Below are 141,845 nucleotides of genomic sequence, written 5' to 3' on the forward strand. Positions count from 1 at the left end.
AATTTGGCTGGGTTTGTTGATTTGGGTGTTAGGGTTTTAGTTTTTCAAAAAAATTTTGTAGTGTTTGTTTACTATTTTTCTTTTCGCCTTGTGTTTGTTGTTTGTAAGGGTTTTGATTTGGCGAATTTTTTTAAACAGAGAATAAGCCGGGAATGTTTACTCTGGCCCTACACCACGGAGGGGGAGTTGTGAAGGATACCTATGTGGGTGGTTTTATGACCCACTTTGATAATTGCCTCGTTGGCCAATTCCAGCTACTAGATCTTTCTTCAATGTTGCTGAAATTAGGCTATCCAAGAGATTACATCTGTGAGTTTTATTATTGTGATCCTCGATATAACGATGAGTGCACAGGAACTACAGTAGGCCGTCGTGTGGTACCCCTTGTCGATGAATGTCGCATGGGTGAATCCCTTTCATTGGCTCTATCCAAAGAAAGGCTACTGCATGTGTATGTTGTGGAGATTACAGCAACCCTAGCTAAAGCCAAGCTGGCAGTGGATCAAAAAAAAATTAGAGAGGCTTTTATGAAACCTAAAAGCAATGTGGTCATTGAAGAAATAGAAGATCCTGAAGCTAGTGTAGTTAAGAGAAAGCCGAGAAAGAAGCAGAGGTTAAATCAAGAACAATTGCTTATTGGATGGTATGAGATGGACATTGAGTTTGAAGAGTATCTTCAAACTAGTTTGGCTAAAGCTCGAGCAAGTTGGAAGAAGCAAGATGCTGATATGCGTAGTAGCAAAGTTGTTGGAAAGAATTTGATGGGTGATTTTGATGTTGAGGATGACAGACATGTAGGTGACAATCTTGGGATTCATATTCATGTAGAAGCAATGCCAAGTCACGTAGATGCATGCAAAAGCAGCGGCGCAGAGGTCCCTACTTTGCCTTTGTTCTTCATATGAGAACTTTATCTGTGAATTTAATTAACTAAATATGTATTATTGAATACAGGTTTCAAGTGATAAGGACAAAAAAACACAAAGTTCAGTCATTGAAGGTCCACATATGGAGGTAGAAAACCAAACAACTATCGAGGTACTTCTTTGATATTGATGATATTTTTAGATACCTGAAATGTGATTAGGTTATTATAATTTGGTGGGGACCTGACATGTATTATTTTTTGTATATTTTGATGGGGACCTGACCTGACATGCATTATATATTGGTGGGACCTGACATTTATTTTGTGTTTTTATTATTTCAGTTTGAACCAATTGTTGCTGAAGAGAGGGAAAACTATTGTAATAATTCTCAAGTGGGTGTTGTAGCAACTGACACAGTGAACCAGGTAATTTAGTTGACTCTTTTAATGGCTTAAGCTTATATAGGGAAAACTATTGCTGAAGCGAGGGAAAACAATTATTATTAGGTTTTATAGTGTTGCTATAACTGACTAAACTCTACTACTGACTTAATCATAATCCTCTGTGTGACTTTGCTTAGGGTGGAGTTGAAGGATCTAGTGTTGAGCCTCCCCAACAGTTAGCAGATTTTGGAGGTGCTGAAGGAGTAAGTGTTCATGGTCATGGTGAGTTTTTTGGAGGTGCTGAAGGAGTAAGTGTTCAGGCAAGTATTCATGGTCAAGGTGAGTTTGAGAAAGGAAACCCAGATTCAATTGTAGGTGGGGCCAATGGCTCAGAAGATGTTGATGTGCATGTCGAGGTAATATACTTGCTATTACTTACTTTATTTTTTACATTTACTATGGTTTTGGTTATTTATATCTGCCACTATGTGATAGGAACAATATGATCGCAGAAGATTAGATAAAGGAAAGGAAAAAGTAGTTGATGAGGGGTCGTATCAGCCAACTTTGGAAGATATTTATGAGGATGATGAGAATGCTGATTTTGAGTTTGATTTTGAAGGCTTTCATTTTGGAGCATTGTTTGAGGAAACATTTATCCCGCAGCACGAAGGTGAAAGTGTGAATGTAGACAATGCACATGTTGAACACCCTGAACCAAATGAGGGCCATATTGTAGATGATGCTCAGAACGTGGATGATGTTGATCCTTTTAAGGATAATGACTGCCCCTTACATAATGAGGGTCCAGTTGATGATGATGATGAAGACATTGACCACTTCATCTCATTGGCGAGTATGTGTCGCGACGAACAATTGTTTGCATCGTATTATACAGAATTGAATGCACAGCGACAAGCAGCTGCAGCCGCTAATGCCATGGTGGAAAATGAAGGTCCAAGTAGCAGTGGGACCAAACGACCGAAACGACATCGATACTCGCCAGTTGTTCAGAACAATGAAGGTCAGGGGCATGAGGGTTCAGAGCATGACCCGATGCATGATCAACCCGATGCAGGACTACGGAACATCTCAGAACCTGAGGAGGGCAGAAGCAGACGCAAGCAGGGTATAGTGTATACCCCATTCAACTTAACTGATCAGTTACCGGTTTGGAATGTGGGAGACGTGTTCGCCACTAAGGAGTATTTCATGACAGCTGTACGGCAGTACGCAGTTATGTCAAAGAGACCCTTGTACCTTGCAAGGAATGACAAGACAAAGATGCGCGTTAAATGCCATGGTATAGGCTGCGAGTGGTTCATTTACGTCCGCAAGACCGCTGCCTATAATGGCATTGACTTTGTCTTACTGAGTCTGCGAAGAAACCATGCACATACATGCTCATATGTTGTTGAGAATAGGTGGATCACTGCAAAGTGGTTGGCAGTGCGTTTCACTGAGAAGATCAAAGCAGATCCACATATCTCTCTACAAGCTATACGACAATGTGTGGATGAACAGTTCGGTTCGACATTGAGTAGGATGAAGGCTTACAGGGCTCGGGATCTAGCTCTTGAAGGTATTTTTGGAAGGACATGTGATCAATACAAGAAGTTGTTCTACTACAAGGAAGAGTTGCTTAGGACACATCCAGAGTCAAGTGTACACATACAATACGAGCCCGTGAGGGACCAAGTAGGCAGAGGACCTAGATTCCAAAGGTTCTACTGTTGTTTGGGTCCCTTGAAAAAAGGATGGAAGCGATTTTGTCGACCTATTATATTCCTTGATGGAGCTTTTTTGCGAGGAAAGTACAAGGGGCAACTTATCACAGCTATGGGAATGGATCCTAATAATGGATGGTGGCCTATAGCTTGGGGAGTAGCTGAGACAGAGAGTTATGCTCAATGGAAATGGTTTCTAGACCATCTAGACAATGACCTAGAACTCTCTGCCAATGCACCTCGGTTTGCATTTATGTCTGATCAGCAGAAGGTATTGTAACTCTCACTTACTTTTTTCTGAATATTTTGTGTTTATAATACCTTATAATGTTAATTGCTGATTTCATTCTTGTCTCCCAAGGGACTTGGTATGGTGCTGCAGGAGAAATTTCCACAATCGGAGCATCGATTTTGTATACAACACATTTACAATAATTTCAAAAAGCGCTTTGTAGGGGAGTCAATGAAACAGAAGATTTGGGAGATATCTACATGCACGACTATCGAGGAATTCGAACAGCGTATGGAAGCAATGAGTGTATGGAGCCCACAAGCTCATCAATATCTACTGAATGTGGCCCCGAAAGAGAAATGGGTTTTGGCATTCTACTCGTCGCACGTACGATGTGACACACAGGTGATGGGCAATACTAAAAATGTAGATTTTTTAATGCATTATTCTACTCCATTAATGTATTTGTCAATTTCAATCACAGGTTAATAACATGTGCGAGACTTTCAACTCAAAGACGGTAGAAGCCCGAGAGAAGGCAATCATCACCATGCTAGAGGAGGTTTGTACAAAACAGATGGAAAGAATCTAAATTAGGGGTCAATGGATCAAGAACTACCAATACCCTGTCACTCCGCTGATTAAAGAGATTCTAGATAAAGCTTCGGTGAAGGCAAGTGCTTGGAGATCGGTATGGAATGGGGAGCATTCGTATCAGGTATCAGGTCCTCCTGGCCAGTATGTTGTCAACTTGCGTGACAGGACGTGCACTTGTAGGTTGTGGCAGATTCAAGGTATCCCGTGCGTACATGCTTGTGCTTGTATTGTGAAGAATGGCCATTCTTTGACTGACTATGTCTGTCGATATTACTCACTGGATACTATGGTGAGCTTGTATAAGTATGTGTTGTATCCTATTAGTGGAATGCACAATTGGCCCAGGAGCTCTGAAGTTGGTTTCGAGCTTGAACCACCGAGGACCAAGTGCCAGCGTGGACGACCACGCAAGAAAAGAAGAGAAGGAAATCAAGTTCAGGTTCATGCCGATGGAGCGGAATCACTCACACGTACGACTGTGATGACGTGTTCGAGGTGTGGGCTAGACGGCCACAACAGGCGTACTTGCAACAATGACCCACGCATTCCCCCTCCTCAGGCAAGCCAACCATCTGAAGAGCCCAGATCAGAAAGGAATGCTCAGGGCAACATGCCTTCAACATCATCGAATCGTCCAAAGCGGTCACGAAAGGTACTTCTATATTGAATGTTTTTATGATTTTTTATTGGCATACTTAATGATATTTTCTTTCTTCATACAGAAGAAAGCTCCAGTTCCAACTACGGTACCACAACCTCGTAGGAGAAGCTCAGCTCAACGATGCGGTCGCCGTAAAAGCAAGGACTGATGCATGTGGAGACGACTATGTTCACTATTTTGCCTACCTATTGTAATGTTATGTAGACTTTGTGCGGTTTAATCCGTCAAGACTTGATGATCAGTGTTTCTAAACTTAGAAATGTCCTCTAAGGATAATATTTTGTAGGATTATGAACTATGCTTTTGTCTGTGAACTAAGTCGTTGGTGATTTTGTCTGTATGGTATGTTGGGCAAATGAAATTGTCGGTAGGAAACCTTGCAATGTGATTTTTATACATATTGAATACCACCGATGATATTTATATTTTGAGTCTCTATTCAATCAACCAAAAGCTTGTACTGTATTAATGGCAATTCCCACCTACCCACCAAGCAATACATACCTACCGTACATTGCTTTGGCTATAAAATGTTGAACATATGCATTTGTATAGCCTTAATTCAAAACTAATTTCTATCTAAAAGTGAATTTTGGTGCCCTCGTATTGCTGTCGAAGTAAATATGGAACCTTCGTTTTGTCGTCTGTTTTACCCAATTGATAGCTCAAATTCACTGGTAAATGCTTTTGTTTTAGTTTCTACATATGCACGACAATTAAATCAATGCTTTTTAGCATGCTTCATACTAATTTCATTTGAAAAATATGCAGAAGTTGCCCAATCGCTTTGTATCCGAACAGGAAATTCCACTTCCTCGCTCTTGTAGGATCGAAAATGAATTTGGATGTGTTACCTCGGTGGTGTTTGAGACGGATGGCGATGTGCATCATTTCGCACATGGATGGGTCTATTGTGTGCGAAACAACGCTCTTCGTAAGGGGGATCTATTGATGTTCTACTACGAGGGTAATGGCTTATTCACTATGAGATGTTATTCGGCGGGCACACGATTCCCTCCATTCGATCTTGCTGAAGCTTTGGACTACTACCCACCGCCGGAAGAGATGGAAGAAGAACCGGAAGAAATGGAAGAAGAACCTAATCCACTGGAAGAGATGGAAGAAGAACATAATTCGCCGGAAGAGATGGAAGAACCTAATCCACAGTCGGACTCCATTTCCACAAAATTTGGGCACTTATCTTTGTGATTTTAATTTATTGGGTATGCAAAATGATGTTCTCTTTTGTTAGGTTTCAGCGTTCATTCTGTGTGTTGTTGAGATTAAAGGTGGGTAATTGATTACAAATTAAACTTATCCATAACATTCACACAATAGTCAACAATACAATATACTAAAATTTGTTTGATTACATTACAACACAATATACTAATTACTTTGATAAAGTAATCAGAAAGGCAAAAAGTGCAAAAAGAAAACCACCAAAAGCAATTAAAATAATCAATCTGTCGTTGCTTCTACCTCTACCTTCTTCATTGAAATTTGCATTGCTTTGAACTTCTCCTTCGGTTGGGCAGTCTCTCAAACACTCCACCGGACCTTCGGTTGGGCAGTCTCTCAAACACTCCACCGGAAAACACCACCGGAAGAAATTACACCCACCAATTTTTCCTTTCTTCTCGCACACAAAGTACAGCATCCCGTACGATGCTCGCCTCGAATCGGCAACTATTTTCAAACAAGCTCTTTCCCGACACCAACACTTCTCATACTGGAATCTTAGCCACCTACACCCATTTCCTTGTTCCGAACCATTAGTAGAAAACGTCGACATTTGTATGGTGGCGGTCGTACAACTTCAAAATATACAAACCCAATATGCAAATAAAAGAACAAAAGAGGGAGGAAGAGATGAAGAAGACCACAAAAAAATTCAAATGTGATAGACAGAGAAAGTAAGAACAAAAGTCTAGTTCCCAATCTTGGGAAGAAGAAAAGTAAAAAGAAGATGATGTCTGCGCAGGCTCAGGCTGGCAGCTGTAGAGAGAGAAAGATATTGTGTGGACGAATTAGCCCTTCACCCATTCGGGGGTTATAATGTCCAGAAATAGTGACGAAAAGTGTAAAAAACCTTCAAACGTGCATAATTACAAGTCCGGGTACCGCTGGTGATATTAATATTGTTTAGGTACCGCAAAAGTGAAAGCATACAAGTCTAGGGCCCAATTAGGCAGTTCACTCTTATTATAAAACTAATATATAAATGTAGGACCCACATTCTACTAACTTTTTCAACCCACTTTTCATTACAATTCTTAAAACCCATGCCCGGTCAAAGTGACCCGAATTATCCGGGACGGAGGGAGTATATGTATATGCTACTGTATATATAGGGTTAGGGTTTAGGGTTTAGCTGAGAGGGATATGGAGTTTCCTTATCAAAGAAGATCGTTCGGAGCTGCAGTTTAGCCCCTACGGCGGGGTGTTCAATGCTTTCTCCGAGGCGGAAACTCCATTTCTGCATCGGAGGGGCACCATTTTCATGATTGAATATAATGTGGAGTGGGCTAATCTTAACCAATCAGAGGCCCATCTTGATTGGTTAAGGAGATTGTATGATTATATGGAGAGTTATGTGAAAAAGTCTCCTAGGGCTGCCTACATCAACTGCAGAGATCTTGATATTGGGAGGAATAATATCGAGGGTGAAACGAGCTACGAACAAGCTAGTGTTTGGGGGATTCGATATTTTAACAATAATTTTGAGAGATTGGTTCGTGTGAAGACCAAAGTTGATCCGAACAACTTCTTTAGAAACGAACAAAGTATTCCACCTATGCCAGTCTTAAATAAAAACCGAAAGACATCTCAGTCATGCATATATATCGACTGATATCCGTAATTAATGCATAAGAATTCTGCATGTATGATGAATAAAGGGATTGGGATTTTATGTGTGTATTATGGCATAGTGAGTTTTAGTTTGGTTTGTAGTTATGTTCATTGTGTTTTATGTACGATATTATGGTTTGTAATGAATAAAATGCAGCATGTATTTTGTGTGTTAATATGAGTTATTTTCAAGTCGACTACGAAGGCCTCTCCTACGCCTCCGCGTCGGCCCCCTTCGTCATCGTCGACATGAGAAACTTCCGATCAATGACAATCGACGAGAAGGCGAAAACCGCGCGTGTGGAGGTCGGCGCAACCCTCGGCCAGCTCTACTACACCATCTCCCGGACAAGCAAAACCCTCGCTTTCCCCGCCGGCGTCTGCCCAACCGTTGGAGTCGGCGGCTACTTCAGCGGCGGAGGCTACAGCATGATATCACGGAAATACTCCATCGCCCGTGACCACATCGTCGGCGCAGCCCTCATCAACGCAGATGGCCAAATCCTAAACAAAAAAAAGCATGGGAGAGGATCTGTTCTGGGCTATCAGAGGCGGCGGAGGGACTAGCTTCGGATTATTCTAGAATTCACTGTTACACTAGTCTCCATCACAGAAACCGTCACAGTCTTCAACGTGACACGAAAGTTGGAGGAAAACGCGACGGAGCTAGTCGATAAATGGCAACACATCGCCGATAAAGTCGACGAGAATCTCCTCCTCAGTCTATTCCTAAACCCTACCAACTCTCCGGCCACCGCAAACCTAACAGTCGCCGCCTCATTCACGTCGATGTACCTCGGTGGGGCCTGAGACCTCCCTATAATGGAAGAGCAGTTTCCCGAGCTCGGATTGACCCAGGGACAGATCTAATGTATGTTTAGATGGGGCAAATGCCCCACCTCAATCTCCAATATATACACACACATATACATTAAAATAATCTAATACCGACATATTCACATAATTTGCCCCCCTTCGTTTAATAAAATAAAGATTTACTTGCCCCTGATCACCTACGAAAAACACCGCTTGCACTAGAAAATAGGGGAGACCTAAGACCCAAATAAAAATATAAGTACTATAAATATAAGCCCCAGAATTTTTAAAAAAAAACAAGTAAAATATTTGTGTTCCTTTTGAATACAGCCGCAATGACAGAGGCCCTCTCCCAACACCCAAATTTTTTCTCTTATTATTATATTTTTATATTTATATGTTAATATTTTTGCCCCTCCTACTATAATTTCCTGGCTCCATCCCTGGATTGACCGAAGATGATTGCAAGGAGATGAGTTGGGTGGAATCTCTTCTCTTCTTTGCTAACGTTTATGACCAAACCCTAGACGTGTTGCTGGACAGGACGCCTGCGGGCGGGTTCGGACTCGGGTACTTCAAAGTGAAATCGGACTACATGAGCACTCCGATTCCAGTGAGCGGTCTCAGAGAGATATGGAGCTTTCTTAGAGGACGGGAGTGTTGGAAACAGAGAGTAGAGTACAGCAAGAAGAAAGAAATAAACGTAGCCTTTGTCATCACCTAGCCTGACTTGAATCTTGCGAGATTCATCGAGCTCTTTGAACATCTCCTTGTTGGAACACATGTGATTCGAGCAACCACTATCCACGAACCACACATCATTCGGCACATCCACGGCGTCTGCAACCGCCATGAATAACTTGCTATCATTCGCCTCTTCTTGGACGCAATTTGCATGTTTTTCCTTCGACCAACAATCTGCTTTCACGTGCCCATATTTACCGCAATTATGACACTGAATTTGGCTCTTGTCGCCTTGCTGTCCACCAAAATATTGCTTTGCATCAGATCGACCGCCACGATCTCGACCTTGGCCACGCCCGCGACCTCGGAAACCTCCTCGGCCTCGTCCTCTTGCCGTAGAGAACTCCTTCCGATTGGAGAATTCACCTTTCACTTGAAAAGCTTTTTCATCAGACTTTTCAAACGATCGGTTAATCCTTGACTCATGAGCTTGAAGAGATCCCATTAGTTCTTCAAATGAAAAAACCGATAGGTCCTTTGATTCTTCAATTGCAGCAACAACATGATCAAACTTTGGAGTCAAGCTTCTGAGCACCTTCTCAACGATGGTCTGGTCCGTGATCTTATCTCCACAAGATCGCATTTGACTGACTGTTGCCATTGCCCTCGACAAAAAATCAGCCACAGATTCTCCATTCTTCATGATCAGCGTTTCAAAGTCACGTCGAAGTGATTGCAATCTCACGACGATGACTTTTGAATCTCCCTTGAATTCTTTCTGCAAAGTTGACCAAGCTTGCTTCGAAGTGGTCGCCGTTGCAATTCTGGAGAAGACGCTGTCGTGCACCGCTTGCTGGATGATTGCCAACGCCTTCGAGTCTTTCTTCTTGTTCTCCCGCAATCTGTTCGCCTCGTCGGGATCTGCATATCCCTGCTCCACGAAGTCCCATAGATCTTGAGACCTCAGTAGAGTCTGCATCCGAATACTCAGTATTCATAGCCTTCTCCTTTGAAGACTGGAATGAGTGGTTGTGTAGCACTCATTGAACTTCCGTTGCTGGCCATCGTAATTGAACCCAGCTCTAGATGCCACAAATGTTGGAAACAGAGAGTAGAGTACAGCAAGAAGAAAGAAATAAACGTAGCCTTTGTGTATTAGAAGAATGACTCAAAAGACTTATTTATTCCATTGAAATGAGGTGCTATTTATAGGCACTCTACACAAGAAAAATGCAACTGCTAAACTGAATATAGCTAAGAAATAGGACCACTACGAAAACAGAAAATAGCTAAACATTAGGAATTTTGAAAACTAACAAAGACTAAGTCTAGATAAGTCTTGAGCTGTGAATTAATGAGTCAACGATCTTCATTCAACAGGGAGTTCTAGCTTGCAGTTCGGTCCGTACGGGGGAGTTCTGAACACCTACGTTTCCTCATCGGAGAGGGAATATATTCATGATCCACTACGCCGTGGGGTGGTTTAACCTCAATGACTCGGAAGCCGGTATTCGTTGGATTAGGGGGCTCTACGGCTAAATGGCGCGCCACGTCACCCAGAATCCGTGGGCTGCTTACTACAACTACAGGGATCTTGACATCGGAAGAAAAAATGAAGCTGGGAATACAAGTTATGATCAAGCTAGTGTTTGGGGGCTTAAATATTTTAAGAATAATTTTAGGAGATTGGTTCGTATGAAGACGAAAGTTAGCCCATCGAACTTTTTCAGAAATGAGCAAAGTATTCCGGTGATGGGAACGTAGTTCGTGGATATAGTTATATTAATGTCGAAAAAATTTGTTGAGAATTTGATTAATTTATAGTACTATCAGGGAAATAAAGCAATGTACTTGCTTTGAATAAAGGAATATAAAAAAAATATATATTTTAATGAAACACGTTATTTTGAATATCGTTAATAGTCACTATTTTGTTAATGGATGGGATAACTGAGAACAACTATTAAACCGATTTAACAAATGTTTTTAATGGCTATTAACCCAAAGAAGAAAACATAATTAAGGCAAGTGCCTCATCATCAAACTCGATTTCTAATGCACGGTGGTCACGTGGAACTTGTTCAGTCGTTCATATGTTGGAATCATTTTTCAAACTGGGCCTGGACATTGATTCTATATTAGCCCATTTTATTTCCTTGGGCTTGCCCACCTCATGCGATGGAAAAAACAAATTGGGCTTAATTATGCAGATTAATTTTTTAAAAAGCTGCTTCTTCAATCTCTCTAAAAATCTCCTTTTGTAACGAATGCAAAATGAACAGAAACACTTTTTTAGTGTGTTTGATGTCATATGGTGCGAATTAACGAGGATTTAATTGGTAAATAGACAAAATTTGATATTATTCTGTAAATAAAATTACTACTGTATTCTACTTGGGGTGACTGTGCAGTATGAATTTCTGACTCACTTGTATGTATCTAAATAATGATTAAAATGGTGTTTCCAAGGAATTTTTAATGAAATACAAGGGGATTAATAAATGGTGTTACCATGGTCCATGGATTAATATACCCCAAATCCGGCGCGTAATATTTAATACTCCCTCCGTCCCATTAAATAATATCCAACATTTGCTTTTCGATACAAGATTTTATGTAGTATTATTTTGTGAGTTAATGAGGAAAGAGTAAAGTAAGAGAGAAGAAAAAGTAGAGAGAGTATTATTTCCATTTTTAGAAACGTTTCATTTTTAATGGGACAGACCAATAAGAAAAACGTTTCATTTCTACTGGGATAGAGGGAGTAACTTAATATATGAATTTATTCAAATTCATCGTCAAATTCCAACACGACTTTGATGCAAAACACTTTTTCTCTATCATCACAAAGACCGATTTTAGTTAGAGTGGACTACAAAAATAGTCCCTAGAATATAGATTTATCTTGCCTATTGTCCCTGGACTTTAAAAATATCGTCAGATATCCCTGGACTAAGAGTTTATTTCGAAATCGGTCCTTTTGGCTATTTTTGAACCGAAAATGCCCTTTTGAGCATTTGGACAATTTCGTCTTTTCACATTTTAACTGTTTCAATATGATATTATTTCAATGATATACTAAATCTGATGTCATTTCAAAATTATTTTTTTCTTCCCTTTGTCATCCTTCACTTTGTTTTTTTTTTTATTTTATTTCAATATTAGTTTTAATTTTATAAAATTAAGTTTAAATAGATTTCTAAATACTGATAAATTATTTTTAATTAAAATTATTAATTTATGTATTTATTATGAAAGAGTTTTGTGTGAGTTGGTTGCATAATTTTGTTTCTATGTATATAGCTATTGGATGAAAAAGAATACATAAATTAATAATTTTAATTTTAAAAAGCTTATCTCTCATAGCTTATCCACTTTTTCTCATATTCCCTATACTTTACCCACTTTTCCACTCTATCTTTCTTATTTTACCTATTTTTTCTCATTCTCTCTTACTTAACTTTTTTTATTAAAACGTATTCATTTTATTACAAAATTTAAATGAGATGAGTTAGTGGAATGTGAGATCCATTATCAAGAGTAGTGGAATGTAAAGGTGTTAATTAATTAGAGACGAATGGAAAAGGAAATAAGTAATGCTCCCTTCATTCAAAGGAAAACGACTCATTCTTTGAACGGCACATGATTTTGTACAAATTAATTTTGTGTATTGAGTGGAGATAATAAAATAAGAGAAAGAATAAAATAAAAATAAGAGTGAACTACAAAATTGGCCTCTACGTATGACAAGTTGAACGCTAGAGGTATCCATGTTTAAAAAAATGCATTGTAAGCCTCTACGTATGGGTATAATATCATTTCCGACCTCTTTTCACTATTTTGAGACCTTTATACCCATTTCCCCTCACTTTTAATATAAATGAAATACCAAGGATGTTTTAGTCTTTCTCATTTTTATTACTATGTATTTTTTATTTTATATTAAAATATTATTTTCATTAATCCATAAATATTGTAAATTTAATTAGATTGATAAATTAAAATACTTATCAATAGTAATCATAAGAATGATTTATGTTTTTATTTTAGTTAAACTAAATAGAAGATGGATTGTCGAAATATTAGGATTTATGTTTAATATTTTAATTAAACATCTTCTATTTAATTTTAATATTAACATAATTGAGAAATTAGGATTTATTTTAGTTTAACTAAAATATTTTACTTCTTTTCGATAATTATTATAAGAATGATTTATATTTTTAGTCTAGTTTAAAATAATAATTATTATTTTTAATTTATCAATCTAATTAAATTTACAATATTTATGGATTAAATGAAATTAATATTTTAATATAAAATAAACATAGTACATAATAAAAATGAGAAAGACTAAAACATCCTTGGTATTTCATCTAAGTTAAAAGTGAGAGGAAAAGGGTATAAAAGACTCAAAATAGTGAAAAAAGGGTCTGAAATGATATTTTACCGATACGCAGAGGCTTATAATGCGTTTTTTTTAAACATGGGTACCTCTAGCGTTCGACTTGTTATACGTAGAGGCCATTTTTGTAGTTCACTCTAAAAATAAATATATTTCTAATTTAGTAATGAATCATCCTGTTAGGATAAAAATAAATATGGATTATATTAATATGTACGGATAGAGTATTACTCATCCTGTACCTTATAATTTGTCACCATTTGACTGGTCACAGATTTTAAGTAATGTAATAGAAAGTGAGTTGAAAAAGTTAATGACATGTTATCCTACTTAATAAGGTGTGAGTGAGATTGTATTAGTGGTAAATGTGAAAGGAGAAAAACTCACCGAAACATAAAAATAGAAATAAGTGACAAATTTTCAAAAAGAAACGAAAGAAGTAATTAATAAAAGACGATGGGGGTACTGTTTGTCCTCCATGAATTCTGAAAAGATAAAGCATGTGATTTAATTCTTGCCAAATACAGCTGGATCATTTCGCTTTCCATGAATTGGCCCAATTCTTGCCTAATGGAGTACCACTGTTCAGTGTCCATATTTTCAATCGGTCAGGCCCTACTCAGGCCTCACAAAAAAGGAAGTTTTCGAAACCGGCGACATTATTACACCCAAAATTGGATACATAGTTAAATATGCAATATTTAGGAATCGACGGGAGTTTTTATGCAGTGTTGTTTTGTGAGTTAATGAAGTAAGAGAGATGAAAAAGTAGAGATAGAGATGTTTCTATTTTAAGAAACATTTCCTGTTTAATAATATAAACTAAAAAGGAAAACGTTTCATTTTTAATCCGACGGATGGAGTATTAAATAATATTTATATAATTTTATTAAAATTTAAAATAAAACGAAAGGAAAATGAAATGGAATGCAATGTCCATTCTTTAGCTAAATGGATGAAATAACTATTCTCACATGGAATGGAATGGTGATTGATAAGAAAAAAATTTATCAAGTAAATGAATGAAATGGAGGTAAGATGTCATTCCATTCCACCATATCAAGTAGCGCCTTAAAGTGGGAATGAGAGAATAGGAGTAACCAATATCTCATTTGATTGAATGATATTAATATGGGATAAGTAAGGTTGGCTTGGATATTCTTCATGTGGGTCGCAACAATATTTAATTATGTGGCTGCCGTAGGAGATGAAAATTTAACTTTCGATCGATATTTTGTCCAAATTTAACAACTAATAAATCGATTTTTTTTTTAAATTAAAATGAATTGAATAAAACTTTTCCATAAATGAAGTAACGAACCTGACAAATCAAAATTCAAATATTGATACGAACCGAAAACTTGAATTGTACTTTTTAGATTTAGATTTTTATATTTTAGAATTTTGAAATATATTTTAGTCTGTACTTTTAGTTTTTATTTTTCTTTTTTTCTGATTCATAGCTTTAACTTTGATTTATTTTGTTTAATAGTCCCAATTTATTATATACTCTATACTGAGAAAACAACTCTAAGTATAGCCTTAATTTTGAAAATTTATTTTTGTGCTGTCATGCATCAATCAAATGAAGCTAAGCAAACTCACATTGTTGTTATAGCTGACTATAATTAAACAAATTTCCCAAAAGTTAGGATTATAATTGAAACTTTTTTGGAAGCTCAAGCTATAAAATAAACTAAAGTTTGTGCTATAACTGAATCTGTTTTTTCAAAATGTTTTTTCTCAAAGTCCTTGCTATAATTAAATCTTTCTTAATGTCAGGTCCAGGGTACGTAGTACTACGTATAAAATAAAAACTCCAAAATTGAAGTTATAAACAAAAAAAACATCAATTATAAACTATAATTATACTTATAACCTTTTATTGTACGGTTAATTTAGTTGAGATAATGCCATTACATTTGACACCTAATACTAATCTACATATATATTCTACTAACCGAGAAAATATTAGAAGGTGTATCATTTTCGTTTTCCATGTTTTTAATCTTTCATTATAGCAATACAGAAAAAGAAAATTGAAGCTAAGTGTCAAATGTGTCGGTCGTTCTTGTGTATTACTGACTTCAACCTGATAACAAACACATGGAAAATGTACAAGTTGATAAATGGTCCCAAAATGGGTATACAGCTGTAATGTCAAGTCCAGGGTAATATAAAACAAACTCTCCAAAATTAAAGTTATAAACTAAAAACCCTTCAACTTATAAACTATAATAAACCTTTTATTGTATAGTATGATGCCATTACATTTGAAGTGCTAAATGTGTTGGTGGCGCCGCCTCATTATAGTGTATTAATGACTTTAAACGTGTAGTCCCTCCATCCACATCTAAAAAGCTATTTTGACTTTTACACGTGTTTTAATAAATAGTTTGACTTTACGAAGTATAATATAAAGGGATATCATCCACTAAAATTTGTCTCATTTTTTCATTTTCGTTTGTCCTCCAAATTTTATCTCATTTCACTTTTATCATTTTTGGTAGTGGACTTTATCTTCCACTAACTCATTCCGACCCACATTTATTATAAAACTAATATATAGAAGTAGGACCCACAATCCACTAACTTTTTCAACCCACTTTTCATTACATTTCTTAAAACCCGTGTCGAGTTAAAGCGGGACAAATTTTTGTGAACGGAGGTAGTAATTTTTTATATTGGATTGTGAGTGTAAAAAGTTGGTGGGATGTGAGATCCGCATACTAAAAGTGCAATAAAGTAAATGGTTGTATAAATCGTGGGCAAACTAAAAATCATCGACGGAGGGAGTAAAAAATATGAAAGACAATTTGATAAATGGTCCCAGAAAGGTATACTGCATTTATAGTAGGATCATATACTTATTGAAATGATAGAGAAGATACATTTGATTTTCATCAGCAATAAAATAAAATATCTCTTTTTAAAGAAATTTCTTTCTCTCTAATAAGATGGGAATCATTTTCTGTTAACACATTTTTCATTATATCTCTCTTACTTTGTATATTTTGTATTGAAACACTTGTCATTTTCAAATATTTTTTATTTTTAGGGGACGGTAAAGTAGTTCAAATTTTATTTAGAACCACCAATTTAATATTCAATACACTCTAAAATATAATTTTTAAATTAATTAATAAATCATTTTATACAAACGAAGAAAATTAGATACTCCCTCCATCCACTTTTACCATTTTCATCCGCCCCCAGTAATTGTCCACTTTCACTTTTTTTATCATAAATGATAAAGAGACACCACATTTTACTAACTCATTTCATTCACATTTTATTAGTATAAAATTAATATATAAAAGTGGAACCCATACTCCATAACTTTCCAACCAACTTTCCTTTATATTTCTTAAAACCTATGTCAGAACCAAAGTAGACAATTATTAAGGGTCGGAGGGAGCATGAAATTTATAATGGAGTGGTACTAGTAGCTAGGTATACATATCACCACAAAAATATCCCTCTCTCTTTTTTATAGTCCTCGTATGATGCAACACATGTTTTTAGCCCAATTATATGTCTTTAATATCTCGTAGCTGTATAGAATACTACTCCACCCGTTTCATAAATATTGATATTTTGGAGTAACAGAAAGAAAAAGCGATTGAAGTATTATTAGTGGAATAAAGTTGGTTACCACATTATAAAGAAAAAAATTATCTAAAAATAGAAATGAATTATTTTTATGGAACAACCAAAATGAAAAATAATGTCCATGTTTAATGGATATTTATTACTACGGGGGTGAGAAATATCACTTAGGTTTATTATAAGCATGTAATTAATTTTTTTTATTATTTATACGTGTTTAACTTTTATAGTATGTATTTGTCTTGTAACATGTCACTAAAGTTTTCAACTCACTTTTTATTACATTTCTTAAAGTCTATGTCGGGTCAAATGGTGACAATCATAATGAATGGAGGGAGTATATTATTTCGTATTTTAAACATGTGTCATTTTAATTAAGATTGTGGAATAATTAGTAGATATTTTATAGCGTTTTATACAAATCACTTAGTAACATAGTTGAAGATTAACATAAGTTTATTACTCCCTTCGTCCCATAATAGATGTCACACTTTCTTTTTTAATTTGTCCCACAAAAGATATGACATTTCATTTTCTAGAAAAAATTTTCTCTCACATTAATATAAATATAATATTTTCTCTCTCTACCTAATACACAAAATAACTTATTCTAAAATCTTGTGTCAATCCCCAAGTGTGCCATCTATTATAAGACGGAGGAGTATTTACTAGTAGGATTTATAAATAGAAGATGAACAAACACTCAAAGCACAAGTTAAGAAATGGAGCGTACTAGTGTTAAATTCCTCCTCTTAGTATTGACAAACCTCTTTTTCTTCGGAGCTTCTTCATCCAACAATCATGGCTACCACGATTTTCTCGAATGCATAATCCATGAATTCCAACTCTTAAATTCAGCAACTGATTTAATCTACACCCCTCAAAACACCACATACGCTTCCCTCTTACTAACGAAAAATCTCAGCCCCGCCGCCACCGCGCCGGAGAGGCCGGAGCTAATCATCACGCCGCGCCAAGAATCCGAAATCCAAGCAGCCATCCACTGCTCCAAGATGCTCAACCTTCCCATCAGAGTCAAAAGCGGCGGCCATGACTACGAAGGCCTCTCCTACACTTCCCAAACCCCCTTCGTCGTCATCGACATGCGCAACTTCCGGTCAGTCACCATCTCCGGCGACGGAAAAACCGCGTGGGTCCAAACCGGCGCCACCCTCGGCCAGTTCTACCACGCGCTTGCCCTCCGAAGCCGGACTCTCGGCTTTCCGGCTGGGGTCTGCCCCACCGTCGGCATCGGCGGCCACTTCAGCGGCGGCGGGTTCGGCATGATGTCCCGGAAATTTGCCCTCGCCGCGGACCACATCGTCGACGCAAGAATAGTCAACGCGGACGGCGAGATCGTTGACCGGTCAAACATGGGAGAGGATCTGTTCTGGGCTATCAGAGGTGGCGGAGGTACCAGCTTCGGGATTGTTCTGGAATTTAAGGTGACGTTGGTAACCGTCCCAGAGATAGTGACGGTTTTCAACGTCACTAGACGCTTGGAGGAAAATGCGACGGAGCTAGTCCATCGCTGGCAGTTTGTCGCCAACAAAATCGACGACGAACTGCTAATCAGGGTTTTCATGAAACCCGACGTCTCCCCGACGACCGGAAATAAAACGGTCGCCGCTTCCTTCAGCTCCTTGTTTCTCGGCCGGGCTCAGGATCTTCTGCAGATAATGCAGAGGGAATTTCCTGAGCTTGGATTGACCGAACAAGACTGCCTTGAGATGAGTTGGATTGAGTCGGTGCTCTTTTACTCATGGTTCCGGGATCAGCCCCTTGATGTTTTACTAGACAGAGCTCCACGTATCCCCACGTATTTCAAAGGGAAGTCGGATTACGTCAGCACTCCGTTCCCGTTAGAAGGGCTGAGAGGGATATGGAGATTCCTTATCGAAGAAGATGGTTCGGAGCTGCAGTTTAGCCCCTATGGCGGGGCGTTCAATGCTTTCTCCGAGACGGAAACTCCGTTTCCGCATCGGAGGGGCACCATTTTCATGATTGAATATGATGTGGAGTGGGCTAATCTTCACCAATCAGAGGCCCATCTTGATTGGTTAAGGAGATTGTATGATTACATGGAGAGTTATGTGACAAAGTCTCCTAGGGCTGCCTACGTCAACTACAGAGATCTTGATATTGGGAGGAATAATATCGAGGGTGAGACGAGCTACGAACAAGCTAGTGTTTGGGGGCTTCGATATTTCAACAATAATTTTGAGAGATTGGTTCGTGTGAAGACCAAAGTTGATCCGAACAACTTCTTTAGAAACGAACAAAGTATTCCACCTATATCAGTCTTAAATAAAAACCGAAAGACATCTCAGTCAAACATATATATCGACTGATATCCGTAATTAATGAATAAGAATGCTGCATGTATTATGAATAAAGAGATTTGGGATTTTATGTTTATATTATGGCATAGTGAGTTTTAGTTTGGTTTGTAATTATGTTCATTGTATTTTATGTACGATATGACGGTTGGTAATGAATATAATGTGTCCCACTTTTTTATTTATTTTCGTCCGTCCCACAAAATTTGTCTCATTTCATTTTTTACTATTTTTGTAGTGGACTCCATATTCCATTAATTTATTTCTACTCATATTTTATTATAAAACCTAGCTCGATTGAAACCACTTATTATGAACCCAAACATATTTTTATTCTTTCTTCTTGAGCCAATTTTTATGCAAAACCCAATCACCGAAGAGAATAAAAACGGCAGATTACTCTATGATGTGCAATGCTGAAAAATATGAACAAATCATCCCAGATTATTTCTTTTGTTCAAAAATCCAAATAAACTCTAAACAAACCGTGAATCTTCACAAATCAGTTTACACATTTTTAGGCACGACATGGTGGTGGAGGGTTCACGATATATGCAATAGTGGAATTTTCATAGGTCTTTTCACCTAAACCCAAAACCTAATCGGAGACGTTTTCATAGGTCTTTTCACCTTTCCTTCAAAATTCAAAGAGAAACCGAAAGGTGGAGAGTTCATGTTGCGACGATGGGAAATCGGATTGTAGGAACTCATCGGCGTGTAACTCAGGTAGAGATGGAGACTATATCCTACTTTGGGGGAGGCGAGCACGAGCAGCAGTAGCGTTGGCTTAACCTTGAGCAGGCAGAGGCGCGGTGGAGCTTGGCCACGACGGCATCGTCGCTGGACCATGGTGATTGAGATCAGGATGGAATAGTGAGGAAGTGGGTGACCAACGGCCGCGACGGAGCCCCACCAGGCCGTGCGAAGACGGAGGGAAGAGAGGTGGAGAAGTTGGGCAGCGGTGCTGTTTTTTTTGGGGGCTGCCGAACTGAGGAAAACGGGGAGCCCGGTGAATTCTGCGGCGTCGAGAAGTCCGAGAGAGAGATGGGATCAGAGCAAGAACGACGAGCCCTGGATTAACAGCAGCCGTGGGAGAGAGTGAGGGAGGTGTGACAGATTGGCTGAATGGTGGTGACAGCAGGCTGAAACAGTGAACGGAGGCGGACTGGCCGTGACGGCGATGGACTCACGGCTGGAACGCGGTGACAGGGAGCGACCCCAGCAGCAGCTACTCGGTGATGACGGCAGGCCGAGAGAGAGAGACATGGTTTAGGGCATCCACAATGGGGCGGACTATACGACGCCCTAAGCCCCGCCTTATGCACCGCCACATCAGCATTTTATCTTCCGCCTCTTCCACCTGCAATGGGGCGGGCGCCCTAAGCATTTTATTTATTATTTGCCTAAGCCCCGCCTTATGCACCGCCACATCAGCATTTTATCTTCCGCCTCTTCCACCTGCAATGGGGCGGGCGCCCTAAGCATTTTATTTATTATTTGAATATTTAAACACTACAAAAATTCATTAATCCTATTTTTTATGTTTGCAAATATATCAATTAGCATGAATAAAAATATAAAAACACCACAAATTAAAGGCATATCCTATTGTCAATATTCATTTTTTATTTTTTATATTTTATGCTTGCAAATATGGAAATCGTCTGAATTCATTATTGAATTTAGAGAGAAATTGAGATGGGGAAGAAAGTAAAGTGAAAGGTGTGAAATGAAGTAAAAAGAATTGGTGATACATATGGAAGAAAATACAAAAAAAAAAAAAAAAAAAAAAAAAAAATGCGTCCATAGTCCGCCCTATAGTCCGTCCCCCCTGCAATAGAGGGGACTATAGGCCGGACGATCCAAAAATGTGTGCATAGTCCGCGGACGATGCATAGTCCGCGAACTAAGGAATGGGCTTAGGGTGGGTTGTTGCAATGGCGGACTAAGGGGCGGACGATGCCCCATTGTGGACGCTCTTAGAGTTGTTTCTCTGATTTGGATATTGAAATTTTGTGTTGGGATTGCTTCGATGGAAATTGTCGACAAATTGGGGAATAGGAGGGATGCAGAGACGCAGAGAACTATTCTTTATACTCCCTCCGTCCACAAACAATAGAATATTGTTGTTCGGCACAGGTTTTAATGTAGAATTGGTAAAGTAAGAGAGATGAGGAGAAAAAGTAGGTAAAGTAAAAGAGATAAGAGAGAAAAAATGAGTAAATATGAGAGAGGGAAGAAAAAGTGGGAAAAGTATGAGAGATAAACTTTCCATTTTTAGAAAGTGATCTATTTTTTGTGGACATTCCAAAATGACAAAAATGATCTATTTTTTGTAGACGGAGGGAGTACTGTTGTGTAGGCTGGGGTTTGTTTATTAAGTTGGGTCAGTGATTAATAGTAATTAGAAGGGAGTATAGTATTTGTTTTCTTTTGTTTAATGGTTTGGACCATTTAATTCCCTTATATGTGTTGGGTTAGGGAGTATTAAATGGTCGATGGTGTTAACAAGGAGAAGGGATTTGGGTTTGATCATTTCTTTCGGCCAGAATGTTAATTTGAAGTTTGAGGCGGAATTTAGTTGAAGATTAATTTCTAGTATGGGTCGATGGAGATAGGAAAATCGGGCAGCCTCAAAAATAAATGAAAGAGAAGAAGAACATGGACTCAAGAAAGGGATCTCTAAGCGGACAAAATTGGAGTCGAAGTCAGGATTCCAAATTCAGAAATTTAATGACCGAGGTGGGCTTTCGAACTAAATACTTTCAAGAGCTTTAGTTTTAATATATCGATTCGAGCATCATTTCATGTGACGAAATGCCTGTTATTGCAATTATTATTAATTCAACTTTCATGAGATGTGATTTATGTGCTTAAAGTGAAAGTGATGTTATGTGATATATGTGTTGATTTATTAAGTGATATTGTGATTTGCTCGACTTGTTAATGTGATGTGAGATGATGCTCGACCTTGACAGAAAAATGATTTGTGTTTCAAATATGTCTTATTAAAAAATAGAGTTTGCAAAGGGTATATCATGCCATAATTTTGTTTTGAGAAATGCTTATCTGTTTGTTTAGTAAGAGAGTTGTCCCTACTATACCTATTGAAATCGAATTCGGGTCTGACTAGGGAGTGAGTCCCTTCTCAGGCTAGTGAACACTATTGGGGATTGTGAGCCGTGTTTTAGATCGGCCGGTCCGGTGATCGAGTTCATGGCCATATTCTCGTTTCACATATTGTTGAGGTTGTTGATGTTGAGGTTGTTGAGATGATGACGTTGATGATTGCTTAGAGGGGAGTGAGTCCCTACTCTATGAGTTTAATCGAATTCGGGTCCTAGCAAGGGTGCGTCCCTACTTGGACTAGTGTACATGATGAGGACTGTGAGTCATCAAATGGGTTGGCCGATTTTCGTGCTCGTGGAAAGTGGCCACATTACACGGCACCTTAAAGAACAGATATGACAGTTTCTTAAATAACTCAAGGAGAAATGGTTGTGTTTTTGAAACGATGTGGAAAAGGACTGAGATGAGACGAAAGTTTGTGCTTATGAAATGATTTTAGTGTTTTCTCGGCATTTTAAAGTAAAACTCGAGATTCACTCAATGGTGGCATGACATAACTGTTTTTTTATAAAATTGTTTTGGCATATGTTCACTGAGTACATCAAGTACTCAGCCCAGCATGTGTTTTTACTATGTGCAGGTTGAGTTGTGACGAACGCGGTGGGTGTTGAGCATAAAAGTGAAGAAGATGGCAAATAAAATATTCCGAATATATTATGTCTTCATACATAATAGCATTCTTCTCACGAATGCTTCCTCTGAAGGTTGTTTCTTTTGAGTTCTTTTTGAGTTGTTGATTATTGAGATAATACTCTGATTTTATTCGAATTATTCTCGTTTATTTCGAGCAATGATCGAGTTTCGTTGTTTTCCCCTTTCTTTCCTGCTTCTTTAACCCTCCCCTAGTCGTGATCAATTGTGTTTTCTATCCCTAGAAAATGCGGACATGACATATACATAGAATATTAACATTAAAAAAAAAACTAATAATTCATTTATTTTATATTCCCTCCGTCCCATAGAAATTGACCATATTTCCTTTTTCGTCTGTCCCATACAACTAGTCACATATCCATTTATGGTAACCTTTTTCTCCTTTTTTACTTTTTCATTTATGGGCCCACCATCCACTACACAATTTCAATTACTTTTTCTCCTTCTCTCTTATGTTACCAAATTATGCATTAAGATCCGTGTCAACCCTAAAGGGCCAATTTATATGAGACGGATAGAGTATTTTTTTATGTAACTATTTATTATGATACATATGATTATCATCCTTTAAATTTTATCTATACTTTACTAGTTACTAATATATTATTACTAATGTTATATTAGTTCAATTTTTTCTATATATTTATTTGTTATAGTTTATTATTTATTAAATATGTATTTTTATACTAGTATTTATTTAATTTATGTAGCCTAACCATTGATATTAAAGTATATTTTCATTTAAACTAATTATAATTTGTATTTGTTATAATATTATTCCACCACTGCATTTTTTTAATTAATATAAGGTTTATTTATTTTTATATGGATTGAATGTGTTTGTGATATATTATTGATCATATTTTATCATTTATTAAATTAGGCACCATATTTTGCATTATATATTATATATATTTGTAACAATAAAACGGTTCGACCAGTGATTAAATCAGTCCGGCCGGTTAAACCATGAACCGGTAGCTTCACCGGTTCGCTTACCGGTCCGATTTTTAAAACATTGCCTAAAACCTAAGTCAAATGCATAAAATTAGGTTACTAATGGAGAGAAAATAGTATTTACTCAGCTTGCTAGAAGCCTGCAAAGTGCAAACAATGTCTCTTTTTCGTGTCATGGAATATTGGAATCACACACACACAAAATATGCAACGAATAATTGCCTTGATTTTTGAGCCTCATTGAGCTCTTGTGAATTTAATACTCCCTCCTCAAATCTGTATCAATCCCCACGAAAACTACCCCCTCTCGGTTCTCTCCCTCCACACATATCTATCTCTCTTTTTTATGTCGCACGATGCAGTTAAGAATTTGCACATGTTTAGCCCAATTATATGTCTTTTTCTGGTAGCTGTATGGAATACTATTCCAACCGTCTCATAAATATTGATATTTTGGAGAAATAGAAAGAAAAATAGATTGAAGTATTATTAGAAGAGAATAAGTTGGTTACCTCCTTACACAGAAAAAAATTACTCAAAAGAAGTGAATTATTTTGAAGGAACAAACCAAAATGAAAAATAATATTCAATGTGTAATGGATATTTATTATTATTGACAGTTGAGACCACATGATATTGTCGAAATTAATGAGGTGAATCAACTGCTGAAATTAGGCATTAATAAACACAAGATGTGATAACTAATGAACAATAGTTTAAATTGCAGCTTCTTTTTAGTAAATACTCTATCCGTTCCGCAGTAGTGGAGACATTTTTTTTTCGGCACGTGATTTAAGAAAAAATGTTTTAATTGAGTTAACTAAATGGAGAATAAAATAGGGAATGAAAAAGGTAGGAAAATGAAGAAAGAATAAAGTAACAGAGAGTAAAAATAAGTGAACAAAAATGTTGACTTTTACTAAAAGGAAAATGACTCAAATACTGGAACGTACAAAAATGGCAAAATGACTCCGCTTTTCGTATTTCATAAATGTCAAAATGGCAAAATAGAATACTTCAAATTGTCATGGTAAAGTAAAACACTTACGGTGACATCTTTTAAGGTGGTGTTCGGTTTCCAAGATAAAATAGTACTAAGATATAGGACTACAAAAACAATCGCAATTTAGTGACGGATAATTCTGTCACTAACCATCGAAAATTAGTTACTAAACAGCTTTTGTGACAGATTAAGTACTGACAAATCCGTCAACAGTAAGCTTGCCAGCAAAAATTGTTAGTGTCGGAATCTGTCCCTAAAGTCACAATGACGGAAATCAAAGACAGCCGCCATGGTAAATTTGGATTATTGACAGACTGTTTTGTCGCGAATTAGTGACTAACATTTTTCAGTTGCTTATCCGTTACTAATCCCGGAAATTCCGCTGTCGTCACTAATTCGTCACAAACTAGTGTTTTTATTGTAGTGTAATCTAGGATTGAGTTGTGACATTATTTTAGTTATAGGAGGTTAGTTACGACTAATTATCCCATGATTATTCATTTAGGATTGAGTTGTGAGATTGTATCTCTTGAACCGAACACACTACAAATTTAATCTCGGATACAATCTTGCAAACCGCACACCCCCCTAAATATATATCAGTACAATATGTGGCACGCATTAAATGGGCACCCACATCAGTATGCAAGTTTTTGTCTAAATTAAATAAAAAGTGAATTCTTCGTTCCATTCAAATATTTTCATCGGTAATCCTATTTTTCTGGTGGTAAACAGTGTAATTGATGCGTCAAATTATTAAAACCCGTATTAATTAACATGCGGTAAGAAGGTTGTGGAGGCTGAATTACAAATTTTAGTGCCTTGTGGTTACCAACTCTAAACTCCGGCATTGAAAATATATTGGATAATTCTTTGATGCAAAGCTAACATATCCACCTTCTGGTTACCAACATAAATTGTATGCATTTTTCAAAATAATATTTTGGTACTGATTTCCAAAAAAACATGGATTTTTATATTTTGGTATTTTAAACAATACGGTACGTATATAGTCTGAATTTGAAGTTATTTTAGTAGCTTTAACTCTGATTTGAACAAACACTCAAAGCACAAGTTAAGAAATGGATCGAACTAGTGTTAAATTCCTCCTCTTAATATTGACAAACCTCTTCCTCATCGGAGCTTCTTCATCCAACAATCATGGCTACCACGATTTTCTCGAATGCATAATCCATGAATTCCAACTCTCAAATTCAGCAACTGATATAATCTACACTCCTCAAAATGCTACATACGCTTCTCTTTTACTAGCACCAAGTCTCCGGCCAGCTGCCTCCTCGCCGGTGAAACCCGACCTCATCGTCACGCCGTTCCACGCGTCGGAAATCGAGGCCGCAGTCCGCTGCTCCCGCATTCTCGGCCTCCAGATCAGAGTCAAGAGCGGCGGCCATGACTACGAAGGCCTTTCCTACACCTCCGCATCCGAGCCTTTCGTCATCGTTGACATGAGAAACTTCCGAGCAGTAACCATCGACGAGAAGACGAAAACCGCGCGCGTTGAGGTCGGCGCAACGCTTGGCGAACTCTACCACACAATCTTCCTCAAAAGCAGGACTCTCGCTTACCCCGCCGGCACTTGCCCCACCGTCGGCGTCGGCGGCCACTTCACCGGCGGCGGCTACGGCATGATAGCCCGCAAGCACGGCCTCTCCCTCGACCACATCGTCGACGCTAAGGTCATCAACGCCGACGGTGAAATCCTGGACAGGAAAAGCATGGGTGAGGATCTGTTCTGGGCAATCAGAGGCGGCGGAGGGACCAGCTTCGGGATTGTTCTAGAATTCACGGTCACGCTAGTCTCCGTCCCAGAAACCGTCACGGTCTTCAACGTGACACGAACGCTGGAGGAAAACGCGACAGAGCTAGTCCACAAATGGCAACACATCGCCCACAAAATCGACGAGAATCTTCTCATCAGACTTTTCCTGTCTCTGGGCCAAAGCCCAGAGACAGGAAACCGTACGGTCATGGCATCGTTTGTCGCACTCTACCTAGGTGGGACCCGCGATCTTCTGGCAATAATGGAAGAGCAGTTTCCGGAACTCGGAATAAGTCAATCAGACTGCATCGAGATGAGCTGGATAGAATCCGTTCTCTTATTTTCAGATCTTAAGAATCCGACGGTGGACATTTTGCTGGACCGGACGCCGCGGTGGGGCTCCGTCTACTTCAAAGGAAAATCCGACTACGTGAGCTCTCCGATCCCGGTGAGCGGTCTGAGAGAGATGTGGAGGTTGCTTCTAGAAGAAGAAGGGTATTACGTGCAGTTTAGTCCATACGGGGGAGTTCTCAACACCATCTCCGAAGAGGAAACGGCGTTTCCTCATCGGAGGGGGAATATATTCATGATCCACTACACTATTGTTTGGAGCAATGGATCAGAATCACAAGTGTGTCTTGATGCGATCAGACGGCTCTACGGCTTCATGGCGCGCTACGTCACCCGGAATCCAAGGAGGGCTTACTTCAACTACAAAGATCTCGATATCGGAAGAAACAATGAAGCTGGGTATACGAGCTACGATCAAGCTAGTGTTTGGGGGCTTAAATATTTTAAGAATAATTTTAAAAGATTGGTTCGTGTGAAGACTAAATTCGACCCCTCAAATTTCTTCAGAAACGAGCAGAGTATTCCGCCGTTGGTATCGTACTTAGAAGATGGACTTCATAATCCATATTAAGTATATGGAATTAGTAGGTCGAATGAATGTTGGATGATTGATGAATAAACTATGTTTGCTCTCTTTTTTTCTAATGTATGCATTGGCACCGTCTTATTAGTAATTATGAGTTGGGAAATACTATCATTTGAGTTTTATATTATAATATACTATAAAATAATGTACAATTTGATTTTATGAATAGTATATATATTCGGTAAAGAATGAGACCATTTATGTTAATAATGGAGAGAAAATAGAATTTATTAGGTCGAGTAAAGAATGAAACCATTTATGTTACTAATAGAAACCAATTACGACTCATATATTTAGTTATGCATACATACAGTCACATTTAAAAAATTGCGGTACTTGATTTTGACAGTGATTTTCCTATCTTCTTACTTTTACTTTGATCTTCTATTGAAATCTACTTTTTCTTTAATTTCAAAAAATTAAATAATACTCCCACTATAGAAAAATTGATGTACTTTATGAATAAAAAATTGTGATATATATTCATTTTTTTCTAAATCGATTGTCGATGAATGAGAATTGGACTATATGTCCAATGCAGAATTGAACTATTTTATTTTGGAATAAAATTGAGTTTTTCATTTATCATTCCTATCAATATAGAAAAAGGAAATTGAAATTGAAAGCAGGAAATTAAATATATGTCGGGTCGTCACCACCTAATTTCCAATGGTGAGGACCCACTTATATATTTGATTTGTTCCAATTAGTATGATTTAATATTAAAATAGAAGCACCTTCAATTTTCTTTGGTTCTATGACTCTATCTCATATTTATTCCCTACACTTACTACATACTCCCTCCGTCTCATAAGTTTAATGACATTTTGATGGTTCCGCGGAGTATAAAATAATTTTAACTGCAAATTTGATATATGGTGAATTGATGCATGTTTGTGGTATTTTATATAAATAATTTTCTTTACTCATTTCTCTCTCTTAGCATGTATTTTAATAGAAAAATAATCTTTATAGACATTCTTATACTTTTATGATAATCTTGATAATATTTATTTTTATTCAAATGTTTGATAACATCGAACTAAAATTTTGTATGGATACTACAATTTTAGTTGTTTAAAATTAGAAAATTAACTTATTAAAAATAAAAATTACTCCGTATCAAAGCATTAAATTTATATATTTCTCAAATATTATAGAATATAAAAAAATTGTAATCATCAGTTTATATATAAAGTAAACACAATACACCAGTCAACTGCATAAATAAGGTTACTAACTAGGTTTAATGAAATGAAAAGAGAGAAATAGGAGAAGAGAGAGATGAAAATAAACAAAAAGGGTTAAATTTGAAAATGAAAAATGTCTCAAATGAATAGTACTAGAATCTTTGTCGAGAGTGCACTTTTGCAAGTTATGTAATACTCATATGTTAATTATGGAGACAAAATAGAATTACTTGGCTTGCTCGAAGCCTGCCAAAAATGGCTCTTTTATGTGTCATGGAATATTAAAATCATACCAAAAAAGGTGCACTTAATTGCACTTTAATACCCCATGGCCCATGCATCCTCAAATCTCTATCAATCCGATTCCACACGAAAAATATCCCCTGCCGGCTCTCTCCCTCCACACATATCTACTTCGTCCGTTCGTGAATAGAAATTTGGTTTTTTCATTTTAATATGTCCGCAAATAAGAATCCCGCTTCACTTTTACCATAAATAGTAATAGGGTCTCATCTTTCACTAACTCATTCCACTCACATTTCATTTAAAACTAATATATACACGTGAGACTCCTATTCCACTAACTTTTTCCCATCCACTTTTCTTAACATTTCTTAAAATCAGGGCTGCTAAGAAATGAGACTCCTAATAACGGACGGAGGGAGTATTTTATAATTTAGCCCGATGACATGTCTTTTTCAGATAACTGTATGGCCCCACTCGTCTCATAAATACTGATATTTTTGAGAAATAGAAAAAAAAAAGATTTAAGTATTTTTAGTGGACAGTAAAGTTGATCGATCATCTTACTAAAAATTGAGATTCAATTTGTAACATGCAGTATACTCCTATTTATGGTAAAGGCCGAAGGGTGTGTTGACAGTTGACACACATATTGTCGAAATTAATGAGGTGGATCAACTGTTGAAAGTTGGCATAAATAAACACAAGATGGGATAACTAATGAACAATAGTTTAAATTGGACTTTTTAAGTAAAAATTTCATATATGAACTTTGAATATTAGGCCTATTATAATTAACTGAAGAGAAATGATCAACTGGGCTTCAGTGTATCGGGCTTTGAATCAATGTGTACAATTGGGGCAATTCTCCAGCGATAAATTTGAATTAAATAATGGAAAATATTGTTTTGATACTGCGTATATACTCGACAAAAAGGGTTTTAGGATTATATTTTTTTTTCTAATTTTTTTTTATAAAAGAATAGTTATTTTCTTGGAAAAGTAAATGAAATGATAAAACACAATAATCGTCAACGCCATTCAAAATTAATGTACTACTATATCACTGTTGTTGGTTAATATCGATAGTATCACTTAATTATTTTCGTAAAAATTAAAATCAGTTTAGGTTATTAATTTAGGATATTCACACTTTGCAATTTGGAGTAAATACCATCCCTCTCTTCTTAATTTTTTTGGCATAATTTTCATTCGAATACTTCAAATTGTCATAGTAAAGTAAAACACTTATGACGACATTTTAAATTATCACAATAGGTGGCACACATTAAAAGGGCACTCACATTAGCATGCAAGGTTTTGTCTACCTTTAAATAAATAAAAATAGGTATTATTATATATCATGGTGTTTTTACTGCTTTTTATTTCAATAATTATCACAATACAGAATGTCTTTTATTAGACTAAAAAGACTTTACATTTATTGGTTTTTTCCCTTATAATAAACTAGTATCAACACCCGTGCATAAGCTTTTTATTTCAATAATTATCACAATACAAAATGTCTTTTATTAGACTAAAAAGACTTTACATTTATGGTTTTTTCGCTTATAATAAATTAGTATCAACACCCGTGCTATGCACGGGTCATATAATTTTCACAATTGAATATAAATTTGAAATAATTAACAAAATAAGAATAATATTATATGTACACTTCATGAAAAAAAAAAGAATGTGTCTCTCTCATTCCACTCTAAGTGAAGTATTTCTTTTTCGGCATGTGATTTTATATATTTTTATTTTATGAGTTGAGTGAATAGGAATAAAATAAGATAGTGGATAAAGTGAAAATAATGATGTTTCCATTTGAAGAAATGTTAGTATATTAATTAGAGTATGACATCGAAAAAGAGAATATGTCACTTATAATAGGATAAAGAGAATACATACTAACACTTTAGTTTAATAATGTCTAAGGGTCTCGGGTTCGAGTTGTAGATAATGAGAGTACATACTAACTCACACATGTATTTGAGTTGGCCCAAGCAGTAAAGAGATTAATAATGCTTGAGGCCAAAGGTCTCGGGTCGAGTCCTCTGTGGTGCAGCCCTTAAATTCATATTCATTTAACAAAAAAAAGAGTACTACATACTAACACTTCTAGTGGAAGCCATTTCTTCTAAAATTAGTAGAACTTTTTAGGATAGATGTAGAGATATTTGCACTTGGTTTAAGATTTTGGTAAATGCACAATTTGCATCGTGATATGCACTATCTGATTTATAGAGATATAACCGAGTTTTTTTCCTTTTTTCTTTCATTTTCCGCTAAAATGGCACATAATGGCATTTCTGTTAATATCTCAACAACTCTCCCTTTATATATTGATGCGAAGAAGATATTAAACACCAGCATTGAAAACGGACATTTCTTTGATGCTAAGCTAACATATCCATCTTCTGGAATTTCAACTCTTATTTGTGCCTTGTGGATACCATCCGAACTCCTGACCCGGTAATAACTGAATTTATATATTTCTCAAATATTAATAGAATATAAAAAAAAATTAATCATCAGTTTATATATATATATATATATATTAAACACAAAACATAAGTAAAATGCATAAATAAGGTTAGTAATCAAGATAAATGAAATGAAAAGAAAGAAATAGGAGAAGAGAAGAGAGATCCACTACAAAAACAACTCGCACTTTAGTGACGAAATTTTTCCGTCACTAAAGAGTGAAATTTAGGCAGCTAACAGATTTAGTAACAGATTGGGTACTGACAGATCCGTCAATAATAAGCTTGTCAATAAAAGAAAATTAGTGACGGATTTTCGTCACTAAAGTAACAATGACGGAAATGAAAGGCGGCCATGGTAAATTCGGATTATTGACGGACTATTCTGTCACTAATTAGTGACTGACATTTTTCAGTTGCTTATCCGTCGAAATTTCCGTCCATCACTAATTAACGTTTTTTTTTGTAGTGAGAGATGAAAATAAACAAAAAGGGTTAAATTTGAAAATGAAAAATGTCTCAAATGAATACTAAAATCTAGGGGTATCGAAACGCGTACCAGCGGGTACCTGCACCAGATTTCAGCCGAACTTGTTGTCCTGATACCCGTCCCGCACTGTGTCGGATGTTACCCAATACTCGAGTCGGGTATCCCGCACCCAACACGGCGGGTACCCGACCTGATCCGATTTTTATTAAAAAAAAAATATTTTTTGTTTATTATTTACATTATCCTCAACTTGTTGATCGTCATCCGTAATAGTGTTAGTATTTTGATGCAACCTAAAAACACAAAAAAGAATCCATAAATCATTAGACATTGAACATCCACAATTTAATAATATATGTATATGCTACTGCATATATAATGAGTGTGTGTAGCATATGCTACTGTATACATATGCTACTATAATATTGGTATTTGTATGTTCTTAAATTTTAATAGAGGGAAAAAAGATAAAAAAAAATTATGTGTTGAAATCTGAGTGTGACCGGGATAGTTTAAAAATTATATTAATATTGAAAATTATTAAATATTAAACTAAAATCGGGTAATTTTCGGGACCCGATACCCGCAAAACCAAAAATATCATTGCCCGATCCCCACCCGTTACCCGTTTCCATCGGGGTACCCGATACCCGACATGTATCGGGTCAGTACCCGCTACCCGACATGTATCGGGTCGGGTGTGCGGGTACCCAATACCCGCTACTCGTTTCGACACCCCTAGTAAAATCTTTGTCGAGAGTGCACTTTTGCAAGTTGTATAATACTCATATGTTAATTATGGAGATAAAATAGAATTTACTTGGCTTGCTCGAAGCCTGCCAAAAATGGCTCTTTTACGTGTCATGGAATATTGAAATCACACCAAAAAAGGTGCAATTAATCCCATCCTCAAATCTCTATCAATCCCCACACGAAAACTATCCCTTCTCGGCTCTCCTTCCACACATATCTCTCTCTCTCTCTCTTTTTTTCGTTGCACGATGCAATTCATAATTTAGCCCCATGACATGTCTTTTTCTCCCAACTGTATGGCTTCACTCGTCTCATAAATACTGATATTTTTGAGAAATTAAAAAAAAAATAATTAAAATATTTTTAGTAGAGAATAAAGTTGATCATCATATATATTACTAAAAATTGAGACGCAATTTGTAACATGTAGTATACTCCTATATGGTAAAGACCGATGGGTGTGTTGACAGTTGACATGCATATTGTCGAAATTAATGAGATGAATCAACTGTTGAAAGTAGGCATAAATAAACACAAGATGTGATAACTAATGAATAATAGTTTAAATTGGACTTTTTTGGTAAAAGTTTCATATATGAACTTTGAAAATTAGGCCTATTAATTGAAGTGAAATGAACTGGGCTTCAGTATGTCGGGCTTTGAATCAATGTATACAATTGGGGCAATACTCCAGCGATAAATTTGAATTAATATATAATGGAAAATATTGTTTTGATACTGCGTATATACTCGACAAAAAAGGGTTTTAGGATTATATTTTTATTTTCTAAATTTTTTTTATAAAAGAATAATTATTTTCTTGGAAAAGTAAATGAAATGATAAAACACAATAATGGACAACGCCATTCAAAATTAATGTACTACTATATCACTGTTGTTGGGAGAATGTCGATAGTATATATCACTTAATTATTTTCGTAATTAAAATCAGTTTAGGTTATTAATTTTGGATATTCACACTTTGCAATTTGGAGTAATCACCATCCCTCTCTCCTTAAATATTTTGGCATAATTTTCATTCGAATACTTCAAATTGTCATAGTAAAGTAAAACACTTATGGCGACATTTTAAATTATCACAATAGGTGGCACACATTAAAAGGGCACCCACATCAGCATGCTAGGTTTTGTCTAAATTAAATAACAAATGAACTCTTCATTTCACTCAAATATTTTCATCGGTAATCCTATTTTTCGGACTGATGTGTCAAATTCATAAAATCCTGTATTAATTAAAATTCGGTAAAAAGTTTATGGAGGCTAAAGTATAAATTTTAGTGCAATAATGTAAGTCTTAAAAGTTGTGGCATATGTTTAGGATTAGTGTTAGAATTTTCCCATTAAATATGTGGATGGATATACACTTAATAATTTTCTTGTGAGACTTGGTCATTTGATAGGTATAGCAAAGGTGAAATGAGTAAATATGTAGCGAACTGTGAAAAAGGTGAAATGTGTAACTAAATCTGTAACGGAAGAAAATTGTAACATCTGATGCAATTGGATATGTATATGTATATCTAATAGCACTACAATAGGTATTATTATTATTATCATGGTGTTTATACTGCTTTTTATTTCAATAATTATCACAATATAGAAAGTCGCTTTACATTTGTTGTCTTTTCCCTTATAATAAATGCGAGGAAGATACTAAACGCCGGCATTGAAAACGGATAATTCTTTGATGCTAAGCTATCATATCATAATCATCTTCTGGAATTTCAACTCTTATTTGTGCCTTGTGATTACCATCCGAAACTCCTGACCTAATAATAACTGATACTAGTTTAATAAAGATTAATACATTTCAGTCACAAACGACTTGACACTAATTCATTTTAATATCTCGAGAAGAAGTTGCCGCATTAATTAATTTATTTTTTATCACGTTAATTCCTACTGTTTGACTTTTGGTAGGCGGTTCAAATTTGATTGGATATAGTAATACATTAAATTTAGATGGTGCTGATGACATGCACTTATGATTGGTCAAAGATTAGCACATTATAATTTTAACTAATTATTCCGTTGAAATTTATTGGAATGCGATGATTAATTTAGCATATCTATTTGTTTATGTAAGACCTAATGTGATAGAGGAGAAAAAAAAAATACTAAACATACACTTATCCTTGCCAATTGTGTTAATTGGACTTTTGATTAACGTTTTACTTCGCATTCAAGCTGAATCAGTGAACAAATCAAAAGATAATGTCAAATGATGTATCTTTCTTTCTCTTTTACTAGAAACTTCAACTTTGAAGAACCAATGCAAAAGAATGACATTCACACTAAATTAATGTGGCGTTTGATTAATCTACAAAGTGAACAATACTTCAAAATCTAACGTATTGAATTCACACTTTGGCATACTATTTTTTTCCTATAAATGCATTAAGATGGATACTCCCAAAATCACAAATTCACACCATAATCTCTCAATGATGAAGATTCCAAACACATTAACTCTTTTTCTCTTCATCTCTTTATGCTCACTCGCAGCTTCAGCTGACCAAGATTTTGTTGAATGTCTAACCCAACAATTCAACAACTACTCTTCGATTTCAAGCAACGTTTACACCCCTACCAACTCATCCTACTCTTCAATCCTTAGATTCTCCATTCAAAGTCTAAGGTTCGCCTTAGATTCCACTCCAAAGCCCCTTGTAATAATCCAACCGGAATACGAATCTCAAATCCCTCCGGTCATCTACTGCGCCAAGGCTACCGGCTTGCAGATCAGAACCCGAAGCGGGGGCCATGACTACGAGGGACTATCGTACGTCGCCCAAGTCCCGTTCGTCATCCTTGATTTGATCAATCTCAGTGAAATCACAGTTGACGAAGTTGAGAAAACCGCGTGGGTTGGGTCCGGTTCAACCACCGGTTCTCTTTACTACGCGGTCGCGCAGAAAAGCCCGGTTTTAGGGTTTCCTGCAGGCGTTTGCACGACGATAGGCATCGGTGGGCACTTCAGTGGAGGAGGCTACGGGACGTTGATGAGAAAATACGGCCTGTCCTCGGACCAGGTCATCGATGCGAGAATAATCGACGTTAACGGAAGAATCCTCGACAGAGAATCAATGGGCGAGGATCTGTTTTGGGCCATCAGAGGTGGCGGAGGCGCCAGTTTCGGCGTGATCACTGCCTGGAAGGTACAACTGGTGGACGTTCCAGAAAAGGTCACCTTTTTCAACATCGGCCGAACGCTCGAGCAAAACGCAACTCAAATAGTCCACAGATGGCAATCCATCGCGCCCCAATTCGACAAAGATTTGTTCATTAGAATCATCCTTGTCCCGGAGAATGTGAGCTCCGGTGCACAAGGAACGAACAAGACAATTCGAGCTACATTCAACTCACTCTTCCTCGGAGAAATCGAAAAATTGCTTCCGTTGATGCAAGAGAGCTTCCCTGAATTAGGGTTAGTGAGAGAAGACTGCACCGAGATGAGCTGGATCCAATCCATCTTAACCTTCGCCGGTTTCCCAATCGATGCACCGGAGATTCTACTCAACAGAACTCAACCTGCAGTGAGATACTACAAGGCGAAATCCGACTACGTGGAGAAGCCTATTCCCATATCCGGGCTCGAAGGTGTATGGAGGCGGATGTACGAGGTGGAGGCCGACCAGTCGGTTCTCATCTTCAGCCCTTACGGTGGGAGGATGGACGAGATTCCGGCCTCTGCCACGCCGTTTCCTCACAGGGTTGGAAACTTGTACAAAATCCAGCATTTGGTGTATTGGGACGAAAGTGAGAATCAAGATTCGGGAAGCTACTTAGATTGGATGAGGAGATTGTATAGTTACTTTGCTCCTTATGTTTCGAGTTCTCCGAGAGCTGCGTACCTCAACTACAGAGATCTCGACATCGGAGTTAATAACCCTAATGGGAGGACGAGCTATGCGCAAGCGAGCGTTTGGGGTAGGAAGTATTTCAAGGATAATTTCGATCGTCTTGTTCGGGTGAAGACAGTGGTTGATCCGCAGAATTTCTTCAAGAATGAACAGAGCATTCCGTCGTTGTTCTATCTAGGATAAATGAATCAAGATCTGTTAGCATGCATACAGGTTTGATTGCATAGTAATATGTTATTGTTTGGTTATGAATAAGATGTATTGATAACCCTTTGATGCCAAACGTATTGTAGTAATGAAGATTTGTTTTAGGTTTTTGTAATATATATGAATAAGATTTATTGTGTTGATAGTATTGTGAAAAGATGAAATGCTGTGAATGATGATGAGACGATTTTGACAACTAGGAGTGTTGGGTCCCGGTGGCGCACACCCGAACTCCACATTAGTATGATATTGTCCGCTTTGGGCAAAGCCCTCACGGTTTTGCTCTTGGGGTACTCCCCAAAAGGCCTCATACTAATGGAGTAGGGGTAGTCCATTTATACACTTGCAAGTCTTGTTCATTCTCCGATGTGGGATATGGTTTGCTCCCTTTCAATCCTCCCCTCAAACCAAGACCACCAGACCACAGACCACATGTCTACCCCATGTTACAGGTCACCAGGTCACCACAGGTCTTGGTCGAGCTCGTCACATCGAAGAACTTGCAAGCGCAATCGAACCCCAAGCCACACAGGCCCAGCCCTGAACCAGGGCTCTGATACCACTGTTTGGTCCCGGTGGCGCACACCCGAACTCCACATTAGTATGATATTGTCCGCTTTGGGCAAAGCCCTCACGGTTTTGCTCTTGGGGTACTCCTCATAACCAGGGCTCTGATACCACTGTTTGGTCCCGGTGGCGCACACCCGAACTCCACATTAGTATGATATTGTCCGCTTTGGGCAAAGCCCTCACGGTTTTGCTCTTGGGGTACTCCCCAAAAGGCCTCATACTAATGGAGTAGGGGTAGCCCATTTATACACTTGCAAGTCTTGTTCATTCTCCGATGTGGGATATGGTTTGCTCCCTTTTAAGGAGAATATAGTACTCCATATAAGAATGAATATGGCAAAACAGCCCACTAAGATAATTAGTGAACTTTAATCTAAAAAACAATTTAACCTTAAAAACAGCCCAATAAGCAATCCTCAGTTCCTTCACAAACGTGAGTTGTACGAAATTATACGAAACCCAAAACCCTTAACCTTCGTCATCACGTCTGGTTATGCTACTCATTCCGTTCTGCAGTAGTGGATGCATTTCTTTTCGACACGAAATTTAAGAAAAATTGTGTTAAATGAATTAAGTAAAGAAAGAATAAAGTAGGAAATAAAAAAGGTAGAGAGATGAAGAGAGAATAAAGTAAGAGAGAGTAAAGTAAATGAGAAAAATGTGTTGACTTTTACTAAAATGAGAAATGACTGTACTACTATGGAATGTATCAAAATGACAAAATCACTCCACTACTATGGAACGGTTTACGGAGGGAGTATTATTCAAAGACAAATATATACTCCTTTCGTCCCATCCTAAGTGGAGCATTTACTTTTTGACACTAGATTTTATGTAGTGTTGTTTTATAAGTTCAGTGGAGAAAAGATAAAGTAAGAATGAAAGTATATATAGAAAGAGATGTTTATGGGACTGAAGGAGTATTAGTTTGGAATGACTATATAATCAATTTAAAATGAGGTCTATATGATTAAAAAAACTTATTAAAAATAAAAAAATGAACTAATATTGAGGATATACCAAAATAGAAAAATAAGATTAATCTTGAAAAGAAAACAAACCACTTATAGCTTATTAATTAGCTTATTACACTGTACACTTACTGACTTACACAAAAATAGCTATGCCTCGTGGCCAAAATTATAAAAGATCAAAGTCGATAGCCTAGTTAGCAAATATCTAGCAAGGTCAATGGTCAAGATTCTAGAATTGCAACACGGAAATATCTAACCCTCGTTTATCTAAAGTTTCCAATAGTCTGCGATAAATCTTTGATTAATATTTAACACGAGGAATTTGACTTATCAATTGTTAGAATTTAACTTAGAATTGAGCTATGCTAAATTCTTTTTCCAATTTCACATTTATTGAACCTGACCGAAATGATGTGATTCCTTGCAAAATGTCAACTCTTTTTAAAAATATCACGTAGGATAGTTGGCCGGACTACACATGGTAGGGGTTTATTATTAATTTTTGTAGGATTTATTAATATATTGGGCATATTCCAATTGTGGATATTTATAGAAAGAGGTTAATTGCGAGAAGATTTACTCAAAACATTTTGAAACCTAAACTATTTAGTTTTCTACTCAATTGTTGTAATCATGAAATCAGTTTCCACTACGTTTACTACTTTGATTCTTCTTACCATCACTTCGTTCTCACGAGCATCGTCATCATCTACTGAAAATTTTCTTGAATGTTTGTCCAAACAATTCATCAACTACTCATCCATTTCCAACGATGTCTACACTCCAACCAACTCTTCATACTTATCTATCTTGAAATTTTCTATCCAAAATCTGAGATTCGCAACAAATTCTACTCCGAAACCGCAAGTGATCATCACACCAGAGCACGAATCCCAAATCCCGCCGGTCATATACTGTGCTAAAAAGAATGATTTACAAATCAGAACTCGAAGCGGCGGCCATGACTTCGAGGGGCTATCTTACGTATCACCAGTCCCGTTCGTGATCATTGATTTGTTCAAACTCAGTGATACCAGAGTTGATGTCGCGACAAAAACTGCATGGGTTGGAGCCGGTGCAACCATCGGTTCTTTATATTACAGGATCGCCGAGAAAAGCCCGGTTCTAGGGTTTCCCAGTGGGAACTGTGCAACCGTTGGCCTTGGCGGGCAAATAAGCGGTGGTGGTATCGGCCTAATGCCGAGAAAATACGGGCTCGCCGCAGATAACGTCGTCGATGCAAGAATAGTCGACGTTAACGGCAGAATCCTGGACAAAAAATCAATGGGCGAAGATCTGTTCTGGGCCATCCGAGGTGGCGGGGGCGCCAGTTTTGGCGTGATCACTGCTTGGAAAGTGAAACTGGTGGATGTTCCAGAAACAGTCACTGTTTTCAATATTGACAGAACGCTAGAACAGAACGCGACTCAACTGGTTCACCGCTGGCAGTACATTGCTCCAGAGGTGAGCAGAGATTTGCTCATCGGCCTCGTCGTAACAAGGCAGGGTTCCACAGTTAGGGTTTCATTCTACTCATTGTTTCTTGGCGGAATCGAGAGATTGCTCGAGATCATGAAAGCGAGCTTCCCTGAGTTAGGGTTAGTGAGAGAAGACTGCACCGAAACGAGCTGGATAAAGGCGGTTTTGTCCATCGGAGCCGGTTATCCTATTGAAACTCCGACACCAGTTCTTCTCCATAGAACTAATATCTACAAAGGATACTTCAAAGCCAAGTCTGATTTTGTGCAAGCACCAATTCCTGAATCCGGATTCGAAGGCGTGTGGAGGCTGTTGCTCGAGCCAGAAGGGGCTCAAGCTCGCCTCGAGATGGTTCCATACGGAGGAAGAATGGCGGAGATTTCTGACTCTGCCATTCCGTTTCCTCATAGAGCTGGAAACTTGTATGAAATATTGCAGCTGGCGAACTGGAGAGAAGACGAGAATCGGGATTCGGGCAAGTACATAAGCTGGATCAGAAGGCTCGAGAGTTACCTGACTCCTTATGTTTCGAGGAATCCGAGGGAGGCGTATATAAATGCTAGAGATCTCGACCTTGGAGTCAACAACGTTCAAGGGAAGACGAGCTACGCGCAAGCCAGCGTTTGGGGGAAGAAATATTTCAAGAAAAATTTCGATCGTCTTGTTAGGGTTAAAGCACTGGTTGATCCGAAGAATTTCTTCAGGAACGAGCAAAGTATCCCACCGTTTCTCTTACGTTGAGAATTAAATGTGTTTGATTCCGCCATAGTATGCCATAACATAATGAATAAAGTAAAAATATGTCCTCTTTTGTACTATTTGATGTGTTGCTGCAATTTGGATTTGGTAGTGGAAAAATGATTTTAATAGATATTTTATGGCAATCTGTTATAACAATGCAGGATTTGTTCCTGGAAATAACTACCCCTAATTCCATAAAAATATGCACAATATGTGGGCTTGAATTTTAAAATATTAAGTGTTTGAGGTACCTACGAATCAACGAGAAGAAAAAATCACTGGATTTGGCGATGGACAACAATCGATTATGGAGAGTATTTTAAAAAATAACTAATTATAATATAAAGAAAGTGCAAGGGCCCATATATTATTACTTGAAGCCCATCGAATACGGCCTTGCTCTTAGGCCCATATATTCAGTTCACTTCTTTTACATTTTTCTGTTTCCTGTGTTTCGTTAATAAATTTTCAATTATAATTAGGGTTCATTATATATATAGTAACTACTAAACTTTCAGCATTTAGTTCAGATATGCTGATAACACTTTTACGTAAATCCATTTATCACATTCAATAACAGATGGTAAAAATACTTGTGAATATTTAGTTAGACATTTATAGCGCATGATGTGATGATGAAAATGCTTCTCATGATTGTGAGAAACATTTTTAGTAATTGGATCACGAAGATTTGCAATAAATGTTTTTTTCTTAAAGGATAAATTCAATCTCCGGGTTCGACATCTCATAAAAAAATTCACATTTTGTTAATGTAGTAAAATTAATTGCAAAAGTGGTAATTTTAAATATTTTGCATTTCACGTTCTAAACCCATAATCAATAAAATAATCATATTTTTTAATGTAGTTAAATTAATTAGGAATGTAGTACGTTTGCACAATAAATAATTCTATAAAAATTAGACGAAATAAAATATTAGAATAATGATCCCCTTAAAAAACATTACCTTTTAAAAATTAAAAGAAAGGGACAGTTTGAAATTTACAATTAATTTTTAGAAAAAGAACAATGGATAGGACAACTGAAATACCTTTCAAAATAATGGAATAAAAAAGAGTGGAAGAGTGTTAAAGTTACAAAAAGAACATTAAAAGTAGGCAATAATGCATCAGCGTGTATGCCATGCTCCAATAAATTATCCATCGGTTGACAAGTCAATTTGTGTTATCCTTAACTTAGTTTATTCATAAAATAAATATCATTCTAATTTTTATAATCTTCTCTCCATACGTCTACTTACTTACAATTCAAACAAATTTGTCCCACTCTTTTTATGTTCATTACCAATTGTCTTTATCGTAAGCCCAATTAGTTGGCACTCTTATTTTTTATTATTTCTTATAATGAACTTCACATTTCACTAACTCGTTCTACTGAAATTTTATTATTACTATAAAATTAATATGTATTCAGAAACTTTTTCACTCACTTTCCATTTTATTTCTTAAAACTCATGTCAAGTCAAACAATGCCAATTAGTGGAGGATGTTTCTCTCTAATACATTTTCCTTTTTCTAATTTGTTTATTTATTTTAACTAACAATGTTTTATAGTATTTGATTCCCGACAACACAATCTCAGCTAACCCCATTATAATGCTTTGATATCACATGGATTGCAATGCTACATATATTACTAATAGTCCCATTTTTCAATTATTCAATATGTCCTCGCCACTACGTGGATATATAGAAGACTAAATAAGTAAATGGAGTACATACTTTACATTGTTACTCATTATTTCCACAAGCACTAATCAAGACTACCAGTACAATAATGTAACACGAATTAAAACCTATAAATTGAACATGGACAACATTAGTAACTCCACCAACAAATAATCATGAAACCTCTGAGCATTCTAACTCTCAATTTCATTCTTCTTGCCCTCATTTCACACTCACAAGCTTCATCTTCTACTAATAATTTTATCAAATGTCTCTCCAAAAAATTCAACAACTACCCTTCCATTTCAAACAAAATCTACACCCCAATCAACTCTACATATTCCTCAACCCTACAAATAACCATCCAAAATCCAAGATTCGCCTCAAATTCCACCACAAAACCGATCGCAATCATCACTCCTCAACACGAATCACAAATCCCACCACTCATCCACTGCGCCAAACATAGCGGCCTTCAGATCAGAACTCGAAGCGGGGGCCACGACTTCGAGGGACTATCTTACGTGTCCCGAGCCCCGTTCGTGATCGTTGATTTGATCAAATTTAGTCAAGTAACGGTCGATGTCGACCACAAAACCGCTTGGGTCGGAGTAGGCGCAACCATCGGTTCTTTATACTACGCGATCTCAGAGAAAAGTCCGGTCCTGGGCTTCCCGGCCGGGCTCTGCCCTACCGTGGGGATCGGCGGGCACTTCAGCGGCGGAGGCTATGGGCCAATGATGAGAAAATACGGCATCGCTGCTGACCACGTGATAGATGCGAGAATAGTCGACGTCAACGGCAGAATCCTGGATAGAAAATCAATGGGCGAGGATCTGTTCTGGGCCATCAGAGGCGGCGGTGGGGCCAGCTTCGGCATAATCGTTGACTGGAAGGTGGAATTAGTTGACTTTCCAGAAACAGTCACTGTTTTCAGAGTGAGCAGAACGCTGGAACAGAACGCGACTGGACTCATTCACCGCTGGCAACACGTGGCTCCGAAGCTGGAAAAGGATCTTTTCATCGGGATCATGTTATCCCGAACGAACTCCACGCAATCCAAAAACGGGATGACGGTTGTTGCTTCATTTTACTCGTTGTTTCACGGCCCGATCGAGAGGTTGCTCGTAATCATGGAACAGAGCTTCCCAGAGTTAGGGTTAGTTAGAGAAGACTGCATAGAAACGAGCTGGATACAAGCGATGGTGTTTATATCAGGTGTTCCCATTGAAACTCCCAAGGAAGTTCTGCTCAACAGAACTGATCCCAACACGAGAAGGCCCTTCAAAGGAAAATCGAATTATGTGAAACAACCAATTCCTGAATCTGGCTTGGAAGGGCTGTGGAGGCATTTCTTCGAACAAGAAGCTGAGTCTGTGCTTTTCGCGATGAATCCTTACGGTGGAAGAATGGCGGAGATCTCTGAATCCGCCATTCCGTTTCCCCATAGAGCTGGCAATTTGTACAAGATGTTGCAGGTGGTTTTCTGGGGGGAAGACGAGAATCGAGATTCGGACAAGTATGTGAAGTGGAGTAGGAGAGTGGACAGGTATCTGACTCCTTACGTTTCGAGGAATCCGAGGGAAGCGTATCTCAACTACAGAGATCTCGATATTGGAGTCAACGAAGTTGAAGGGGTGACTAGCTATGAAAAGGCTAGTGTTTGGGGGAAGAGATATTTCAAGGACAATTTCGATCGTCTTGTAAGGATTAAGACTATGGTCGATCCTAAGAATTTTTTTAGGAACGAACAGAGCATTCCTCCTCTGAACTGAATGCAGGGAAGATGAGATTCACAAATAAAAACGTATGTTCTCTCGCAAATACGATGTCACATTATTTGGTGTCCCTAAAACACCATGTCAGATTTGATTTGGGCAAATTTTGATTTTCTGTACTAATTAGTAGGACTGTAGGAGTATTTCCTTTGTCCAAAAAAAAAATCTGATTTTTAATTTGTGGTCCACTAATGCTACTCACGTTTTCATTTATAGAAACTTTCTCAGCATTGGTGAATCAAAATTATTAAAAGAAAAGATCGTGTACAATGTCAAACACAGAACAAAAATAAATTTTTTTACAATGCCAAATTTGTCTTTTGTTAATCTGTTAAAGGCCCATTACTACCTTAATCATGTATACAACTGGCCCATTATCACTTCGTCATGTATATGCAAGTGGCCCAGTATTACTTCGTCATGCATAATGCAACTGGCCCATCATTACTTTGGTCATTCACTAATGTTGTGCTAGGTGAGATTAGCATAAGATTTGGTTCTAGAGATAGATAAGAAGTATGGCCGTGATTTTCATCTCGGCCAATCTCCGGCCCGCGCCAAAAATACATGAAAAATATTGTTCGATTTTGTGTAACAATCGCGAAAATATCATGTGATTAATTACGTTATTATGCATGAAACTGAGGCTAGCTCAAATCATATCACAGCCACAAGTGTTTTGGAAGAAGACCCAAACATGGATTGCGAGCCAAAGAGATCAAATAGCTTCCTGCATAGTAAGGGTGTAGCATAAATATAAGCTCCTTTAATTATGTAAAATGAGAGTCCAACAAATTAAATAGGGTCCTTTAAATAATAATTAATGTTACAATTATCATTAGAAGATTCATTTTCCAACGTGTATATCATATTTTATATGTGCCTTTAATTTAATTAATGATTTCTAATAAATCAACATTGCATCATATGCAAATAAATCTGATCCAAAACTATGCAATGTGGCCATTATAAGCCCATTTCATGAAATTCCAGGAAGAATTAATTTAAGACCCAAACCACCATATTGAGTCATTGACACAATAGCAAATTCATTATAAATAATTTGTACTTTTATATTGTCATTTATAAATTAAGATGTGTTGATTTCATTAGTGGCAAATGATTTCAGTAATTAATGACCTAGAATAGTTGATTGCTAATAACTTTAATTCTTGGGATTAATCTCTAAAAGGTAAATAGAAGTAAAATTTTTATAATATATGCCTACTACCATTATATATCGAAATTGGTGGTTGACACCAATAATTTTGCACTAAACTATGACCAAAAATGCACACAACAACTAATTGGCATCTGTCTAATAGAAGGCGGATGCAATGATAACGCAGAGGCAAAAACTCCACGTCTCTGCAAAATTCTATCGTGATTTAGAAAATTATTTAGTTAGTGGGTTTGTAGTTGCATATAAAATGATTTGGACAGAGGATAAAATTGATAAGTTGAAAAATTAGAATAAAATTGATACATGCAATTACAAAATATCAGGATACAATTAGGACTCACTATTTCCTATTCAAATGACCATTTTTTTCTGAATAACATGAGAGTTTAGGTGGAATTGAAAAAAAAAAGTTACTTCCTCCGATTCACCATAGCTGATTTTAGGTAGAATTAAGTGGAGAAAGTAAAGTGGAGAGAACTGAAAAAAAGAATAATTATATTACTCCATATTTTATCTCAAAAATAAAAATTACTTAGCTTAAATGAAATATTCAAAATAGAATATAAGTCACCTATAATGAAAAGACGGGTTTATTAGTTAAACATTTTAATTAATGAAAGAAGAGAATACTTTTTTAATAATGATTGAAGAGACAATTTTGACATTTTAATTATGATAGAAGAGACAATTTTCTTACTAAATAAAGAAAATCGACATGTGGATATTCGGAATTTTACTTACCAATTTTTCGGAATCCATTATAAGAAGTGTGCTATGCTAATTTATTTTACTACACAATTCTTGATAACATGAAATCTCAGACTATTTTTACTACTACATTCATTCTTGTTACGATCACCTCATTCTCACAAGCTTCATCATCTACTGAAAATTTTCTTGGATGTTTGTCCAAACAATTCACCGACTACTCTTCCATTTCCAACAAAGTTCACACCCAAATCAACTCTTCTTACTCATCAATCTTGAACTTCTCCATCCACAATCTGAGATTTGCATCAGATTCTACTCCAAAACCGCAAGTGATCATCACACCACAGCACGAATCCCAAATCCCGCCAGTTATATACTGTGCCAAAAAGACTGACATACGGATCAGAACTCGAAGCGGCGGCCATGACTTCGAGGGACTGTCATACGTATCACCAGTCCCCTTCGTGATCATTGATTTGTTCAAACTCAGTGATACCAGAGTTGATGTCGCAACAAAAACTGCGTGGGTTGGCGCCGGTGCAACCATCGGTTCTTTATATTACAGGATCGCCGAGAAAAGCCCAGTTCTAGGGTTTCCTAGTGGGAACTGTGCTACCGTTGGCCTCGGCGGGCAAATAAGCGGCGGTGGCGTCGGTCTAATGCTGAGAAAATACGGGCTCGCTGCAGATAACATCATCGATGCAAGAATAGTTGACGTGAACGGTAGAATCCTCAACAGGAAATCAATGGGAGAAGATCTGTTCTGGGCCATCACAGGCGGCGGAGGCGCCAGTTTTGGCGTGATCACTGCTTGGAAGGTGCAACTGGTGGATGTTCCAGAAACTGTCACTGTTTTCCAAGTCAGTAGAACATTAGAACAGAATGCGACACAACTAGTCCATCGCTGGCAATACATTGCTCCAGAAGTGAGCAGAGATTTGCTCATCGGCCTCGTCGTAACAAGGCAGGGTTCCACAGTTAGGGTTTCATTCTACTCATTGTTTCTTGGAGGAATCGAGAGATTGCTCTTGATCATGAAAACAAGCTTCCCTGAGCTAGGGTTAGTGAGAGAAGACTGCACTGAAACGAGCTGGATAAAGGCGGTATTGTCCATCGGAGCCGGTTATCCTATTGAAACTTGGACACAAGTTCCTCTCAACAGAACTAATATCTACAAAGGATACTTCAAAGCCAAGTCAGATTTTGTGCAAGCACCAATTCCTGAATCCGGATTCGAAGGCGTATGGAGGCTGTTGCTCGAGCCAGAAGGCGCTCAAGCTCGCCTCGAGATGGTTCCGTATGGAGGAAGAATGGCGGAGATTTCTGACTCTGACATTCCGTTTCCTCATAGAGCTGGCAACTTGTATGAGATCCTGCAGATGGCGAACTGGAGAGAAGACGAGAATCGAGATTCGGGCAAGTACATAAGCTGGATCAGAAGGCTCGAGAGTTACTTGACTCCTTATGTTTCAAGAAATCCGAGGGAGGCGTATATAAATGCTAGAGATCTCGACCTCGGAGTCAACAACGTTCAAGGGAAGACGAGCTATGCGCAAGCCAGTGTTTGGGGAAAGAAATATTTCAAGAACAATTTCAATCGTCTCGTTAGGGTTAAAACCGCGGTTGATCCGAATAATTTCTTCAGGAACGAGCAAAGTATTCCGCCATTTCACTAACATTGAGTTTGAAATGTTGTTGGATGAAGCCATAATATGACATGACACACATGTATGCAAATTTCATGTCGTCTTAAATAAAAAACTCTCATACGGTGCCGTTTGTATATGATTGCGCTTCTCCAATTTGGTAGTGGAAATATGCTTGTCAAAACAATTTCATGACAATCTGTCATTCTGTTGTGTAACAAAGGGATTTATTTATGTAAGTCTGGCAATCGGTAATACAAGTGATTTATTTCAATTTCTAAAATTAGCTAATAGTAGTACAATAAAATAAATTTACATAAGTATTTATTTATTTTACTTACTACATTAAATAATTTTGCTGAATATGATTAAAAGTTTAAAATTAATCCAGTTGCTCTTTTTCTTTAATTACTTAAACGGCTATAATTTAGCTTTAAATACTGAATTTAGCCCTGGCGCACTGCAATCACTTGTGCAACACACGCCAATTTGATTGGTTGAGGAGGGCGCTTGAATTGCACCGCAAGTGGCATACACTTACGTAGTCAAAGCATTGATGCATTATTGCATTTGATAATTAGTATTTCCTCCGAACCCCAAAATTCGTCACCATTTGACCCGGTATGAGTTTTAAGAAATATAATAGAAAGTGGGTTGAAAAAGTTAGTGGCATGTGGGTCCCAATTTTATATATTAGTTTTAAAATAAAATGTGAGCGAGAATGAGTTAGTGAAATGTGGGGTCCATTACCAAAAATGGTAAAAGTGAAAGGTGATAAATTTTTAAGGACGGACAAAAAAGGAAATATGTGATAAATTTTCAGGGACGCAGGAAGGACAAGATTGAAGATGGAATATGAAAAAATTGAGACTAATTCTTTATATTTACATTCTCATCTCATTAATATTTTATTATAAAATTAATATATTAAAGTTAGATTCATATTCCATCAACTCTTGTCTTCATTGTCTTCATTTAAAGAGTACTCCCTCCGTTCCATAGTAATACAGTCTTTTTGGCATTTTGGTACGTTTCATAGTAATAGAGTCATTTCTCTTTTTAATAAAATTCAACACATTTTTCCATATCTACTTTACTCTCTTTTACTTTTTTCTCTCTTCATCTCTCTACCTTTTTCATTTTCCACTTTATTCTCCCTACTTAACTCACCTAACACAATTTTTCTTAATCTCCGTGCCGAAAAGAAACGTCTTCATTACTATGGAACGGAGGGAGTAATATTTACTGGCTGGCATCCTCTATTTTTATTCTATTTCTTATCTTAAAATTAATTTTTATCTATGCATTAATCACAATCGTCTTATTATATTAGCACAACCCTTGATTAAAATTGTATTACATCGGTTTCACTAAATTGGTGAAATGAACTCATGCAAGTATAGACTAAGTAACCGATAATTTCCAGAAATTAACATGTTTCAAACTTCTTGATTTCATTGAAAACTCTAGCATGAAAGTTCCTCTTGTTAAATAGAACTTGAACGCTAGCTTCCTTCCACAAACAAATCATTTCTCAACTATGATCACTCCAATAAGCATTTTCAGTCTTACTTTGATTCTTCTCACCACAATTTCATGTTCACAACAATCATCTTATGCACATAGTAATTTTCTTGAATGTCTATCCAAAGAATTCAACAACTACTCTTCCATTTCCAACAACATCTACACCCCAATCAACTCTTCCTATTCCTACATCCTCCAATTCACCATCCAGAATCCGAGGTTCACCTCGGATCCTACTTCATCACCACTAGTAATAATCACTCCGCAACACAAATCACAGATCCCGCCTCTAGTTCGCTGCGCCAGAGACACCGGCCTGCAGATCAGAACTCGGAGCGGAGGCCATGACTTCGAGGGACTATCTTATAGAGCACTACAACAAGTCCCGTTCGTGCTCATTGATTTGATCAATCTCAGTGAAATAACAATTGATGTTGTCAGGAAAACGGCCTGGGCCGGAGTAGGCGCAACCATTGGTTTGTTATATTACACGATCGCGGAGACAAGTCCGGTTCTAGGGTTTCCTGCCGGCATATGCCCAACCAATGGCCTTGGAGGGTTCATAAGCGGAGGAGGCTATGGCAGAATGATGAGAAAACACGGCCTGGCTGCAGACAACGTCATCGATGCAAGAATAATCGACGCTAGTGGCAGAATTCTCAATAGAAAATCAATGGGCGAGGATCTGTTCTGGGCCATCAGAGGTGGTGGAGGCGCCAGCTTCGGTGTGATCACTGCCTGGAAGGTACAACTGGTCGATGTTCCAGAAACAGTCACTGTTTTTAGAACTGGCAGGACACTAGAACAGAACGCGACTCAACTCGTCCACTGCTGGCAATACATAGCTCCGAATTTGGACAAAGATTTGTTCATCGCAGTCATGTTAAGCAGAACGAATTCCAGCCCGAAAACGACGATTAATGCTACTTTTCACTCGTTGTTTCTTGGCGGGATCGAAAGGTTGCTCTCCATCATGAAAAAGAGTTTCCCTGAGTTAGGGTTAGTGAGAGAAGACTGCGCGGAAGTGAGCTGGATACAAGCAATGGTGTTTGAAGCTGGTTTTCCCATTGAAACTCCTCCACAAGTTTTACTAAACAGAACTGTGCCTAACACCAGAAGACCCTTTGAAGGAAAATCAAACTTTGTGCAGGAAGCCGTTCCTGAATACGGGCTTGAAGGGCTATGGAGACTGTTTTACGAAGATGAAGCTGAAGAGGCAATCATACTGATGAGTCCTTTCGGTGGAAGAATGGCAGAGATCTCCGACTCCGCCACTCCTTTTCCTCACAGAGCTGGTAACTTGTACATAATGTTGCAAGCGACGTTCTGGGAAGAAGGCGAAAATCGAGAATCGGAGAAGTATGTAGAGTGGAGTAGGAGGGTTGACAAATACTTGACTCCTTTCGTTTCGAGGAATCCGAGGGCAGCGTATGTCAACTACAGAGATCTCGACATTGGAGTGAATAACTTTCATGGAGAGACGAGTTATGAACAAGCTAGTGTTTGGGGGAAGAGATATTTCAAGAACAATTTCGATCGTCTCGTTTGGGTTAAGACTATGGTTGATCCGAAAAATTTCTTCAAGAACGAACAGAGCATTCCGCCGATCGGTGAAAATTTAAATACTAGTACTTACTATACTAATTAGTATAATTGCATTAACTACTGCCATAATTTCAGTATGTATGGTAAACTAGATTATAAAGAATAACATATCTAGTTATTATTAGCATTATCTTATATGAGTATATCGTTACAGAACAGGGGAACGGTGAAATTTGATCCCTAGACCTCCCCGACTTATGCAGAAGGTTTTCTCCACACTTGTGATGGAGGATAAAAATGATATAGTATCAAGCACTGCCATAAACCAACTAAGCTATCTCACTTATGAAAATAAAGATTTTTTTTTTTAAGTTTTTTGATTCTCTGTCTCCGTTGTGGATGTGACTTGGGAAAATCAATAGCTCCATTGTTCCAAAAAATGTTAAACAAATAAACCCATTAATTTCATGAAGTGGGTGAGTCAGAGTCAAAGAATAACAGGCGGATGCTAACTTGTTTTTTTTTACAAAAAATAAATGTGTAACAATACGACGACGTTTGTGTTAAGAAGAAGAAGAGATATTTGGGGTCCCCTTTAAATAGGGTTTTTACATTATTTATATGGTAACGAATAAATGTAAATAAATCACTCTACAGAATATTGCCACAGTCCCTGATTTAGGAAATTACTGATTTCTTGACTAATTGATTTCTTCCTTCTTTAACATTCCCCTCAAATTGAGTAGTGGGATCGCCGATATTCAATTTGCAAAGAACTCTGCAAAGAACTCCTTTGAAGCTTCTTGAACAAACTACTTTAGTCAATATATCAGCCAACTGATCTTCCGAGCGCACAAACGGCAGCTCAACAATGCCAGCTTCAATCTTCTCCTTGATGAAGTGTCTATCTACCTCCACATGCTTTGTTCTTGCCAAGTGATAAACTTATAGAAACCGACAAAAATAGAAATAAGTGACAAATTTTCAGGATGAAGGAATTACTCCCTCTATTCCAGCTAAGATGAAATATTTCTTGGTCGACACGACATTTTAGGAGTTATTGATTAATGTGTTTAATTGAAGAGAGAAAAGGTAGGTGTAAATATTAAAATAGAGATAGAAAGAAACATGAATATTTTAATAGGAGTGAGAAAAAGTGGTTGGATATATTAATTAAAGAGAGAAAGTTCTCATAAAAAAAATGTGTCATCTTAGTTGGGACAAACAAAAAAGAAAAAATGTCATCTTAAATAGGACGGAGGAAATAATTAATACTCCATTCGTCCCATTAAATATGCAACATTTGCTTTTCGGCACAGGATTTTATGTAGTGTTGTTTTGTGAGTTAATAAAGAGAGAGTAAAGTAAGAAAAAAGAAAAAGTAGAGAGAGTATTGTTTCTATTTTCAAAAATGTTTTATTTTTAATGGAACATACCAAAAAGAAAAACGTTTCATTTCTAATACAAGAGTAAAAGACAATGGGAATACTTTTGTCCTCCATGAATTTTAAAAAGATAAAGCATGTGATTTAATTCTTCGCTTTCATGAATTGGCCCAGTTCTTGCCAAATGGAGTACAACTCATTTGCCATGTTTTCAATTGGTATGGACTCTGGCCCTTGTCAGGCCTCACAAAAAAAGGAAGTTTTCGAAACAGGCGAACATTATTGCACCCAAAATTGAGAAGTGAAAAGCTAGACAACCACGTTATAGACAAGTATAAACTGATTTAATAGAAAAAAAACCTCTTTATTTATCATTTCTGGTTCAATAGCAACTTAAATTACTTTTCTATCCTTTAGGGTTGATTTGGTTTGCCTTATTGTGTTGCTCTTGAAAAGGTATGGCTTCCGAAAAATGTATGCTTTACTGGAGCAGTCTCATATATAATTATTGTTTGGTTTGTAAATTTGAATTTCATGATGCTGCCAATTTTGTGTTTGGTTTGGCAGCAATAACTTAGTGGGAAATTAAAATGACTTAATTACCCATTAAATTAGAGTGCAGCGTTAGTAGACCTGCCCAAGGTTTATCGAACCGGCGGTTAAAACCGAAACCGTAACCGTCGGTTACGGTTCCGAACCGTAACCATCGATTTTTGAACCGTGGTTCGGTTCAGGTTCAAAAAATTTCGAATCGAAACCGTGCCGGAACCGTCGGTTCCGGACGGTTCCAAACCGGAACCGCAAAAAACCGTAAAATCAAGCCGGAACCGCAAAAAAACCGACGGTTCGGAACCGTGAAAATCGTAAAAAAACCACCGGAAAACCGCCGGTTCGGAACCGAAACCGAAACCGGCGATTTTGGAATCGGAACCGTAACCGCGAACTGTAACCGCCGGTTCCTAAACCGTGGGCACTTCTAAGCGTGAGTGAAACCTTGTGAGAAATGAGGGTATAAAGGTAAATTATTTTACTAAATGGACCACTGTTCAAAACCAATTTAGGTATCGGAGGGGGTAGGTGCTGATATGAAAAGTGTGCATTTCAGCATTTATTGCTTGGGCCTTCATCAATTAGGCGAGCCAGCCAATTTTATTTTATGACAAACCAAATGTAGAGAAATGGCCCTCTAAAATCAGCTAAATGACTTTATATGACCAAACACACCCTTATTGTAAAATTGCCGCCCCTTCTTTCCCTCACCCTTAAATGGCGCCTAATTATTTTGTTTTTTCCCTCTCCCACTGCATTGTGATTCTGTTTTTGTCTCCCCACAAATTGCAACACCTACCCACAACCACCCATAATATCTCTCTCTCTCTCTCATTTCATTGTTTCGTATATCCCTCTTTCCTAGTTCCTTCTCCCCCACAAATAGTTACAAACCAATATTATTCCTAGTGAAAAAATAAATTTACATAATATCCTTTAATTTAATTTTATAATCAAAATATAATTTTATGACAAGCTAGTGTATCGGTAGTCTATAATTTTGGATAGTTTTTAACACTAGCATATTAGGAAAATAATTGAATTAGATTATGAATTAGTTATAATAATAGTATTAATTAACACTTATATAATGAAATTATTATAGAATTTCGTTATTAAAAAATTTATACAACTTGGTATATATATTTTAAACTAAATTTTCATGAGGTATAAATCATCAATGTAGGAACAATAAAATCCTTTAGCTTAACATATGAAAAATAAAAATAATTAGGCATTTTCTTTATTGCAATGTGAATTACTACATAATAAGATAATATAGTCATAATGATTAAGTATTTTTTATTTTATGTAATTTTTTAATTTTTGTGTTATTTATTTATTGTATTATTTCTTTTTTTTCTTTAATTTGTTTCTTTTTCATTAAATATCAAAAAATAGATATGTGAATATATTTTTTTTAATTATAATTTTTTAATGATGAGTATGTTTATAGTAAGGAAATACTATTAATTATTGCATCTTCCTTAAGTATATATACAAGTGGTCAATTTTATGTTAATAATTTTTAAAATTACTTAATAATTAAATAGTTGGATACAAATGATTATTTTCACAAAATTTTTTACTATCATAATCCAATTAATTATGATTTGTGATTTTTAAGTAAACAATGAAATCCTTTAATAAAAATCATATAGCTGGAAGATGTTACTAATAACTTAACTATATATAAATGTGGTTGATTTTATAAATTATAATTTTTAAAATGATTTAGTACCAATAAAATAATTGAATGTAAATAACTATTTTCAGTTTATTATTTTTAATTGATATATATCTAATTTAATTATATTATTCGATTTTAAATCAATATGTTGAGTAACAAAAAGTTACTAAATAATAGTTATAATCAATTAGTTGAATAATAATAATAATATTAATAACTTAAAGGTATATAGAGGACATTGACTTTATAATTTATAATTTTAAGAACAATTTAATAATAAAACAGTTGAACGCAAATGACTATTAACAATAATTTTTCAACTATCATATATCTAATCTAATTATCTTTCGTAATAATTCAAGATGTCGAGTACAAAAGCAAATAGTTTGAATTATTGTCGATTAGTGGATAATAATACTAATGCGTTAAGTATATATACGAATCTTGTTGATTTTATAATGTACAATTTTAAGAACTATAATATTTAATAATAAAATAATTGAATATGAATGAGTAATGACTATTTGTAATTTAATTATTTTAAGGTTATCATATCTATAATTTAATATGTTTAGCATTTTTTGGTTAATATGTCAAGTAAACAAGGATATTGAGTCAATCACCACCAATTAGTTGGCTGATATACTTAAAGTTAAGTATAAATATATGTGATCGATTTTATATTTTACGATTTCAATAATTATTTAATAATATCATAGTTGAGTGCAAATGATATTTGCTCTTAATTTTTTTTTACTATGATTCTCATATATTTTATTTAATTATGTTTCATGTTTTTAAGCTAATATTCAAATATTTAAATTAAATTTTTTATATTTTTTCAAATTGTTACGAAATTATTATTTTATTTTTAGTTAATAGGATTATATTTATTTTTATTGTGTTTAAGATAGATCAATTGAATTATAAACAAAAAATCATAATATTTCAATAATTTTACTGAATTTAAGATCAATCTAAGTTAAATTAAATCTAGAGTCCAACTTAGTTGTTCAATTAAATTTAAGCCATGTTGAATTTAAATTAAACTCAATTGTTTAATTGAATCAAATATTCGATTATATAGTTCAATTCAAATTAAATACTAATCCAATTATGACATTAGTCTTAATTGTGATATAATGTTACAAATATAAAGTCCAATTAGTGAATAATTCTCATCCGACTATTTGGTTAGTACGAGAAATACTATGACATAAGTCTTGATTGAAATCTAATGTTGCAAACCAGATAAATCAATTAGTGATTTGATTAAATGACATTATTATTTTTTTAATAAATTTTTAATTTAACTTAGTTCAATATCACAAAAAATAAATAGATCAAACAGTAAATTTTCTCATCCAGAAACACTAATGACTTAGTCTTGATCGTGATCTAATATTGCAAAAAATAAAATAAAAATCAACTTAGCTATTTATTCTTATTAACCTTTTAATTTATTATAGAAATATTAATGATTATTATTTAATTAAATACATTTTTAATATACTTAAGATATAATAAATTATTTATTCTCATCCAACCTTTTAATTTATTAAAGAAATTATAATGATGTTTGTATTTAATTAAATATTTTTTTAGAAAGTGCATAAAAATCTAATACTATTAGAATCTAAATAAATCAATTTGTAATTTATTCTCATCCATCCTCTTATATGCTAAAAAATTTCCTAATAACAAAATTACTATATACAAAACAAACACCAACCACATCTTAAGAAATTATCAACTTTGTAGACTTAATCAAATTATGCAAATTATACAAACCAAATATACACTCGTACAAATTGCATACATTTAGTTGTTTATCAATACAATCCAAAACATATTAGTAATTTTTTATGCTATCAATACATATATTAATAATTTCTTACCATCTTGCTCATTTAATCAATGAGTTATTCACGAAATTTGAATATCAAGTAAAATAATTGGAATATCAATTATAATTACTATTAGTCCTAAAATGAACAGGCAATAATTCTCATTTTTTAGGGGATTGCAATGACATTGTTGCAAATTAACGTGTATACAATCAAAATTAATGCACTCATGTAGTAAGTTCATCCATTAACAGCAGTAGTAATATTGTGGTTAACTTTAAGATTTGTGCATTAAATTTTTACTGGAAATATAAGTGCAATTAATGCATAATTTCAATTCTAATTCGAAAAAGCAAGAGAGAGATTCTGGTTAAAAAACGAAAATTAGGTTGAAGGTTGATAAAGTCATTTTAATTAATTCACTAACTACAATTAATATTTTAATATATAATTAATACTTAAATTTATTAATATATCCTTGTGTGGTTAACCATAATGTGGTTATTTAGCATCACTCAATTAGGAATTGGGAATGTAGTTAACATATATTTTATGGACTACATCTCATAATTGAATTTCTATTTGGTTTAGATATGAATTTTAAGTAATATAAAAAAAAATTGAATTGAATAAGTTAATGTAATATGAGTCATTTATACAGTAACGATTCATCATGTACATAGAGAAGGGAATTATTCTGCCGCTTTTTGTCATATTTTGCTTATAGTTTTCAGAGAGGTGTTCATGCTCTTGAGACACAACCTTTATGTCAATGATTGGTTGCTTCATAATAGGTTAGGTATTTCATATCATCGTTAGTTTGTTTGTTACTAGCCTTTGCCACTTTTACTATAAAAAAAAAAGTGAGTAAAATAAGTTGGTGGAATGAGGACTTTTATTGTGGTAAAAAGTAAAATATACTCCCTCCGTCCCAGATAATTTGGGACACTTTGACCCGGCACGGGTTTTAAGAAATCTAATGGAAAGTGAGTTGAAAAAGTTGGTGGGATGTGGGTCCTACTTTTAAAGTATTAGTTTTATAATAAAATGTGAGTAGGAATGAGTTAGTGGAATATGAGGTCCACTACAAAAATGGTAAAAGTGAAGTGGGACAAATTATGTGGGACGGCCCGAAATGGAATACTGGGTCGAATTATCTGGGACGGAGGGAGTAACATTTATTGTGCGACGGACAAATATAGCAAAATAAGACTTTTAGGTGCTTCTTGGTATGATAGAATGGAATGAGGAGGGAATGAAATGGAGATGAAAATAAAATGACAATTCCATTCAATTCTTGTGCTTGGTAAGCACAAGAAATATACAGGGAATGAAATTGTTATTTCTTGACTGATTTCATTCCTATTTTTTATAACTACAAATAATATAGAAATGAAATGGAATGTAATATGAATAATTAATATGTTGATTCTAGCAAAAAAAATTATTCAATATTTTTGCCAAATATTTTTCTTGTGTACGTATATATGGTGTTGTGTGTGTACGTGTGGTGGTGTGTATGTATATGTGGTGTTGCGTGTGTGCATATGTCGTGTGGTGGTAGAGTGTGTGTGCGCATATGTGTGTGGTGGTGGTGGTGTGGTCTGTGTGCATATGTGTTAGTATGTGTGTGTATGGTGGTGGTGTGTGAAATTGAGATGATATTAAATTTAAATATAATATTTATATAATTTTATTAAAATTTAAAATAAGAAGAAGGGAAAATGAAATGGAATGCAATGGTCATTCCTTAGCTAAATGGATGGAATTGCTATTCCCGTGTGGAATGGAATGGTCATTCCAAATAGAATGGTGATTCATAAGAAAAAAAATTATCAAGTAAAGGAATGGAATGAAGGTAAGATGTCGTTTCATTCCCCCGTTCCATTCCACCATACCAAGTAGGGCTTCATCGTGGGTCGCAACAATATTTAATTATGTGTCTGCCGCAGGAGATGAAGATTTAGCTGTCGATCAATATTTTGTCCAAATTTAACAATTAATAAATCGATTTTTAAAAAAATTAAAATGAATTGAATAAAACTTTTCAATAAATGAAGTAATGAACCTGACAAATCAACTTGAATTGTATAAAAATATAAAAAAAATTGAAATTTGGATTTTTATATTTTAGAAGAAGGGCGCTCAAGTGCTGCTCATAAAGTGTCCCTCGTCATATCAAATCTCTCTCTCTATATATAGTATGAACTTTTAGTTTTTTTTTCTTTATTCATTGCTTTAACTTTGATTTATTTTGTTTAATTGTCCCAATTTATTATATACTCCATACTGAGAAAAGAACTCTTAGTATAGCCTTAATTTTGAAAAATTATTTTTGTGCTGTCATGCATCATTCAAATGAAGCTAAGCAAACTCACATTGTTGTTATAGCTGACTATAAAATTAAACAATTTCCCAAAAGTTTGGATTATAATTGAAACTTTTTTGGAAGCTCAAGCTATAAAATAAACTAAATTAGTTTGTGCTATAACTGAATCTGTTTTCAAAATGATTTTTTCTCTCCGTGCTATAATTAAATCTTTCATGTCAAGTCCAGGTACGTAGTACTACGTAGTATAAAAATAAAATCTCCAAAATTGAAGTTATAAACTAAAAAAACATCAATTATAAAAGATAATTATACTTATAACCTTTTATTTTACGGTTAATTTAGTTGAGATAATGCCATTACATTTGACACCTTATACTAATCAACATATTCTATTAACTGAGAAAATATTAGAAGGTGTATCATATTTCTTTTCTATGTTTTCCATCTTTCATTATAGCAATACTGAAAAAGAAATTGAAGTGTTAAATGTGTCGGTGGTTCTTGTGTATTAATGACTGCGAACTTAGGGTGTCTCCGGTGGCGTCCCTCCCATTAGGACTTCCACTAGCCCTTTCCACAAAAACTGTCTGCCACGTCAGCACTAGCCCTTCCCATTCCACTGCCACATCACTAGCCCTTCCCACTGCACTAGGACTTCCCACTAGGACTTCCACTAGCCCTTCCCACAATTATTCAATTTACGGACTAAAAATTTACGGAATTAATACGTCGAAACGGAATACGGGAAAATTCGAAAACTTCATTAAAAAAATTACATTAAAAAAATTACATAATTAAAAAAAATTACATAATTTTAAAAAAAATATAGTTTAAAAATAAAATTACATAATACCCTCGGCTCTCACTCCTCCTCCTCGTCCTCGTCCCCGTCGCCCGTGCCGCTGCCGCCTCCAACGTCCCCGCCCCCGATCTCAACGCCATAATCATCAATGGGTGGCATCCTTAAATCGCGCCGACATTGGTTGACCACATCCTTGCACAGCCTTTTCAACACTGGCCTCCTGGGGACTCCGATTCGACCTCGTAGGACCCGCTGCCTCTTCCCCTCGCCATCCGCTGCGCAGCCTGTTGCCCCATCGGGCGACGACGACGACGAGAGTCTGTTCGTGGTAGCAGGGCCACTTCCTCGGCTTCGGGAGCTCGTGCGAACCAGCACTGCTGCTGTACTCACCTGGAAGAGTTGATCTTCGTCCGCTTCCAGCCCGATTCGACACCAATCGCAAACTTTTGCGAATCCTTGACCACGAGAAAGGCCTCCCACTGGTCAAACTCTTTGATGTTCAACTCTTTGTTGGGGTACTAGGCCAAGGTTTTTCTCTTCACGTCATCCTCAGACATGCCTGCTGGTTACCATGCGCATGTTGTTTTGGTAGAGGGCGGCAAAACGACCGAGCTTAGGCCTCAACCCGAAGCCACTGTTTCCGGCATTGCTCGGGTGTGCGAAGCTTTGCCCCAGCACGGTTTTGACGTTGCAGTAGGCGGCACTAATGCGATGCCACATTCGGTCTACATACTGGTTCGCCCCGACATAGGGATCCTCGACAACACCGATCCATGCCTTCGCAAGCGCGGCATTTTCCCACACGGACCAGATCGTCCTCCTCTCAGTTTCATCCTCGCCCCTCCTCCTCCTCTGCCCCCGTGTGCGAGGAAGAGCTCGGGACTTTGCCATTGCCCTTGCCCCTACCCCCGCCCCGGCCTTGCCCTTGCCTTTGCTCCTGCCCCATGCAATGGCTCCGCCTCATCGGGAGTCTCACGGATCGACGATAGCCCCAGATCCTCAAAAGAGAAAGTCTCGATGCCGGCGTACTGAGTCTCCGGAACAGTAGGGGAATCATCGGCCAACAAATCTATATATGGCCGATAGACAGATTCCCTAGGCGTCCTCGAGCTCCGCCTCTCCATCGACCCACCCACCGACATATTTGGCCGCGTACGGCCCATCCCCACCGCCCGGCATCATCCGGGCCCCATCCCCCCGCCGCCATATTTGGCGGCATACCGCCCATCCCCGGCTGCCCCTGACATCGTCCCACCCATCCCCGACATATTTGTCGGCATACCCGCTGCCCCCGGCATCATCTGACCCATTCGACTCATCCAAGTGTACATATTGTAGAACATTTGGGGAGTCATCGCCGGCATACCGCCCATCCCCGCCATCCCCGCCATTTGGGGATTCATCCCCGCAAAATTTCCCTCCGATCCGATGGGAATCGAGGGTGTGTTTCCTCCGCTCGTGGTGGGGGAGTTTCTATTGTACTCCATTGTAGTAGAAATGAAATTTGTAGATTTAGAGAGAGAAACTTGTCAACACAAGTGGTGTGAATGAAATGAAGTTGGGGGAGCCCTATTTATAGAGTTTATTAAAAAAAAAAATTAAAAATCTTGGACGTCCGACCGGGATGTCCGGCCTTCGCCACTGTGGCGGATGTCCGGTCGGACGTGCGCGCGAGGGACGAGGCCATGGGAGGGGCACTCGGGACGTGCGTGGGCGGACGTCCCGCTCACTACGGCGGATGTCCGGTCGGACGTCGGCGATGTCCTACCGGGACGTCAGCCGGTGGAGACACCCTTATAAAAAATACATGGAAAATGTGCAAGTTGATAAATGGTCCCAAAATGGGTATACAGTTGCCTGCATATACTCAAGGTAGATTCCACACAGTTTTTGAAATGGTTGAGATGAGATGATGCATTTAATTTCCAGCAGCAATAAAATAGTCATGGGCTTTAGAAAAATCATAAAATCAGATGTAACACCTACAATATTTCATCATTTTGTTGAGAAAAGAGATACTACTAGTTCAGATTTAACTTGAAACCACCAATTTAATATTCAAAACTGTCCAATATAATTCTGAAATTATTTAATAAATACTCTTCCGAATAACTTGTCCCATTTTTTTCATTTTGGTCCGTCCCACATAATTTGTCCTATTTCACTTTTTACCATTTTTGACAGTGGACCTCATATTCCACTAACTAATTCCTACTTACATTTTATTATAAAACTAATATATAAAAGTAGGACCCACATTCCACTAATTTTAATTCACTTTCATTACATTTTTTAAAACTCATACCCGGTCAAAGTGGGACGAATTATCCGGAACGGGAGTAATTTTATATAGTATAGAAAATTAGAAATAAAGTACTTCAATTTTTTAACACTTGCCAATACGGATATTATTGAATGTAGTGGCTGTGGTACTTACACATGCTAGTGTTTTTAATTTGGATGACCAATTGAAAAATTATGTTGTGCCCTTTCTTGTGGTGGCCTACAGGGTACAAATGATTAGTTATAATGTTTCATCTTTTAAAAATGAGTCAATTTGAATAGGACTGTAGAATTAGTTTAGATATTTTAGTGCGTTTTTCACTTAATAACATAATTGAAGATTGACGTATGTTCAAATAGAAGATGAACAAACAGTCAAAGCACAAGTTAAGAAATGGATCGAAATAGTGTTAAATTCCTTCTCTTAATATTGACAAACCTTTTCCTCTTCGGAGCTTCTTCTTCCATCAATCATGGCTACCACGATTTTCTCGAATGCTTAATCCATGAATTCCAACTCTCAAATTCAGCAACTGATATAATCTACACTCCTCAAAATGCAACATACGCATCTCTTTTACTAGCACAAAATCTCCGGCCAGCTTCCTCCTCGCCGGTGAAACCCGACCTCATCGTCACGCCGTTCCACGTGTCGGAAATCCAGGCCGCAGTCCGCTGCTCCCGGCTTCTCGGCCTCCAGATCAGAGTCAAGAGCGGCGGCCACGACTACGAAGGCCTTTCCCACACCTCCGCATCCGAGCCTTTCGTAATCGTCGACATGAGAAACTTCCGGGCAGTAAACGTCGACGAGAAGGCGAAAACAGCCCGCGTGGAGGTCGGCGCAACGCTCGGCCAGCTCTACTACACAATCTCCCTCAAAAGCAGGACTCTCGCTTTCCCCGCCGGCGCTTGCCCCACCGTCGGCGTCGGCGGCCACTTCACCGGCGGCGGCTACGGCATGATAGCCCGCAAGCACGGCCTCTCCCTCGACCACATCGTCGACGCTAAGGTCATCAACGCCGACGGTGAAACCCTGGACCGGAAAAGCATGGGCGAGGATCTGTTCTGGGCAATCAGAGGCGGCGGAGGTACCAGCTTCGGGATTGTTCTAGAATTCACCGTGACGCTAGTCTCCGTCCCGGAAACCGTCACGGTCTTCAGAGTGACACGAACGTTGGAGGAAAACGCGACAGAGCTAGTCCACAAATGGCAATACATCGCCCACAAAATGGACGAGAATCTTCTCATCAGACTTTTCCTGGATCTGGGCCGCAGCCCAGAGACAGGAAACCGTACAGTCGTGGCATCGTTTGCCGCGCTGTACCTCGGTGGGACCCACGATCTTCTGGCAATAATGGAAGAGCAATTTCCCGAACTCGGATTAATTAAATCAGACTGCATCGAGATGAGCTGGATCGAATCAGCTGTTTTCTTCGCGAGAATTGAGAATCGGACGGTGGACGTTTTGCTGGACCGGACGCCGGTAGGCGGCGCCGGCTACTACAAAGGAAAATCCGACTACGTGAGCTCTCCGATGCCAGTGAGCGGCCTGACAGAGTTATGGAGGTTTCTTCTAGAAGAAGAAGGGTATGACTTGCAGTTTAGTCCTTACGGGGGAGTTATGAACACCTTCTCCGATGAGGAAACGCCGTTTCCTCATCGGAAGGGGAACATATTCATGATCCTATACGAAATGGGTTGGAGGAGTGAATCAGAATCACAAGCGCGCCTTGATGCGATCAGACGGCTCTACGGCTTCATGGCGCGCTACGTCACCCGGAATCCGAGGGGGGCTTACTTCAACTACAAAGATCTCGATATCGGAAGAAACAATGAAGCTGGGAATACGAGCTACGATCAAGCTAGTGTTTGGGGGCTCAAATATTTTAAGAATAATTTTAAAAGATTGGTTCGTGTGAAGACTAAATTCGACCCCTCAAATTTCTTCAGAAACGAGCAAAGTATTCCGCCATTGGGATCGTACTTAGAAGATGGACTTCATAACCCATATTAGGTACTTATTCGAAATTAGAAGGTCGACAAAATGTTGGATGATTGATGAATAAACTATTTTTGCTATTTTATTTAAAAATTTATGTATTGGCACTTGCGTTATTGGTCTTATCCATAATCGAGTTCAGCTATTTTTTATATGTCACTGCCCAAATATGTGTGAGGCCCAACTTACCTAGCTGGCCCATTCTCAACTTCACTCGTGTCACCATTTATAGTTGAGTGTGTAGGTGATAATCTTGGATATCTTGGATTTAGATCGGTGAAGATCCTAGTGTTAGTGTTTCCCATTGCGTGTTGTACTTAATCAATAGATTGCTTTGTTTTTGTTTTTTTTATATTGAGAGAATAACTATATCTCAACTATTGAACTGAAAAAGTCTCGATAATTAGTGGATTTTTGGTGATTTGATCCCTAGAGTTTATAATGAATTCATTACTACACAGTAAGATGAATGAATTAATCTTGCTATGAGAAAATCTATGTATATAACAAAATAAAAACATAAATCAATTAATAGCTACTCTCTACGTCCACGAATAATAGTTTCATTGACGACACGAATTTTGATGATAAATTAGTATATTAAGATAGGGAAGAGAAAATAGATAAAGTAAGAGACTGAAAGACAAAAAGTAAGAGAGACGAGGAAAAATGGATAAAAAATGAGAGAAAGTTTCCTTTTTTGAAATGAGATTATTTTTCATAGACATCTTAAAATAACAAAATGAGACTATTTTTTATGGACTCTGTCCCTCTGTAATAGAAACATTTCTTTTCAGGAGATTTAAGAAATTGTGTTAAAAAGGTGAAGGAAGAATAAAATAGGAAAAGAAAAAGGTAGAGAGATGAATAGAGAATAAAGTAAGAGATAGTAAAGTAAGATAGAAGAAAAGTTGGTGTTTTTAACTAAAATATATAGGATATGACTCAGCTACAGTGGCACAACCAAAAAAGAAATACGAAGGAATACGACTCAGCTATAGAGGGACGGAGGGAGTACTAGATATGAGAAAATTTCAGAAAAAAACACAAACAAAAAATCTCTTGCTATTTGAAACCAAAAAATAAATGAATGATTCAACTAAACTATCAACGCCAACACCAATCGCAAACTGTAATTGTATAAAAATTTTAAAAAAATAGGAAATTTGGATTTTTGTATTTTAATTAGAATTTTTAACAATATATATGCAGTGTGAACTTTTAGTTTTTTTTTTCAATTCATAGCTTTAACTTTGGGTTATTCTGTTTAATAGTCTAAATTTTGGAAAAATAATGGAGTAATTAGAATATGAATTTTGATAAAAAAAAAAAAAATTATAGCTTAAATACTGAGAAAAATAATTCTAGCCTTAGTTTTGAAAATTATTTTGGCGTGATTGACATATTAGCTCATGATGCATCAATCAAATGAAGCTAATTATAAAATTTATATATATTAACTGCAAACTTGACCTTGTTGTTATTGCTGGCTATAATTGAACAATTTCCTAAAGTTTATGGCTATAATTGAAACTTTTTTGTAAGCTCGAGCTATAAAATAATCTAAATTTTATGCTTAATCTGTATTCAAAATGTAGGATATAATTTAACTATTTTTTTTCTCAAAGTCCGTGTTATAATTAAATCTTTCTTAATGTCATGTCCAGGGTAATATAAAACAAACTCTCCAAAATTAAAGTTATAAACTAAAAAACCTTCAACTTATAAACTATATAATAAACCTTTTATTGTATGGTACATTTGACACCTTATAAATTATAATAGTCTACATATTCTAATATAGTACTACTAATTGATATGTTAATTAGCTGAGAAAATATTTAGAGGTGTATAATTTTTCTCTTCTTCTATGTTTGTCATCTTTCATTCTAGTAATATAGAAAAAGAAATTTGAAGTGTCAAATGTGTTGGTTGCACCGCCTCATTCTTGTGTATTAATGATCCCAGAAAGGGTATACTGCATTTAGGGTCCGTTTGATAAGTGGTGTGGAATATACCTAGGTTAGTTAGTGATCTAGATTTAAAGCCAAGTTAGGAAAAGATATAATTTTAATAACACACGTTTGATAACCTAGTTAATTATTTTTCTAAAAAGCCCACTTTGTTTGGTAGGGAAGTTATGAAATAAGAAATAGATATGCAATGACAAATTTGACCTTAATAAATTAATTTATTTCCTAGATTGTCCTTTGTATTGCCTAATCAAATCTTTTAAATTCCATTCAATAAAAAAAGAATATCACAATTGGCTTATTTTTTCCCTTATAATCTCACGCTCAAACCTAAATCATTTGATTTCCTATATATACTCTGCGTGGGACAAAAAACTGAACTTCCAATTTCTGCTCTCTTTTTTCCCTCCTTAATACTCACGAGCGGCGGCTTTTGTTCTTCTTGTGCACTATTCTTGAAAGGTAAATACTCTTGTTATTGAACCATGTTTTGTAAATAATTAACAAGAAGATTATGCACACACTTCATACACGTTAAATCTTCCAAAAAATCTTCAAATTATTTGTATTTTCACTATATGTGCGATCGTCGTGTCCAAACTTGACGTCGTTGGTTTCTAGGCAACATGGCTGATTTTCAAGGTATTTTGAATCGACGTATATGGACTGATCGGGAGGAAGATGTTCTACTGACGACCTTGAAGGAGCTTGTTGTTCAAGGTTGGAAATCAGATCATGGATTCGCTTTGACAATCTAGGCTGTCAGTAGCAAGCTTTGGATTTAACACTTGTATTTATGTTCCATAAAGTTTGGTTGTGGTTTATAAGTATCAAGATGTGCAGAAGTTTATGACCTTTTGTTGTAAGATTGCAAAATTGTTCTTATTCCTATAAGGTTGTGCAACGGTTCCTGTCTCCCTTAGCTAAATGCTCTCGCAACTTTTTCCTCTTTCTCTTTAGTGAGAATTGCTTTTTTCTTAAACTTTGTGCTACTCCATAATCAAATCTCAATTGTTTTAAAGTATTTCTCATTTCTTAAAATGATGCCATGTGAAAACTCTCTATTATGTGTATTAAAACATCTTTACAAAACAATAATATGTTAGTACGTACTAGCACCCGAGAAGATCTATTATGTGTATTAAAACATCTTTACAAAACAATAATATGTTAGTACGTACTAGCGCCCGAGTATCTTCTCAAGAAATTTACCCGCTTCATGCAACAATATTTGAGTGTCATATTAAAAGAGGTATGTGATCAGAGGATTTTTAACAAAACAATATTTCTTTTCAAGTAATATTTAATTATTTGTAATTCGTGAAGTAGCTAACAAATCAAATCTTGTGCATTAATCAAATCCTTTCGTTCCTATATACTGGAAACAAAAAACAATATCAAAAATTTGGCGCTCTTCTTTCCCTCCTTATTTCTAATGGCGGATCCCTCTAAACCTAAATGATTGAATCTGATATCAAATATTTGGCGCTCTTCTTTCCCTCCTTATTTCTGATGGCGGATCCCTCTAAACCTAAATGATTGAATCTGATATCAAAAATTTGGCGCTCTTTTTTCCATCCTTACTATGGCGGCTCCCTCTAAACCTAAATGATTGAATCTGTTTATTTCCTATATATACTCTACGTGGGAGAAACAAAAAAGAACATCGCATTTCACTCTCCTTCCCCTCCTCCTTATTTCTCAAGCGGCTTCGTTCTTGTGCACGATTCTTCGAAAGGTAAACAAACTTCTGTTACTGGCATTAGGCTCTCTATTAAATCTTACTATTAGGCTCTCTATTAAATCCTACTAAATCTTCACGTGTTGTGTTTTTTCACTATATGTGTGTGATTGTCATGGCCAAACATGATGTAGTTGGTTTTTCTAGGCCACATGGCTGATTTCCGGGGTAGCAAAGCAATCGTGGGCTCCTCTTCTGGTGGTCGCGGTTTGTGTTTAGATAATTCATTTTGGCCTCGTTAATTCCGCAGAATCATATGCGCTGAATTTGGTGTGTGTTTGAATGATATTACGACCAGGAACTGGCGGGGGTCTTCGACCCCAACAACCCAAAAGCGAAAGGACTCGGCGTATTTGGACTGATCGGGAGGAAGGGGTTCTACTCGCGACCTTGAAGGAGCTCGTTGCTCAGGGTTGGAAATCTGATAATGGATTTCGCGCCGGATACCTTGTTAGGCTGGAAGAGGCGCTACGCCGCGAGTTTCCGACAACTGATCTGAAGGTTAATCCCAATATCATATCGAAGGTGTCTGCATGGAAAAAGAGCTATTACTCTCTTCAACAGATCCTTAATTTAAGTGGTGTCGGTTTTAATCTGAATGAAGACCACAAAATTGACTGTGATGACCAACAGTGGGCAGAAATTGTGAAGGTATGCCTGTGTATAGAAACTGAATTGTGTAGCAATAATCTATAGTACGTGGCTTGATTAATTTTCTTTTATTTGAGAAGGGAAAGAAGTAAACATAAATTTTGCCAATTTTTATTCACCATGACTAGGACGTGGCTTGATTAATTTTCTTTTCTCCGAGAAAAAGTAATTTATCATTCTCAAATCTTCTTTACTTAGTTTTATTGCTGATAAAACTTTTTCTTTATTGATTGTGAAGGTTTGATAATTGATGCTAAATTTTCTTAATTTATTTTTTTGCAGAAAGATGGAAATGCAAAGTTCATGCGTGCCAAATCATGGCCCTACTTTGACGACTGGAAGGAGATTTTTGGTAAGGATCGAGCCAACGGGGAAGGCGCGGAGGACATAATGGATGCAGTAAACAACATATGCTCACAAGAGAACCTCGGGGGCTTGGCGAAGGTAATAACTATAATGCAGGCTTCGGAGATTTCTTCATGCCCAACCAAGTGCCCGACCAGCAGTCTCCTATTGCTGACTCAGAAGGTGTATTTAATGACGTGGGTGAAACAATAACGCAGAATACATCGACAAAGACAAAGAAGCGCAAGGCTCTGGGAGAAATGGATGATGGTCTCGTTGATATGCTTGGAAAAATGCACGATGCTACCAATGATCGTCTTCAATGCTTGGCTTCTCGTATCGGATATGAGTTTGACCTCACCAAAGCTCGAAAAGAAGTGTTCGATCTTGTTGAAGTTGTGCCGGGCCTAACAATTAGGCAACAGTTTGCCGTGTGTGGCTTTATTCTGGATAAGGTGGAACGCCTCGACTTTTTCATGGGGCTGCGTGAGATAGCAAAGAAGGAGTATGTGCAAATGGTGTTGGAGCAGCTCTCGCCAAAATGATTTCATGTTTTTTATTGGAGAATAATAGACTAAGAAGCCTTTTTTTAAGATGTTTTGAATTTAGTAATGTGTTTTGAACCAATTTCAATTTTTGCATATGGTGAACCTTTTTTTGTGATGTTTTTTTGAACTTGGAAACGTATTTTGAATCATTATCTATTTTGTGTTTGCTTATTTTTCCTTACCATTCATACATTCTTCTTTATATCATTTTCTTTCAGTAAATCCAATAGTTGTACGTGATTGGGTAGTGTTTTTGTGCAAGTTGTGGTGAATTGCAGTTAATTGAAAATTTTATGTATAGCTAATAGAAGAAAAATATTATCTCTTCTAGAGAAGAAAAATTATGAAATTCTTTTCATATATAAAGAGGATAAAATCTTCATCATGTCTCCAAGTGATGATGTGTGATGATTGTGCATTGGTCATGGATGTATTCTTTGCCTGCAACAAAACTGAATAACTTGCAGCCAACTACCTATGCATGAGTTTGATGACTGAAATTTTGTTGATTTCTTCTTATTTTTGTCTTCTTTGCTAGCTAGTCGGTTTTCATTTTCCCCACATCATTTATAACTTTTGAACATTTATTCCAATTCTCTGTTGCCTTTATTGTATAATCAACATTTGGAGATTTTTACTGAATATTAGTAACATCAAGGCTTTTGATTCTTAGTAAAACAGAGATTTTTCTGAGAGCAGAGCTCTTAGGTAAACCTCACCCTAGCATTTAAGGTAAAACTCACCCTACCATCAGGCAAACACACAAGACAGCAACGACCAATCATTAAAAGCAAAAATAACCATTAGCTACATTGCCAAAAAAGAGAAATAATAACCATCATGCATATCATGTTCAACTTGTTCACCAAAACATAAATATAAAAAAGGAGAAATAATAATACTAGATACCAGTTCCACTACCTATTGCAAATCTAAATAATTCAAGCACAATAGCTATGAAAATTAGAACTAGTTGGACTTCAAATTTTTTCTAGAGTCATTGCACCATGATTGTGCAGCCTTGCTCACACACTAAAGACATTTTCCCCTCCGCAACTGCAATCCAGCACCAACATAGTGTCATCATGCTCCAACACCTTGTCTCTACATATGAAATGAAAATTATTTTAAAAGAAAGACACATCAAAAATTAAAACAGAAACATAATTTAGTGGAAAAATTTGTAAAACACATGCATAAAATTTTAATGCAATAATACGCATTGCAATTGCACACACCTGGTCCCACATGACTTGCGCCATTTCTTCACGTTTTTGGTTCCACTCCGTTGAAGGTTCTACACCATCCACAAATTCTATCCCTTCGTCATCATGTTCAGCATCCTCATCACCTTCAACACCATCTATTTCTTGCTCTATTGGATCAGATGTCATCTCAGAGCGAATAAAATTATGAAGCAAAAAACAGGCCATAATTAATCGAATTTGGACTTTAACCGGGTAGAATGCTGCACTACGCAGAATTGCCCAACGCATTTTTAGTACAGCAAAGGCTCTCTCAATCACATTACGTGCTCTGGTGTGTCTCATGTTAAAAATTTCCTTTGGGTTCTGAGGCATTTCTGCAATAGGGCCCCAATCCTTTAAATGGTAACGTACAGCTTTGTATGGAGTCAAGAATCCATCGCAGTTTGCGTACCCATTGTCGCACAAGTAATAATTCCCTATGTTCATACCATAAAATAAAACAAAATTCACAAGTGACCAAATATTTTAAAAAATGATGTCAGCCGACAATGTGTGGAGCACTAGGTGTGTGATATGTTAAATTACCTCTTGGTACTCGCAATCCATGAACCCGATTGACTGCGTCACGAAGTACTCTAGAATCTGCAGCCGAGCCTTCCCATCCCGGTAAAACATAAACAAACCTCATATATCGATCACACACAGCCAATGTGTTTGTCGATATTTGTCCCTTCCGTGTCCGATACCTTGGCTTGTCTGCATTTGGCACAAGCATGTTGATATACGTCCCATCAAGGGCTCCCAGACAACCCTATAATTTTCGACAACAAAGTGAGCAGCATTGAATTGGTTTAACGAGTGCTAGAATCAACATATATAAAGTTACCTTAAACCACTTCCATCGTGGATCAAGGCAATCATCGGTTATTGGGTCAGGCTTCACCAAAAAAAGGGTGTGCATCTTTAAAATCGCATGTAGAACACGATGTACATAGTGAGATATTGTCTGTCCCGATCTCAAAAAATCAAATTTAACAATCCTATTCTTTTTATGGTGTGCTAAGATACTTAAGAATATAGCTACTTGCTCCTCCACAACAACATATTTCCCATCCGTAAGACCTCCTATATGTCTAAGTAACTGACATAACCTCCCAAATGTGTTACGGTCCATTCGGAGGTTGTTCACACAATCGACATCTGTGGCTCCTACTAACCTATCCATGTGATTAACTTGATTTGGCATCCGACTTATTATGGTGAATGGTTGTCTAGCCGCTGCTCGTCGACTACGCGCTCTGCTACGAGTCCTTGCAGCTATTAGGTAAAGAATACACATTGTTTCGAACCTGTAGTTGTGCATAATGTCCTCAAGTATTAAGGCAATTGATGCATTAGATAATTTACCAGTCTCCATAACACTGTGATCTTGTGATCTGATAAAAAAAATAATAATATGATTATATATTAGACAACAATTCAGTTACAAATGATTCAAACACCCAAACATATAAGGCAAACCTTGACAAAATTTACAAACAATCCAATAATCTGTCAAATAAAATCTTGTGTTCTATGCTGGATGTGGCCAGATAAATTCACTGTAAAAAGCTTTATTTTTGGCTAAAATCAGGAGGCAGAATATGGAATTGTGGCCAGAACAATTCAATCACACGATTTATATCTATTCAATTGGGGACAGATAAATTCAATCACAATAAACAACAAATATATTTGAAACTCATCAATTACATTGAATTGGGGGTAGAAACATTCAATCACAATCGACAAATTGATAACTCACCAAGAATTTCATGGTGAAAAAGTTCATAGAAAAATAGAGAAAGAACGGAAAAGGAAGAACTGAGCAGTTGAATTGGGGGTAGAAAAATTCAATCGAAACTGACAACAAATTGATAACTCACAAAGAATTTAATGGTGAAAAAGATCATAGAAAAATAGAGAAAAAACGGAAAAGGAATACCTGACCAGAAGAAATCCTTGCAGATGAAATTCTAATCAAATCGATGCCCTAGCGTCAACCATGGAGGATTGTTGTGAATGGAAGAGATGAAATTCTAATCAAATCGATGCCCTGCGTCAACTATGGAGGATTGTTGTGAATGGAGGATTGCCCTAGCGTTGAGATTTGACGGTAGAAGGGTACAGAGGAGATTTTTTATTTTGTCTGGATCCATAAATTGAGGTAGGAATAGTATCCCACCAAATTGGTAAGATACGTATCTGCACATTTTGAGGCTGTATCTGCCGGGCCAAGATGGGCCATAGTCAATTACACGGGCTTTGAGATAGTGTAAATAGGATACCAAACATTTAGAAATGAATGGTTATATATCTATATCTTGGCTTTACTAGGTTATCAAACGGACCCTTATAGTGCATGTACTCAAAGTAGGTTCATATAGTTATTGAAAAGATAGAGATGATACATATGATTTTCAACAGTAATAAAATAAAATAAAATTTTTAAGAGAAATCAACAGTAATAAAATTAAAAAAAAATTAAAGAAATTTCTTTCTCTTTAATGATGGGGACTCACTTTTACTAACATACTTTTCATTCTATCTCTCTTACTTTGTATATTTTGCATTAAAACACTTGTCATTTCAAATGTTTTTATATTTAGAGGACGGATTGAGTAATTCAAATTTAATTAAGAACCACCAATTTAATAGTCAATAAATTCTAAAATATATTTGTTAAATTACTTAATAAATCATTTTATACTGAGGAAGAAAATTAGATATGAAATTTATAATGTAGTGGTACTAGTAGCTAGTTGTACATATACAGTTGAAAGTGTTTTTTAACACATGCTAATTTGGATGACCAATTGAAAAATTAAGTTGTGCCTTTTGTGGTGGCCTATAGGCGACAAACTATTATGATGAATAGATTTATCATATCTGGATGGAGCTACCTTCAACCTGGCCTTACACCACATAGATTGTATGGATTTTGTTTAATATTTTGGTACTTCCTTTCCTCCATCTCTTAAAATTTTTCACTTATTTTCATTTCATCCATTTCTAAAAATTTATCACCTTTTATCTCTATAAAAAAAAAACTCTAACTAATGACAGAATCAGTGATGGCAGCCGAGAACTCAATAACTAGTGGCAGATAAATGATTGAAAAACGTCAGTCACTAACTAGTGACAGATTAGACCGTCACTAATGCAGACTTATTATGACAGCCGCATATGTTTTCCGTTATAGGGTGAGTTAGTCACTTTAGTGATAGACAAATCCGCCAATAAAATTTTTTACTGACGAGCTTTTTAATGACGATCTGCCGATACTTAATTTGTCACTAACTCTGCTAAGTGAGGAAATTTCGATGATTAGTGACGAAACCGTCACTAAATAGTGAGTTTTTTTAGTGCACTTTTATGATTTTTAGTAGTGGATTTCACATTTGACTAACTCATTCTCACTCACATTTCATTATAAAACTAATACGTATATAAAAGCAAGACCTATATGTAAGTAACTTTTCAACTCACTTTTACATTTTCTTAAACTTGTGTCAGGTCAAATTGGGACAAATAGTCGTATTTTGAATAAGACTATGGAATAATTAGTAGATATTTAGTGTTTTATACAAATCACTTAGTAACATATATAGTTGAAGATTGACATAACTTTAAAATTTACTAGTAGGATTTATAAATAGAAGATGAACAAACACTCAGAGCACAAGTTAAGAAATGGATGGTACTAGTGTTAAATTCCTCCTCTTAATTTTGACAAACCCTCTTCCTCTTCGGAGCTTCTTCATCCCTCAATCATGGCTATCACGATTCTTCTCGAATGCATAATCCAACAATTCCAACTCTCAAATTCAGCAACTGATATAATCTACACTCCTCAAAATGCAACATACGCATCTCTTTTACTAGCACAAAATCTCTTGCCAGCTTCTGCCTCGCCGGTGAAACCCGACCTCATCGTCACGCCTTTCCACGTGTCGGAAATCCAAGCCGCAGTCCGCTGCTCCCGCATTCTCGGCCTCCAGATCAGAGTCAAGAGCGGCGGCCACGACTACGAAGGCCTTTCCTACACCTCCTCGTCGGAGCCTTTCGTAATCGTCGACATGAGAAACCTCTGGGCAGTAACCGTGGACGAGAAGGCGAAAACAGCCGCATGGAGGTCGGCGCAACGCTCAGCCAGCTCTACCACACAATCTCGAAATATTTCAAGAACAATTTTGATCGTCTCGTTTGGGTTAAGACTATGGTTGACCCGGAAAATTTCTTCAAGAATGAACAGAGTATTCCGCCGATCCGGACACTAAAACATAGTCAGTAAGAATTTAAATAGTACTACTACTATACTAATTAGTATAATTGCATTAACTACTGCCATAATATCAGTATGTATGGTAAACTAGATTATAAAGAATAACATATCCAGCTATTAATTATTAGCATTATTTGTGGATGTTGAAGTTAAATAAACTTCCAAGAAATACCCAATATGGAGTCGTTACAGAATAGAGGAACGGTGAAATTTGATCCCTAGACCTCCCTATTTATGCAGAAGGTTTTCACCACACTTGTGATGGGAGATAAAAATGATATAGTATAATAGTATCAAGCACGGCCAAAAACCAACTAAGCTTTTTTGAAAATAAAGATAAAGATTATTTTTAAGTTTTGTCCATTGTTCGAAAAAATGTTGAGCAAATAAACCCATTAATTTCAAGAACGAATGCGTGATGATATTATTGAAACGTTTGATTTGATCACAAACGTGGGTGAGTCAGAGTCAAAGAGTAACAGGCGGATGTTAACTTGCTCTTTTTTTCAAAAGATAAATGTGTAACAATACGACGACGTTTTAATATGTTTGATCGACACATCATTCATAATTTGCTAAATTGGATTCAATGTTGGGGAATTCTTAGGTCGTATATTAACTACCCGTGTATATATAACTCCCTCTGTCCACAATTAAGAGTCTCATTTCTAATGACACAGGCTTTAAGAAATGTTAAAAAAAGTGAGTGGAAGAAAGTTAGTGGAATATGGGTTCCATTTATATATATTAGTTTTAAATAATATGTGAGTAGAATGAGTTAGTGGAATGTAGGGTCTCTTTACCATTTATGGTAATTATGAACCGAGACTCTTATTCGTAGACGGACAAAAATGGAAGAACGAGACTCTTATTCGTGGACGGAGGGAATAATAATGATATCTATATCGCAGCATATAATACATCCATACACCTTTTGACAAAATCGAATATATGGTTTGCCGGCTAGTCAATATAGTGATCATCTAGAAATTCCAACTTTTTATATAATTATATTAATTATTGATAGTGTTAACAGGAATTCAAATATGAAAGCTTAGTCAAACAAGTGTATGTCACCAAATGACCAAATGTATCATATTTGTCTCAATAATATGGAAGTACTCAACCAGCATGTAGTAAACACTATTACTGTTGGTTAAAAATATTAGACAAGATATTTTAAATAAAAATAAATATACTTAAATTATACATGTATGTATAACGTTTTGTGATATTGAAATAAATTTTATTATTCTATAGTAATAAAAAAGAAATGATATAAAATATTTTTGATATTTTTTTGTATCATTTTGAGATTGATTCGAAATAATTATACTATAATTCAATTTATTTTTAAAATTTGTCGATATTTAATTAAAAATTTTAATATGTTCGTAAATTATTGCAGAATAATTCATATGTAATTTATTTTAAGTTAACTGTATTTAGTAATTGATTTTCAATATAAAATATCTAAAAAGGTCAACTATGTACTTACTTACATTTATCTCTTCCAATTGTATTGATTTAATTAATTTTACGAACGTGAATATTCAATTTTGTCAAACATCAATAATACATTAATTAGGTTCTATAAAATTGTCAAATATTACACCCCAAAAAGCCGTTGACATCGATTATGCCGCCGCAATAATTTGAGCTTCCTTTGTATATGATGGGTGTATTTGAAATATTATTACTCAATAAATCAACGTTTTACAGACCTGCGTAAGAGCATCAGCAACTCATAAATACTCCTATTTACCTATTTATAATTATATCACTCCCTCTGTTCCATTGAAGGAGTCCCGGTTGAGTTCGACACGAGTATTAAGAAATGTAAAGAAAAGTTGGTGAAAAAAGATAGTGGAATGTGGGCCCTATTTTTTTATATTAGTTTTATAATAAAATGTGAGTGGAAAAATGTTAATGGAATGTGAGACCTAATTATTATGGAATATTTTACAATAATTTTTTATATTATGGAATATACCATTTATGAAATATTTCAATCGAGACTCCTAAAATTAGACATCCGAAAATGGTAAATCGGGATTCCTAAAATGAGACGGAGGGAGTAATCATTACTGTAGTCTAGGAAGACTAATTCAAAGTATAAAAATATGTATACTCCTTCCATATATTTTTAAATTGTCATATGGCCATAACCTTTTGTCAACTCAAGCAATAAAAATATATAATGACATAATGTCAATCAAATTCAGAATATTTGGAAATTTCAGATAATCTAGATAATTTACCCTCCAATTAAACCCAAATTATTTATTCTGTCTGACATTTTGCTCAGACCCTACTGACGACAGATTGGTAACGTTTCAAACATGGCCTCCTTATTCAAACTTGATGTCCTCTTTCTAATTTCTAGCTTTGTTAGACAACCTTTTTCAAAAAATCCTATAAATAGAATACAACTAAAAGCTTCTCCAATTACACAAAGTCATCATATCTAAATCATGAAGATTGTTACAATTATTCCTACTCTTCCATTCATCCTTCTTCTCATATTGTCAAGCTCAAGTGCACATGAACACCAAGATTTTCTTCAATGTCTCTCCCAACAATTCAACAACTACTCTTCAATTTCAAACATTGTTTACACTCCAAACAACTCATCCTACACTCCCATCCTAAGATTCCTAGGCCAAAACCTTAGATTCCTGACGGAATCCACGCCTAAACCGCAAGTGATCATAACACCAGAACACGAATCTCAAATCCCGCCTCTCATTCAATGCGCTAAACAGAGCGGTGTAGAGATCAGAACGCGAAGCGGGGGCCATGACTTCGAGGGGCTATCTTACACGGCGCAAGTCCCATTTGCGATCATCGATTTGTTCAAACTCAGTGAAATCGAAGTCGATGTGGAAACCAAAACCGCATGGGTCGGAGGCGGGGCGAGCCTCGGATCCATCTACTACAGGGTAGCAGAGAAAAGCCCGGTCCTGGGATTCCCGGCCGGTCTTTGCCCAACGGTCGGGGTCGGCGGCCACTTCAGCGGAGGAGGCTACGGCACACTGCTGAGAAAGTACGGAATGGCAGGGGACAACATCATCGATGCAAGAATAGTCGACGTCAACGGCAGAATCCTTGACAGGAAATCAATGGGCGAGGATCTATTCTGGGCCATCAGAGGCGGTGGAGGCGCCAGTTTCGGCGTGATCGTTGCTTGGAAGTTACAACTGGTGGATGTTCCAGAAACTGTCACTGTTTTCACAATTGACAGGACACTGGAACAGAACGCGACTGAACTGGTCCACCGCTGGCAATACATCGCGCATAAATTCGACAAAGATTTGCTCGTGAGAGTCCTTGTAAGAAGAGTCAATTCCACCGAAAACAAAACGAACATGACGATCCAAGCTTCGTTTAGCTCAATCTACTTCGGTAACATCGAAAAATTGATTCCATTGATGCAAAAAAGCTTTCCAGAATTAGGCCTGAAAAGAGAAGACTGCACCGAGGTGAGCTGGATCCGATCCACCGTCTACTTCGCCGGATTCCCAATCGCGACGCCGATCGAAATTCTGCTCAACAGAACTATGCCGCAGCAGATATACTTCAAAGGAAAATCCGATTACGTGCAGAAACCGATCCCCAAACACGGCCTAAGAGGCATATGGAGGCTTTTCTACGAAGCAGAGGCGGCGATGGCGCAGTTCGCCTTCACCCCCTACGGCGGGAGAATGGCGGAGATTTCAAGCTCCGCCATTCCGTACCCTCACAGAGGGGAGAATTTGTTCAGCGTGGTGTACTGGCAAATTTACGATGGCCGGAATCCGGGGAGGTACATTGGTTGGCTTCGGCGGCTTTATGATTACATGGCTCCTTATGTTTCGAAGAATCCGAGGGGGGCGTATGTCAACTACAGAGATCTTGATATCGGGGTCAACAACGTTGTAGGAGAGACGAGCTATAAACAAGCGAGTGTTTGGGGGAAGAAATATTTTGGTGGGAATTTCGATCGGCTTGTTCGGGTGAAGACAGTTGTTGATCCGCAGAATTTCTTCAGGAGCGAACAGAGCATTGCTGTGGCTATAATATAAAAAATGAAATTAAGAGTATCCACAACTTAGATATATGTATCAGTTCACTCTATATCTGCTCTAGTCTAATTTGAATTTCATCATTTTATTAGGGTAGTATTTAGTCATTTGATGTTCCTTACAAAAAAATAATTAGTCATTTGATGCTAATTTGCAGATATATTTAATGTACTTTTTATTTACAGTATTATTCTTATATTTTATTACTCCATATGTTGAAGAAGCAATTAGTATTAGTGAGGGTAACTTAAAGTGTGCAAAACTTTAGTTTTAAGCAGTGAGTCAAAGGTTTAGATCAGGATCAAATCCACACTATTTAAAAAAAGTTTTGATATGGCCAGGGTTGTCATTTGCCGATAACTAATTACCTCATTAATTGATAGTAGTAGATAATTTAAATGATAAGACAATTGACTCAAATGGCTTAAAATATTTAAGATTGCTTCGTATCCAAAGTCATGATCCGATAAATAGTTATTAATTTTTCAATTATCACAGCAGCTACAGTTAGAGATGTCAAGTGGGCTGGGCTGGCCGGGCTTTTTTAAATTTTGCTTAGCCCGGCCCGGCCTAGACCCACTTGCCATGTGGGCCCAGACTGGACTGAGTTTTATTTCAATTTTGTGTTTATATATTTTAAAAATATCGTAAATGTATTATATGCAAAATAAAACATATAACTTGTATTTATATCTCACTAACTAAATCTAAATCTAAATAATGTGTTTAAGTTCATTTTATTGACTTTGTATTAATAATATTTTTCCTATTCTTTATTCTATTTAAAAGAAAGTGTATAACTAAAGGAATAACCAATATTGTTAGTTTTGTTAGTAGGTAATGACACATGAATTGATGTTGCATTTTATAATTACAAGTATATGAACCTAACAAATTTTAAAAAATTTATAATTATTCATCAAACAAGGTTTGAATACGTAATACTCTTAAGGTTTAACTTCAAAACCATCTTTTTTACCTCTTAGATAAAAAAAAAATCTATAAGAAAAAAAATTAGATACAGTCAAAATTGAATGTCGCAATCATGATTTAGTAGGAAACTTTTGTTGATATTAAACTATTTCTGTTTGAATCCATTCGGAGACACCAAAAAAATTGGAATAATAGACAAGATTAACATGTCTCGTGCACAAGATGACATGCATAAATAGGGAAATATACTATTATAACTAATTAATCACCTAATTACATTTAAAAGCACTAACTATAGAAGGTGGGCCACTGATGGGCTCGGGCCTGTGCTGGTCCTGGTCCTGGGCTTGGACTGGGCTTCATATGGTCCTGGGCCTGGGTTTACAAAATGGTCCAATTAGAGCCCATCTCAACTAATGAGCCCAGCCCAGGTCCGCTTTCACTGGTGGGCCGGCCCATACCCGGCCTGGGCCGAGCTGGGTCGGGCCAGCCCGGCCTACAGTTGAAGGGGATAGACTAGTTTTATGAAATCACATTTGTTGATTGAGTATATATACCATACAATTGGTAGTATACAAAAGCTCTTTGACCAATTATTTGCAAGTCAACTTATGGATAATTTAATTTAACAATGTGGATAATGTATGTATCCCTTAAATGCATATATGAAATTTAAATTGGCAACCCTAGTCCACAATTGGAAATATTGGATACCACCCTACGTGTGTTTTTAATTGAAGTGACGATAACTACATATTAATTGAAATAGAAACCTCTCACTAATAAATATGGGCTTCATCGAATGAGTTTGGTCCTGAATAAAGAGACGTTAGGTTTATGATAACCTGATGGATTGCTTTCTAAGGCCAAAGTTAGAGTCAAATAATTATTGTTTCACATAGATGGGCAGTTGATCATTCATTCTAGATAACGTGCTTACGTATCTATAAGCTCATTGGCTCGTTTTGCGATTTTGATTATTCTTTAGTTTGTCACATTATATTTGTTTGACTTGTGGATATTCGACGATTGACATTGACTTTTCAATTTAAGTGTGCAAATTTGAATTGTGTAAAGGAAAGGGCAATACAGACAAAACATATATTTTGGTCAAATTTTAATTTGTCTCATAATTTTAAAATCAATCATAAAATTCATGAATATTAACATTATTTTAATTTTTCCAATTTTAAAAATCAGACATAAAAATTTATGAATTTGAACATTATTCTGAATTTTTTCATGTTTAAATAATCTCATTTTCTATTTGTAACTTGTTGTTTATTTGGCATATAACTTTTTCAAATTGATGATGTGATTGAGTACTCCCTCCGTTTCATAGTAATGGAGGCGGTTCTTTTCAGTATGGAGATTAAGAAAAATTGTGTTAGGTGAGTTAAGTAGAGGGAGAGTAAAGTGAAAAATGAAAAAGGTAGAGAGATGAAGAGAGAATAAAGTAAGAGGGAGTAAAATAGGTGTGAGAAAATGTTTTGACTTTTACTAAAAAGGGAAATTATAAGAGAGAGTAAAATAGGTGTGAGAAAATGTTTTGACTTTTACTAAAAAGGGAAATTATATGGAACGTACCAAAATGACAAATTAACTCTATTACTATAAAATGAAGAGAGTAATATACTATTGTGTTGAGAACAATGATAAAATTCAACTAATTCTAATTGGGGATTTTGAATTAATATTTAAAATCATCCTAACTTACTAATTATACGTGGTGTTTTTTATTAAGTACCGTGGACTATTATTATTATTATTATAATAAAAGAATAAAAAAAGGAAAAGGAAAAAAAAAACAATGGGGAAATAGTAGGAGTAGTATATCGATATTTCCTTTTCATGTTTGCTTGTCTTAGTTTGGGCCATACGTCTTTCACCCCATCAGAGATACTGGGCCGTAATATATTTTTTAATTGGGCCATAAATTAATTCTTTAGCAAACGCAATAGCATAGTCTTATCTAGTCATCTTAACTCATTCAAATTATTTTAGCGTATACACGCTTATTACTTATTTGTATTATACTTTACCATGTTTTATGTTTTTTTTTTCTTTTTAAGACTGCTTTAACTCGTAAAATTAATATTAATAAGCTTCGTCAATAAATTTCGGACGAGCTTTTATCAAGTTCATATCTAGCTCGACTCATGTAAATGAGTATGTGTTCGATCATTGGAAAAAGACGATCATTTTAAAAACAAGAATTAATTTTTAAATATTTATCATCAAAAGTACTAGTCTGAGTTGCAGACAAAGAAATGAAAATTACTAAGTTGAAGTTCAATTTGGTAGCGGCATTCCACGACGGAATGGGTCAATCATAGCCTAAGCCTTCTAGTAATTCTAATAAATTTAATTTGGCACTATATTTAAAAGAAAATACGTCTTTAATTGCATTATTCGAATTTTATTTTGTAAAACAACATTTTGGCATTACTGTATTTTAAAAAAATATTGTTTGCTTAAGTAATTTTTGAAATTAATTTAAACTCGTTAAATTAGTAAAGCTTGATCGTGACAGTACTGATCTAATACATCAAACCAAATGGTTAGAATTAGTTTAAATATATATATATATATAGTATATTTAATCAATGTCTTATAAGTTGTGATATAATATCATATTTAATCAATGTTTTATAAGTTGTGATATAATATCTACTACCTCGTTAAGCTTAATTAGTTATTTGTTATAATAACAAATTTACATTTTAATATTCTATACTTATACACTTTATATAGTTATTAGTAATATTTATTGCAAGTCTATGATTAGTTTCATTTTATTATACGAAATAATTCTTCTAAGTAATTAATATTATTCAAATTTAGAATATAGTATAATTCTTGAAGATAACTTTGATCATGAGTGAAATAAAATAAGCAAGTGGAATGAGTTATTGATATTATATTAGGCCATTCAATGTATCTGAACAAGCTAGCTAAGAAAATGATTACTGTTGCATGTGTTACTTTATGATATTTAATATATGGCGAATTATTAATTTCAAATAGCTAATAAGCGTGTCTGCTTGAAAAAAATTGAATTAGGTTGATCAGATAAGTTTCACTTCCACGAACTTTCGATCGAGAGGTCAAAGCAGTCTAAAATGGAATTAATATTCAAAACAATCAGTATAAATAGAGCTAAATGTATTCCTCTCAAACATCACAAACACAAACACCAACAAAACTCATCTCAATATATCATCAACCATGAAAACTCCTTCTGTCTCATCTTTTCTTGAATGTTTCTCTCAAGAATGTGAGAACCACTCTTCAATTACCAATGTTATCTACACTCCTTCAAACCCTTCTTACACTTCCGTCCTTGAATCCACCATCCGAAACACAAGATTCATATCCGAATCCACTCCAAAACCTCAAGTCATCATAACCCCAGAACACGAATCCCAGATCCCGCCTATCATACGTTGTGCCAAAAAAACCGGTCTAGAAATCCGAACCCGTAGCGGAGGCCATGACATGGAGGGGCTCTCGTACGTGTCACAAGTCCCTTTCGTGATCATTGACTTGGTCAACTTCACCGAAGTCACGGTCAACGTTGAGGAGAAAACTGCCTGGATCGAAGCAGGCACAACCACCGGTGTCGTATACTACAGGATCGCGGAAAAGAGCTCCACTCTCGGATTCCCTGGGGCCATTTGCACAACCGTCGGCGTCGGCGGGCACTACAGTGGAGGAGGCTACGGCACACTGCTGAGGAAATACGGCCTTGCAGGAGATAACGTAATCGACGCCAGAATTGTCGACGTGAAAGGAAACATTCTCGACAGGGAATCAATGGGCGAGGATCTGTTCTGGGCCATCAGAGGCGGCGGAGCTGCCAGTTTCGGCGTGGTCACTGCCTGGAAGGTACAACTGGTGGATGTTCCAGAAACAGTCACTGTTTTCTCCATCAACAGAAATGTGGAAGAACAGAACGGCGCTGAACTGTGGCACCGCTGGCAATACGTGGCGCCTCAGGCCGACAAAGATCTGTTTGTCGGAGTCATCGTGTTCAGGGTGGACACGACCGTCCAAGTTAACTTCTTCTCAGCTTTCCAGGGCGGCGCCGACAGATTAGTTTCATACATGCAAGAAATCTTCCCCGAGTTAGGGCTAGTGAGAGAAGACTGCACGGAAATGAGCTGGGTCCAATCCACCTTATTTAGCAACCAAATGCCGGTCGATCCACTAGATGCTCTGCTCAACCGGATTCAGCCCGGTCTCAGACAGCTCAAAGCCAAGTCCGATTATGTCAGGGAACCGGTTCCTTTGAACGCGATCGAAGGGATGGTGAGCATGCTACGTGAGCCCGAAGCGGACGAGACTATTTACTACATGGTGCCATATGGTGGGAAAATGGATGAAATATCGGAATCTGAGACTCCATTTCCTCACAGAGCTGGTGCACTCTACAAGCTTGCCGGCCTGACTTACTGGCAAGACTCGGAGGCTGCGGATGCGGACCGTTACATAAGCTGGAGCCGTAAGTATTATGAGTACATGACTCCGTATGTGTCAAGCTCGCCCAGGGAAGCGTATTACAACTACAGAGATCTCGACATTGGAGTCAACAACGTTGTTGGGGAGACGAGTTACGAACAGGCTAGCATTTGGGGGAAGCCGTATTACAAGGATAATTTCGAGCGCCTTGTTAAGGTGAAAACCGCGGTCGATCCGGACAATTTCTTCAGGAATGAACAGAGCATCCCACCGTTGCCGTCTGCAGCCGCGGATGTTTGAGTATGATTTATGAAGATTTAAATATTTTATTCACATTGTTTCTATTCATTTTGTTATGAATAAGGCTCATTATTGAACCATGTATTTGTACGAGTGACATTTCTATAATATTTGTATTGAAATTTTTTTCCGTTATTTGATTCTATTTGTTTTAATTTATCTACAGCTTCAAAAGGTAGTCTCTTTTGTCAATTTTTTTCCCCTAATTAATCTACTTTTTATTATTTAAAATAATTCGCCACACTTTACGCTAAAAAAATAATAGGTGTCTCCTTGAGCAACTTTTTTGACTTTTCAAAGCAAATTAATCTTGATATTTCGAACCTAAAAGTGGCAAATGCGAAAATTTGTTTTCCTTTACTAAAAATGGGATAGGATCTAGTGGATTTTATAGAAGAATTATTTATTTAGTTAATTAAAAAGGAGTATTATCCGTACGGAAGAGACTTCCAAGAAAATTATGTAGATCCTAGATACTAAGTTCCTAACAAATGTTCGAGAAAAAATGCATGTACAATTTCTACAATATTTTGTTTGGGAAAAACTCTATTATGAGATATACTACAATTGTTTGAGGTCTTCTGACGTGAAAAAAAAATACAATTGTTTGAGGTCTTCTGACGTGAAAAAAAAAATACAATTGTTTGAGGAAATATCCAAATCATTTAGGAGGAGTGGTTGTATGTGAACATCTTTTAAGAGAAAGGTAATTGCGTATATATACAAGACTGGTATTAGATTTTCGCCCTAAATTAAAATTGGAATTTAGATAGGAGTATCATTTTTTTCACTACGAATCACAATGTCAAATTGAGTAAAACTGAAGTATCCATCTGATTAATCGTTAATACCTATAATTAATCATGATGAGTGATGGAAAACAAGGGAGTTGGATCCTTGACCAAGTTAGTGATATTTTATTCTAATGGATCATTCGATATTAATTATGTTTTTGAAGAATCTAAGGTACTAATCATACTACCAACTACGAATATACGGAGTAATAATTAAATTAGGGTAGGATTGTCTCATTAAAAAATACTCCCTCCGTCCCATAGTAATAGAGTCATTTTGTCATTTTAGTACGTTACATAGTAATAGACTCATTTATCTTTTTAGTAAAAGTCAACACATTTTTCCACACCTACTTTACTCTCTCTTACTTTTTTTCTCTCTTCATCTCTCTACCTTTTTCATTTTCCACTTTATTCTCTCTTTACTTAACTCACCTAATACAATTTTTCTTAATTTTCGTGCCGAAAAGAAATGCCTCCGATACAATGAAACGGAGGGAGTACTTATCAATAGGAATTAAACTGAAAGCTAAAGAATAACCAAAAATGATTATGATCACTCTAAAAATATAAGAAAATAAATTTGATGAATAAATACATCAAGCTAATGAATAATAAAAATGATTATGATCACTCTAAAAAAATAAGAAAATAAATTTGATGAATCAATACATCTTTAAAATCCTTATATAAGTACTTTCCTCTCAAACACAAACATAAATTAATCTTTTCAATTTCACAAATCATGAAAACTACTTCACTCTTTATTGTTTTAATCTTGTCAAGCTCATGGGCAGCTTCTGCCGATGAACAAGACCATTTCCTTCATTGTCTCTCTCAAACGTGCCATAACTACTCCTCCATTTCCAACGTTGTCTACACCCCTTCAAACTCTTCCTACACTTCCATCCTCGAATCCTCCATCCGAAACACAAGATTCTTATCCGAATCCACTCCGAAACCGCAAGTGATCATAACTCCGGACCACGAGACGCAGATCCCGCCTGTCATACTCTGTGCCAAGCAGAGCGGTCTGGAGATCAGAACGCGAAGCGGCGGCCATGACATGGAGGGACTGTCTTACGTCTCACAAGTCCCGTTCGCGATCGTTGACTTGGTCAACCTCAGCCAAGTCACGGTCGACGTGGACGAGAAAACGGCCTGGATCGGAGCAGGCGCATCCACCGGTGTCGTATACTACAGGATCGCAGAAAAGAGCCCCACTCTGGCTTTTCCCGGGTCTATCTGCACCTGGGTCGGTGTCGGTGGGCACTACAGCAGAGGAGGCTACGGCGCATTGCTGAGAAAATACGGCCTCGCTGCGGACAACGTCATCGACATGAGAATAGTCAACGTCAATGGAAATATCCTGGACAGGGAATCAATGGGCGAGGATCTGTTCTGGGCGATCAGGGGCGGCGGAGGCGCCAGCTTTGGCGTGATCACTGCCTGGAAGGTGCAGTTGGTGGATGTTCCAGAAACAGTCACTGTTTTCTCAATCACGAGAAGCGTGGAAGAGCAGAACGGCGCAGAACTGTGGCAGCGCTGGCAATATGTGGCGCCTCAGGCAGACAAAGATTTGTTTGTCGGGGTCATTGTTTTCAGAGTGAACACGACCGTCCTGGTAAACTTCTTCTCAGTTTACCAGGGCGGCGCGGACATATTAGTTTCATATATGCAAGAAATCTTCCCCGAGTTAGGGCTAGTGAGAGAAGACTGCACGGAAATGAGCTGGATCCAATCCACCTTATTTAGCAACCAAATGCCGATAGATCAACTAGATGCTGTGCTCAACCGGACTCAGCCCGGTCTCAGACAGCTCAAAGCCAAGTCGGATTATGTCCAGACGCCCCTTCCGTTGAACGTGATCGAGGATATGGTGAGTATGCTACGTGAACCGGAAGCAGACGAGACTAACTATTACATGGTTCCATATGGTGGAATCATGGAGGAGATATCAGAGTTTGAGACTCCGTTTCCTCACAGAGCAGGTGCGCTTTACCAACTTGCCGGCTTGACTTACTGGCAAGACTCTGAGGCGGCGGATACGGACCGTTACTGAAGGTATTACGAATACATGACTCCGTATGTGTCAAGCTCGCCCAGGGAAGCATATTTCAACTACAGAGATCTTGACCTCGGAGTCAATAACGTTATTGGTGACACGAGTTATGAACAAGCTAGTATTTGGGGGAAGCCGTATTACAAGGACAATTTCGATCGTCTTGTTCGAGTGAAGACTGTGGTTGATCCGGGGAATTTCTTCAAGAATGAACAGAGCATTCCGCCTTTGTCGTCTGTCTCGGATATTTAAGTATGGATTAATTAGTTTTATTTAGATACAGTATGTTCTTCATTCCCAACATGCTGTATTTAGTAGCGGATAAGGGGTTGTTATAATGTCTATTTTTCATAATTTTCTTGATTGTCCTTAAATAATTACTCTCTACATCATCTCATGTTAGTTGCACTTTTCATTTTCGAAGCTTTCCAAACTATTTGCATTATTTTTATTTTAAATAAAAAGTAGGAAATTTAATTAAGATATTAGAGTTATTTTAAGTGTAGGAGTACTACTTTATTAAGTGTTTTCTTTTGAAATGCTAATTTTATTACACTAATTACTTAATGCTTAAATTTACGCAGTAAAGATGAAAATGTGAGTAGCATGGGACAGAGGGAGTGCTTAATTTCTGGAAGCTTAAGATTATACATGAAAATATTATTTTTATTAAATAAACTATCATTGTGCTAATTTTATTACACTAATTATTTATGCTTAAATTTACGCTGTAAAGATGAAAAGTTCGAGTATGAAGGGACGGAGGGAGTACTTAATTTCTGGAAGCTTGAGATTATATATGAAAATATTATTTTTAATAAAACTAACTATCACTGTTTTATCTTTTAACTATTGTATTGCAACGGAAATTTACAAATTAAAATTGGATGTACTTGCGCCTAAGACAGACCGTTGTGTGTCTACTGTCTATATTAGGGGCGGCTCCTCTGTCAATCAATTGTTACTTTTATTAATTGTGTTAGATTTAATTGTATCAATCTTAATTTGACGTAATTTAGACTGTTGATCATTCTAATCTAATAAATTTTAATTTAACCTTAGTTTTTAACTTTTTATTCGAGAATTCGTCTTATTTTTTATATCAGGTCTGTCAATTGTTATTAATTGTGTTGGATTTAATTGTATCGACGATCTAAACCTATGATAGGATCGAGGTGTGATCGATTGCTAATTTTCTTAAGTTGCTAACTAATCAACGCAATGCATTAAAAATATCAACATATAATTTTGTTGACATTTCAATATACCGTGTTGACATTTTAATGTCATCGTGCTGATATTTTTCATTCACTACATTGACAAGTTATTAGAGTTAACAACTTAAAAAGTTAGCAACGTAAACATGATCTTTTAGTTTAATCTTAGTTTTCGTATGAGAATGCGTCTTATTTTGATCCATACCCTAAATAAATTAAATGTATTAGCTATAATACAAAGAAAATGTTTATGAAATATGGTGTGCATTAACTCCAACTCGAGCTGTCACACGTGAGTCTTGCCGTCGGCGGCACAACACCCGTCTCGCTGGCGGCCCGTCACTTAATGATGGGATTCCGATAAAGATGGTCTACCTATAACAACCGCCTATTTGTATTCATATTATACTATCATCTTCTATATCTAATGTGAATCATAGGGGCTAGCTCGACGAATTGTGAAAAAAGAAAAAAAGAAATATAAATTTCCTACATTTTGAAGTTTTGAGATTAATTATAAGTAAAGATTTTAATTATTTGTTTAATTTAAACCTTAGAGTTGAATAACAATTTAGTTGAATTGTTATTTTGTTCAGTTTTTAAATGCTGTCACCTATTATATGAAAGCAGATTTTCCATTTTTCTGTTTTCAGTTATTTTTGAATCTTCTTGCCGTTATACAATCATTTCGAAACTAGTCAGTACTTTTGGTAGTAATCTCAACGTTATTTATTTGAAAACAATTACCTTCATTTAGATGATCACTGAAAAAAATTTAATTTTTAAGGATAAAAAATTAAGACGCACTTACTTTCGATGAGAAATATTTAAAAATAACAACAATTTAGAACAGAAAAAATGTTTTCTAAATTTAGAAGAACAAATTAAATTAATCTTTTGCCTTTTTAGGGCGCTTTTATTTGTGTTCTCTAATTTTAATTAGGACAATAACAATAAGGGTATTTTTGAAACGTTGATAGTATATTTGAAAACAAACAAAAATTAGTGTCCTTTTAATTAAAAATATTTTCCATGGTTTTTTTTTTTTTTAAATCGTAGTGTGGATCCATTAGTATTCTATTCAATTAATGGTAGTATCATATTTTAAATAGACAAACAATTCCATTTTCCCATTCAACTAATGTACATTTGGAATTATGGTATAGTAAAATACAGACATTAAATGTATTCGTTTTTTCTTCAGAAACTATAGTCAAAGTTGAAATAGGCACGCCGTTGGAATATTGAATTTTAATATCATGTGGCACACATGAGGTTAAGAATGACTTTTCCAGAAATTTGTGCATATAAATAGGACACATCATTCCATGAAGTATACAACAAACTCATCTACTTCAAATCATCAATCATGAAAACTCCTTCCATCTCATCCCTCACATTCATTCTTCTTCTAATCATCTCATGCTCTTGGGCAGCTTCCGCCGATGATCATGACGATTTTCTCGAATGCCTGACCGAGCAATTCCGCAACTACTCCTCCATTTCGAACGATGTTTACACCCCAATCAACTCATCTTACACTTCCGTCCTTCAATTCTCCATCCGAAACCTAAGGTTCGTGTCAGGTTCCACTCCTAAACCGCAGGTGATCATAACCCCAGAGCACGAATCCCAGATCCCGCCTATCATATACTGTGCTGAAGAAAATGACATGGAAATCAGAACTCGAAGTGGTGGCCATGACCTAGAGGGACTATCTTACGTGTCACGAGTCCCATTCGTGATCATAGATTTGATCAATCTCAGTGAAATCACAGTGGATGCTCAGGAAAAAACTGCTTGGGTCGAAGCAGGCGCGACCATTGGTTCTTTATACTACAGGATTGCAGAAAAGAGTCCAGTGCTCGGGTTCCCGGCCGGTGTATGCCCAACTGTCGGTGTCGGTGGGCACTTCAGTGGAGGGGGTTGGGGCCCGATGCTGAGAAAATACGGCCTGGCCGCTGACAACGTCATCGATGCAAGAATAGTCGACGCCAAGGGGAGAATCCTGGACAGAACATCCATGGGCGAGGATCTGTTCTGGGCCATCAGAGGTGGCGGAGGCGCCAGCTTCGGCGTGATCACTGCCTGGAAGGTACAACTGGTGGACGTTCCAGAAACAGTCACTGCTTTCTCAGTCCGCAGGACTTTAGAACAGAACGCAACTCAACTCGTCCACTGCTGGCAAAACGTGGCTCCAAATCTAGACAAAGATTTGTTCGTCTCCGTCGTTTTAACAAGGGTGAATTCCAGCCAAGGTGGACGGAACGCCACCATCGAGGCCAACTTCTGGTCACTTTTCCTAGGCGGAACCGACAGATTACTTCCGATGATGCAAGAAAGCTTCCCTGAGTTAGGTTTAGTGAAAGAAGACTGCGTCGAAATGAGCTGGATCCAATCTGTCTTATATTTTTCAGAAGTCCCCATAATACCACCTTCTCATCAACAGCCACTCGAATTTCTACTTAACCGAACTCAAAGAAACCTAGGATACCTCAAAGTGAAATCAGATTATGTCCAAAAACCTATTCCTGAATTAGGGTTACAAGGAATTGAGAGACTACTATACGAACCAGAAATTTCAGCTTTTGTCGTAATGATCCCATATGGTGGAAGAATGTCTGAAATTTCTGAATCAGAAAGTCCATTTCCTCACAGGGCTGGTAACTTGTTCAAGATTGCTGGCGATGTGGCTTGGGCAGGCAACGAGTCTCGAGATTCGGATAGGAACATAGGTTGGAGCAGAAGGTACTACAGTTACATGGCTCCTTTTGTTTCGAGTAATCCCAGAGAAGCATACCTTAACTACAGAGATCTCGACATTGGAGTCAATAACGTTGGAGAAGAGACGAGTTATGCACAGGCCAGCATTTGGGGTATGAAATATTTTAAGAATAATTTCGATCGTCTTGTTCAGGTGAAGACCGTGGTTGATCCCAATAATTTCTTCAAGAATGAACAGAGCATTCCGCCGTTGGATGATTGAGATATATCTTCATCTCAGTCCCCTCCATGCTGAATGAAGGGTTCTTATAATTATTAGATGTAATATCTTACAATAAAATGTTGTTGTTTTGATTTGAATGTAGGGTTATTATATTTATTTGAGGTAATTTCTTAGAATAAAATGCTATAGTTTGATTTGAATAAAGGTTTCTTACAATAAAATGTTACAACATCATTTTATTTGTACTTTATTACGTTCTTTTTATGATCCTATTAAATGCATCATTATTTTTAATATTAATATTTTTTTAAAAAATGGTTATTTTGATTTTGCCTTACCAATAAAAGGCATATTAGTAGTTAAAATATTTATTGTACGTAGGTCACAATTAATATGATATAAATTAAAACATCAAACTGACCATCTTAAACTACTTTTTAATAGACAGACAAACATTCGAGTTTATTGTGACGAAGTGTTTAAATTTAAATTTATGGTAGATAATGCTCATAAATTTGTCATGATCTTTAAACGACAAAGGGTATTTCAAGCTTCGAACGTGATTATTATACTCGGAAGTCTGACATCAATAGTCAAATGTCGTAATTCAATGTTTAAAAAATATTGATGTTCAGAGGTTTGCAATATTCAATAATCGGACATGAGATTATGCTCCTAGATGACATATAATATGATTCTTTTAGATAATTGCTTATCCTTTAATTTATAGAAAAAAATACATTTTCTTTATACAACTAATAATAGATGCAACACATCATATATTAATCCTTCATCATATATTCCATGTGAACTTGGAAATACATATTGTTTTCTTATTTTTTGTAAAATCTTTAATCTCATATTTTGTTTAATTGTTGTAGTGGTCTAGCAATTCCGTTAATTATTGCGTGACATTTATAGTACTTATTTTATTAGTAAATTTATTTATTTGCAATAGATCACATGTTCTATTTTCAATAAAGTCCTCTTCTTCATAGTGTACGCAAGTTCTTTTATTTTAAAAAAACTACTATAGTAAATTCAAGGATATGGTCTCGGCATCAAAATGCTTCACCAATAAAATCTGTTTACGCAAGATAATTGTCAAATTGGGTAAATTCAAAATATTAGTTAATCTAGATGGTTAAGACTATCAGTCTATCACCACATATTAAATTTGCTAGGATTTTTCTCCAAGATTTCGATCAAATTCCGTTGGCCATCCAATTTATTCTATATGTGGTAATTAAAATATTAAATGCATTAGTATAATACAAAGAAAATGTGTATGAAATATGGTGTGAATTAACTCCAACTCGAGCAGTCACACGTGAGTCTTGCCGTCGGCGACACACCACCCGTCTCGCTGGCGGCCCGTCACTTGATGATGGGATTCCGATAAAGATGGTCTATAACAACAGCCTATTTTTATTCATATTATACTTTCATCTTCTATATCGAATGAAAAAAGATTTTAAATATCCTACATTTTGAAGTTTTAAGCTTATAAGATTTTAATCGACGTCTTAATTGCGTGATTAATTTAAAACCTGAGAGTGGAATAACAGTTTAGTTGAATTGTTATTTGTTCAGTTTAGTTGAAAGTATTTTTCCATTTTTCTGTCTTCACTTGATGATGGGATTCTGATAAAGATGGTCTACCTATAACAACCGCCTTTTTTTATTCATATTATACAACATATTTTGTTATACACTTGTAATAGTTCATTTCTTTCTATTTTTTATATATGGAGTACTAAATATTTCAATTATGATTTTGTAAACGGTTACCTTCATTTCGAAACTAGTCAGTTTTGGTACTAATCTCAATGTTATTTGAACACAATCACCTTCATTTAATTAGATGATCGCTAAAAAAATTTAATTTTTAAGGATAAAATATTAAGAGGCAATTACTTGCGCCGAAAAAAATTTAAAAATAAAAAAAAATAGAACGCAAAAGAAAGTGTTTCTAAATTTAGAAGAACAAATTAATTTAATCTTTTGTTTTTGTAGGACACTTTCATTTGCGTTCTCTAATTTTAATTAGGACACCAACAATAAGGATATTTTTAAAGCGTTGGTGGTATATTTGGAAACAAACACAAATTAGTGTCCTTAATTGCATTAAAAATGTCTTTCACGGTTTTTTTTTTTCCTACCGTCGATACTACCATATTTTAAATGGACAAGTTAATTTTCTGCTTATTGTTTCTGTAAATATTCTAAATCAAATGTATAACATTATTAATTAGAGCAATGTAATTTTATCTCGAAATAAGACATAAATAGTAAATTCAATGACTTGGTACAAATAAAAATACATTTCAAATAAAAATTGTTTACGCCAAATAAATTATATTGTCAAATTAGATAACTTAAAAAAGTATCAATTAACCTGGGTTGTAAGATTATCATCACACATGAATATTAAAAACCAACGGCTAGGAACCTTCTTCTAGATTTCGATCCAATTCCATTTGCCCATTCAAATATGGTATTAGTAAAACACAGCGACTTTAAATTAAATGTGTTCGTTTTTTCTTCAGAAACTATAGTCAAAGTTGAAATAGGCACGCCGTTGGAATATTAAATTTAATATCATGTAGCACACATGATATTAAGAATGACTTTTCAAGAACTTTGTACATATAAATAGGCCACATTATTTCATGAAGTATACAAACTCATCTACCTTCAAATCATCAATCATGAAAACTCCTTCCATCTCATCTCTTACATTCATTCTTCTTCTAATCATCTCATGCTCTTGGGCAGCTTCCGCCGATGATCATGACGATTTTCTCGAATGCCTGACCGAGCAATTCCGCAACTACTCCTCCATTTCGAACGATGTTTACACCCCAATCAACTCATCATACACTTCCGTCCTTGAATCCTCCATCCGAAGCCTAAGGTTTGTGTCAGGTTCCACTCCTAAACCGCAGGTGATCATAACCCCAGAGCACGAATCCCAGATCCCACCTATCATATACTGTGCGGAAGAAAATGACTTGGAAATCAGAACTCGAAGTGGTGGCCATGACCTAGAGGGACTATCTTATGTGTCACGAGTCCCTTTCGTGATCATAGATTTGATCAATCTCAGTGAAATCACGGTGGATGCCGAGGCAAAAACTGCTTGGGTCGAAGCAGGCGCGACCATTGGTTCTTTATACTACAGGATTGCAGAAAAGAGTCCAGTGCTCGGGTTCCCGGCCGGCGTATGCCCAACTGTCGGTGTCGGTGGCCACATCAGTGGAGGGGGCTGGGGCCCGATGCTGAGAAAATACGGTCTGGCCGCTGACAACGTCATCGATGCAAGAATAGTCGATGCCAAGGGCAGAATCCTGGATAGAAAATCGATGGGCGAGGATTTGTTCTGGGCCATCAGAGGCGGCGGAGGCGCCAGCTTCGGCGTGATCACTGCCTGGAAGGTACGACTGGTGGACGTTCCAGAAACAGTCACTGCTTTCTCAGTCCGCAGGACTTTAGAAAAGAATGCAACTCAACTCGTCCACCGCTGGCAAACTGTGGCTCCGAATCTCGACAAAGATTTGTTCATCTCCGCCGTTTTAACACGGGTTAATTCCAGCCAAGGTGGACGGAACGCCACCATCGAAGCCAACTTCTGGTCACTTTTCCTCGGCGGAGCAGACAGATTACTTCCGTTGATGCAAGAAAGCTTCCCTGAGTTAGGTTTAGTGAGAGAAGACTGCGCCGAAATGAGCTGGATCCAATCTGTCTTATATTTGTCAGAAGCCCCCGTAATACCACCTTCTCAACAACAGCCACTCGAATTTCTACTTAACCGAACTCAACCAAACCTAGTAAACTTCAAAGTGAGATCAGATTATGTCCAAAAACCTATTCCTGAATTAGGGTTACAAGGAATTGAGAGACTACTATACGAACCAGAAATTTCATCTTTTGTCGCAATGACCCCATATGGTGGAAGAATGTCTGAAATTTCAGAATCAGAAACTCCATTTCCTCACAGGGCTGGTAACTTGTTCAAGATTGCTGGCGATGTTGTTTGGGCAGGCAACGAGGCTCGAGATTTGGAGATGAACTTACGTTGGAGCAGAAGGTACTACAGTTACATGGCTCCTTTTGTTTCGAGTAATCCCAGACAAGCGTACCTCAACTACAGAGATCTCGACATTGGAGTCAATAACGTTGGAGAAGACACGAGTTATGCACAAGCTAGCATTTGGGGTATGAAATATTTTAAGAATAATTTCGATCGTCTTGTTCGGGTGAAGACCGTGGTTGATCCCGATAATTTCTTCAAGAATGAACAGAGCATTCCGCCGTTGGATGATTGAGATATATCTTCATCTCAGACCCCTCCATGCTGAATGAAGGGTTCTTATATTTGTTAGATGTAACTTCTTAACAATAAAATGTTGTTGTTTTGATTTCTTATATTTGTTTGATGTAATTAATTTCTAGCAATAAAACGTTAATTTAAGAAAAGGTATATTTATTTGATGCAATTTTTTACAATAAAATGTAATACATCATTTTATTTTTTCTTTAAGGGATTACATAATTTAGTAATAAATAGGTATTTCTTTTTCCATTTTGTGATCCAATTGCATGCATCATTATTTTTAATATTAACTTCTTCACTTTGTTATACTATTATTTTGATTCCGATCGAATTGCCAATAAAAGGCATATTAGTAGTTAAACAATATTTAATGTACGTAGCACACAATTAATATGATAAAAATTAAAACATCAAACTGACCATCCAAAAATACTTTTAGTCGTTCAATAGACAGACAAACACTCGAGCCTATTGTAACGCAATACTTAAATTTAAACTTATGGTTGATAATGCTCATAAATTAGTTCTGATCTTTCAAACCTCATAAGTCAAGTCAGATGTGGTATTTTAATTTCAAGCTTCGAACGATATTATACTAAGAAGTCTGACATTCAACAGTCAAATATCCTAATTCAAGTTTAACAATATTGATGTTAACAAGTTCGCAATATTCAATTATCGGACGCGGTTTTTTTTGAGCTACAAATTCTTAATTACAAAGTCAAATATCCTAATTCAAGTTTAACAATATTGATGTTAAGTTCGCAATATTCAATTATCGGACTCGGGTTTTTTTGAGCTACAAACAATGCTACATTCTTAATTACAAAGTCGATATGAGATTAAGCTCATATGACATATACTACTACATCTATCCATAAAAATTGACAAGTTTTATCATTTTGGACCATCAATCAAAATTAAGACTATTTCTAAAAATGGAAAGTTTTAAACCAATACTAACCATGCACATCGTTCTAATGTAGACCCCACAAATAGATGCAACATATCATTAATCTCATATTTTGTTTAATTGTTGTAGTGGTCTAGCAATTCCGTTTATTGCGTGACATTTATAGTAAATATTTTATTAGTAAATTGTTTATTTGCAATAGACATGTTCTATTTTCAATTTTCACCCTTTTTTGAATCTTGTATAATTGTAATATCAGTAAAGTCCTCTTCTTCATAGTGTACACGCATGTTCTTTTATTTAAAAAATTCTAGTAAATTGAAGGATTTGGTCTCGGCATCAGAATATCTACTTCACCAGTAATAAAAAACTGCTTACGCAAGATAATTGTCAAATTGGGTAACTTCAAAATATTAGTTAATCTAGATGGTTAAGACTATCAGTCAATCATCACATATTAAATTTGCTAGGATCTTTCTCCAAGATTTCGATCAAATTCCGTTGGCCATCCAATTTATTCTATGTGTGGTAATAATCAAACAAACTAGGAAAAATTAAAATAAGCGCGCCGTTGGAAATATTCAAAATAGTCTCATATCAAATGGTACATCAAATAATAAAAATTCAAATAATTAATATTTTATTTTCATCAACTTTGTACCATCTTTTATCATGACAATTAATGCCTTATAAATGGAATGTTGGAATCATGGATTAAATGTGCCCGGTTAATGGACTTTGACCGAATAATAAATGTGACGAGTCATTAATTTCGGAAATTAAATGCTACAGCGTCGGTCTACGTTCCACGAAGATGATCGTAGTATATTCACTTTCTCAAATCCGATTCCCGGTGAGTGAGAAATAGTGGATTAAAGTTGGGCACAATTGAGCTTTATGTAAGCTTGGAGTCTTGAATGTAGGGAGCAATCAACTATTGTTAGTTGTCCCACATTGGAAGTGAGAGCCTCTTACTGAGGTGTATGAATTAAGTGTTTGATTCACTTAGATTTTACATGACTTTAGAGGGTAGTTTTACTTGGTTTTGATCATATATTGTGTACTTTGAGACATGGTTATAGCTACTTCTCTATTATGTTGGTATTTTGACCATTTTGTGAAGAATGTGAAGAAAAATGTACAAAATATGTGGATGTGCAGCTGCTCAATGTTCGAGACAGCTTATCTGGAGATTTTGAAGTCCGATTCGCATGTAATGCATACCATTCTCTTTGTCTTCGAAAGAGCTTCCATGGATATCTTAAACATCTCAATCGGAGTTCGGTAGAAGAAGTTATGGTCGTTTTACCAAGACTGCGCAGAGCAGTGACATAGCTGGCGACCCGCCAGGTTCGGATGCAAACGAACATGGCGACCCGCCAGCAAAAGACGAAAAAAATGCCGTAAGCAGCTGGCGACTCGCCAGCTTCAACGCACACCCAACCTGGCGACCCGCCAGCTTCGCTCGACAGTTTATTTTGGTCCCAAAGTCAACCCTAGGTATATATATGCCTAGGAAACGTCTCCAAACACAACTTACACGCCTCCTACCCCAAAAATACCACTTTTTCACCTAGGAAGAAGAGAAGAACGAGCAGAGGACGAGTATTCATCGCAAGATTGAAGACGAGGCCTCCAATCCGCCCAATCCAATTCTAAGAGTTTCTACTCTTAGTTTTATTCTTGTTCAAACAATGTTTTTGAATTTCTTTGACTTTTGTGTTGAACATGAGTAGCTAAACCCTTCGTAGAGTTCTACGGGGGAGATAGAATGATTCTTATGTTTAATTGATTTCCTTTTCCTATGTCTTGGCTCATGTGGTTATTTTGACTCCTCTTGTGCTTATACATTTATTTGATTGATCACCTTATAAATGCATGTGGATTTTACTACAATACCTGAGAAGTGAGTAGTTTAATTTGAAAGAAGAGAAGTTGACGTCATTGCCAATATAATCGACAGATTTGAGCCTTTGAATGAAGCTAAGTATCTTAGGAGCTTTTAGGAGTTGTTACCTTAGTTCTAGGAAGGACACTTCGGTTCTAGGTAGCAATCTACAAATTATATGCTTTGAGAAAAGATATAGTTTTACCTTAGTGATAGCTTAATAACCCTTGAGACCCTTTGTTGGCATAGTTAGGAAGTTAATTGAGCATAGGATAGTTGTTATCGATCCCATAGAATTCTACTTCCTCATCCTTGATCTACATCTGTTTTCTCTTATTTGCTTTAGTTCTCTATTTGTTTTTAATTTGTTTTTACCTTGCTTTTAAATAGATTTAGAAAAACCAAAATTCCGATTCATCTAGATAGTAGTTGAGGTTGGTTCGTGGTAATTAGGTTGACACTCATTGTCTCTGTGGATACGATACTCTTTGCTTATATTTGCTACATTAGCCCCGTACACTTGCGGGTATACTTGTGTTAAAAATAAGTTGAGTCAGTGTTCTAATACACTTAATAAATTCTAGTGGATCAAGTTGGGTCGAAGAGCCCACACGCGCCGCCGCCCACCGTGCCGTGCCGAGCCGAGCCGAGCCATGCACAGACCAGCGAACTGATCAAGCTGGCTGGTGGAATCCAGGTGACCTGATCAAGTTGGCGAAGTGTAGCGAACCAGGCTGGAGCTGGCACAGACCAACGAACTGATCAGGATGATTGCAGACCTGATCAAGTCAAACTCACTTCAGGATGTATATGTCTAGATACATTGGGGATTCAAAATCCATAACGTTTTGTAACCCTCGACAGTTACAGACTCTCCATGATGACAACCATCAAGAATGGTTGACCCCTGCAGGTGGATGGAGCCTATAAATATGCTAGTCTTTTGTGCGTTCTAACATACTAGAAACCATAGACAAGCAACAAACACAAGCATCATAAGCTCTCTTCTCTCTCTGCATTGTCTGCATTGTTTTCTGTCGAAAACTCTGTCCTCTCCTCCATCCCATTCGCCGGAGCTCTACTGATTGCGGTGCTGCTTCATCAGAGACGTTAGTCGTTTATCTTTGGAGACGAAACGACAATCCGAAGAGCACTACCGGGGCGTATCTCGTCTTGCGGAAAAATGCCTCCTCAACTCGGCTCTACTTTTCACGGTTTATTTGTTTCGATTATTAACATGTAATTTTGTTTCAGATTTTTCCATTTGTATTTCTTCTTTGGGTTGTATTACGCCCGACAAGCATTTATCTCTTGTAACCCCGGAATCCCCAACATAGAACACATTCTCTAACGCAAACTCATCATCTTATCAATCATGAAAACTCCTTCCATCTCATCTCTCACATTCATTCTTCTTCTAGTCATCTCATGCTCTTGGGCAGCTTCTGCCGATGATCATGAGGATTTTCTAGAATGCTTGTCTGAGCAATTCCGAAACTACTCCTCAATTTCGAACGATGTCTACACTCGTGACAACTCATCATACACTTCTGTCCTCGAATTCTCCATCCAAAACCTAAGGTTCGGTTTAGGATCAACTCCTTAACCGCATGTGATCATAACCCCAGACCACGAATCCCAGATCCTACCTATCATATACTGTGCTGAAGAAAATGACATGGAAATCAGAACTCGATGTGGTGGCCATGACTTAGAGGGACTATCTTATGTCTCACGAGTGCCATTCGTGATTATTGATTTAATCAATCTCAGTGAAATCACAGTGGACATCGAGGCAAAAACCGCTTGGGTCGAGGCTGGCGCAACCATTGGCTCTTTATACTACAAGATTGCAGAAAAAAGTCCGGTTCTAGGATTCCCGTCTGCCATCTGCCCAACCGTTGGTGTCGGTGGGCACTTCAGTAGAGGGGGCTACGGCACGATGCTGACAAAATACGGTCTAGCCGCTGACAACGTCATCGATGCAAGAATAGTTGACGCCAAGGGTAGAATCCTTGACATAACAACCATGGGCGTGGATCTGTTCTGTTCTGGGCCATCAGAGGCGGCGGGGCCGCCAGCTTTGGCGTGATCACTGCCTAGAAGGAACAACCGGTGGACGTTCCAGAAACTGTCACTGTTTTCTCAATATTCAGGACGTCAGAATAGAACGCGACTCAATTCGTCCACCGCTGGGGGTCCGAATCTCAACAAAGATTTATTCCTCGCAATCATCTTAAGGAGGGTGAAATGATCCTCCCCCTTGGAATTCTTCACTGATCGCGCAAATACGATATCTCATCGTATTGCGTTGAAATGAGCTGGATCCAATCTGTCTTATATTTCTCAGGAGCCCCCACAACCCTAGCGCCACTCAAATTACTACTTAACCAAACTCAACCAAACCTAGGAAGCCTCAAAGTGAAATCAGATTATGTCCAAAAACCTATTCCTGAATTAGGGTTACAAGGAATTGAGAGACTACCATACGAACCAGAAATTCGGGCTACTGTCGTAATGATCCCATATGGTGGAAGAATGTTGAAATATCTGAATCAGAAACTCCATTTCCTCATCGGGCTGGTAACTTGTTCAAGATTTATAGCACGGTGATTTGGCAGAGCAACGATGCTCAAGACTCGGAGAGGTACATAAGTTAGAGCATAAGGTACTACAGTCTATAGTTACATGGCTCCTTATGTTTCGATTAATCCCGGAGATGGGATTACTCGAAACATAAGGAGCCATGTAGTTGACAAATACAGAGATCTCGACATCGGACTCAGTAATGTTGGAGAAGAGACAAGTTATGCACAAGCCAGTATTTGGGGCATGAAATATTTCAAGAATAATTTTGATCGGCTTGTTCGCGTGAAGACTGTGGTTGTAACAGCCCGCCTTCCTAGGGTACAATAAATGCGGCGACTGCTACCAAACGGACTCGAAGAAATGAACGAAGGCTAGGGTTTCAATTAAAGAGTGTTGACCAAAAGGTTAGAAAGAACTATCAGAGTATTTAAAACAACAACTTCACCTAGAAACTTGAATAAGGAAAGAAAGGTATAATAAATGACGATCAAAATCTCAAGAGTATGACATAGTTTCCAAGATAAAAACCACAAGATAGTCTAAGACCTCTAAACCGAAAGGAGAGTGCAAAACATTCCAAATAAACATAAGTGTATCAAAAACTTAGCGGAAAGCGACCAAGAGAAAAAATAGCTATGGATGAAGACACAACTACGCTTGAAGTTCAAAACAACCATCTTAATTAATTATCATGCTCAACACCCGCCACCGCTCGTCATCGTTCAACCTGCACGTAAGGAAAACACATGCAGGGGTATTTTGAAATACTCGGTGAGCTCATTGCCAAAACATTTTACTCCCTCCGTCCCGGAGTATTAGACTCACTTCTTTTGGGCACATGATTTAAGGAATTGATATTTAGATAGTTAAAGTGGAGAGAGTAAAGTATCAGAAAGGGAAAAAGCAAGGGAGAGAGAGAGAAAAAAGTAGGTGGAGAATAAAATAAGATAGATGCTTTTTGCTAAAAAAGGAAATGAGTCTAATATGTTGGGACATCCCAAAAAGGAAAGTTGGTCTAATACCTTGGGACGGAGGGAGTATAAGTTATGCCACCCTTACCAAGTGAACTCGAGTTTTAAGCAGTTATAAGAGAATATCACGAGTATTACAAAAATATATTTTCCATAGACTGGCCAGTCAAAATAACTCCCCATTTTTCCTCAACAATTCAATAATCACAATCATTCCATGGTGCGACGAAAGTGTGGCCACACTTTTCGCCCACGAGACCGGCCGACTAGCAAGGACGGCTCCCGATCCCCTCGTGAACACAGCCTGGTAGGGTTTGCGGCCCATACTCAGACCCGAATTCGTATAAACATATCCATAGCCCTATAGCCCAATGGAGCGAACTCGCAAGCTAGGCATCAGACGCACAATATCACAATAAAACAGACATGGGCATGGCATAACAGTTAAACCACCCTTATTTCTCCACATTCATATATTTGCACATAAAAGAGTTTAAGAGTAAAGCCCACCTCGACTGCTTAGGTTTCAAGTATGTTCTTTCCTTTGTTATCCGGCTTCGCAACCGAGGTTTCACCTTTTTAATCACATAGGCACATATCACAAATCAGATTCAGCACAAACTCCTAACTCATGCATGTCTCTACACTTTTCCTTTTCCCATCGGTTCATCTTATTATCACTAATCAAACTTAAGTCATGATCATCATATAAATTCCATTCGCATCTCAACTCTAGATCTAACACCAACATAAGTTACACAAGAGTATTTAGCCATCAAGCACACACCACACAACACAACACACACACGACACGCACACGACACGCACACACACACGCACACACACACCACGCACACGCCACACACACATACTACATGCATACATTTTTACATACCCCTTTTTATCCCACTTTCACTCAAACAAGATGCATAAGGGTTCAAGAATACCGATTAATCGGTTAGAAAGAAGAGGAATCGAGTAGAAACGAAGAAGATGGATATAAAAATACCTTAAGAGAAAAACGAACGGTAGAAATTAAGTATTAGACTCGGTTCTTCAAGATTCTTGGGTCAAACTTCAATTCTTCACAAAGGATGAAGGATTAATGGAGTAAAGTAGAAGAAAATTGGGAGAGTGTGGAGAGAAGAGAGGGGGCGAAAATTATGGGGTAGGAGGCAAAAATTTGTGATGGCTAGGGTTAGGTTTTTGGCTCCTTATTTATAGAGTTCAATAAAATCTTTAGGTAAATAAAATAGAATATTTGGTAAGATCTCATTCTCCACAATTAAATAAATAAATATTGTGAAGTAGGGAAGGAGAATTAACAAAAATAGACTAGGGTATCAAGCATGGAAATTTCGAAATATATGGCTCCCAATTAGCCAAGATTTTGTTTTGGTATATTTTACGGAGTAGAATAAAATATCACGGAGCAAAATAAAAATAAGAATTCTCCCAACTTGGGATTGAAATAGGCGTTCCCTATGCCTTTTAAATAAGGCATGGATTTTTAATAATAACTAATATAAGATAAGGCAAGATCTCTTGAGGTATGGAAAGATTTGGTAGAATATTTAAATTCTAGGTATGGAAGGAAATCAAGTAAGGAATCAATTAAACAAGAAAAATAATATTTCCTTCCCAACATAGGTGATTTTCGAAAATCACCTAGGAAACAAGGGGGCGATTTTTCTCTCTTCAATATAAGGAATAATTGGGTCTTGGATTTAATTTGGATAAATATCCCAAGAATTAAATTAAATCCGAAAAAATAGAATCCATTCTCCAAAAATCAAGGGGGTCGAAATTCTCAAGAATTGGGTGGCTAGTATTTAGGGAAACTTTCTCTAATATTCTCACTCACCCTTAAACAAATAATTCACCTCATAAATTAATAAATCACATGCCACATCATAAAATAAACAAGTTTGACTTTTCAAACTTCCAACGCAAACCCTAGACTCGACTCGGCCATAGCATCTCATGCAATAAATGCATTCATAAATATTTCACGTCTCTACGTCATCAAAATAAATTCTAGGACTCTAAAATTAGGGTTCAGGAAATCGAGATGTTACAGTGGTTTATCCAGATAATTTCTTCAAGAATGAACAGAGTATTCCAACTTTGCATTCTGAGAAAAATGATTGAGATTAAGGGTTCATCTATTTCTTTGATGTAATTTCTTACAATAAAACGCTGCATGCTATTGTTTTGATTTGTATAAGAGGTGCTTAAATTTTTTGATGTAATTACTTACAATAAAACGTTACATGTTGTTTTGATTTTATAAAGGTTGAAATATTTGTTTGATTAAATTTCTTACAAGAAATGAATAAAACGTTAATCATTCAACAATGTTAGCACTTGGCAGAGTTGTTACACCATTGTTGTGTGCTTTACCAAAACCTGTTCCCCTTCGATTTTCAGTGCCTGCATACATTATCAAGTGACACAACTGTGGCCATGTAGCGGACATGCGTGGCTGTCCTCAGTCTCGCTTGGTTCCCAAGGGTATGTTGTGTGGGTTAGGCTCTCGTATTTGGTCGTGCTCATCAACTGCCATTTCACTAGTTTCCTTTTCACACGTTTTTCCAGGTGATTCAAAGAACTGCTCATCCCCAGAACTGCTCATCATCACCCATATTTATCAGTGGCTATCAGAATGTCAGTTTTCGGGTGTCATTATGTCTCTAAATCATTTCTCTTTTGATAATAGACTTCATCTTCCATTAACTCGTTCCATTCACATTTTACTATATAATTAATATATAAAAGTAGGACTTACTTTCCACTAGACTAGTATTTCTTAAAACTCGTGTCAAGTAAACTGATGTCAATTAATGGAGGATGGAGGGAGTAGCTAGTAACTTTTAATTTAACCTGATTTTTAACTTTTTATTCGAGAATGCGTCTTATTTTCTACTTCCTCCGTTCAATAGTAATAGAGTCATTTTGCCATTTTAATAGGTTTCATATTAAGAGAGTCATTTCCCTTTTTAATAAAAGTCAACATATTTTTTCACACCTACTTTACCATATCTTACTTTATTCTCTCTTCATCTCTCTACCTTTTTCATTTTCCACTTTATTCTCCTTTTACTTAACTCATCTAACACAATTTTTTTAATCTCTGTGCCGAAAAGGAACTCCTCAATTACTATGGAACAGAGGGAGTATTTATATCAGAGGAGGCTGCTCTGTCAATTGTTATTTTATTACTACGAACATTGGCGGACAGGAGGATGAGCCCTCCCAAGAAGCTATTTTGGTGATTTTTTCTATTTTAAATTTCCAGAAAATTTCGAGCACTCTCACCAGCCCTCCCCAAATCAACGTGGTTGAAGAACACATCTCTGAAAGTTGGATGATAGGAAGGGCTGAATTTAGATTTAGGGAAAAAATTACAGAGGCAAAAGGATGAAAATGGCTGTTGGCGTATTCACGAGGAAGAAGACAACTTTATTAATGTCAAATCAATTATTATGTACTAATATGATCGATCTTTTAATCCTTTTTTTAAAATAAGAGCAATCCAATTTAAAGTCAAATATATTAGATTTATTTATTTATTTAAACAAAAGTATTGCTTTCATTTTTATTTAGAAAGTTTTAATTTTTTTAAGAAAGTGTAAATTAAATTCCAAATTCATTATTTATTTTTAAATAAATGATTAATCAATCAATTGTAATATAATAGTAATAGAGTTCCTACTCTATTTTTTCCTAAATCTTTATCGATAAAATATTATTACAATTTCCCACACAATTCACGAGAACTTTGTAACTTTGCAGCTTTCATTTATAAGTTTAGTTGTTCTCTTTTTATTTAATTTCCTTTATTAATTTAATTATTCGAAAATCAGTTTTTCTGTAGGTTTTTTTATTGATTTTATTATGTGAAATTGAGAATGAAAAAGATGAAAGTTTTTGCTTAAATTTTATGAAATTTATGAAATTGACTTTATAATTTCATCTTAGTTGGAGCATTTTTTTACACATAAATTAAAAAATGAGTGCTTAGAGATTAAGTGGAGAGAGAATAAAAAAATTTTCTAAATAAGAAATGACTCAGCTATCTTAAGACTTTCCAAAAATAAATACGACGCAACTACCGTTAGACAGATGAAGTATACATTGAAGCCCCTCGTAACTATATTTTCTGCGTCCGCCACTAACTACGAATTTTGTTGGACTTAATTGTATCGACGATCTAACCTAGGATATGACTTTTAGTTTAATCTTACTTTTCATATGAGAATTCGTCTTATTTTGATCCATACGACCATACCCTATATATAACTCGACCTGTCACACGTGAGACTTGCCGTCTCGCTGGCAGCCCATCACTCGACGAATTGTGTATCGGTACAAAGATAATGAAAAAAGAAACAAATATAAATTTCCTACATTTTGAAGTTTTGAGCTTATAAGTCAAGATTTTAATCGAAGTATTCATTGCGTGTTTAAGTTAAACCTGAGAGTTGAATAACAATTTAGTTGAATTGTTATTTCTTTAGTTTTTAAATACTGTCTTCAGTTATTTTGAATCTTCTTTCCTGGTAGTATTTTACTTAACCAACAATATTGCCAATTTGCCATTATAAAACAAATTTTAGTTCATTTCGTATATTTTTGAAATATGCTAAATATTTCAATTGTGATTTTATAAACGGTTACTCTCATTTCGAAACTAGCCATTTTTGGTACTAATCTCAATGTCTTTAGAAAACAATCACCTTCATTTGGATGATCACTAAAAAAAAACTTAAATTTTAAGAAAAAAAAAAATTGAGACGCAAAAAATGTTTTAATGATTTTTATTTTAAATGGACAAGTTATTTTTCTGTAAATATTCTAAATCAAACGCATATCATTATTAATTAGAGCAATGTAATTTTATCACGAAATAAGACATATATAATAAATTCAATGACTTAGTACTAATAAAAATACTTTTCAAATAAAAATTGTTTATGCCAAATAAATTGTCAAATTAGATAACTTACAATATTAACTATTATGAAAATTAAAAACCAACGGCTAGGAACTTTCTTCTAGATTTCGATCCAATTCCATGTACGTGTGGAATTGTGGTATAGTGACCACAGACATTTAAAATTGAAATAGGCACGCCGATGGAATATTGAATTTAATATCATAATGCACACATGAGGATAAGAATGACTTTTCAAGAACTTTGTACATATAAATAGGACACATTGTTTCATGAAATATACAAACTCATCTACTTCCAATCATCAATCATGAAAACTCCTTCCATCTCATCTCTCACATTCATTCTTCTTCTAATCATCTCATGCTCTTGGGCAGCTTCCGCGGATGATCATGACGATTTTCTCGAATGCCTGACCGAGCAATTCCGCAACTACTCCTCCATTTCGAACGATGTTTACACCCCAATCAACTCATCATACACTTCCGTCCTTGAATTCTCCATCCGAAACCTAAGGTTTGTGTCAGGTTCCACTCCTAAACCGCAGGTGATCATAACCCCAGAGCACGAATCCCAGATCCCACCTATCATATATTGTGCTGAAGAAAATGACTTGGAAATCAGAACTCGAAGTGGTGGCCATGACCTAGAGGGACTATCTTATGTGTCACGAGTCCCTTTCGTGATCATAGATTTGATCAATCTCAGTGAAATCACAGTGGATGCCCAGGAAAAAACCGCTTGGGTCGAAGCAGGCGCGACCATTGGTTCTTTATACTACAGGATTGCAGAAAAGAGTCCAGTGCTTGGCTTCCCGGCTGGCGTATGCCCAACCGTCGGTGTCGGTGGGCACTTCAGTGGAGGGGGCTGGGGCCCGATGCTGAGAAAATACGGTCTGGCTGCTGACAACGTCATCGATGCAAGAATAGTCGACGCCAAGGGGAGAATCCTGGACAGAAGATCGATGGGCGAGGATCTGTTCTGGGCCATCAGAGGCGGCGGAGGCGCCAGCTTCGGCGTGATCACTGCCTGGAAGGTACAACTGGTGGACGTTCCAGAAACAGTCACTGCTTTCTCAGTCCGCAGGACTTTAGAACAGAACGCAACTGAACTCGTCCACCGCTGGCAAACTGTGGCTCCGAATCTCGACAAAGATTTGTTCGTCTCCGTCATTTTAACAAGGGTGAATTCCAGTCAAGGTGGACGGAACGCCACCATTGAAGCCAACTTCTGGTCACTTTTCCTCGGCGGAGCTGACAGATTACTTCCGATGATGCAAGAGAGCTTCCCTGAGTTAGGTTTAGTGAGAGAAGACTGTGTCGAAATGAGCTGGATCCAATCGGTCTTATATTTCTCAGAAGCCCCCATAATACCACCTTCTCAGCAACAGCCACTCGAATTTCTACTTAACCGAACTCAACCAAACTTAGGAAGCCTCAAAACGAAATCAGATTATGTCCAAAAACCTATTCCTGAATTAGGGTTACAAGGAATTGAGAGACTACTATACGAACCAGAAATTGCAGCTTTTGTCTTAATGATCCCATATGGTGGAAGAATGTCTGAAATTTCTGAATCAGAAACTCCATTTCCTCACAGGGCTGGTAACTTGTTCGAGATTGCCAGTAATGTGTATTGGGCAGGCAACGAGGCTCGAGATTCAGAGAGGAACATAGGTTGGAGCAGAAGGTACTACAGTTACATGGCTCCTTTTGTTTCGAGTAATCCCAGACAAGCGTACCTCAACTACAGAGATCTCGACATTGGAGTCAATAACGTTGGAGAAGACACAAGTTATGCACAGGCCAGCATTTGGGGTATGAAATATTTTAAGAATAATTTCGATCGTCTTGTTCGGGTGAAGACCGTGGTTGATCCCGATAATTTCTTCAAGAATGAACAGAGCATTCCGCCGTTGGATGATTGAGATATATCTTTATCTCAGTCCCCTCCATGCCTAATGAAGGGTTCTTATAATTATTTGATGTAATTTCTTACAATAAAATGCTGTTGTTTTGATTTGAATATAGGGTTATTATTATTTAAGTGATGTAACTTATTACAATAAAATGTTATAGTTTGATTTGAATAAAGGTTTCTTATAATAAAATGTTACTACATCATTTTATTTTTACTTTATTAGTTCATAATTTACTAATAAACTGGTATTTCTTTTTTCATTTATGATCATATTAAATGCATCATTATTTTTAATATTAAAATTTAAATAAAAAGGGTTATTTTGATTTTGCATTACCAATAAAAGGCATGAGGAGTGTTATATTGCTAACTAATAACTTAATTGCTAACTTCAACTAAATAATAGCCATTAGATATTCAAATTAAGGGCTTAGATTATTAATCCCTAAATGTCAATACGATCAACGAAAAACGTCAATAAGGCCATATGATTAATTCCAAAAAATATCAATAGGGGTATTAATGTCAATTAACTACATGTTTAGTTATAACTAACTTTTAAAAGAAATCTCAAAACTTTAAGTTCATATAACATATATCAAATTAAAGATAATTTCATAAGGATTCCAACGATATCCTACATGCATATGTTCTGACGTCAAAATTTGAAAAAAAATTCAAAAATTTTTAATCTTTTCGTACAAGAAGAAATGTCAACAAACTACATAAAATATGTCAATATAATACATGTAGAATGTCAATATAAGCAATGAGTTAATATTTTTAAAGCATTTTGTTGACATTCTTAAAGCATTGTGTTGATATTTTCGGAACACAATATTGACATTTTCATCCAAAACCCTAATTTGAAGTTTTTTTTTTATCTTTTTCGATTTAATTAATAAAAACGAAAATTACACGTGGCAAATTGTAGACCACACGTTTTTTAAAATCTTATGACCTTAAATTAGTTGTAGTTAGCAATTAAATGATGAGTTAACAATTGATCACTTTCTTAAAAGCCATATTAGTAGTTAAACAATATTTATTGTACGTAACACACAATTAATATGATACTGTATAAATTAAAACATCAAACTGACCATCGAAAACTACTTTTAGTCGTACAATAGACAGACAAACATTCGAGTTTATTGTGACGAATTTTTTAAATTTAAATTTATTGTGACGAATTTTTTAAATTTAAATTTATGGTAGATAATGCTCATAAATTAGTTCTGATCTTCAAACGACAAAGGGTATTTCAAGCTTCGAACGTGATTATTATACTCAGAAGTCAGACATTCAATAGTCAAATGTCGTAATTCAATGTTTAAAAATATTGATGTTCATAGGTTTGCAATATTCAATAATCGGACATGAGATTATGCTCCAAGATGACATATAATATGATTTTTTTTAGATAATTGCCTATCCTTTAATTTATAGTAAAAAAAAATAAATTTTCTTTATACAACTAATAATAGATGCAACACATCATATATAAATCCTCCAACATATTCTATGTGTGTCACGACCGCACTTTCTAAGGATAGAAAGCCCGGTTGATCGTGACTATGGGAGGATGAAAGAAGCGGGGAAGAAAGGGGAAAACTGTGGCACAACTGAACTTGAACTGAAATAACTTGGTATATATATAAATCAGAGTGCATGGTACAAGAGAATGAAATCTCGACTTTTACATTGCAGCGGAAGAGTCAAGAGCAGATGACATCGTGTATGGAGACACGACGCATCCAAGTACTATTCTATCGAAGGATCTTCATCGTCTATGCTCAACACCGCCCGCCGTCATCACTGCTCAACCTGCACATTTTTAAAACATATGCAGGGCTAAGTACTTGGTGTACTCAGTGGACACATGCCGAAATATTTTTTTACTAGAAACTGATTTTTGTCAAGCCACTCTAGAATGAACTCGGGGTTTTAGGAAAAGTTCCGAGAACACTAAATCATTTTCCTTGTCATTATCAAAAGCGATCTGCTGTTCTATTTTCCTGGAACTTATGCCATATCTGAACTAACTCCTGGTGAAACGAAGTCACAACTCCTGGTGAAATAAATTCACAAACTCCTGGTGAAACGAATTCACAACTCCTGGTGAAACTAATTCACAAACTCCTGGTGAAACCAATTCACAACTCCTGGTGAAACTAATTCACAAACTCCTGGTGAAACCAATTCACAACTCCTGGTGAAACCAATTCATAACTCCTGGTGAAACTAATTCACAAACTCCTGGTCTAGTAGGGACATCGCCCTTGCTAGACAATCAGATAGGCAAAGTTCAAAACAAAACATGGCTTGACATAACTTTCAAAAACTTCCTTTCCTCATAAACATTTTCGACTAAAACTCATTTCTATCGGTCAAAGCCGAACAAAATATCAACGAAGGCTGACAGTTCACAAGCACCCGTAAAGCAACACATAATGTCACATAACTAAATAACATCACTTTCACTTGATGTAAATAGCACTCATCATAAAATATTGCTCATGAAACTGTAAACGTAAGCTGTACTTTTCATATCACCTTGACACTCTTCATAAAAACCATACTTTAAACATAAAGGCAACAATCGTATCTTAAATAGAAAGCCCACGTAAAATACTTCTCGTAAAAACTGTAACTTTAACAGAAAGCCCACGTAAAAACACTTTAGTTCGAAAGCCTACGTAACATCATATCATAAATAAAAAGCTCACTAAAATACTTTAGTTCAAAAGGCCACGTAAAAACACTTTAGTTCGAAAGCCCACCTCGTTCGCTTAAAACTCCTTAAATTGATTTTTCCTCACTCCGCCTTTACTCGCAGAGATAGCCTTTTGAAAGCAAACAACGTACTGATAAGACTCAAGAAGTTCTCATACTTATAGGAATGCATGCCCCTAATTAATTCTCTTATCCTTCGTTCACTTCTAGGAAATTTTTAGAAACTTGCATATTAATTAAATCGGGAAATTTAATTAATAGCACTTCTTTATTAAACTTAATTATTTTCGTGGCTCGAGAACGTCGTCTCTCTTTCCTCCTATTTCCTTAGCGGCCGTCCGAGGCGTCGCGAGGCAACGCCGGTCGGCCCTTCGCATCTCGCAGTTAAATATCTTCCATCTTCGGAAACTTAGCAAATTATTCGGGAATTAATCAATTGAGCTCCAACTCAAGTCCTTAAATTAATCCCATCCAACAATTAACTTCTTAAGTCCAAAGTTCGTTGGTAAATCTCTTAGCCCACTAATTAAATGGGAATATCTCATCACCTCATTTAATTCATATGGCCCAAGCTAAATTAAATTGTAGTTCATCCAAGCTTTAAATAATTCTCGGCCCACTTTCTTAACTAAATTACAATTTCTTTACTCTCCAAATCTTTCAAATAAAGAATGATACTTGGCCCAATTCTTTAATTTCAGCTCATGTGTAGAATTAATTCCTTTGGCCCCAATCTAGAATTTAGTAGTGGCCCAACAATTTAAATTGGAATCAGTCCAATTATATACTCCTATCGGTCAACTCCCTCTAAACATCATTCCTTTGCTCATTCCCCAAAATTTCCAATTAGAATTTTCCCAAACTGAGAAAAAGCAGCGGCGAGTTCTCCTCTTCTCACGCCTCTTCTCCGGCGAAATCGCCTCTACCTCACGGCTCTCTTGGCGATTTCGCGCCCGGGGTGACTCCAATCCCCCTCAAATCGGACTTCTCTCTCTCATTCACTTCTCCATTCACCAATTAAGTTTTTCAAATCCCTAAAATTAGAGAACACGGCAGCTCGGCTTTCCTCTCCGGCGAAATCGCCGCTATCTCGACGGGATTTCGGAGTCCCGTCGGCGCGTACTCCTTCCTCCATCGAGTTCTCTTTCTCCAGCGAACGCCCTCCGGCGAGTTCTCTTTCTCCTCGGTGACGTCAGCAGTGGAGAGGAGGCGTCGCCTCAACTCCGTGCCTCAGTAACTCGCCGCCTCGCCGGCTGCTGCTCTGTTGTCTCCGTCCTCGCCGAGCTGCCTCTCCTCTTAAGCTCTTCTCTGTCGAGTTCTCTAGGAGGCAGCGATTCCGGCCCTCTCTCGATCTCTCCTCGACGGCGCCGACACCAGCCGCCTCGCTCTGCTGCTCTGGCAGCGCCTCCGCTCCAGCCAGATCTCCTGGAGCTCGTTGCTGCCCGTCCGTCACCGGGCAGCTCCGCCGAATACTCCTCACTCCAAAGCTAAGTCCCCAATCCCTTAGCCTCTTTTTAGTTTAGAATTACTAAAGCTTTGATCTTGGGCAGACTGTTATTGTTGATTCATCACTTGATATGGGGAGTCTAATTGCATTTGAGAGGGATTTGAGAAAGAATGTAGCTACTGGAATAAGTCTTATTGTTATGGGTTCTGTTTCTAAGTTTCATTCAGAGCTGCTATGGTTCTAAGTTCTTGGTTACCTACTGTGCTAGCTCTATATGATGCAAGGTTATTGGGTGTTGAGGTTGTTACCTCACTTTGATGATTCCTCTTGGAAGGGACCGATGTCCAGCCTCAAAATCTCATCCTTGCCCCTCCTCCCTTCCTTGCTATATTCCTTGACTTATTTGGTGAAATTATAGTGTTGAGAATGAGGGGAGGAGAAGAAGATTGGGGTTGTTTATATAGTGCTCTATTCTTGGCTTTTTGTGCTTGAGACTTGGAGGCAAAGGCTCCTATTTTGGGGCTGCCAGCTCTACCTCTTTTGAGCTTCATGTTCATGTTATTCTTACTACTTTGGTGTATGTGTGGCTGTCTCTCTCTTGGCTGTTTCCTCAGCCTTGATCGATGGAAAACTAGAATCTTGCTCATGTCTATATTGGGCTTGTGTAGAGGCTCATTCTACTAAGCTCTCTTGTCTTGGTTCCTCTTTGATGCTAGTTGAGAATGTGCCAAAAATGGCTGACCTCAGGCTCTATACTGCAGCCTCTACCTTGCCTACTACTTCCCTTTCCTAATTGAGCTTGTGTCTCCCTTCCTCTTTATTTGTGAGTCATCTTCTAACCCCATTTTTGTGTTAATTTGCAGGTACCATAGCTGGAAATTTGGAGTCTTGTGGCTGCTCCCTAATCGAGAAAGAGAGTGAGGGAGAAAGAAAGAAGATGCTCCTCTAGAGATCCTTTGGCTCCATCACCAAAATAGCTATCTTCTAAACTTGTTGACTAGTGTAGGATAATGGTGTAGAATAGATGTGTGTGTTGTCACTCTCACATATGTAACATGTGCTAGATGTATCTCCAACATTCTTGTGTAATTTGTTCTTCAATTATTATTTAATAAAAGCATAGCTTTACTTTCATCCTTGAACACATAATTTCCTTGCACTTTATTTCTTTCAACGAAAATACTTAAATTACTCCAAGATCGAATACAACGAGGAATGCACGATTACACATCTTCTAAACGAAATTAATTAAGCTAATAAATCCGATTTATCTCGAAAGAAGGGAACGAAAATTCAGGGCGTTACAATGTGAACTTGAAATACATCTTGTTTCTTATTTTTTGTAAAATTTGTAATCTCATACTCCCTCCGTTCCATAGTAATGGATGTGTTTCTTTTCGGCACGGAGATTAAAAAATTGTGTTAGGTGAGTTAAGTAAATGGAGAATAAAGTGGAAAATGAAAAAGGTAGAGAGATGAAGAGAGAAAAAAGTAAGAGGGAGTAAAGTAGGTGAGGAAAAATGTGTTGACTTTTACTAAAAACGGAAATGACTCTATTATTATGGAACGTATCAAAATGGCAAAATGACTATATTACCAAGGAACAGAGGGAGTATTTTATTTGTTGTAGTGGTCTAGCGATTCGGTTTATTGCATGACATATATTGCACTTAGGGCTGGTTAATTAATCGGAACCGATCCGATCTTCGGTTCGGTTACTTAATTAACCGACTCGGTTAGAACCGGTCGGTTCTCGGTTATAACCGAACTAACCGAATTGATTTAACTTATTCAAATGTTTATTTTGCATGATTAAGGTTGTGATAGATGACTCAACCTACACCTAATCACACTATTAGTTTATCACTGAAAGTTGAATTAACTATTTCACGGCCATCCTTCAATGATCAATCATTTAATTCAATGATTCAATCTATAATATATAAAATTCTAAAATTTTCTCACAAAGATTGTTAATTGATTTTGTGTATTCTCAATTCTACGCATTTCTGCATGATTGTAAAATCGAAAACGTCAAATTTTTTATCATATTTTTTTGCATTTTAGTCATAATCATTCAATTTTATCCTACACCATAATAAATTAATTCAAACTAAAATAGACATTTTTGACATTGTAAATTTGCAATATGAGACTTTGACAAAATTTAGAAGTAAATTACAGATGATTATTATTATTATTATTATTATTATTATTATTATTATTATTATTATTATTATTATTATTATTATTATTATTATTATTATTATTATTATTATTATACTCCTATTATTATACTCCTATTTACAAGCAATACATATATGATATATTTTTAGGCTCTTTAATAGACTTAAACTTTAAATGATCTAAAATTTGAAAACTTTTCTCTAATAATAAGTGAAAGGTTATCTTATTTTTAAAATAGTAGTATTGCTTAAGAGCATCCGCAATGGTACATAGGCCAGCAATAGGCTAGCCATTCTCTCCCCTGCCACGTCAGCAACACTAAAAAATCCACCTGCCACATCAGATTTAGGCCAGCCATAGGCCAGCCGCAATAAAAATAATTCAAAATATACTACATTTACGGAATTAAAATTACGATTAAATTATGGAATTAAATTTACGAGACATATACGGGAAAATTCATTAATTGCATTTAAAAAAGGTACATAGATAAAAAAAATTACATTTAAAAAGGTACATAATAAAGAAAAAAAACTATCGCCGTGCAATCCTCCGTGCCCACAACTCTTCAATTATATCCTTTTGGAGTTGAATATGAGCATCCACTTGGCGCATGTTGGCAAATTCCTTGAGGCGGCCGGCTTCATCGAGAGGTACCCCCTGTCGTACACTAGGGGTGGCCGTTCCGTGGCTTGGACCGGCTTCATCGTCATTGACCCAACTAGTCGGGTTGTACGCCTTCGTCTTCGACGATCATGTTGTACAGGATAATGCAGGCGTACATTATCTGGGAAACGCATCCGACATCCCACAAACGCGTTGGACCCTTAATTGCCGCCCATCGAGACCGGAGCACACCAAATGCGCGCTCCACGTCCTTGCGCGCCGACTCCTGTCGTTCCGCAAAGTAGGCCTTCTTTTCATCACTTGTTTGCCTGATCGTCTTCACAAAGACCGGCCACCGAGGGTATATTCCATCCGCCAAGTAATAGCCCATATCATGCCGGTTGTCGTTGGCCACAAATGAGACGGCTGGACCGACGCCCTGGCACTTCTCGTTGAAGAGGGGAGACGAGTTCAGGACGTTGAGGTCGTTGTTCGACCCGGCTACCCCAAAATACGCATGCCAGATCCACAGCCGGTAATCAGCTACGGCCTCGAGGATTATCGTGGGATTCTTTGACTTGTAGCCGGTCGAGTAGGCCCCCTTCCAGGCAGTCGGACAGTTCTTCCACTCCCAATGCATACAATCTATGCTGCCTAACATCCCGGGGAACCCATGCTTCTCCCCGTGCATCTGCATCAAATTCTGACAATCTTCGGGAGTAGGGCTTCGAAGGTACTACTCACCGAAAACGTTTATCACGCCCCCACAGAAATTCTTCAGACATTCCAGGACTGTCGACTCACCGATGTGGAGGTACTTATCCCACATGTCTGCCGCGCCTCCGTAGGCCAACCGCCCGATTGCCGCCGTGCACTTTTGAATAGGGTTGTGGACCGGGGAGCCGCATCGTGCCCGAAGCGGAAACACAGATATTGACGCTCTAATGCCCCAACGATGCGCATAAACAACTCCCTGCGCATTCTAAAACGCCGCCGGAACATGTTGGCGGGAAACCGCGGGTTCTCACGAAAAGTAGTCGTCGTACAGCCGCTGATGTGCAGCTACGTGATCCCCGATCAATCACTGCTCGGAGGTGGACAACTCGTGGAGGGCGAGGTATCGCCTGCTGTTCCACCCTACGCATGTACCGTTCCATCTCGCGGTTCATGTAGGCATTCATAGCCTCGTTCATCCTCCGTTCGTACTCCTCAGCATCCCCACCACTACCACCACCGCTACCACCCGCGTTACTCATCGCGCGATGATGCTCTTGTACAGAAAGTTAGAGAGAGAGAAAACTCGTTAAAACAAGTGGTGCAAATGAAAATGAAACGAAAATCGCGTTTATATAGGTTTGTAAAAAAAACAAAAAATAAAAATAAAAATCGGCGCTGGCCGATCGGGCCACCACAATGGCGGCTAGCCGATCGGCTAGCGCATCGGCGCAGCGCCCACCAATCGGCCAGCCCACGCCGATCGGCTCGCCGGTTAGCCGCTTGCCGCCTCCAATGGTTCGGCTAGCCGATCGGCCAGCGCGAAGAATCGGCTAGCCGGTCGCTAGCCGACCATTGGAGATGCTCTAAGCACTTGTTAACTTTGAGAGATCTTATTTTTAAAAATATATTTAGAAACTTTATTGAATTTGATATATTATAACTTTATAAGTATAAATAACTAATAGGTAACAAATTAAAATAGATTTTTTTGACATTGCAAATATGCAATATGAGACTTTGACAAAATTTGGAAGTAAATCACAGATTCTTCTATTGTGACAAAGTTTAAAAGTAAATTACAATTTCTGTTATTATTAATTATAAATATAATTGAATTTAAAATTATTTATAATTTTAACTTTTAACTTTTCATCTACTTTTATTATTATTATTATTATTATTGTTATTATTGTTATTATTATTATTATTATTATTATTATTATTATTATTATTAGTATTATTATTATTATTATTATTATACTCCTATTTAAAAGTAATATATAAATTGTTTAGGCACTTTAAAAGACTTGAACTTTACATGATCTATATTCTAGACTTTAAAATCTTGTCTGCAATAATAAGTGAAGGGTTATTTTATATTTAAAATTAAAATAGTAATTCTTAAGAACTTTATTGACTTTGAGATATAAATTTATAAGTATAATACTCTAATTGACAGTGACACAAATTGAAATGGACTTTTTTTTTACATTGATTTAGACAAAATTTAGATATAAATTACAATTTCTTCCATTGTGACAAAGTTTGAAGTAAATTATAATTTATTCTAGTATTAAATAAACATATAATTGAAATTAAAATTGAATTTAATTCGGTTACCGGTTATAACCGACGATTATCGGTTATAACCGATAACCGACTTTTAGCAAAACTTAAAACCGGAACCGAACCGATAACCGTAAATGTCGGTTATCGGTTAACCGATAACCGACCGGTTCCGGTTCGGTTCTCGGTTAACCGATTAATCGAAAACCGTTTACCCACCCCTAATTGTACTTGTTGGCAACTGAAACTAGAAAAATAACATATAACTGTCACATATCGGTGTTAAAAGAAAACTGAAACTAGTATATAAATCTCATGTGTCACTCCTCCTATCACCAAGTGGTTTTTGGATGGAACCCATAAAATATGATGGTGGGTTCCATTACCATCTATGTGAGAGATGGATTAGGAAATGTATCAGGAAAAGAATTAGGTGATCCTTTCCGGATTTCTATCGGTACTTATTTGTATCAGTAAATTAATTTATTTGCAATAGACATGTTCTATTTTCAATTTTAACCCTTTTTTGAATCTTGTATAGTTGTATTACTCAAGTAAAGTACTATTCATCATAGTGTACGCATGTTCTTTTATTTAAAAAAGTACTAGTAAATTGAAGGATTTGGTCTCGGCATCAAAATACTTCACCAATAAAAACTGTTTACGCAAGATAAATTGTCAAATTGGGTAACTTCAAACTATTAGCTAATCTAGATGGTTAAGACTATTCAGTCTATCATCCATATTAAATTTGCTAGGATCTTTCTCCAAGATTTCCATCAAATTCCGTTGGCCATCCAATTTATTCTATATGTGGTAATAATCAAACAAAAATCTTAAAAAAGTGACTAATGTTCGTTTTCTTCTCACAAACTAGTAAAAATTCAAATAAGCGCGCCGTTGGAAATATTCAAAATAGTCTCATGTCATATGGTACATCAAATAATAAAAATTCAAATAATATTTTATTATCATCAACTTTGTACCATCTTTTACCATGACAATTAAGCCTTATAAATAGAACACATTCTCAAACGCAAGCTCATCATCTTATCAATCATGAAAACTCCATCCATCTCATCTCTCACATTCATTCTTCTTCTAGTCATCTCATGCTCTTGGGCAGCTTCCGCCGATGATCATGTCGATTTTCTAGAATGCCTGACTGAGCAATTCCGCAACTACTCCTCCATTTCGAACAATGTTTACACCCCAATCAACTCATCATACACTTCCGTCCTCGAATTCTCCATCCAAAACCTAAGGTTCGGTTCAGGATCAACTCCTAAACCGCAGGTGATCATAACCCCTGAGCACGAATCCCAGATCCCGCGTGTCATATACTGTGCTGAAGAAAATGACATGGAAATCAGAACTCGAAGTGGTGGCCATGACTTAGAGGGACTATCTTATGTCTCACGAGTCCCATTCGTGATCATTGATTTAATCAATCTCAGTGAAATCACAGTGGACGTCGAGGCAAAAACCGCATGGGTCGAAGCAGGCGCAACCATTGGTTCTTTATACTACAAGATTGCAGAAAAAAGTCCGGTTCTAGGATTCCCGTCCGCCATCTGCCCAACTGTCGGTGTCGGTGGACACTTCAGTGGAGGAGGCTACGGCACCATGCTGAGAAAATACGGTCTGGCCGCTGACAACGTCATCGATGCAAGAATAGTCGATGCCAAGGGCAGAATCCTCGACAGAAAATCGATGGGCGAGGATTTGTTCTGGGCCATCAGAGGTGGCGGAGGCGCCAGCTTCGGCGTGATCACTGCCTGGAAGGTACAGCTGGTGGACGTTCCAGAAACAGTCACTGTTTTCTCAGTGTTCAGGACGTCAGAACAGAACGCGACTCAACTCGTCCACCGCTGGCAAAATGTGGGTCCGAATCTCGACAAAGATTTGTTCCTCGCAGTCATCTTAAGGAGGGTGAATTCCAGCCAAGATGGACGGAATGCCACCATTGAAGCCAACTTCTGGTCACTTTTCCTCGGCGGAGCCGACAGATTACTTCCGATGATGCAAGAAAGCTTCCCTGAGTTAGGTTTAGTGAGAGAAGACTGCGTTGAAATGAGCTGGATCCAATCTGTCTTATATTTCTCAGGAGCCCCCACAACCCCAGCGCCACTCGAATTACTACTTAACCGAACTCAGCCAAACGTAGGAAGCCTCAAAGTAAAATCAGATTATGTCCAAAAACCTATTCCTGAATTAGGTTTACAAGGAATTGAGAGACTACTATACGAACCAGAAATTCCGGCTACTGTCGTAATGATCCCATATGGTGGAAGAATGTCTGAAATATCTGAATCAGAAACTCCATTTCCTCATAGGGCAGGTAACTTGTTCAAGATTTATAGCACCGTGATTTGGCAGGGCAACGATGCTCGAGATTCGGAGAGGTACATAAGTTGGAGCAGAAGGTACTACAGTTACATGGCGCCTTATGTTTCGAGCAGTCCAAGAGAAGCATACCTCAACTACAGAGATCTCGACATCGGAGTCAATAGCGTTGGAGAAGAGACGAGTTATGCACAAGCCAGCATTTGGGGCATGAAATATTTCAAGAATAATTTTGATCGGCTTGTTCGCGTGAAGACTGTAGTTGATCCAGATAATTTCTTCAAGAATGAACAGAGCATTCCAACTTTGCATTCTGAGAAAGATGATTGAGATTCAGGGTTCTTCTATTTATATGATGTAATTTCTTACAATAAAACGCTGCATGCTATTGTTTTGATTTGAATAAGAGGTGCTTAAATTTATTTGATGTAGTTACTTACAATAAAACGTTACATGTTGTTTTGATTTTAATAAAAGGTTGAAATATTTGTTTGATTAAATTTCTTACAAAATGAATAAAACGTTACATCATTTTAGTTTCTCTTTTATTTTTATTTTTTTTTTCATTTTAGTTTCTCTTTGAGGGATTACATTGTTTAGTTACAGGTATTCCATTTTGTGACCATGTAGCATTATTTTGCTATTAAATATTACTCCCTCCATCATCTATTAGTAGAGGTATTTTTTTATACTCCCTCCGTCCATGAAATGTTGTTCAGTTTTGCTATTTCAATCCGTTCGCGAAATATTGTCAAGTTTGCTTTTTTCCATTTTTGGTAAATTGAAACCACTTTCCACTAACTCATTACTTTCATATTCTATAGTAAACCAATATATAAATGTGGTACATGTATTCTACTAACTTTTTCCACTCACCTTTCTTCACATTTCTTAAAATTCGTGCCGAGTCAAACATGGACAACATTTCGCAGACGGAAGGAGTACAAAATTTAAGAAAAATATGTAAAATGTGTTGAGTTGAGAAAAAAAAACAGAGAAGTAAGAAAGAATTAAGTAGAGAGATGAATAAATAAAGTATGTGAGAAAATAAAGTATGGGAGAAAATAAAGTATGACAGATATGTTATTTTTTGCCAAAAAATTCAATGGCTCCATTATTGTGGGACGATGCAAAAAAGAATACGACTCAGCTACAAAGAGACGGTGGTATCATAAAATTTCTTGGATTTGGAATTGCAATTGGAATTAAATTACAATTCCAAATCCTCAATTTCACAATTTGAATTACATGTCAAAAATACGCCTTCCGTCCCTAATAATTCCTCACCATTTGACCGGATACGGGTTTTAAGAAATATACTAATAGAAAATGGATTGAAAAAGTTGGTAACATGTGGGTCTTACTTTTATATATTAGTTTTATAATAAAATGTGAGTGTGAATGAATTAGAGGAATGTAGGGTCCACTATAAAAAATGGTAAAAGTGAAATAAGACAAATTTTAGGGACGAACGAAAATAGAAATAGGTGACAAATTTTCAGGGACGGAGGGAGTAGTAGAATTTCAAATATTATTAAATAACATACTGCACACATTCTTACAGACACATCCACACACACTGCACACATTCTTACACACACACACACTGCACACACAATGCACACATTCTTACACACACACACTGCACACACAATGCACACATTCTTACACACACACTGCACACATTCACGCACACACCGCACACACAATGCACACATTCTTACACACACACTGCACACATTCACGCACACACTGCACACACACACATTCACGCACACATTGCACACATAAATTCACGCACAATCACACACTTACACACACATTCACACACTGCACAAATTCACCCACACTTCCACACATTCTTACACACACATTGAACACATTCACACACAATGCACAATGCACACATTCAATTTTTCAAAATCAATTCCATATCAAGTACTCCATCCGTTTCGCCATAGTTGAAGCGAAACTTTTCGGCACAGAGTTTTAAAAATGAATATTGAGTGTGTTAAATAAATAGATAAAAAAGTAAGAGAGAGGAAAAGGTTGAGAGAATAAAGTATAAAGTGAATATATTAGAGAGAATAAAGTAAGAGAGAGTAAAGTAAGGAAGAGAAAAAAGTTACCATATAAGGAAATGACTCAACTATGAAGAAACTTCCCGAGATGGTAAAATGACTCAACTATAATGAAACCGGGGGAGTATTTCATTTTGCCAAAAAAAGATTTGGAATTGAATTCTGATTCAGTTCCATAGAATTCCATAAAATTCCATTTCCACGTAACAAACGGACCCTTAGCAAATTTGATTATGAGAAAATGAGTTTGTGTTTGTGTTTTTTGAGAGGCATGCATGAACCCTATTTATAAGGCTCCCATGTTCTAGTAAGGACATTAAGATTTGAAATGATCCTATTTATTATGTGAACTGAATGAAGAAGTTCAATTGTTAAATATTTGATTCTAGATCTACATAATCGGACCAATTCCAAGCAGCTGATATTTCTTAATTTGTATAATTGTCCAAGTCATTCTAATTTATATGAATGGCAGTGTTTCTGCATCAAGTATAAAAATGAAAGTGGTTTAAATACAATTTTACACGACTTTCACCTCTCAAAATGTAATTGACTTATTCCCTTGTCGGAAAGTCGTGACTAATTTATCAAAATCATTGACCGTCTCTGAAGTACATTTTAATTTTCTACATTGAATGTCAAAATTATTGTAGAATCTTCATATTTACCAATAAAATGACTTGGTATTTGGGCGAAGTAAGTTAATCCGATTAAGGAGACCTAGAAAAAATCATCAACTTGAATTTGCACACCATTCAGTTTAATTTATCTATTTAAGCAGACCTAGAAGATAAGGTATATATATGTGAGAATGGCATATTAAAAAAAATCAAACATTTGCAGGAAAATTAAGACAGTAGACTTTGAAAATTAATATAATAGATTTATTCAAAGGGAAGTACCTTATAAATAGGGAGCCATGCATGCCTCTCAAACAACATACAAACACAAAGTTTAATTCATCTTCTCATCGAAATCATAAACCATGAAAAATCCTTCAATCTCAACTCATCTCTCATTCTTTCTTCTTCTCATTTTGTCAATCACTCTCACAGTTTCTGCTGATAGGCAAGACAAATTCCTTCAATGTCTCAACTATCAATTCAAGAATTACTCATCCATTTCAGATGATGTTTACACTCCTGCAAACTCATCTTACACTTCCATCCTACAGTTCTCCATCCGAAACCTTAGATTCGCGTCCGAATCTACTCCCAAACCGCAAGTGATCATTACCCCAGAGCACGAATCCCAAATCCCGCCTGTGGTACGTTGTGCTAGAAAAACTGGTTTGGAAATCAGAACTCGAAGTGGCGGCCATGACATGGAGGGATTGTCTTATGTCTCACAAGTCCCGTTTGTGATCGTTGATTTGATCAATCTCAGCGAAGTCACGGTCGACGTGGAGGAGAAAACTGCGTGGATTGAAGCGGGCGCAACCACCGGTATTGTGTACTACAAGATTGCAGAAAAGAGCTCCACTTTAGGGTTTCCCGGGGCTATTTGCACTACTGTTGGCGTCGGTGGCCACTTTAGCGGAGGAGGCTACGGTGCAATGCTGAGAAAATACGGCCTCGCGGGAGATAATGTTATTGATGCCAGAATAATCGACGCTAATGGCAGAATCCTCGATAGGAAATCAATGGGAGAGGATCTTTTCTGGGCCATCAGAGGCGGTGGAGGTGCCAGTTTTGGCGTGATCACTGCCTGGAAGGTACAGCTGGTGGATGTTCCAGAAACAGTCGCTGTTTTCTCAATCACGAGGAACGTGGAAGAACAGAACGGCGCTGAACTGTGGCACCGCTGGCAATACGTGGCGCCTCAAGCCGACAAAGATTTGTTCGTTGGAGTCATCGTACTCAGGGTGAACACGACCGTCCTGGTTAACTTCTTCTCAGTGTACCAGGGCGGCGCTGACGCATTAGTTTCATACATGCAAGAAATCTTCCCAGAGTTAGGGTTAGTGAGAGAAGACTGCACGGAAATGAGTTGGATCGAATCCACCTTATTTAGCAACCAAATGCCGATAGATCAACTAGATGCTCTGCTCAACCGGACTCAGCCCGGTCTCAGACAGCTCAAAGCCAAGTCGGATTATGTTCGGACGCCCCTTCCGTTGAACGTGATCGAAGAGATGGTGAGCATGCTACGTGAACCAGAAGCCGACGAGACTAACTATTACATGGTGCCATATGGTGGAAGAATGGATGAAATATCAGAATCAGAGACTCCATTTCCTCACAGAGCTGGTGCGCTCTACAAACTTGCTGGCCTGACTTACTGGCAAAACTCTGAGGCTGCGGATGCGGATCGTTACATAAGTTGGAGCCGGAGATATTATGAGTACATGACTCCTTACGTCTCGAACTCCCCAAGGGAAGCGTATTTCAACTACAGAGATCTCGATATAGGAGTGAATAGTTCTAATGGGAAGACAAGTTATGCACGAGCTAGCATTTGGGGGAAGCCGTATTACAAGGATAATTTCGATCGTCTTGTTCGGGTGAAGACAGTTGTTGATCCGACCAATTTCTTCAAGAATGAACAGAGCATTCCGCCGTTGCAGGCGAAGTGGACTAAGAAAGGGAACTAAGATATATTCTGATGAAAGTGAACTTGTGTTGTGTTACGTCTCTGAATAAGGCTTTCTGATTAGTCTCTTACGTTAAGTTTCTAGGAGTAATAGTAATTGTATTTGTTGTTCAAAGCATTGTTATTCTAAGAAATTGTTTAATTTTTTTGATGCCTGATAAATTGATTTATTTGTGTAAGTGCTGTATTTTTATGGTTGCATATATTTGAATTTCCTTTTCTTTATACATCCTTTGTTTACAATATAAAGTCTCATTCTTACAAATGTTAAGAAATGCAAAGGAAAATAAGTGGAAAAAGTTAGCTAAATGCTAAATACTCCCTCCGTCTATGAATATGACTCTCATTTCTATTCGGCACGGGTTGTAAGAAATGTATAGAAAAGTGAGTGGAAGAAAGTTAGTGGAATAGGGGTCCCACTTGTATATATTAGTTTTAAATGATATGTGGAGAGAATGAGTTAGTAGAATGTGGGGTCTCGTTATCATTTATAGTAATTATGAACCGAGACCACTATTCGTGGACGGACCAAAATGGAAAAACGGGACTCCTATTCGTGGACGGAGGAAGTATAAGTTTTACTTTTTTATATTAATTTTATAATTAAATGTGAGTGAAATTATGTGAAATGAGACTTTTTTATATTTTTTATTTTTATAAATATCTGACTTCCGAGATTAGCCTTTATTATACTAGTATTTATTATTTGTACCAATAATAACATTAATTTAATTAACTTGAATAGGATATATTGCGAGAATAAGATTATAACTTTGGGGTTTATTAACAAATCATTAATGGGCTCAAATTAAAATCCAAGCCTAATCATTAATTATTAGCCCAACCAATTCTCCTCTTCAACCCAACTAACTATTTACCCTCATCAGCCCACACGCCATAAACATGGCGGTCTTCTACATTTGAATTGGTTGGGCTTTTAACTGGGCTGAAACATTACATATTTTGGGCTCATAACTTAGTACTACTATTTAATTTTAAAAAACTATTATATGGTTGTCCCTTATATTTCCAAAGCTTAATTCTCTCTTCCCCCAATGTTAATAGAGTCATTTTAGTATTTTGAGAAATTCTAAATCAATAGAGTCATTTCTAGTTTTGGCAAAAAATGATTTTCCCTTTTATTTTATTCTCTCGTCGTCTCTCTTACTTTATTCTCTCTTACTTTTTTCATCGTCCTTTTAACACATTATTCTTAAACTCCGTACCGAAAGAAAATGTCTCTATTAACAAGGAACGGAGAGAGTATCTAATCAGGCAAAGTACAAATTCCCTAGCTAGCTCAAATCCAAAATAAAACAAGCACAACCGAGATCACTTTTTTAAAATTACAATAGTTATTCGAGTTTTATTGGGAGCTAGAAAAAAGAGACTAATCTAGCGCCATTCATCTCGAACTTGACATATCCGTTTTTATGAACTTGACATATCCGTTTTTATAATGGGATAATCTTTTTTTATAAGATGTTACGTTCTTAGATATCCGTGTTTCTATTTTTATGTTATTTATCACTTTGAGATATTATATAATGTTAGTAGTAAGAAAACTTGCTCCCTTTAAACGTTTTCTTATGATTAAGAAAGAAGGCTAAAAGTTAAAACAGAAAACTTCATTCAACAAGAGTGAGAATAATGAATTCAACGAAAGATAAAATGTCAATAGTGCCAACTATGAAAGTTAAAATAAAACCACGAATCATGACTGTGATGTATAATATTCAACAAACTTAAATAAACCATCATATTTGACAAGGAGACGAATCTTTGACTATAACTAGTTAAAAAGTGACCATAATCATCAAAATCACTGCATTACTTTATAAACAGTTACCTTGGGCCATGTTAGGATGCCACCATCCCTTAAAATAACACTATACCATCATTTCTAGCAAATCATTTATACACATAGACGAATAATAAGCTTCCATGTGGCAAAAAAAAAGACCGCCAAAAAAGACGGCCGGCAATATGTTGCACCTTATACAACAATTTTTCTTGTCCAGCAATATCCGACACACTATACAGCAATCTATAGATTGTTGTGTAGTGTTTGTAATATTGCTGTGTAACGTTTATAATATTGCTATATAGATGGCGTTACGGTGTCACTTTAAGAGGAGTTGTCATTTGCACAAACTCAGTTACCTGTAATCATTTAGGTAGTACAAGTTTAATCAGATAAGGTGATAATTATGTATATGCATGCCAGTTGCCACGGTTGAAATTATGATATTCAAGCATTATTATTAAGATCGATTTCTCATTTTTAATATTCACTGCATTACTTTATTAACAGTTTTATAAAACAGTTAACTTTAATCAAACACACTACATTTTTAATTCCTGGATAAAATCTTGCAAACCACTTCTAACTATATGCAGAGTATTATTAAAATATGAGTTCGAATTTAAATTTTAATTAATTATACTACCAAAGTGGTCTTTCATTTTGTAGTCTCTATCACATACATGTGTTTCGAGTTGGACTTAATAAGCTACCAAGAAAGACCAGAAAAGCGTACACTAGATGAAATAATTGACCTTTGTTGAATATGTTGAACATCTATTGTCTTATAGCTAGTTCAAAAACGTTTAACAATTGAAAATAAAAAACTAATGAGCCACCCAATTTGAAAGGATGTCACGATACTTAATTAGTTACTGTATAACTTCGACAAATTGATAATAGTATTTTAAAAATATAGAGGAAAGGTAACCCATCTTATTAATTACTCATTAAATCCGGCATCTAATCAACATAAGTAGTACTAGTATAATATCTTAATGTTTTCTAATGTTAATCAAAGTCTCCAAAGAAACGACTTGAGATTTATTCATCTTATTTCTTTTTACTAAACCCTGCATCTAACATTAAACAACTGAGATTAGACACTAATTTTCCAGCTTCCAAGAAAAAGTTCATAAATCAACATCAAATGTATTTTTCAAGAAAGGAAGGAACTCACATTATATTTTATTTTTTTAAAATCAAAGAAGTGCCGCCAATAGAGACGATGGCGACGAAAAATCCCATTCACCATTACTCATTAAACATTATAAATCGAACACATTTAACTTAATCTTAAAACACAAGTAGAAATAGAATCTCCCTCAACCATGAAGATTCCTTCCTTCTCCACTCTCACTCTCATCATCTTCTTCATCTCCACCTTCTCACCGGCCGCCACCGCCGATGGCCACGACCATTTCCTCGAATGTTTGTCGGAATATCCCGACAACCACGCCCCGATTTCCCACCTTGTCTACACCAAAGCCAACTCCTCCTACACTTCCATCCTCCAAGCCGCCATCTGGAATCTAAGATTCACCACAGAATCTACTCCCAAGCCGCACGTGATCATAGCCCCGGACCACGAATCCCAAATCCCACCAATCATACGCTGCGCCAAGCAAACCGGCCTCGAAATCCGAACCCGAAGCGGCGGCCATGACATGGAGGGCTTATCCTACCGCTCTCAGGTCCCGTTCGTGGTCATCGATTTGTTCAATCTCGGCGAAGTAAGCGTCGACGCCGAGGCGAAAACCGCTTGGCTCGGCGCCGGCGCCACCCTCGGCGCGCTGTACTACCACATCTCTCAGAAGAGCTTGCTCCTCGGCTTCCCGGCCGGATTCTGCCCCACCGTCGGCTCCGGCGGCCACTTCAGCGGCGGCGGCGACGGCACGATGGTCCGGAAATACGGCATGGCGGCGGATAACATCATCGACGCAAGAATAGTCGACGCCAGAGGGAAAATTCTGGACAGGGAATCAATGGGCGAGGATCTGTTCTGGGCGATCAGAGGCGGCGGAGGCGCCAGTTTTGGCGTTATTGTTGCATGGAAGGTGCTGCTGGTGGATGTTCCAGAAACTGTCACTGTTTTCCAAGTCAGCAAGACTTTGGAGCAGAACGCGACAGAACTTGTCCAGAAGTGGCAGTCTGTCGCGCCCTACACCGACAAAGATCTTTTCGTCGGGATCTTGTTGAACAGGATCGGTTCGACGGTTTCGGCGAACTTCTTTTCGCTTTTCCTTGGACGAGCCGACAGATTAGTCGCGCTCGTCCAAGAAACGTTCCCTGAGCTGGGATTGGTGAGAGAAGACTGCGCGGAGATGAGCTGGATCGATTCCGTGGTCAGCTTCGGGCGATTCACCTCCGCGTTGCCGTTGGATCTCCAAACCCCGGCGGATTTGCTGATCAGGAAGGATCCGAATTTGAGATTTTTGAAAATGAAGTCGGATTTTGTAGAGAAACCTCTTCCGGAGGAAGGGGTCAGGGGGTTGTTGAATCTTCTGTTCGCGCCGGAGGCGGTGGCGGGGCTGATCGCCTTCATCCCGCACGGCGGGAGGACGGCGGAGATTTCGGAGTCGGCGCTTCCGTTCCCGCACAGGGCGGGGAACTTGTTTAAAGTGGAGACTATTGTGTATTGGCAAGATAACGAGAATGCGCAGAGGTATGTTGATTGGGTGAAGAGGTATTATGATTACATGACTCCTTATGTTTCGAGCAATCCGAGGTCTGCGTATGTCAACTACAGAGATCTCGACTTTGGAGTCAATAACGTTGTGGGGAGGACGAGCTATGCACAGGCGAGCGTTTGGGGGAAGAGGTATTATAAGAACAATTTTGATCGTCTTGTTCTGGTGAAGACTATGGTTGATCCCGAGAATTTCTTCAGATTCGAGCAAAGCATTCCGCCCATTCACTCGTGGTCGAGCGACAAGGGCGTGTGTTCGATTTGATTTGCTTGATTTGTTACATAATTTTGTGTTCATGTTTGTATGTTCGGTGTCTACCAATAGACACTTTTTTATGCTAAGTTGACTGGATATGAAAACATTTTGAAATAGGAAAAAATCTAAATAAAAGATTCATATTTTGTTATGTGTTTGTTTGCTTTGGAGAGCAGCTAGCCCTCTTGAGAAAAAAAAAATATAAAGGGAGCAAATCAATTGGACTTGGACTATGATACCGAAATAATTATTTCAAAAATGGTGGGATTATGGATATATATTGAAAAAGTAATGCGTGGGTTAAGTTGATAGGCCCAAATTGCAGTGTGGATTAGCCCACTGGGGACTAAAATAAAATGTCCCGATTAGAAATAAAACGTTTTTCTTTTTGGTTTGTCTCATTAAAAATGAAACATTTCTAAAAATGAAAACAATACTCTCTTTATTTTTTCTTCTCTCTTGCTTTACTCTCTTTTCATTAACTCACAAAACAACACTAAATAAAATCTCGTGTCAAAAAGCAAATGTTGCATACTCCCTCTGTCCCACTAGAAATGAAACGTTTTCCTTTTTGTGTTGTCCCTTTAAAAATAAAACATTTCTTAAAATAGAAATAACTTTATCTCTACTTTTCCCTCTCTCTTACTTTACTCTCTCTTCTTTAACTAACAAAATAACACTACATAAAATTATGCGTCGAAAAGCAAACGTTAGGACGGAATGAGTATTTAATGGGACGGAGCGTCTAAACTTTTCTAGCACAACTAACTTACATGAAAGTACGATACTGCCCTTTGTATAGGCCAAAAATGAAACGGTTTGGGCCGGACTCATCATTCAATTAGTCCTTTGCCTAGGCTCAAACTCGTCAGAAGCCCAGCCCAAGCTCATTATTATTAATCCTATATTTTGATTAATATTGTACATACCTATTTGTTTAATAAAATTATACTATTTTATTTAATTTTAAAATCATACAAAGATTATGTCTGTATGAATTACATTTAGATTTTTTTTATAAATAACACAACCAACTAATTCAACGATTATAAAATATTAGTTTGTATATAGAAGCAAACTAATTAGTCGCGATGAAATTTACAAGAAGCGAACAAATTACTCCCTCCGTCCCAGATAATTTGAGACACTTTGACCTGGCACGGATTTTAAGAAATCTAATGGAAAGTGAGTTGAAAAAGTTAGTGGGATGTGAGTCCTACTTTTAAAGTATTAGTTTTAAAATAAAATGTGAGTAAGAATGAGTTAGTGGAATATGAGGTCCACTATAAAAAATGGAAAAAGTGAAGTGGGGCAAATTATGTGGGACGACCCGAAATAGAATACTGAGTCGAATTATCTGGGACGGAGGGAATATATTATACTAATAGATAGTTCATTTTTGTAAAATTGAAAAGTGCAGTCTAGTCTTATTGCAATGTAAATCCGACTTTTCTTCTCTTACCAGAGTTGCAAGATAATTTCCTCCAACTTCATTGAAAATCTACTGTGATTGACATTTGACTTATTTAATTGCGAGAACAAAGTCAATAAACTAATATAATTAGATACATGAATTTCATTATTTTAGCCGAGCGATAAAGGTATTTAACTAAAGAAGGTAGAATGTAGCTTTTATTTTTCTCGTCAAAGAACTTCAATTGGAAAAGTCGGCATATTATAAAAATTCAAAATGAAACGGCTGCAGCGAAATTCAAGCATCGTTCATTACTTAATTATTGCTTGCGTCATTACCATGCATTGAAAAAACCCTATAAATATCACACCAATCCATGCAATATTTCTATAAAACACAAAATCTTATTCTCAAAAAATTATCATACATCATGAAATCTCTTACCATCTCTCTATCATTCATATTTATTATCATATCGACGTGCTCGTTGGCAGCTTATGCCAATGAGCGCGACGATTTTCTCCAATGTCTCTCTCTCGAGACCCGAAATTCCTCCATTTCCAACGTTGTCTACACGACAAACAACACATCGTACACTTCCGTCCTTCAATCCTCCATCCAAAATAGGAGATTCGCTTCTGAGTCAACTCCTAAACCACACGTGATCATAACCCCGCAACACGAATCCCAAATCCCACCTATCATATCCTGCGCCAGACAAAGTGGTCTGGAAATCAGAATCCGAAGCGGGGGCCACGACTATGAGGGACTATCTTACGTATCCCAAGTCCCGTTCGCGGTCATCGATTTGATCAATTTCAGCGAAGTCACGGTCAACGCCGAGGAAAAAACCGCGTGGGTCGAATCCGGCGCAACAATCGGAACCTTGTACTACAGGATTGCAGAAAAATGCCCGGTCCTCGGATTCCCGGCCGGCCTATGCCCGACTGTCGGCGTCGGCGGCCAATTCAGCGGCGGCGGCTACGGCATGATGGTCAGAAAATTCGGGATCGCCGCGGATCATGTCATCGATGCGAGAATAATCGACGCAAACGGCAGAATCCTTGACAGAAAATCAATGGGCGAGGATCTGTTCTGGGCCATCAGAGGCGGCGGAGGCGCCAACTTCGGCGTAATCATTTCCTGGAAAGTACAACTAGTGGATGTTCCAGAAAAAGTAACTGTATTCACAGTGGACAGGACACTGGAACAGAACGCTACTCAACTGTTCCACCGCTGGCAAAACGTGGCTCCTCTAATTAACCGGGATTTGGGGATTGGACTCTACTTATACCCATTGAATTCGACGGTTCAAGCTACATTTTTCTCTCTCTTCCTCGGCGGCGTCGAGAGATTACTTCCAATGATGCAAGAAAACTTCCCTGAATTAGGTCTGGTAAGAGAAGACTGCTCTGAGGTAAGCTGGATTGAATCCGCGCTATTCTTCGCACAGATCACCGGATCATCACCCGATAATCAGGATCCGCTCCGAGCTCTGCTCAACAGAACACAGAACAACGTCAGACACTTCAAAACAAAATCGGATTTCGTACAAAAACCGATCCCTGTGTTCGGGATAGAAGGCATCGTGAGATTGTTATTGGAACCAGAAGCGAGTGAGGGCCTCGTGTTCATGATTCCGTACGGCGGAAGAATGTCAGAAATATCCGAATCCGAGACTCCATTTCCTCATAGGAAAGGTAATTTGTACATTCTTGCTAGCACGGTGTATTGGGACGACGGCGATGTGGCGGAGAGGTACATGAGTTGGAGCAGAAGGTACTACAGTTACATGGCTCCGTATGTTTCGAGGTCTCCGAGGGCTGCATACCTCAACTACAGAGATCTCGACATCGGAGTCAATAACCCTAATGGAAAGACCGGTTATGCACAAGCGAGCGTTTGGGGTAAGAAATATTTCAAGGGCAATTTCGATCGTCTTGTTCGTGTGAAAACTGAAGTTGATCCGGAAAATTTCTTCAGAAACGAACAGAGCATTCCCGCCCTGTATTTCAAGTGAATTAAGAAAGGGAGTTAGTGTTTTTGGTAATGCATTGTAGTATCCCATTGTTTTGTTTTATAGTGTTATTGATATTGTGTACGTCATTATTTCTTTTATTATATTGTAGTAATAAGTTGGTTGACATACGATAGTTATATAGTAGTACTACTACTATTTTGAATTTTCAAGCACACCTAAAAAAAATGTACTACTTTCACACGCAAAATTATTGAATGGTTAATTGAATCTTCGTTTATTTCTATCGTCTTGTTCAAGTGAAAACCATGGTCGAACCAAATGATTTCTTCCCAAACGAGCAGAGCTTTCCGGCTTCCGCCAATTGCTACCAAAGAAGCCTAGTACGGATATTTTTTTAGTGACTGGTTTTTGGAGTGCAATTTTGACTTTCTATGTATGACAATCTTATTTGGGCAAAATTTTATTTTTATCATATTATGATTATAGCCATAGGCAGTGGCGGATCCAGGTGGGGGCAGGTTGGGGCGGTCGCCCCCACCATGCGACTAATTTTCCATTATCCCGGATGTATATTTTCCATATCCGCCCCCTCTGTTGCCTCCGATGTCGCCTCGCTGACCGAAAAAAATAACATTTATCGCCCCAAGCTCAATTGAAATAACATCCACAGACTTGCTAAGTTGTATGACATGCCTCGATCCAAAAAATGATTTCGCTGCTTTTAATATTGATAAGCTTGTTCATCTTGCTATTCTTTACCCAAAGGACTTCACATTGACTCAACATATTGAATTGTTTAAACAACTTGAAACTTTTGTTGATGTTGTGAGAAGAGATGCACGATTGAATGCTATTGAAGATTTGGCTAGCCTATCTCAGAAGATTGTTGAAACCAAGAAAGATAAAGTTTTTTCGTTGGTTTATCGTCTGATTGAGTTGGTATTGATCTTACCCGTAGTGACTGCATCTGTTGAAAGAGTATTTTCAGCAATGAAATTTGTCAAGACTGACTTGCATAATAGGATGGGAGATGAGTGGTTGAATGACAGTTTAGAAGAATACAATGAAAGATCCATCTTTGCTAGTGTTTCTAATGAAAGAATCTTGAAACATTTTCAAGATATGGATATCCGTAGAAATCGATTGTCTCGGTTAATAGATGCTAGAGCTACTTGAATTGTATTAGACTTTCATTTTGCTAAAAAAAACATATTGAAGTATTATATTTAATATTTTATTATTTTATTATTTTATTATTTTACTACGCCCTCTCCGTTTTTCAATCCTGGATCCGCCACTGGCCATAGGTATCTTCGTTCATTTTGGTTTTCTATTTCTTGTCTGACGATCCAAATTTTCGTGTTCAGTTCATTTCTTGCTAAAAATTTATTCTTTTTTTCAAGAAAAAGTCTTACTTAAGTAATACTCCTCAGACCAATTAATTAGTCAAGATTTTGTTAAATGTAGTAAGTAAATAGATGAAATGTAAATAGGTGTGTTGGCAATTTTTTATAATAGAAAAAAGCTCAAACCCTCAGACCAATTAATTAATAGCGAGTAAGGAAAAAGTTCACAATAAGCAAAATGAATCCAAAAAAGAAAATTAGCAACATCCAACTAAATGACTAATGTTTTACAAAATAGAAATGTGATATACGGGCCTCGTCGTATCACACCATATCTTGACCAACAAGATTGCAAGATCTCAAACATATCTTCTTATTATTGTTTAATTTAGCATATCTTTTGTAATCTATAGAGTTTAGATCTCTTATTTATAGGAGATCTTTTAAATGATAAATCATTGGGAAATAAGCTTATTTGACCAAGGTGATGTGGCGCAACGAATGAGCGCGAACCTCAACGGTCAAAACTTAGCTATCGCAACTAACTTACATGAAATTACGACACTGCCCTTGGCATTTTTTTTTATTGTTGAACCATCACATTCATTATCCTATTGATTTTATATTTTAGTTATAGATCCAAATTTCCAGTATTTTATTTACAAATTTAAAACTATACAAAGATCATGTCTATATGAATTACAGTTGATTTTTTTATTATAAACAATATAACCAACTATTCAACGATTATAAAATACTAGTTTGTACATAGAGACTCTCACTCCAATCGCTACCTTGAATTAGTCGCGACGAAATTTATAAGTTATGGAGAAGTAACAAGCAAACTAATTAATACTACCACTAATGGATATATATAGTTCATATTTCTTAAGTTGAACAGCGTAGTCTTATCGCAAATTTGCAATTTAAATCGACTTTTCTTCTCTCAACAGAGTTGCAAGATTATTTCCTAGAACTTCATTTTACATTTAAACTGTGATTGACTTATATCATTGTGGGAATAAATTAATGGGTATTAGATGTAAAAATTTCTTTATTTTAGCCGAGCGATAAAGATATTTATCGAAATTAATATGGTTAGTTAAAACATATTCCCCCCGTCCCATAAAAATACGAGCATATAATATGGCACGTGAATTAAGACACAATTGATAAAGTGAGAGAGAAAGAAAATAACAGTTAAAGTTGTATTACTGGATAATGAGACCGTATTATTATTAGTGTTTTAATGATGGTATAAGTTATAAATAACTTGATGTATAAGGGTAATAAATTGGGATAACTTTTCACAAACGAAAATGCACATATTTTTATTGGACCGACGAAAATGGAAATTGAACATATTTTTATAAAATGGAAGGAATAATTAACTCTCTCTTACTATAAAAATAGAACACTTTTGAACTAACACGAGTTTTAATGCACAATTAAAAAAGTATAAAAGATAATAAAGAAAAAGTAATTATAATATTATTATGATAGAATTGTTTCAACTTATTAGAGAGATTTTTAAAAAAATATATAAGTTGCTATTGACATTCTTATGTGAGCATAATTTTATTTTATCCTATATTAATGAGTATCGGTTTCTTCAATCATTTTGGTTCTCTTCTTATTGTCTGACAATCCAAATTTTCCGTGTTTAGTTCAATTGTTAAAATTCTCGTTTTTTTATTTAAAAAAGCATTTACGTGAGTAAACTCAAGATTTTGTATAATGTAGCAAGTAAATAGACAAAATGTATTGACAATTTTTTATAACCAAAAAAAATCTCAAAGCCTCAAACCAAACCAACCAGTCAAATGTATCCAAAACACAAAAACAAAATTAGCAGCATCCAATTAAATCAGTAACGTTTTTCAAAACAGAAATGTGACATTTTATTAAGATAAATAAGTACTGCTACTACATTTTTTTTAGAATAGAGAGTATTTTTCATGTTCTAATTGCTTTCCTATTTCTCACTAATATTTTAATTTATTACTGGTCATTAGTATTCCTTTGATGTGGTATTTAATCACACAATTCATGCCTAACATTTAGTGGTCAACTTATATGTCCAAGATACAACTTGCCAAAATATAAAATTGAATCATTTCTCTTATTCAATAAAAAACAATATATTTAATCACTCTTATTTTGTTCCATCACCTATTTCATTTTCTCTTATCTATTTTTTTTTATCTCCTATCTATTTTATTTTTATTTAATCCATTCAGTATTCTAAGCTTGTGTGTCCAAAAATTTTCGATTAATTTAATTAAGACTGAGGTAGTATTATTAATCTTCAATATCTTATATAAACGTGGTTATTTAATTATCAATTAGAGAGTAGAGTTGCGCTAAAAGGCTGACTATTCATCATGACAGCAACTAAAATTGAATCATTCTTTTACATGTTTCTTACACGCTAGGTGTCTATTTTTAAATCAAAACTTTTAGGCCAATTTATGCATGTTCTATCTATAAAACTACAAGCTCAACATCACCCACAAATCAAACTAAAAACAATGAAAACTCAATCTACCTATTCTCTTACTATTGTAACATTTGTTGTCATATTGTTGTGCTCATCGACAACTTTTGCCGATAAACATAATGATTTTCTAAAATGCCTCAAACACGAATTCCACAACTACTCCTCAATTTCCAACCTTGTTTACACCCAAACCAACTCATCTTTCATTACAATCCTACAATCATCCATCAAAAACCTTAGATTCTCAACACCAACCACACCTAAACCGCAAGTGATTATAACCCCGGACCACGAGTCCCAAATCCCGCCTCTCATATTCTGCGCTAAACAGAGCGGACTAGAGATCAGAACCCGAAGTGGGGGCCACGACTATGAAGGATTATCTTACGTGTCACAAGTCCCGTTCGTGATCATTGATTTGATCAATCTCAGCGAAATAACCGTCGACGTCGAGAACAAAACCGCATGGGTGGGCGGTGGCGCGACACTCGGTTCTTTATACTACAGGATCGCAGAGAAAAGCCCGGTTCTCGGGTTTCCCTCTGGCCTTTGCTCGTCCGTAGGAGTCGGTGGGCACATCAGCGGAGGAGGCTACGGCCAACTGATGAGGAAATACGGCCTCGCAGGAGATAACGTCATCGATGCAAGAATAGTCAACGCTGACGGCAGAATCCTCGACAAGAAGTCAATGGGCGAGGATCTGTTCTGGGCCATCAGAGGCGGCGGGGCCGCCTCTTTCGGCGTGGTCGTCGCCTGGAAGGTACAGCTGGTGGATGTTCCAGAAACAGTCACTATCTTCAGAAAAAGGTGGACTCTGGAACAGAACGCGACTCAAATCCTCCACCGCTGGCAATACGTGGCGCCAGTGGCGGACCGGGATTTGTTCATCGGGGTCACCGCAAACAGGGTGAACACCACCGTCGTCGCCTCCTTCTTTTCCCTATTCCTCGGCGGCGCCGACAGGCTAATTTCCCTGATGCAAGAGCAATTCCCGGAGCTCGGGCTAGCGAGAGAAGACTGCGTGGAGACGAGATGGATCCAAGCCGCCGTCAGCTTCGCCGGTTACCCCGTCAACACGCCGCCGGAAGTTCTGCTAAACAGAAGCCAAGTCGCCACTGTGGAATACCACAAAATGAAATCGAACTACGTCCAGACACCCGTCCCGGAATCCGGCTTCGAAGGCGTGTGGAGATATTTGAAAGAAGCGGAGCCGGTGGGGAAGGGATACATCATCTTGATTCCATACGGCGGGAAAATGGCGGAGATTTCGGAATCCGCCACTCCTTTTCCGCACAGAGCTGGAAACCTCTACTCATTCAGTCACTATATCTCTTGGGGAGAAGACGAGAATTCGGGTTCGGACAGCTACATAAGCTGGTCGAGGAGGCTTTACGACTACTTGACCCCTTATGTAGCGAGTAACCCGAGGTCTTCGTATCTCAACTACAGAGATCTCGACCTCGGGGTCAACAACGTTGTTGGGGAGACGAGCTACGCGCAAGCGAGTGTTTGGGGGAAGAAATATTTCAAGGACAATTTCGATCGTCTTGTTAAGGTGAAAACGATGGCGGATCCGCGTAATTTCTTCAGAAACGAGCAGAGCATTATCCCTAACAAGTCTAAGAGAAATGGTCGCCTATTTCATGTTGACAAGTAGTAATTGTGATTGTAATTTTATTTTATTTTCTTGCTAAAGATATGTTCTTACGTGTGAGATTTAAGGCTATCACTATGGCCAATGTTTTAATAAACGGAACGGGCCGGGCTTCGTATAGCATGTTCGTTTCGGGCTCAATACATTTAATTCCATATGCAATTTGAGTTCATTACAGATTGTAATGAAGGATTGACTAGTTTTTGGAGGGTAATTTTCGATGTTTAATAATGGTGTTAAGATACCTATTTACATAGCAATAAAATATCGACCCTAGCTAGCAAGGCATTATTGATTAGGGTAGATTAATTGACTATGTTCTATTTAAGAAAATAAAGTATTCACACACTTCTTATGTGTTTCACTTTTTTAATATGTATATGAGGTTAGTAATATCTAAACCTGTATCTAATTAAAAAATATTGTTAGTGTCGTATTTGTTTGGTGGAAGAAGTATTATAAGAACAATTTCAACAGTCTTGTAGGTGAAAACGATGGCCGGTCCATATAAATTTTTCAGAAATGATCATTGTTATCCCTAACAATTCCAAGATAATGTTCGGCCGTATATAGTAATGCTGTATTTTTGTTGACAACAAATTGTGGTTGTTACTTGATTTTCTGCATTTTTTAAATTTTATTCGATTTTCTATTCTTGCACGCGATAATGATGTATGACTAGCTAGCTATGGCAGTTGTTTATGTTTTGTTAAATGCATATAAGATTTCTATTTATGGAAAATGATTGTTTTTTTAGATCTCTTTTATGGCCCATAAACCAATTACCAATATATATGGTATCTACAATATATTTGAGTAGTGATAAATTAACAAAAATTGCATGTATATGGAGTTCAAAATTGGATATTTTATGTATTTTGCATTTACAATAAATGTATCATGATTGATTAGATTAACGGAAGGAATTACCTCATAAATTACATACTACATTTTCTAATACACTACTAATAACTTGACAAGTGGATCTCATTTTATAGAAAGAAAAATTATTTACAGAATTTATTCCTAACTATCTCCCTGCTATATTTAATTATGTTAACTTTTGTTAACAACAAAATATAAATAGTCAAATTTACTTATTTCAACAAAATTGTAAAAAGAGTCAAATCTTTACGTATTTCAAAAAATATAAAAAGGTGAATTTTTCTTTTTTTTTTTTATTTTATTGAAATAATTTGGTTTGACTTTGATTATAATTAACTAGAATTTGACACAACTTCTTGATTTAAATAACTATTATCTCAATAAAAAAAATAGTACTGTAAATATTAATAATTTCCACAAAAATAAGAGTAAATTTTTAATTAGTTAAAAAAAATTAAAAAAATTAGTTGACTCTATTATATTTTTTTTATTGAGAAAAGATAATATAATTAGTTAGAGTAAAAATATTAGAGAAAGTAAAGGAAAAAAATAATAGTGAGAAAAAGGAGAGGGAAAGTATGTGGCTTTATATCACGAAGTTAGTCAATTTCTAATTATTAAATTTTTCCTAAGATAGATTTTTTTTATATATTAAAAACCAAATTATTTCAATAAAGTAAAAAGAAAATACTTGAAAGAATTTTTTTTTACCTATTTTTATTTTCTGGAATAGGTAAAAGCTTAACTCTTTTATGGAGTATAATCTTTTGAAAAAGTAAATTTTAACTTATTATATTTTTTATTAACAAACGTTAAAGATAATTATTTCAATTTATATTTTTTGTTAACAAATGTTAAGATAATTATTTCAATTAAATATAGGAGAGAGGTAGAGATGGTGTACGCTGTGTAGGAAATATATAAGTTATATTGGAACTATCTTTTCTTTCTACAAATGAGATCCATTTGTCGAGTTATTAGTGATGTATTAGAAAATGTAGTATGTAATATATGAGGTGATCCCTTCCGATATATTAATGTATTACATAATTATCCTTCTAATGACTAGATATGGCAGTCTGTTTATGTTTTTTATGTTTTGTTAAATGCATATATAAGATTTCTATTTATGAAAAACGATTGTTTTTTTAGATAACTCTTTTATGGCCCATAAACCAATTACCAATATATAAAATGGTATCTATATTTCCATTATAATTACAGGCTATTTCCTCAAAAATCAAAGCCTTAATAAACACTTAAGAGCACTCCCAATGGCACTCCCTTATTTCTCCCTTATTTCTCCCTAACTCCTGCCACATCAGTGCCACATCAGCATCACATTTTATCCCAAGATTTAAAATAAAAAAAAAAACTAAGACGGAGGGGCTGGAGGGGCGTCGGGCTCGAGGCCCTTCTTAATCTGCAGGCCTTGGATGCATTTCCAGAGGGCCGCCTTTTCTTCAGGGGTCCCGCCGCCGGTGAAGTACAGCGTGTACATCTGCGACATATTGGCGACATTGTTCGAATAAGTGGCTTTTTCTAAGTCGATGTGGGGTTCCGAACCGACTTCCGACGTTGTGCCCTTCCCCTTCCCCCTCTCCTTCGCCTTCTTCGCTCCCTCCGGCGCTCGTGCGGACCATCCCCACTCAAGTCGATGGGGATCGCGCTGCCCTCGCTCTCCGAAACGCTAAGTCGCGAGCGCACCGATTTCCCGTGCAGCGCGCTGTGCATCCCCGTCCGGAATTTGGGGAGATCCTTCAGCTTATCGTAGATGTTCCAATACTTGAACCCCTTCGACAAGTAAACAGCTTCCCCAAGTCCATAACCTTGTAGATGCTATTCGACTTCCTAGAGGGGTTTAAGGCCTGCCCCTACGTGCGGCGCGACGTGCCCTTTAGCCACGCGAGCGCTGAATCGCAAAGCCTCTCGCTCCCCTCGCGCTGGGTGTAGCTGAACTCACCCCTACCAGGCGTGCTCGCGGGCCTCCCTCGCTTCTTCCGCTTCCTCTCCCCCTTCCCCTTCCCGTGTTGCAGCCTTCAGCCAAGCCTTGGGGTGTAGCTGAATCTTTTTCGGTGAATAAGCTTGTTACAGCGGTTAGACTGCGTCTACATGTGCGACATGAAGTGGCCGCCGCCCTGGGGACTTCTTTTCCGCCGGGAGACCTTTACGTAGGTTCCGGACGTCTAATTCTTCCCGGAGCTCGGGCTGCGGGGAGGTCGGGGAGGCAGAATCAAAAAAAAAATAAAATTTAGAAACAAATAAACGCCAAAAAT

At 36.9% G+C, this 141,845-nt stretch overlaps 23 protein-coding genes and 1 long non-coding RNA gene across 25 annotated transcripts in view; 22 read left to right on the forward strand and 2 right to left on the reverse strand.

The window, feature by feature from the left end:
• Positions 1-17,543: 17,543 nt before the first annotated feature.
• LOC125204338 (berberine bridge enzyme-like 18) lies at positions 17,544-19,360 on the forward strand. Its single transcript, XM_048102967.1, has one exon. It carries the CDS (start codon positions 17,559-17,561, stop codon positions 19,185-19,187), a length of 1,629 nt encoding a protein of 542 aa, XP_047958924.1. The 5' UTR covers positions 17,544-17,558; the 3' UTR covers positions 19,188-19,360.
• Positions 19,361-25,980: 6,620 nt separating this feature from the next.
• On the forward strand, positions 25,981-27,746 carry LOC125204500 (berberine bridge enzyme-like 18). Its single transcript, XM_048103176.1, has one exon. The coding sequence runs from the start codon at positions 26,001-26,003 to the stop codon at positions 27,618-27,620; it is 1,620 nt and encodes a 539-aa protein (XP_047959133.1). The 5' UTR covers positions 25,981-26,000; the 3' UTR covers positions 27,621-27,746.
• Positions 27,747-35,258: 7,512 nt separating this feature from the next.
• LOC125204803 (berberine bridge enzyme-like 8) lies at positions 35,259-37,032 on the forward strand. The gene has a single exon (XM_048103536.1). It carries the CDS (start codon positions 35,266-35,268, stop codon positions 36,865-36,867), a length of 1,602 nt encoding a protein of 533 aa, XP_047959493.1. The 5' UTR covers positions 35,259-35,265; the 3' UTR covers positions 36,868-37,032.
• Positions 37,033-39,061: 2,029 nt separating this feature from the next.
• LOC125208142 (berberine bridge enzyme-like 18) lies at positions 39,062-40,785 on the forward strand. Its single transcript, XM_048107717.1, has one exon. The coding sequence runs from the start codon at positions 39,069-39,071 to the stop codon at positions 40,653-40,655; it is 1,587 nt and encodes a 528-aa protein (XP_047963674.1). The 5' UTR covers positions 39,062-39,068; the 3' UTR covers positions 40,656-40,785.
• Positions 40,786-42,502: 1,717 nt separating this feature from the next.
• On the forward strand, positions 42,503-44,359 carry LOC125203955 (berberine bridge enzyme-like 8). Its single transcript, XM_048102483.1, has one exon. The coding sequence runs from the start codon at positions 42,520-42,522 to the stop codon at positions 44,116-44,118; it is 1,599 nt and encodes a 532-aa protein (XP_047958440.1). The 5' UTR covers positions 42,503-42,519; the 3' UTR covers positions 44,119-44,359.
• Positions 44,360-46,113: 1,754 nt separating this feature from the next.
• On the forward strand, positions 46,114-47,793 carry LOC125208632 (berberine bridge enzyme-like 18). The gene has a single exon (XM_048108284.1). It carries the CDS (start codon positions 46,114-46,116, stop codon positions 47,689-47,691), a length of 1,578 nt encoding a protein of 525 aa, XP_047964241.1. The 3' UTR covers positions 47,692-47,793.
• A 1,408-nt stretch (positions 47,794-49,201) lies between these two features.
• On the forward strand, positions 49,202-51,115 carry LOC125208616 (berberine bridge enzyme-like 18). The gene has a single exon (XM_048108269.1). The coding sequence runs from the start codon at positions 49,202-49,204 to the stop codon at positions 50,834-50,836; it is 1,635 nt and encodes a 544-aa protein (XP_047964226.1). The 3' UTR covers positions 50,837-51,115.
• Positions 51,116-61,972: 10,857 nt separating this feature from the next.
• On the forward strand, positions 61,973-63,765 carry LOC125204419 (berberine bridge enzyme-like 18). The gene has a single exon (XM_048103079.1). It carries the CDS (start codon positions 62,016-62,018, stop codon positions 63,633-63,635), a length of 1,620 nt encoding a protein of 539 aa, XP_047959036.1. The 5' UTR covers positions 61,973-62,015; the 3' UTR covers positions 63,636-63,765.
• A 5,936-nt stretch (positions 63,766-69,701) lies between these two features.
• Positions 69,702-72,226, reverse strand: LOC125208192. 2 transcript variants are annotated; one of them, XR_007174066.1, is made up of 6 exons: positions 72,071-72,226; positions 70,973-71,522; positions 70,672-70,897; positions 70,336-70,562; positions 70,117-70,253; positions 69,702-69,982 (listed from the first exon to the last, which is right to left on the reverse strand). XR_007174066.1 is itself a non-coding variant. In XM_048107775.1 (5 exons), exons 2-5 carry the CDS (start codon positions 71,501-71,503, stop codon positions 69,962-69,964), a joined length of 1,224 nt encoding a protein of 407 aa, XP_047963732.1. In that variant the 5' UTR covers positions 71,504-71,522; positions 72,071-72,222; the 3' UTR covers positions 69,702-69,961. The 2 variants fall into 2 exon arrangements, 1 of the variants encoding a protein (XP_047963732.1); XM_048107775.1 differs by having other exon boundaries at positions 70,117-70,562; positions 72,071-72,222.
• Positions 72,227-76,855: 4,629 nt separating this feature from the next.
• LOC125203799 (berberine bridge enzyme-like 18) lies at positions 76,856-78,634 on the forward strand. The gene has a single exon (XM_048102249.1). The coding sequence runs from the start codon at positions 76,885-76,887 to the stop codon at positions 78,472-78,474; it is 1,590 nt and encodes a 529-aa protein (XP_047958206.1). The 5' UTR covers positions 76,856-76,884; the 3' UTR covers positions 78,475-78,634.
• Positions 78,635-82,635: 4,001 nt separating this feature from the next.
• Positions 82,636-84,168, forward strand: LOC125206903 (tetrahydrocannabinolic acid synthase-like). The gene has a single exon (XM_048106118.1). It carries the CDS (start codon positions 82,636-82,638, stop codon positions 84,166-84,168), a length of 1,533 nt encoding a protein of 510 aa, XP_047962075.1.
• A 1,539-nt stretch (positions 84,169-85,707) lies between these two features.
• Positions 85,708-87,024, forward strand: LOC125206904 (berberine bridge enzyme-like 18). Its single transcript, XM_048106119.1, has one exon. The coding sequence runs from the start codon at positions 85,708-85,710 to the stop codon at positions 87,022-87,024; it is 1,317 nt and encodes a 438-aa protein (XP_047962076.1).
• A 2,586-nt stretch (positions 87,025-89,610) lies between these two features.
• Positions 89,611-91,430, forward strand: LOC125208389 (cannabidiolic acid synthase-like). Its single transcript, XM_048107993.1, has one exon. It carries the CDS (start codon positions 89,611-89,613, stop codon positions 91,225-91,227), a length of 1,617 nt encoding a protein of 538 aa, XP_047963950.1. The 3' UTR covers positions 91,228-91,430.
• A 2,452-nt stretch (positions 91,431-93,882) lies between these two features.
• On the forward strand, positions 93,883-95,682 carry LOC125204395 (cannabidiolic acid synthase-like). The gene has a single exon (XM_048103049.1). It carries the CDS (start codon positions 93,900-93,902, stop codon positions 95,514-95,516), a length of 1,617 nt encoding a protein of 538 aa, XP_047959006.1. The 5' UTR covers positions 93,883-93,899; the 3' UTR covers positions 95,517-95,682.
• Positions 95,683-100,003: 4,321 nt separating this feature from the next.
• LOC125206906 (berberine bridge enzyme-like 18) lies at positions 100,004-100,417 on the forward strand. Its single transcript, XM_048106120.1, has one exon. The coding sequence runs from the start codon at positions 100,004-100,006 to the stop codon at positions 100,415-100,417; it is 414 nt and encodes a 137-aa protein (XP_047962077.1).
• Positions 100,418-107,141: 6,724 nt separating this feature from the next.
• Positions 107,142-108,892, forward strand: LOC125204853 (berberine bridge enzyme-like 18). The gene has a single exon (XM_048103602.1). It carries the CDS (start codon positions 107,153-107,155, stop codon positions 108,767-108,769), a length of 1,617 nt encoding a protein of 538 aa, XP_047959559.1. The 5' UTR covers positions 107,142-107,152; the 3' UTR covers positions 108,770-108,892.
• Positions 108,893-110,444: 1,552 nt separating this feature from the next.
• On the reverse strand, positions 110,445-111,602 carry LOC125203567. The gene is made up of 2 exons (XR_007173397.1): positions 111,546-111,602; positions 110,445-110,589 (listed from the first exon to the last, which is right to left on the reverse strand). It is a non-coding gene; the product is annotated as an uncharacterized LOC125203567 (long non-coding RNA).
• A 458-nt stretch (positions 111,603-112,060) lies between these two features.
• LOC125206907 lies at positions 112,061-114,079 on the forward strand. Its single transcript, XM_048106121.1, has 3 exons — positions 112,061-112,069; positions 112,543-112,984; positions 113,809-114,079. The coding sequence occupies exons 1-3, from the start codon at positions 112,061-112,063 to the stop codon at positions 113,892-113,894; spliced, it is 537 nt and encodes a 178-aa protein (XP_047962078.1). The 3' UTR covers positions 113,895-114,079.
• Positions 114,080-119,080: 5,001 nt separating this feature from the next.
• Positions 119,081-120,794, forward strand: LOC125208276 (berberine bridge enzyme-like 18). Its single transcript, XM_048107857.1, has one exon. It carries the CDS (start codon positions 119,081-119,083, stop codon positions 120,695-120,697), a length of 1,617 nt encoding a protein of 538 aa, XP_047963814.1. The 3' UTR covers positions 120,698-120,794.
• A 2,639-nt stretch (positions 120,795-123,433) lies between these two features.
• LOC125203232 (berberine bridge enzyme-like 18) lies at positions 123,434-125,191 on the forward strand. Its single transcript, XM_048101543.1, has one exon. The coding sequence runs from the start codon at positions 123,434-123,436 to the stop codon at positions 125,039-125,041; it is 1,608 nt and encodes a 535-aa protein (XP_047957500.1). The 3' UTR covers positions 125,042-125,191.
• Positions 125,192-128,163: 2,972 nt separating this feature from the next.
• Positions 128,164-129,940, forward strand: LOC125204926 (cannabidiolic acid synthase-like). Its single transcript, XM_048103700.1, has one exon. The coding sequence runs from the start codon at positions 128,176-128,178 to the stop codon at positions 129,796-129,798; it is 1,623 nt and encodes a 540-aa protein (XP_047959657.1). The 5' UTR covers positions 128,164-128,175; the 3' UTR covers positions 129,799-129,940.
• Positions 129,941-131,613: 1,673 nt separating this feature from the next.
• Positions 131,614-133,461, forward strand: LOC125208136 (berberine bridge enzyme-like 18). Its single transcript, XM_048107710.1, has one exon. The coding sequence runs from the start codon at positions 131,634-131,636 to the stop codon at positions 133,221-133,223; it is 1,590 nt and encodes a 529-aa protein (XP_047963667.1). The 5' UTR covers positions 131,614-131,633; the 3' UTR covers positions 133,224-133,461.
• A 407-nt stretch (positions 133,462-133,868) lies between these two features.
• LOC125206908 lies at positions 133,869-134,360 on the forward strand. The gene has a single exon (XM_048106122.1). The coding sequence runs from the start codon at positions 133,869-133,871 to the stop codon at positions 134,358-134,360; it is 492 nt and encodes a 163-aa protein (XP_047962079.1).
• Positions 134,361-137,035: 2,675 nt separating this feature from the next.
• The window catches only part of LOC125205783 (berberine bridge enzyme-like 8), a 6,634-nt gene continuing 1,824 nt past the window's right edge, over positions 137,036-141,845 (forward strand). Inside the window, exon 1 of the mRNA XM_048104900.1 lies at positions 137,036-137,099. Within this exon, the coding sequence (XP_047960857.1) occupies positions 137,062-137,099 (38 nt within the window). The 5' untranslated portion in view covers positions 137,036-137,061. The remainder of the gene's footprint in view (positions 137,100-141,845) is intronic.

The sequence above is a fragment of the Salvia hispanica genome, chromosome 2, assembly GCF_023119035.1.
Source record: "Salvia hispanica cultivar TCC Black 2014 chromosome 2, UniMelb_Shisp_WGS_1.0, whole genome shotgun sequence".
Taxonomy (NCBI): Eukaryota; Viridiplantae; Streptophyta; class Magnoliopsida; order Lamiales; family Lamiaceae; genus Salvia; species Salvia hispanica.

Coding starts and splice junctions, on each gene's coding strand:
- LOC125204338 (XM_048102967.1), top strand. CDS start 17,559: ATGGAGCGTACTAGTGTTAAATTCCTCCTCTTAGTATTGACAAACCTC.
- LOC125204500 (XM_048103176.1), top strand. CDS start 26,001: ATGGATCGAACTAGTGTTAAATTCCTCCTCTTAATATTGACAAACCTC.
- LOC125204803 (XM_048103536.1), top strand. CDS start 35,266: ATGATGAAGATTCCAAACACATTAACTCTTTTTCTCTTCATCTCTTTA.
- LOC125208142 (XM_048107717.1), top strand. CDS start 39,069: ATGAAATCAGTTTCCACTACGTTTACTACTTTGATTCTTCTTACCATC.
- LOC125203955 (XM_048102483.1), top strand. CDS start 42,520: ATGAAACCTCTGAGCATTCTAACTCTCAATTTCATTCTTCTTGCCCTC.
- LOC125208632 (XM_048108284.1), top strand. CDS start 46,114: ATGAAATCTCAGACTATTTTTACTACTACATTCATTCTTGTTACGATC.
- LOC125208616 (XM_048108269.1), top strand. CDS start 49,202: ATGATCACTCCAATAAGCATTTTCAGTCTTACTTTGATTCTTCTCACC.
- LOC125204419 (XM_048103079.1), top strand. CDS start 62,016: ATGGATCGAAATAGTGTTAAATTCCTTCTCTTAATATTGACAAACCTT.
- LOC125208192 (XM_048107775.1), bottom strand. CDS start 71,503: ATGGAGACTGGTAAATTATCTAATGCATCAATTGCCTTAATACTTGAG. Junction 70,898..70,972: donor CACGATGGAAGTGGTTTAAG/GTAACTTTATAT, acceptor CGAAAATTATAG/GGTTGTCTGGGAGCCCTTGA. Junction 70,563..70,671: donor TGGATTGCGAGTACCAAGAG/GTAATTTAACAT, acceptor GTATGAACATAG/GGAATTATTACTTGTGCGAC.
- LOC125203799 (XM_048102249.1), top strand. CDS start 76,885: ATGAAGATTGTTACAATTATTCCTACTCTTCCATTCATCCTTCTTCTC.
- LOC125206903 (XM_048106118.1), top strand. CDS start 82,636: ATGAAAACTCCTTCTGTCTCATCTTTTCTTGAATGTTTCTCTCAAGAA.
- LOC125206904 (XM_048106119.1), top strand. CDS start 85,708: ATGAAAACTACTTCACTCTTTATTGTTTTAATCTTGTCAAGCTCATGG.
- LOC125208389 (XM_048107993.1), top strand. CDS start 89,611: ATGAAAACTCCTTCCATCTCATCCCTCACATTCATTCTTCTTCTAATC.
- LOC125204395 (XM_048103049.1), top strand. CDS start 93,900: ATGAAAACTCCTTCCATCTCATCTCTTACATTCATTCTTCTTCTAATC.
- LOC125206906 (XM_048106120.1), top strand. CDS start 100,004: ATGGAAATCAGAACTCGATGTGGTGGCCATGACTTAGAGGGACTATCT.
- LOC125204853 (XM_048103602.1), top strand. CDS start 107,153: ATGAAAACTCCTTCCATCTCATCTCTCACATTCATTCTTCTTCTAATC.
- LOC125206907 (XM_048106121.1), top strand. Junction 112,985..113,808: donor CGAATACTCCTCACTCCAAA/GCTAAGTCCCCA, acceptor GTTAATTTGCAG/GTACCATAGCTGGAAATTTG.
- LOC125208276 (XM_048107857.1), top strand. CDS start 119,081: ATGAAAACTCCATCCATCTCATCTCTCACATTCATTCTTCTTCTAGTC.
- LOC125203232 (XM_048101543.1), top strand. CDS start 123,434: ATGAAAAATCCTTCAATCTCAACTCATCTCTCATTCTTTCTTCTTCTC.
- LOC125204926 (XM_048103700.1), top strand. CDS start 128,176: ATGAAGATTCCTTCCTTCTCCACTCTCACTCTCATCATCTTCTTCATC.
- LOC125208136 (XM_048107710.1), top strand. CDS start 131,634: ATGAAATCTCTTACCATCTCTCTATCATTCATATTTATTATCATATCG.
- LOC125206908 (XM_048106122.1), top strand. CDS start 133,869: ATGACATGCCTCGATCCAAAAAATGATTTCGCTGCTTTTAATATTGAT.